Source organism: Oryza glaberrima, chromosome 8 (genome assembly GCF_000147395.1).
Source record: "Oryza glaberrima chromosome 8, OglaRS2, whole genome shotgun sequence".
NCBI classification, from domain to species: domain Eukaryota; kingdom Viridiplantae; phylum Streptophyta; class Magnoliopsida; order Poales; family Poaceae; genus Oryza; species Oryza glaberrima.
Window position 1 is genome coordinate 25165772 of NC_068333.1, and position 141121 is coordinate 25306892.

General features: G+C 43.6%; 14 protein-coding genes, 1 long non-coding RNA gene and 1 other non-coding gene across 30 annotated transcripts in view; 8 read left to right on the top strand and 8 right to left on the bottom strand.

Moving 5' to 3' along the window:
* The window catches only part of LOC127781808 (mediator of RNA polymerase II transcription subunit 15a), a 10256-nt gene extending 322 nt beyond the window's left edge, over positions 1 to 9934 (bottom strand). The window contains exons 1-10 of the mRNA XM_052308857.1: positions 9643 to 9934; positions 8751 to 8862; positions 7776 to 7884; positions 5015 to 6247; positions 4443 to 4519; positions 2080 to 3525; positions 935 to 1276; positions 502 to 696; positions 337 to 425; positions 1 to 221 (exon numbers count right to left, since the gene is read on the bottom strand). The exon at positions 1 to 221 is cut by the window's left edge and continues 322 nt beyond it. Coding sequence (XP_052164817.1) covers positions 20 to 221; positions 337 to 425; positions 502 to 696; positions 935 to 1276; positions 2080 to 3525; positions 4443 to 4519; positions 5015 to 6247; positions 7776 to 7884; positions 8751 to 8862; positions 9643 to 9800 — 3963 coding nt within the window. The 5' untranslated portion in view covers positions 9801 to 9934 and the 3' untranslated portion in view covers positions 1 to 19. The remainder of the gene's footprint in view (positions 222 to 336; positions 426 to 501; positions 697 to 934; positions 1277 to 2079; positions 3526 to 4442; positions 4520 to 5014; positions 6248 to 7775; positions 7885 to 8750; positions 8863 to 9642) is intronic.
* A 6140-nt stretch (positions 9935 to 16074) lies between these two features.
* LOC127781821 (uncharacterized) lies at positions 16075 to 20419 on the top strand. Of its 7 annotated transcripts, XR_008019071.1 has the most exons (8): positions 16075 to 16652; positions 16847 to 16899; positions 17273 to 17361; positions 17650 to 17731; positions 17824 to 17878; positions 18733 to 19225; positions 19432 to 19508; positions 19657 to 20417. It is a non-coding gene; the product is annotated as an uncharacterized LOC127781821 (long non-coding RNA). The 7 variants fall into 7 exon arrangements; XR_008019073.1 differs by having other exon boundaries at positions 18733 to 18955; positions 19037 to 20419; XR_008019070.1 differs by having other exon boundaries at positions 18733 to 19508; positions 19657 to 20418.
* A 4344-nt stretch (positions 20420 to 24763) lies between these two features.
* Positions 24764 to 24844, bottom strand: TRNAL-AAG (transfer RNA leucine (anticodon AAG)). The gene has a single exon. It is a non-coding gene; the product is annotated as a tRNA-Leu (tRNA).
* A 1945-nt stretch (positions 24845 to 26789) lies between these two features.
* On the bottom strand, positions 26790 to 27518 carry LOC127781816 (dehydration-responsive element-binding protein 2C). The gene has a single exon (XM_052308875.1). The coding sequence runs from the start codon at positions 27516 to 27518 to the stop codon at positions 26790 to 26792; it is 729 nt and encodes a 242-aa protein (XP_052164835.1).
* An 8867-nt stretch (positions 27519 to 36385) lies between these two features.
* Positions 36386 to 45426, bottom strand: LOC127781812 (histone-lysine N-methyltransferase family member SUVH9-like). Of its 8 annotated transcripts, XM_052308866.1 has the most exons (6): positions 43452 to 45426; positions 41875 to 42156; positions 41756 to 41773; positions 41578 to 41657; positions 39323 to 40446; positions 36390 to 39236 (listed from the first exon to the last, which is right to left on the bottom strand). In XM_052308866.1, the coding sequence occupies exon 1, from the start codon at positions 45354 to 45356 to the stop codon at positions 43572 to 43574; it is 1785 nt and encodes a 594-aa protein (XP_052164826.1). In that variant the 5' UTR covers positions 45357 to 45426; the 3' UTR covers positions 36390 to 39236; positions 39323 to 40446; positions 41578 to 41657; positions 41756 to 41773; positions 41875 to 42156; positions 43452 to 43571. The 8 variants fall into 8 exon arrangements, with proteins under 8 accessions (XP_052164825.1, XP_052164830.1, XP_052164822.1 ...); XM_052308865.1 differs by having other exon boundaries at positions 36386 to 39236; positions 39323 to 41657; XM_052308863.1 differs by lacking the exon at positions 41875 to 42156 and having other exon boundaries at positions 36391 to 39236; positions 41756 to 41829.
* Positions 45427 to 45543: 117 nt separating this feature from the next.
* On the top strand, positions 45544 to 47811 carry LOC127781817 (monothiol glutaredoxin-S10). Its single transcript, XM_052308877.1, has 5 exons — positions 45544 to 45908; positions 45990 to 46063; positions 46664 to 46738; positions 46934 to 46960; positions 47518 to 47811. Exons 1-5 carry the CDS (start codon positions 45667 to 45669, stop codon positions 47592 to 47594), a joined length of 495 nt encoding a protein of 164 aa, XP_052164837.1. The 5' UTR covers positions 45544 to 45666; the 3' UTR covers positions 47595 to 47811.
* An 827-nt stretch (positions 47812 to 48638) lies between these two features.
* On the top strand, positions 48639 to 50259 carry LOC127781815 (GDSL esterase/lipase At5g33370-like). Its single transcript, XM_052308874.1, has 2 exons — positions 48639 to 49151; positions 49256 to 50259. The coding sequence occupies exons 1-2, from the start codon at positions 48735 to 48737 to the stop codon at positions 50000 to 50002; spliced, it is 1164 nt and encodes a 387-aa protein (XP_052164834.1). The 5' UTR covers positions 48639 to 48734; the 3' UTR covers positions 50003 to 50259.
* A 127-nt stretch (positions 50260 to 50386) lies between these two features.
* LOC127781811 (bifunctional TH2 protein, mitochondrial) lies at positions 50387 to 54051 on the bottom strand. The gene is made up of 6 exons (XM_052308861.1): positions 53541 to 54051; positions 53346 to 53454; positions 52350 to 52637; positions 51825 to 52236; positions 51437 to 51706; positions 50387 to 51066 (listed from the first exon to the last, which is right to left on the bottom strand). The coding sequence occupies exons 1-6, from the start codon at positions 53861 to 53863 to the stop codon at positions 50642 to 50644; spliced, it is 1827 nt and encodes a 608-aa protein (XP_052164821.1). The 5' UTR covers positions 53864 to 54051; the 3' UTR covers positions 50387 to 50641.
* Positions 54052 to 57299: 3248 nt separating this feature from the next.
* On the bottom strand, positions 57300 to 62871 carry LOC127781813 (uncharacterized). 2 transcript variants are annotated; one of them, XM_052308872.1, is made up of 5 exons: positions 62581 to 62871; positions 61911 to 62439; positions 61668 to 61832; positions 58455 to 58508; positions 57300 to 58267 (listed from the first exon to the last, which is right to left on the bottom strand). In XM_052308872.1, exons 2-5 carry the CDS (start codon positions 62433 to 62435, stop codon positions 57710 to 57712), a joined length of 1302 nt encoding a protein of 433 aa, XP_052164832.1. In that variant the 5' UTR covers positions 62436 to 62439; positions 62581 to 62871; the 3' UTR covers positions 57300 to 57709. The 2 variants fall into 2 exon arrangements, with proteins under 2 accessions (XP_052164832.1, XP_052164831.1); XM_052308871.1 differs by having other exon boundaries at positions 57301 to 58267; positions 61911 to 62869.
* Positions 62872 to 67302: 4431 nt separating this feature from the next.
* LOC127781814 (uncharacterized) lies at positions 67303 to 73087 on the top strand. The gene is made up of 12 exons (XM_052308873.1): positions 67303 to 67420; positions 67571 to 67938; positions 68053 to 68220; positions 68292 to 68366; positions 68447 to 68499; positions 68987 to 69137; positions 69579 to 69689; positions 70537 to 70663; positions 71158 to 71258; positions 71583 to 71721; positions 72128 to 72180; positions 72692 to 73087. The coding sequence occupies exons 2-12, from the start codon at positions 67741 to 67743 to the stop codon at positions 72767 to 72769; spliced, it is 1254 nt and encodes a 417-aa protein (XP_052164833.1). The 5' UTR covers positions 67303 to 67420; positions 67571 to 67740; the 3' UTR covers positions 72770 to 73087.
* A 1933-nt stretch (positions 73088 to 75020) lies between these two features.
* On the top strand, positions 75021 to 76092 carry LOC127781818 (protein PROTON GRADIENT REGULATION 5, chloroplastic). Its single transcript, XM_052308878.1, has 2 exons — positions 75021 to 75437; positions 75628 to 76092. The coding sequence occupies exons 1-2, from the start codon at positions 75165 to 75167 to the stop codon at positions 75730 to 75732; spliced, it is 378 nt and encodes a 125-aa protein (XP_052164838.1). The 5' UTR covers positions 75021 to 75164; the 3' UTR covers positions 75733 to 76092.
* Positions 76093 to 76107: 15 nt separating this feature from the next.
* LOC127781809 (uncharacterized) lies at positions 76108 to 79850 on the bottom strand. Its single transcript, XM_052308859.1, has 4 exons — positions 78792 to 79850; positions 77242 to 78691; positions 76959 to 77159; positions 76108 to 76852 (listed from the first exon to the last, which is right to left on the bottom strand). Exons 2-4 carry the CDS (start codon positions 78688 to 78690, stop codon positions 76370 to 76372), a joined length of 2133 nt encoding a protein of 710 aa, XP_052164819.1. The 5' UTR covers position 78691; positions 78792 to 79850; the 3' UTR covers positions 76108 to 76369.
* Positions 79851 to 85503: 5653 nt separating this feature from the next.
* Positions 85504 to 88273, top strand: LOC127781399 (peroxisomal membrane protein PMP22). Its single transcript, XM_052308346.1, has 6 exons — positions 85504 to 85879; positions 86258 to 86359; positions 86530 to 86605; positions 87382 to 87452; positions 87832 to 87917; positions 88021 to 88273. The coding sequence occupies exons 1-6, from the start codon at positions 85709 to 85711 to the stop codon at positions 88076 to 88078; spliced, it is 564 nt and encodes a 187-aa protein (XP_052164306.1). The 5' UTR covers positions 85504 to 85708; the 3' UTR covers positions 88079 to 88273.
* A 2960-nt stretch (positions 88274 to 91233) lies between these two features.
* LOC127781953 (uncharacterized) lies at positions 91234 to 96299 on the top strand. The gene is made up of 11 exons (XM_052309023.1): positions 91234 to 91497; positions 91575 to 91640; positions 91809 to 91904; positions 91989 to 92064; positions 92146 to 92232; positions 92339 to 92427; positions 92496 to 92588; positions 94843 to 94980; positions 95163 to 95268; positions 95654 to 95850; positions 95975 to 96299. The coding sequence occupies exons 1-11, from the start codon at positions 91402 to 91404 to the stop codon at positions 96041 to 96043; spliced, it is 1113 nt and encodes a 370-aa protein (XP_052164983.1). The 5' UTR covers positions 91234 to 91401; the 3' UTR covers positions 96044 to 96299.
* Positions 96300 to 96667: 368 nt separating this feature from the next.
* On the top strand, positions 96668 to 98078 carry LOC127781954 (epsin-3-like). The gene has a single exon (XM_052309024.1). The coding sequence runs from the start codon at positions 96832 to 96834 to the stop codon at positions 97897 to 97899; it is 1068 nt and encodes a 355-aa protein (XP_052164984.1). The 5' UTR covers positions 96668 to 96831; the 3' UTR covers positions 97900 to 98078.
* A 118-nt stretch (positions 98079 to 98196) lies between these two features.
* On the bottom strand, positions 98197 to 100993 carry LOC127781955 (uncharacterized). The gene is made up of 6 exons (XM_052309025.1): positions 100505 to 100993; positions 100325 to 100422; positions 99642 to 99738; positions 99470 to 99555; positions 99298 to 99389; positions 98197 to 98599 (listed from the first exon to the last, which is right to left on the bottom strand). The coding sequence occupies exons 1-5, from the start codon at positions 100875 to 100877 to the stop codon at positions 99336 to 99338; spliced, it is 708 nt and encodes a 235-aa protein (XP_052164985.1). The 5' UTR covers positions 100878 to 100993; the 3' UTR covers positions 98197 to 98599; positions 99298 to 99335.
* Between the last annotated feature and the right edge of the window lie 40128 nt (positions 100994 to 141121).

Consider the following 141121-nt stretch of genomic DNA (forward strand, 5'->3'; position numbering starts at 1 on the left):
CTGAAGAAGTATATGGGGATTAAGCACCCACGCAATTTTCCCAACAACCATAGCTCGAACTGAAACTGCCTCCACCAGTCTGTTGAGCATACTCAGCAATTACTTTGCGGGCACACGCGTCCCACGTCCTCGCAATTTCTCTTAGTGACATGGGCTCAGCTAAACCCCGAAGCAATATGCTGAACTTCGACCTCGCTTTGGTCGACAGGTCATCCGAGTTTCTATAGCAGATTCACAAGCACAAAGCAACATCCTTAGTTTATTTATGTACAGAGAATCAGGACAGCCTAATATGTAGTACCTGGCGTAGAATCTGATAAAACATTGGATACTGACCTTTGTTCATCTGGGAACTTGTCTAGGAGAACCGGGGAGCACTTAGGGTAGCTAGCGGGGACAAGCACCCTCAATGGCAAAATTGGACTCTGCCACACATTTTTAACATGGAACATCAGCGAACAATAAAAGCCGATACCACAGATCATGCTTTGAGAAGCTTACCATCTGTGCTGATGCAAACATGGACTTCAAGCTGGGGCTAACAGCCACAGCAGTAAATGTGCATTTGATGACTGTCCCTTCTGTCCCTTCTGATGTAGCACCAAAAGACTCAGCATCATCCTCGCAAACATGGAGCTCTGTATCTATGAGCTGTTGGTTTATCTCATGTATTTCCTCCATAAGAGCATGGTTTATCTGCAGGATAAATATATAAGGTAGCCAAAAATTTAGAATAGCTCCCGTCAATTTAACTATACTTCCCTTCTCTGGGCCCATATATGTAATGGAAGTCATTGTGGAAACAAAACAGCTGGATAATCATGATATTTTAGTTTATTCATCATGCCACTAAGTTTCATCTATACAAACGATTGTGAAGCTGATCACTGAGGCATATAATGTATTGATCCCTATGAAATAATAAAGAGCATACCTCGGTTTTTTGCCACTTTACACGTGAGGTTGCAGTTGACTGCAATTCAGGGGTACCTATGCTGAATGTTTGCTTCAAACTGTCATTAACACTTCCAGCTGATGACACATTAAGAGGCATAGCACTAGTGTCACGCTTCATTTTCTTTGATGTACCGGTCCCATCATGTGTTATGAAATTCCTGGCTTGCAATCGGCACTTTGTCATAGCAACTAAATCTTCACCAACAGCAGCTCTAGAACCATTACCAGGCGCAGACCCAGCAATCCTGTCAATCATGCTGACAACAGAACCTATGTCGCTTACTGCAGCACTCAAGGACTGGCGTTGTGTTGTCCGCAACTGCCATACAGAACACAAGGGACATGAATCATGCAAGAAAAAAAAAGGGACAGGAAGGTAAATCCTCAATTTCAATCTAAAGGGAGGGTATATGCCTTCTATATGATCAAAATTTGTTTAAGGAAGCTAATTTGAGGGGAATAAAAGGTATTAATGATTTCTTCTCTTTTAGCACAGCAGCAAAACAGGCTATCCGGAAAACATAGCTAGATTCCACAGAGCAATAGTGAAGAGAAACAAATAAAATAGGTCAATGCTAAACCTATCAAGTTCTTCAGATGTCAAGACTCAAAGAGTCAACTTTAAATAAGCAGTAACATGAAATGACCAGGCATGATGACTCCCATGCTTTGCATCCCCTTGACTTCAAAATATTTGTGTACAGATCTAACATGTGTGTTATTTGCATAATCCCTTAGCACACGCATATGTGCATGTGGCTGGGATTTTAGCATAGTATCCCTTTTTGACATAATTATCAAGTTCAGAATTTACGATATACTTATCTGAGATCTGCTGCAACCTTTGGGCATCATTTTAGTTATCGTTTGATAAACTAGTTGATTGAAACAGGGTAATGTTCGTATTAACTTTAGCAAGGTAGGTGCACGAGGTTACAAGCAAAAGGCATGGCATATATAACTCCTAAACTAAATATTTTAGCTGAGCCTACTGTGTTCTTTATGCCATAGTTAATTACGCTTTAAAATATACTCAGAATAGCACTGATTAAATAATAAATTTATTTTGCACTACAGAAACGAAGAAAAGACAGTAAATAAAAAGTTGGCAAAGTTACTGACCGCTTTAAGTAAGCGGTCTAAAGGCCTTTCTGCTGCACTTGATTTGGTTAGAACTTGGGTTGGCATGTTAGCCTGATTTCCATCAACACTTGTAAATTCTGCCAACAAGGGTGAGGCCGAGATCCCTGGAGTGTTAACGGCGATTGATTGTGACTGAGGCGCCATGTTTGTTTGCTGATGTGTAGCCTGACCAGTATTAGTAAGTGATGATGATAAATTGGAGAGTGGTTTCTCTGAATCCACTGGTATAGGAGACGGGGCAACAGGTGGCGATGGAGATGGCATATATGGTGAGTTAGCTGACTGCAATGGTGTCCCGGTCTTCACTTGAGACGGCAAGAGATTGTGCTGATCAACCTGAGGAGAATGGTGTGAAATTTGGGGGGATGATGCTTGGAGGTTTTGTGGTGACGAAATTGGGAAAGCACTGCCCTGTTTGATTTGCTGATTATAAAAGTTATTGCGCTGAGCCAAGTGCTGTTGATAAATCCCAGGTTTCATTGCAGCTCCTTGTCTAACCTTCAGCTCGTTTGCATCATTTCCAGAATGATGCTGTGGAACCTGCATCTGTGATTGCTGCTGTTTCTGTAATTGTTGCTGTGCTGGGAGTTGCTGCTGAAGCATTTGTTTTTGCTGGAACTGCTGAAACATTTGACGCTTCATTTGCTGACTCTGCATCATATGATGCTCCTGCTGTTGCTGCTTCAGCTGCTGTAATGAATTTGCGTTGGCTTGCATGGAATTGGCATTAGCCTGCATTGTACCTACTGAGTTGTGAGATAACATGCTACTACTGGCCTGCTGTTGTGCATTCAGTGTACCCTGCATGGGCCCAGTGCTTCCCTGTTGCAAAGCACCACTCATTGAACCATGCTGCAAAGAATTAAAATTGCTTCCTTGAGTAACCTCCAAATTAGAGGTAGCCTGTGGTGCATTTGTGACATTTTGCTGTGTTGCTGGAACACCAAAGTTTGTTGCTGGGGATGCAGGTAAATGTTGGATACCAGCTGCACCTGAGGATTGTAATCCGGTGCTCATACTTGGCATGCTTGCTTGAGGCATCTGATTAGTATGGTTATCATGCTGCTGCAAACCTTGGGAAGGTTGTTGTTGTTGCGGAATGTTAGAGGTAGGACCTTGCCCAGCAGATTGTTGAAATTGTGTCTGCTGGCCTTGCACCCTTGGCCTCTTTTGCGAATTTAGGATACTGATAATTTGCCTCTCGTACGCAGGAATTTTGTCCCTAAGGGCAGGCTGAATGTTGCCCTTGTTCAATTGCAGAACATGCATTGTACGCTCCAACATCAGTTTGAAACTCTTCATCTTTTCATACTGTTCTGTTGGCTTTTGAGGTGGAACCATGTTGTCAACATGCTGTAGCTTCAAAGAGATCTTATTGTACAAATCATTTAATTCAGGAAAATATTGGTCCTTTAAGTTCTTCACCTGTGATCACAAGAAAGAAAAACACAAAAGCTATGAAGGGATGGATACTACAGAAAAGAAACCATTCAGTAAACCAAGGCCTGTTGTTTAACTAACAGATATGGTGCAGGCAAAGATTGTTCGAGTAGTTATTACATGCATAGGGAACTTAAAGAAAAAACTATAATACCCAGTAGAAAACATGGTGTTGATTGAACTTGCAAGGTCAAGAGAAAGGGATTACAAACTGCATCATAACCTTATCACATCTAGATACAATATGCTATACAGTCCACATTCACAAAGAATCCTCTATCTTAAAGAAAGCATGCATGTGCATAGTTGTATGAATATCAGTTCCACCTTTATCAGTAAAAGATAACATTCTTGTTTCTTTGGCTACACATGTCCAATTATTGATTTCACCATACTTCAATGGTTAAAAGATTAAGAACAAAATGAGTTACACATAAAATTGTACAGATCTGAAAAAAAAATGCAGTGTCAAATTCGTTCCAGATGTCTCGAGAGAAAAAAGGACATGCAATCAATTGGGAACTGTTTATTGTTTAGTTGGTGGAAAACAGATCAAAACAACAATGAAAAAGGATAGCGGGAGAATATTACTCTCTCCGGTCAAATATTTGATGTCACAACAAGATTTGGTCAGACCTTTTAGATTTCGACTATCAATTTTATATTAGAATAAGTTTATAAGTATATGATTTTATGATAGTACTTTTTGAAGCAAATTTACCTATACCATTTATTTTGTTTAAGACTAAGCATTTGAGAAATTATTTATGGTCAGTATTTTAGAAGTTTGACCAAATCTTATTCTAAACATCAAATACAATGTTCAGAGGTCCTTTTCTCTGAATTTCTTTAGGAAGGTCCAAGTGAACAAACGAGCGCCAAACGGTAGTGGTATGCATTACCATTTGATATGCCTCCTCTTGCCAATCTCCTGTACCTGTACCTGTATGACCTGTTTGGGCAGTGGAGTCCACAGATGCTGCATGAAAAGCAAGGAAATCAAACATCATGTCAATGAACAAGCAATCAAGTAGCAAGCTGCTACTACAACATATAGGATGTAATACAGAAGTGGGAGACCTTGTGTGATTCCTACTAGAAAAATACAACAGTGAACTTGAGGTCAGATTGAAACAGTAATCTGAAAATAGCCTTTTGTGGCAAATATGTCCACAACTCAGAAAAAACAAATTTGAACAAAAGGCACAAAATCATTAGGGTCAGCTTCGTCAGCATGTTATCAATGTACATTGCAATAGACTCTAACTGACAAATGTTATCCTTACTATCTCCAATTTATTAAGTTAACTAATGAAATTTAGGATTTGTAAGCTGGCATAAATGTAGGAGAAAACTAATGTCAGTATGAATAGGGATAAAACAGAGGGATAAAGGAACAATAACACAGCGAAAAAACAGGGGGAAACAATAAAAGAATAAATGCAACTATATAGACAGCATATGGAGAACTTACTGCTAGACGAAACTTCTTGAAGGCCCCTTTGTGCCTGCATAAATTGCTTTTGTTGATCAATGTTATTTTGTTGCAAGAGCATACCAGCTGACGTTTGAAGCCTTTGTTGCATGGGCGGTTGCTGCGGCATTCCCAGTTGTTGCTGCAGCTGGTTAGGTTGAGCTTGGAATTGTGACATAAGATGCTGCTGTGATTGCTGAAGTTGGTTATGTTGTGATTGAGGCTGCATCAAACCCAGTGATGACTGCTGAGCATGCTGCTGCTGCTGTGGTTGCTGAACTGCCTTTGTTTGTAGCATATGCATTCGTTGAATGTTCGGAACATTAGGCACAGTTCCAAGAAGCTGTTGTTGCTGCTGATTTTGTTGCTGCTGCTGTTGTAGAGTTGAAATATTTGCCTGGGAGCCCAACTGTTGCTGCTGGTGTGAGGGCATAGACTGCTGGTTCAACATCTGCTGTGTCTGCTGCATATTCAAAAGATTATTCGATTGAACTGGTAGTCTCTGTTGCTGTGGCATATCCACAGCACCATTCTGCTGACCAATTAACTGATTTTGTTGTAAATTTTGCTGCTGGCCCATTAATTGATGTTGCAAAGGAATGTTAGGCTGCTGAGTTGGTTGAGCTTGCTGCAGAGAAGGCTGTGGATGCATGGAGGACTGTGAGTGTTGCTGCTGCCTCATAGCAGATTGTGTAGGTTGCTGGAGTAACGATTGCACAGATTGTGGTACCGAGTTCAAAGCATTCTGTTGAATACCACCCTGAGATGATGACTGTACCATTGGTTGTGTCTGCGGAATGGACTGCCCGGGTTGGAGGCTAGATGGTATTTGCATCATTGGCTGTTGTGAGGATTGCATCTGTGTTGGCTGCAACAAAGATTGCTGTTGCATAAGTGAATTTTGCTGCAACTTCTGCTTCATCATAATTTGCTGCTGCTGGTAAATTAATTGGTTCTGAGATTGTTGCTGCTGCTGCTGCCTTCCTGCCATTTGCCTTTGCGTAGCATATATATCTTGTGAAGCGCCTTGTGCCAAGCCATTATTCATAGTGTTCTGCGGCATGCCAGACATGTTCTGCAGTGTGGATGTCTGGTTGACACCTGGCAAGTTCTGACCAAGATTAGTAAGAGAAGATTGGACAGACGTAGAATTTGGCTGCCGGGCCTGTTGCTGAGACATCAAAGGGATCGCTGATGACTGTGTTGGATTACTGCCTTGAGGGAGTCCAGGTACTGTTGCAGAAAAGATCGTGAATGTGCATAAATACCTTGTAGACAATACTTGCAAAATTGTAAAAAGCATAACAACACCCCAAATAAGCATGATAAAGACATATTTGAGACGAGATTCTACATTTTCCAAGGAACACACATGTACCAAAACAAGTAAGAGGTTAGCAAGTAGCTTAGACAAAAAACCATTAATTAGTTTTTCGATAAGGCTAAGAAGGAAACTGCAAATAAATTCTGACAAGTTGCAGCAGAAGGAGAATAAACATAATTCCATCAATAACTCAAAATAGCCAACTATTATTTTACCTCAGTAGTCACACAAGTGTAATCTGGCTCCAACATAAAGCAAAGTTACATGAAACTTAACGGGGGGAATAAATTAAACAGTGCAACGATTCATAATGTGCAATTATTCATGGTATATTGGCATTAATTGAACCTTTAGGTATTATAGATCATGAATTATGGAAAGTAGACATCCCCCTTCAAAAGAAAAATGAGCATAAATAATGTGAAGAAGCAAACACAAATAACTAACATAACATGTGTTAGCACTTATCAGGGGAAAATGACAATCATTTAAAATGTGTCATTTCATACTCATATGGCATCAATTAAACATCTAGGTTGTGTATAGATCATGGACAACTAATCAGTTCAAAAAAGTGAAGCACATGCAAATAACTAGACAGCATATGTTAATAATACAAGATATGTAAACCAAAACTGACACTAGCTAGGGAACTTTTAGACATATAACTCCATCCAGTGGTGGATCCAATTGAGCCTGGGCAAGCTTAACGATGGACAACAAGTACATACAAATCCATACAACTTGATAGCCCATTTTCTAAATACATAAACAAAGAGCTACCGAGTTGTCAGGGAGAGGAAATCCAGTGCGAGAGGTTATATCGATGAAGTGATTGTGTACTGCCAATGGGCTAGACTATGATACTAATCTTTGATTAAAAAGAGAGATAATGAGTGCTAGAAAGCTATGTGTATCTTTGGTCTTTGGGCTGCTGGCAGCAGACGTGATGGTGTGAGCCTTGCTTTGCTTTTCTACTTTGGAAGCCATGGCTGATCTAGCCTCTACTAGAACAAGCAGATTGAAGGGGTCGTCTGTTTTGATGTTGGTGCCCAAAAGCTTTGAATATGACCATGCAAGGATTCGTGGCCAGCATCCAAATGGTGTGTTTGCTATCAAGATTAGCAATTACTTAATTAGGTTCGAGTGATCAACAAGTTTGGAGGTTTCGACTGATAGGCATCTCGCCTTAATTTACTTGCTTGAGCATTACCCGATACAAGCTAAAACGAGAGAGCACTGTTGTACCCAGTGTGGCAGAGCTTCCATTGGATGGTTTCCTCTCAGAAATGGGGCTTGTAAACACACATGCAATATAGTTACATCATGAAAAATATATACAAGGACTTTTACGGTGAACAAAATATGGTACCAGCGAATATCTTACTATTACTCCAGTATTTCAGAATCGGATATTGAATATACTTCATATGATACCTGAGCCAGGGGGATTTTGGTTTTGAATCACTTGGGCGTTTCCAGGATTCTGTTGAGTCTTTGTCTCCATAGAGAGCATTTTTAGAGAAATCTTCCGCAAGTAATCAGACTGGTGATACAAAAGAATACAATGGTAAGATTTGGCTTTGTAATAAATAACTTGCCACCCTAAGTCCTGGTGGTTAGCACAATTGAAACATATGCTTCGTTTTTTTATACAATCAATTAAATTATACAAATTCTTATCTATACAGCAAACTACTTTGGCATGAATAAGCCTGATGAAGTATGAACAGGAGAACACAATTGGAATTTGGAGATTATGAAACCCTATACCCAGCCAAAGAAGCTCCTACAAAAATGTTTACCAAAATGAAGTGGGATATATGATGACATACTCGCTAACACAAAAGGAAGGACTGGAGTAAACCATTGTTTGATGTTTCATCTGGGATAAAGGGAATATTTTACAGGTGATTTATACAAGCATGAACAGATGGAATGATGGGCTTACAGAACTCAAGGTACAACTCCTGTACTTTTAACATGGCCAATGAGAGAAACCAGTCTCATGGTAAAAATATTGTTTAGTTCTATAATTCATTAATACTAATTTACTATTGAGATATGTTATCAATGAAAATAATGTGGGGACATCAACACCTCTAGCATAGGACTGAATCAGTCTTAGTCCCTGTATCCAAGGCGCAAAGGAGATTTTCCCCCGATAATGGAAGGGGAAAAGCTTCAGCAGCCTTGGATAATCTGATTTAGGTGGAAGTGCGAAATATTACAATCGGTTCAAAAGAAAATGTGGATACTTCACGGCGAAACTCTAACAAACTTCAAAATCAACAGACATATTTGCAAACATTGGAAGATCGATTTCTTCTACTAAGATCCCAAATGCCATGCTTGAGCCCCACAACTGAAAGATTGGATCAACCCGATGAGTTAGCAAGAGGCTAAGTGTACCTGGCTGGTGGCTGCAGTATAGATTTTCTCTTCGAATCGCACTGCTATCTTTTGAAGTTCATTCAACCCCTCAGGCACTGATACTGGTAGATGCTTCTTCAGAGTGTCCATTCTGTACGCAGATTGCAACAAGCAAGTAAATGACGAATATATCCCATGCAGAACGAGAGAGAGAGAGAGAGATTGCTTTTGAGATGTTTTGTGCAAAAAAAAAAAGAGAAATGTCACCTAAGGCATAATGTGTCAGTCTACCATTCAAGATGTTGGACAAATGAGTAGGCATAGCCCAAGTTACGCGCTCAAATATAGTGGCTATGACCAAAAGTGGACAACGGCTACAAAGGACTCGCGGAGCGAGAGTGGCAAATACATGATCCAACATAACGAAGTAAAATAAACGAGAGAGTAGGCGGTTTCTCCAACAAACAGTTTGCCTTGCCATCATAGTTCCCTGACCCTCAAAGGGAAGATCCATTTGAACAGAAGGGGTGCATCTTCCAAGCATTTTAATATGTAATAACTGTGTCTGATGAAATGTAAATTGAGTTCAATTGGATATGTAGACTAGGTGAACTAGACAAGAATGTCAAAGCTAATAAGAATCTGAAAATAGTTGGGGAGGGATTGGAGTTGGACCTAACTAACAAAGTAAATAATAATAAATAAATAACAGAAACACAGGGGCACGGAAGGGGAGATTATGATGAGATTACAACTAGCTACGGAGGAGTAGATCGGATCAGAGTTGCATCATATTGAATCGACCACAGGCACAAAAGGATGATGCGATGTATGGATCTTCTATTTTATTTTATATAGTTGATGAAGAGAAGAAAAATTGGGGGAAGGGAAGGGAAGGGAAGTGGGTGGGGGGAGAGGGGGAAAGCCCTACATCTTGTTGACGATCCTGTTGCGGGCCTCCGACTGGAGCTGGGAGCGCCAGTCGCCGCCGGCGGGGGCGGGGGCCGGGGCGTTGGGATCGATGCCCCCAGAGGCGGCGGGGTCGGCCCCCTGGGTGGGCCTCCAGTTGCCGCCGCCGCCGCCATCCATGGCTCCTCTTCTTCTTCTTCTTCTTCGATTGCAATTTGCGAGGGTTTGGTCTTCGTGGCGGCGGCGACCACAAGACGGAGCGAGCGAGCGAGGTAGGCTAGAATCGGAGTCTCGCCTCGCCTCGGAGGAGAAGAAACCTCGGGGTTGGACCGACCTAGTATTTATTTCGCATTTGCCCCCTTGTACTTACATCATACTCCGATTGCGTTTCCTTTCCCCTTGCATACGGTAGCATGGCGTTAACCCTAACTTTTTCATACTAATAAAATATAATAATAAATTTATGAAATATTTCAACATTTGCAAATGCCAACTATATATAAAAACCCTTCTCTATTAGAACCCCTTCAGCATAATTATTTTGTAAATAAAGCTACACATAAATACATGTTACCATTTTGGATAAAACCCTCTATGGGTAGTATATTGAAATAAATACCCTTTTAATAAAGAAACATAGCTATGGCTATTTTATACGAACCTTTGAAAAGGAATTTGCCTTCGGAAAATTAATTGCAAAATAATATCTATTAGTAAAGTATTTACTAAAAACCCTATTTGCAAAATATAATTCATAATAGGCTATTTTCAAAAGATATGACCTTCTCACACAACGTCTAATTTTCCCTCAGGTATAGCCTAGTTTGCATGTTAGGATTTATTGTTTATTTGTGTGTGTTTAGAATTTGTGCCATAGATTTTGATTAAACCCTATCTCTGGAAAGGACGCCCTTTCCTATACCTTTCCTTTTCCATCCTTACCTTCCCTTACCTTCGCGGTCTAATTTATTATGTGCTTCGATGCTAAATAAATCAACGACCCGAAACTTTTTTGTCCTATCGCGATATTGTCGCTCTCTCAAACTCTCGCCCGGCGATTATTTAAAACCACTCCATCAATTCAAACCCAACATTCTCCCTTGACTATCTACAATCGATCGGCGTATTTATTTATCATGCGTCAATTCAATTATCTCTGATTCTATTCCTACCGCGACAATTGGATTTGTATGCTACGCGTCGTCCCTAAAATCCTTTCTTCGCTACCGTCGTTCGTTTGTACGAACACTCTCAAAATAATCCTACGACGACCGATAAATTCATTTATCGTGCGTTAACCCTAAACTCCTATTTGGCAATACGGTGCATCCATCCAAACAAAGTCTCATGTTGCAATCCATTTATTCTGCCCTCATGCATTCTCGGAATATCTATACATACCACAAATCCCATTTCCAAAGCACTGTCCAAGTCACACCGTCCCACCACAAATACAACGTCCAGTCATACAGTCCCAATTATAAATGTACAGTCCTATTACACGACTCGACCTAGAGCCAAATGACCAATTATACAATATACACCATACCATCCCATCCACATTTACAGTCCAAGTATATTTCTAGTCCAAACACAGAGCCAAAATCAATATCCATATTATACGGTCCATTTATACAGAGCCAAGCCAAATTACAAATACTCTGCCAATTTACAAGTCCACTAGTAATCGTGCACGTGCAATGCACGTTGTGATCAATATTTGAACTAAACAGAACATATTGCACCTAAAGATTTTTTTATAGATATATACTAAAATGTTTAGGTGCTATAACGTTTGCCCATAACATAGTGCTTAATATTGCTTTAGAAAATGAAAAGATAAGAAAGATCTGTAGCTTTTTTCCTATAGTTTACACACAATCATTAACCCAACCAACTAATTTTATTTACAAACCTAAAAATTAAAATAACAGAAGGGCAAGATGCATATCTTTGGCACATATGGAAAGATGGCAAATGCCACAAAACCAAACCTGTGCACCAATTGCCAGTTAAAGCAATATATATGCGCTTGTTATAAGGACACCAGTTCCTCTTGCATACAAATTTACACAATAAATTCCATAAGATTTGAATCTTGAACAATCCAATTAATCAACTTTGCATAAATAATTTTGTAACTCCATAGGATCTAACAATAAATAAACAAAAACCCTCAAATGATGATCCTTCTTTTCAATCATTTGCTATGAACATGGTAAATACATGAACAATAGTACATGGGCAACCAAAGTTGTTGTCCAAGTCCCAGAAGTGTCCATAGTTCTCATGAGGTCCAGGTTTCATGCCATTCTAACCCAATGGATTCAATCCCACCAACTTGCACTTTTGACCATGTTCAATGTCGTCTATTTCGAACAATGAATTGCTTATTCGTGATATCTGATGATAGATATCAACTTACCTCTCAAGCACCACCACAAATGGTGGACACTACCAGTTGGAGGATAAGACAATTTGTTTGGAAAGTGACGGGTTTCCTTCATAGGGCCGGTCAGACCACAGGTGTGTGGGTGGTCTGACCAGCTAGTAGGGCCGGTCTGACCGCAGGTATGTGGGGGGTCAGACCGTCAGGGTCCGAGTCCGAGTCTGTTTTCATCGGGTCTTGGGTTTCCTTGCTCGGGAAGGCATGTTTCGTGTTTCCTTTGGTTTCTATCCCGAGTTGGACGTGGAGAAGGGCCTGTAGAGGGCAAGACCAACCCCTATTTAAGGGACAAGGCCGGTTCATTGTAAAACCCCGAATACAATTTACTTGAATAGTTCTTTTACTATGTTTTCTATTTTACCCTAGTTTTAGTCCATCTTTGTCGGTTTACGCCGTGAACCGTCCGCCGCCGCTGCAAGAGTGCGACACCTCTTTGTAGGTCTGTCCTAAAAACCTTCCGTTTTGCCCACAAGACGGGTAGTTATTCTCATATCGATCTAAATCGGCCTAGAGGCTGATTTTGATCTCTAAATCGGCTCCGCTAGCCGGTTTAGCTTTTCTTTTTGCAAAACCCATCTTGATTTGGCCCTTTGGCTAGATCGAGGTGGTTGGCGACTCCATATCACCACAAGGCGTTTATGTGTTGCAATCGTGCTTGTCGACTTGTCACAAAAAGTTGCCAACAATAGGTATGATTTAAAATTATATCCTTAAGGAAAGCTATATATAACTTAAACCAGGTCATAAAAAATGATTCTTTATCTCCAACTATCTGCTTTGACATTAATAAATGCGGTAGCCATTTCCTACATACGTATTTCAATATAGGTTTTTTTTTCAAATTGTTGCATTTACATCCAAGGCATAAACAATGCAACATAAATACTAAGCGTGCAAAAAAGTTAACTGGTCAGTAGAACAATCTCATGTTGATCAGTGCTAAAAAAACGCACATTGTATAAAGCATAAACAAAATTATCAATTATCAGAGCTAGTCACCACACAATCATCATCTCCACACATTATTATATTTTTATACTCAAATGAAAATACTTATATGTAACTCCTGAAATGTGAACAACGAAAGAGATTATAAAATGGCAGTACGTAACTCCTGAAATGTGAACAACGAAAGAGATTATAAAATGGCAGTGCTTTGTTGTACCTGAAGCAATTGCATTTGAAGCTACAAATTAGTTCTTTCCACAATTATAAAATCAAGCACATCTAAATACAAGATTACATGAACCATCTTACTACAAAATGTTATCGTACCGATATGGTGGAGGTGAGTGATCCCTCCGTGTAGGAAATTAAGCTCCATATTTAGCTAGAGGCACCATAAAACAAAATATATTTTGTACAATTCAACAGTTCCAGTTCACATAAAACAAAGGTTCTAAGAATAATGTATAATTTCTGAAATGACCTGGAAAATTTTGTAGTCGACTTGTTGCTTCATTCAGTTGGCCTTTACCTAAATTTAGAGGTCAGAAACAGCTGAGATCGGGAGGTTCAAGCTACACTTTTTCCCCTTACTTGACCACAACACCAACATCAAAGATTCTTGGCATAAGATCAGATTAGAAAATAGGCATTTGCATAAGAGAATTCTATAATTTAACAGCAATATCTTTAACATCACTATTTTGGGATTATGCCTGACCATTAAGGTCCATGTTCTTTCTTGACCTGGGGAAAAAAGATTTTAGCTCCTGCACTTTAAAATGAAATTAACAGCTGCATCTATAATTTATTTTAGAATTATCATGTTAATTTAGAGCGAAAGTGAAACAATATCTCAGAGTTAAGTATTGTCACCATGTGCAAGCTTCATTTCTCAATCTTTCTCTAAAGTATCTGTCTTCAGGCAGCATAATTTTGCTGAGAAATCAACCTGAGATAACAACTTGATTCAGCATATTTTTGTCATTAATTATCCTACAATATGTAACAACTTGATTGAGCATAATCATGTATGTGGAAAATTTCTAATGGAAAAATAACAAAAAATACCATTCTGCTAGCCTATATGTAACAATCATAACTATTACGCACCTCCATGAGTTCCTAGACTGAGTGGTAGTATATCATCAATATCCTTACTTATTATTCCTAGTCATGACCAGTCTAAAAAATCTCATACGGGTGGTCATCCTTGCTGACTTGCCATTACTAACAGAGATAAGTTTGTGTTTCACCAAAAGAAAACCATTTAGCACCAATCAAACTCGCAAAAAATTGGGTAGAAAAATTTCAAAATCTAGCTTGTAGAGCATGATGCACAAAATTTATTTTGTTCAAGGGACAGAGGGCTAAAACCAAAACACCGTTAAACTACTTTGGCAAGAAGCAAAGTGAGCAGTAGAATAAGAGCTAACCATATGGATCTAAGACATGGCTCCCTGACTGCATACCGGTTAGGCAATAGTTAAATATTCATGGTCATCGCTAAAACCACTATAACCATTGGTGTGGAACTCTAGACCAAGCAAGCGCCTTGATTTGTTGGTTAAACATGAACTCAGAATATCACCACCAGAAAATGTTGCAGGGGGAGATTGGGGGAGAGTAATGGACTCTGTAATTTGTCTGACGACTGGTCCACTTCTTTTTTATTGTCAATGAAACTGAATAGCTTCTCTAGATGTTCACTGACAGGATTTGGAGTGCATAAACTTGACATACATGTCAGAAAACATGCATCATGATTACAGAGTATAAGTGGATCATACTGTTGGAACCCAACACTAAGTGATCATTTTCATCCATTCTTGTAAAGATCATCTGAGAGTAATTTGCAGTTCCTTCAATATTGTTTCTCGTCCTTGCAAACATCATACACAAATATTAGATCTGTTAAATACACAAATATTAGATCTGTTAATGAAATAAAGGTCTAAAATTATTTTATTTGAGTAAAAATGTATTTAATACACATATTATTAAAAACGAATAGATAGAAGTAAAAAAATAAAACCAAAAAGTGTGTGTGAGGCATATTTGCAGAGAGCTGAGCAACATTAAATTTTCAAAAAAAAAAAAGGAAAAGAACTTGCCTTCCTTTGCAGTATGATGGTACACTGACCAGAAGATGAGTTGGATACTCTTATTTCTCATCTAGTGCATTTGACAAGGACTAGTAAATAGTTGAGCAGGTATATGGCAGCAAAATCATTGGAGTATGTTTGTACATAGTTCTGAAATTTCTCCCTTACTCCTCTACGCAACCTGAAATAGAAAACACAAAATTTTCTCGTGTGGGAATTCCATCAAGCAGCTAGTATATAGAGAGGATGTTACCTGAGGAGAATGAGGCTAGTACACAGAGGAGGCAAATCTAGAAAAGAAAGAGCAACATCGCTTCTTTCACCCGGTAGTAAGTTGAGAACTGAAGAAGAGATCGCTGTGGCCTTGGAGGCGGAAGCTCGGCGTGGATCGAGGGTCACAACGGCGGCGGCGCAAGTTCTTGCTGGTGACGGCGACACAAGAGAACGATGGAGGCGGACGACAAGGCTTTGTGGCGGTGAAGGAGACAGCAAGCGAGATCGAGCGGAGGAAGAGGCCGAGTGAATTTGTTGAAGGCGAAATCGTGTGTAGGTGGCGCGTCATCGAGGGCGAGATCAAGGGGAGGAGGAAGCTATCGTCAGAGTGATTGAGGGGGAAGCGACATACGGTGATAGAGGGAGTGGGGCGACGAGGTTAGCGGCGGCGAGGACGGCAGAGGAATCCGTGGCGATGGGGATGGGGATTCGACGTGTCTGTGCGTGGCCCTGGTTTTCTTTGATTTCACCTGTAGGATTGCAAGGAGGCAACTCCTCTTTTTTATATTAGTATATAGATATAGAAATACACATGATGTTTCCCCCACCCAAATCTATCTATCTACCCTATAGTTCAACAAATACTTTCACCCATCACTCATTCTTTCATTCCTTATGGAACGATTCAGATCATCTCGGTGAAATCCCTACGATCCAGATCGATCCCACCTCCCACCACCCTCAATCGCCGTATGCCCCCTCCCTCGGCACCGCCCGGCCCGTCTCCCTCTCTCTCGCTCTCACACCGCGCCTCTCCCAGATTCCGCTCCCGCACGCGCGACGCCGGACACCGCTCCGCCATCAGCGCTCCCCTCCCTATCAGCCGCGGCGCCGTCCTCTGCCTCACCGATCTGCCATCGCCGCCGGCTCGCCCTCCACCGATCCCCATCGCTTGTCCTCCGCCCGGATTCACGTCGCCGCCGACGCCTTCCACGCTGTTCTGCTCCACCGATCCCCGCCGCACAAAGTCCTCTCGTGGCCAGGTCGCCGCCGACGCCTTCCGTGGTGATCCGATCTGCCACCGATCCCCGCCGCCGGCTCGCCCTCCACTGATCCCAACGGTGACTGGGTGTCGGTGGAGGACGAGCCGCCACCGAGTCCTATGCCGCCGGATCAACGTCGACCACCTGGCCAGTCTCCACCACATCCCGAATCCCGGCCTCCCACCACCCCGTCCCGCTGCGGCCTCCGTCATCGACAGTCTGTCGCCGCCGCATCTCCTTTCTCCCCTTCATTACCGAGGGGCATCTCTATCTACAAAAGGTAAATAAAAATTCGTTTCATCATGTGTATAATATTGGAGATGATGCCGGATATGTGTTTGCGGGTATATAGTTATTGTATATGCAGGTAGTTAGTGCTATTTATTTTGAATATAGAGATCAATAGTTCAGGGTCTGCTGCAGGCAATGTTTTCTTGATTATTCTCTCAATACGTACTCGCCACTCTCCTGCAGGAAAAAAATTGAGGTAGGACAGAAGGAGCTGGGCACATGCCTTAAGAGAACTGGTAATTGATTTTTTATAGGTTCAATATTTTCCGTATCGGACTGTTTCTCACCATAACCACAAGGCAAGGCGACCCATTTCACTATATATTAGTCATTTGTGATACAAGGATAATATGTGATATGTGATAGCACTGTAACTCTTTTATGCTATGTGACTGATAGCACCAACACTGTAACTCTTTTATGCTACAATATTGCATGAACAACTTATGAGGCTGTAGTTAAGACTATCATCTAGGCATGTCATGTTGTGGTTAAGATTATATTATAAGACAAACATGGCTCGTAATTTTGTTTATAACTTTATGGCACTTTAGAATAGTAGTGCATCTACTTTTATCATTTCTGTTCATGAAATTCATATTATTGCAGATCATCTCAGTGCATGATAACTGTTGCTCCTCGATGACCAAGTCCCTGTGGAAGGCTTTCAATTTTGGCAAGTTCTGAATTTGAGCGAGGTTAGTGTTGGATATGATTTTGATAATTTCAGGTCATTTCAGTCATGCAAGTAATTCATGTGTTATGGGTGCAATTGATTTACTTTATGTGTGCTTATATGGTTGATTGAGGTATGTTTAGAAAGCTGAACTTTCCAGAATTAAAACTGAATAGTCTACAGTTCTCTGTTTATGACAGACTGACAGTTGCAATTGATAGAGGATGGACTATCATAAGAAACTAAATTTACTTCTACGGTTTTTTTCTTAAATCAAAGTTGATCCAATTTGTACTGTTTGTTGTTTCAGACTGAAGGGGAACTCAATTGTCTAAAAAATGAAATGGAAATTGCTGTCCATGGTGACTCTATTGACCATTGCTCAGATCAAAGTAGACTCTTTTACTCTACTTTCAGCTTAATTGGCTTATTTATTTTTGTCGTATTTGAGTTGCAGTGCCTAACCAACTTATGGTATTTCCAGGAATCATCTACTCGGTTGGTTAAGAATCATGATATGCTGTATATGCCCTCCAACCGTAAGCTACTACTTAAATTCTTTATTTTCTTTCTTTAGATAATTGAGGGGCTATACTGTATAAGAATCATATCATGATGGATTGAACAAGGAAATTAATTAGGTGGGCCAGCTAAAAATGAAATTGTGCCCTTTAGCGAAGGCATGTGAGGTTGGGGTCATTTATTTACACAAGCTCATTAGGTTGACTCTTTGCTGTTTGTACAGAAGAGGCACAGTTGAATCAGATACACGAGTCATAGCTCGCCTCTATCAATATTTCAGTTATTGGAGCAAATGTCCATTTTTTTAGGAATATGCAAGATACTTGCGTATCTTTGTATTAAGACAAGCAAATTGTCATCTTAAGATCATACTGCATATTGTATTTCCAAAAAATAAAGCAGCTTTAAAAAAAATCATGAGCATATTGCTCATAAACCATATTAATCTTGAATTGTATTTAGACGTATGTTCCAATCCATACAAATGTGTACCGCGGATGTTTATAGTTTACACTTTAAGTTGCAACAAAATGAATTCCTGACATGTACATGAATTTCTGCTTAGTCTGTCTTAATGCTACAACATTCAGTACTCAGTCTGTATTCTGCAATAGTATTAAATTCAATCACACTTTATGCAACACTATGTTCTTAATAGCAACTGTCATCGGATATATTTTTTTGTTTGTCTGCACTCTGCAATGCTGCGTCAATTGAATTGATGTGATGGGATCCATGGCTATAGAATCGGATATGTCTAATTATGTGCAAATTAGCAGGATTTTTTTAGCTTCAGTTTTTATAATTTAGATGAAATTGTGTGGTATAAATGCGCTCAAGAATTCAATGATCTTGTTTTATTTTTCTTTAGTTGGTGACCTGAAGGAAGTGGTTGTTCATATTCAGAGGGATATAAAAACTGTTGGTGATTCCATGTCTATCAAGATGCAATATTTGCAGAGCACTGCAAATGACATTGCAAATGTTGTTGGCAAATCATTGGAGAATCATATGCAGCTTTTGGATGGGCAGAGTAAGGCCATGGTCAGTCTGATTAATCTGTAGAGCTTGCAGCATGAATTGGAACACAAAAAGTTAGTATAAAACAATCAAACTTTATACTCTTGATTATATTCCCATTTGTAGATATTATATTCCCATTGAATGTGGGTAAGATGGGATTCATTTTTTAGGCTATTTTTACCACAGTGGGGATTGTCTGCAGTACGGCACTTGCAGTAGCAGCCACCGACATTGAGTGTGGGCAGTACTTCCTTGTTGATTCCTGACTCCCATATAAACAAAGAAGACTTGGAGCTGCTACATTACGTCGACAGTGACCGTGCTTTCAGATTCAGCATATGGTATAAATTACAGAATATGTATATAGCTAAGTTAAAATTTTAGAATGTAAATGTGCATACATGGAAGCACATGATAAGGCAGTTTAAGTTATAAGTTACCATGGTTAAGATTCTGAAAGTATGAACCTTGGATTCGTTGACAAAGGTAACTCTGAAAGTCTGAACTTTGGTTTAAAGTGTAAAAGTGTGAAATTACGAACATGCAGTGGCTTATATCGATTGACCGATCGAGGCGTGGCCCGTGCTGACCAACGGCGTTGCCGCGGCTGCCATCTTCACTCAGGTGGGGTTCTGCCATCTTCACTATCACCGACAAATTGATCAGTTAAAAAATTGTTGTCTTCTCCAACAAATACATGATACATCTGCTATTCTGTACTTTCTCATAGTTGCTCTGATTCTCCAAATGGTTTCGATTGAGTTTCTATTAGGTTTTCCTCTCTTTGTCAAAACTACAAGGGAAGGCCATGTATGCCATGGGACTGATTGCACTGCAGAACAAGTTCCTTCGTGCCTGGTAGTGCGACTTTATTTCTCTATTGCTATATGTGGTGGAATATTCTGTTTTTGATCAATGGAAGCTATATGTAGAGGTAAAATTTGTAATAATTGCAGCCTATTTTGTTGTTTATTATGTACTCTGAAAGAGTGAATAATGTACTTTGGGAGATGAATTAAGAAATGAATTTCCAAATTTGATTGCATGACGTATCCAATTCGGGAAATGAATTGAGTTATTAATCCTTTGTTTTTATGTCTGAAACCATATTTGTACTGCATGTCAATGAAAATAGTTAGTGTCATGCATATATCATCAGTATCCATGGGTCAGTATAGGTTTTCTAAGTAAGCATGAAGTACATCACCCACATTCATTTGGTTTTAAATGAATTTCTCTACCATTTATGTTGATGTGATCATATCCTTCTTCCACTCTGAAGTTCTGAATGGAAAAGGTTCTAAAACAAAAATGTTGTTGCTTGAATAGGTGGACAGGAACAGTTAGCTTTTTTAATGCATAGAAATACCCTTAGACGTGTGAACCATATTGATGATATGGAAAGTGGTTATTCCCTTATTGATGTACACATCATTGTAATATGATGCACAATATTATATTATTGTACTTTGCGTGAAATATCTTATGTACGACATGAATTGAGTTAAAGCTCAATTGCACATATCATAGAAGACACTTTTTTTTCTAACATGAAAATATAAAAGTTATTAAAGATAATACAATTAGACCGTAGTGTTTAGCACGGGCATATTACTTGTCCCTGCAAATTTACAAAGACATTGCAGTGGACCTCCCTTTTTAGCCCAAGCCCATGCCGGCCCATTCCCTCTTTCCTCTCAGACGAAGTCCACATGTCCTCCCTGCCCCCAAACAGCAAGTATGCATGCACGCCGGTATTCGATGTAATGCCTACAAGCCTAATAGTGTCTTGCACCCACCTCTGCCGAACCATCACAGTCTTTTGCACCAAACCTCAGCAGCCATCAGCTCTGTTGGGACCCCTCCTCAACCTCATCCCCTGCACGCGTGCACTCCCCATCCACCAAAATCCACTCCCACGATTCTCCATCAGCCCAAGCCATCGCAGGTGGTGCCAGTATTGCACTTCAGAGTCTTCTACCTGCTGTGCTTCTCGGCGATATGGAATCACAGACATGATGTGGTATTCAGGGGGTTGCCGCCCTCTATTGGTTCGTGCTTCCAACGATGTGTAAGCAAGGCTGTCCTTTGGGCGGAAATCTTAAAGCCTGAGGATCGAAATGTAATATCTGTTTGGAAGGCAATTTTCTCTTCCCCTCTACAAACTCTCAATCTTATGTAATGAACCTTACTATCATTCTACAATTCAATGACAAATTTAGGTGGGGAAGCGCCCCCCCCCTAGTCAAAAAAAAAACCACTCCCAAACATTTGGCAACACATTAGAGGAATCACTCCGATTGCAAAGACCATTTCCACACCGCGCTAGGCTTACCCGGCAAGCCTTCCGTCGCTGTCGACGTCCAGCCCCACCGCCGCCGTCCATCACATCCAACACCGCCATCAACAGTCGCCGCTCGTGCACCACTACTCCCCGTCCACCAAAGCCCTCACACAAAAGCCGGCGAAGTAGTGAGAGAGAGACCACACTCACGGCAAACCGAGTCCACACCGAAAATAGAAGACCGGCGAGAAGACTCACCTTGTACGACCCTCCTCTCGTGTTGGTGTCACCGCCACTGTCGTCGCCACTATGCTACTCCGGCCTCTCCTTCTCCTGGAAGCCATCGCCCAAGCAAAACCGTCGCCGGGAGCAACATCCTCGTCATTCTTCCCCTCTCCCTGCCACCAGCCACCTCTCCATCCCCATCGCTGTCGACCCCCATGCCACTGCCGTCGCCGAGCTCCCCATCCCCATCACCAACCTTCCTCCCATCCCGACGGCCAGCATGGGCACCGCCTCCGCGACCACCTCCTACCATCGTTGCCTCGACCGAGCCACCTCGGTCCCGAGCCCTTCGCTGCCGCCCCTCCTCTGCACCACGGCCTCCTCTCCATCGCCACCACCAAACTCCCTGTCGCCACTTGCCGCCGCCTCGACTCTCCTGCGCTGCCACTGTGCCAGCTGCGCCCGGCCGCGTCTGGTATGTACTAATTAAGAGATATGAGTACCAATCCAAACATCAGGAAACATTGTTGAAAATTGCCAAAGAATTGATAAGGCATAATTTGACACCAAACCATTGTTGGTATTTCTTAACGACATTACTAGAAATATAATTTTCAGCAATGGCGCAGAAACACTTCTGGTATATTATAGTTACAGAGTTCATCCGCAAGCGCACGGTATACCATTATAGCATTTCACCCGAGAGTATTCCAAGGGTATCGTATTTATTTTATACCATGGGAAGATCATGTAGAGAGAACTCAACTAATAATTTATATATTACTTGTGATAATCATATTCTAAGCAGGGGTTAAGATAATCCAAGGGTAGAGTGACACACAAGCATTTCTACTCATCCTCATAATAAATAATCTAAGCTAGGTGGAAAGAAAATAGAAAGAGAATCTATTTCTATACTTCTAATATACATAATATACATACATTCTAGTTAACTGATATACTAGCTAATACCCTCTATCCGATGCCCTCCTGGTACTTTGAGAAGCCACCCATGACTGCCGAGTTCCTTACGACAGTCCGTCATGACCATCCAACCGGGGCTAAATACAGAGAAATACCCTCCCCAGGAAATTAACTTAGGATTATATATAGGCGCAGAGGAATACCCGTACTGAGCTGTCACCATCAGCGGCCCACCTCTCATCCGCAATATATAACCCCAAATAATGATATCCCATAATCTAGACACAACGTCTAAACTACCAGGTACTAGTCTAATATCATCGTCATGACATAGAGTAATTGCATAAGCAAACATTATACCCGCAACAAAGCATCTCCCAGATAAGCTAGCCGTATATTCAGTATAACAAGAACATAATGTAAAGTTGGTATTCATATACTCAGAAAGTATTTTAATACCAGAAATGTTTTTAGAAGAGTATTCTAATAAAAGTACAAAGCTTACAAAAGAGGAAAGGAAATCTATTAGAGCCATACCCGAACTCTTCCGAAGACTTCCGGACTCCTGACTCCTATTCTAATCCTATTCCACTAGCTAGATACTACTAAACTAAACTTGAGAGGAATGAGAAAGCTCTTGCTTGAGGTGTGTGTTGAAGTGAAGAGAGTGAGCTCCTTAATAGAGGTAGGTATGACGGTTGTGGAAGGGGAATTGTCCAAAGTGCCCTCCAACCGTCATTGGGATGCAATCCTGGATGTCCACGCCAAAACCTAGATCCAACGGCGCCAGGATTGGTTCGGCGAACCACCAGGTTCGGCCGAACTTGGGGCTGGCCCAATCTAGCCCAATTTCGGCTGGTGGCCTCCTCTATTGCTCCACTCTGCAGACTTGTGAATTTTGGCCCAATTCATCGTGTCAATTCTGAGTTCTTGGCCCATTCATACATAAGTCTGGTCCTCGACATCGTCTGATTGATTTATCGTTGGTGTTGATGTCGATTCTCCTTCACTTTATTGTCATTCTCTGCAAAAAGGTTAGTAGACCTAATACTAGTGGAATATTATTATTCTAACATATTTATGCATTGCAAGCATCACTAGTTCTCTCCTGTTTTAGTAATATTAACGGTCGAAACTGATCGATAACGACCGTCAACAACCACAAACTAGCTATTCGAGGTCTAAATTTGAACTTTTAAAGAAAAGACAGAAGGAAAAAGGAAATATAAACTAGCTATTCGAGGTCTAAATTTGAACTTAAAAAAAAGGAACAGAGGGAAAAAGAAAATAAATTTGAACTTCAAAAAAGGAACAAAGGGAAAAAGAAACTATTTATGTTGAGTGGGGTTCTTTAAAATATGAGATAATCCATGAAATGCCATTGACAAGCGTCTAAGTCCTTCAACAAGTGTGAGTTCTAAGAAATGCCATCGTACAAACGATTTTGTCTCAAAAATGCCATCGCCTGTTAGGGTTCCGTCCATTCCGTGCCGTTAAATACACTGTTCGTCCTATAGAACTTAACGGCGCGGAATGGACGGAACCCTAACGGTGATGACATTTTTGGGACAAAATCGTTTGTACGATGGCATTTCTTAGAACTCACACTTGTCGATGGCATTTCTAAGACTTAGACGCTTGTCAATGGCATTTCATGGATTATCTCTTAAAATATAAACTAGCTATCCGAGGTCTAAATTTGAACTTTAAAAAAGGAAGAGAGTGAAAAATGTCAAAATTTAGATAACTTTTGGCACTACTAGATTGGTATGTACTAATTAAGAGATATTGGTACCAATCTAAACATTAAGAAACATTATTGAAAATTACCAAAGAATTGATAAGGCATAATTTGACACCAAACCACAAACTAGCTATTCGAGGTCTAAATTTGAACTTTTAAAAAAAAGAACAGAGAGAAAAAGGAAAATATAAACTAGCTATTCGAGGTCTAAATTTGAACTTAAAAAAGGAACAGAGGGGAAAAGAAAATAAATTTGAACTTCAAAAAAGACACAGAGGGAAAAAATATTTATGTTGAAAGTGGGGTTCTTTAAAATATAAACTAGCTATTCGAGATTTAAATTTGAACTTTAAAAAAAGAACTAGCTATTTTTAGGTCTAAATTTGAACTTAAAAAAGGAACAGAGGGGAAAAGGAAATAAATTTGAACTTCAAAAAAGAAAAAGAAGATATTTATGTTTTGAACTTTAAAAAAATATTTATGTTTTGAACTTAAAAAAAGGAAGAGAGTGAAAAAAGAAAAATATTTATGTTTTGAACTTTAAAGAAAAATATTTATGTTTTGAACTTTTAAAAAGGAAGAATGAAATTTAAAAAAGGAAGAGAGTGAAAAAAGAAAAATACTATGTTTCGAACTTTAAAAAAGGAAGAGAGTGAAAAAAAGAAAAATACTTATGTTTTGAACTTTTAAAAAAATTATTTATGTTGAGAGTGGGATTTGAACCCACGCCCTTTCGGACCAGAACCTTAATCTGGCGCCTTAGACCAACTCGGCCATCTCAACTTGTTATATTGGGAATCGCTAGACAGAAGTTCTTCTGATAGCTGGATAGGAGTATATTGAGCTCACGTGGAATCCACCACAATGGATAGGCGAAACGACGACGACGGTTAGATAGATACATATTTTTAATATGTCGTCTTATTAAAAATATTTTGTAAAATACGTAAAACTATATATGTATACATAAAAATATATTTAACAATAAATCAAACAATAGAAAAAAGAATTAATAATTATTTAAACTTTTTAATAAGATGAACGGTTAAATATATTAAAGAAATTAACGGCGTTAAATATTTAGAGATGGAGGGAGTATAACACATGACACAACACATAGGAGTATTACAGATGCGATGCATGCAGGGCGACACGCGCGAGCATGCATGCATATATGTACTGCTGACCGATATTTAAATAATATATGGATGGAGAGTCGATCGATGGAGTTACTTGTACGCAGGAGACATAGTACAAAATAGTGCATAGTGAATAAATTATTTCATTCAGCCACCTAGTAACATTGTGTAACTATACTATATACTATATAGTATATAGAGAAAATAATAAAAAATATGTATACCATATGGATTATCCATATGAAATAAAAAATATTATCTATCTCTACTTCCCTCTCTTCTCCTAACTTTTATCCATATATATTGTAAGAATTGCTACAGTTAAAATTTATTTACGTGGATACCATCTATACCACTTTTGCCATATACGGATTGACGTACATGCATGCATCGAGCCCGGCCCCCAGCAAAGCTGGAGTCATCGCCTCCATCGACACATACACCACATGCATATACATGAATGTATGTATTAATTGTCAACAACATATTCCCTTGATAGAAAAAACTCAACCTCATGATGTGACACATCCTAATACAATAAATCTGAACTAGGTTATTTTGTTGACAAAGAGAGTATATATTAAAACGTATTCTCTCCATGCTAAAAAAAAATCAACCTAGAATTACTAGGATGTAATGTTTTTATAATCAATCTAGAATAGGATGTAATATTTTCTAGCACAGTAAATCTAACCATACATTTATCCAGATTTATTGTATAAAAAACGTAAAATCTAAAATCTCATCCTAGTTTGATTTTTCATGGGAGGGATGGTGGGAGTACATGCACGTACGGACAGAGCAGTGCAGGCAACACGCACCTCATCATCATAATTCACTGAAAGAAAATTAACTGGTGGATCGATATATCGATCGTGGAATATATCCCAATTTATTTAATTTGACACATTTTTATTAATTACTACTAATTAAATTAGTAGAGTATATACACATGGCGCTGTAGAGTACTACGACTAGCTAGCTAGAACCCAACCCATATAGTATATATGTACAAGTACAATTAATAGTAGCTTATTAATCATGTAGTACTAGGTACCAAGCTAATAATTAGATTAAACACTAGTGCTGCGCCTCGCGAGTGGGCTGATATATATAGCTGCATCATATCTCAACACACGACTATATAGCGCGCTAGCTATAGCTATAGCACAAATATATACATAATATATATAGTATTAATTAGTATTACTTATATAATATGGGATCGGATGATATAATTAAGATCGATAAGCAAGCACAGCTCGCCTAACTAATTAAGATCGATCGATGCATACAGCATGCTCACAGTTGATCGATCAGGATGTCGGCCGCTTGCATGCCGTATAAAAGTAGCAGTACGCTAGAGCTAATTATAGTAGTTAGTATTAAGTAGTGGAGTATATATACAAGTAACGACGATGATGCCGACGACGACGACAAGCATGCATGTTTAAGACTTTAGAGAGAGATGGAGCTGATCATCATATATCTATATAGGCAGCCGCGCGCGGGCGCTAGATAGATAGATATATGATGTAGGTAGGTCGTCGTCGTCGTTAATTATTATTATTATTATTATGAATATATAATTAAGATGATTTGGCGGTGGTGGCGGCGGCGGCGGCCATGAAATCGGCGGGGCAGATGGAGAGGTCCCAGATGCTGATGCCGCCGCCGGCTTCGTCGAGGACGTCGAGTGGAACCTCCTGGAAGCCCTCCAGCCCAAAGTCCTCCGCCTTGGGTAGCCGCGTGACGTACGTCTCGAAGTCCTCTTGATCTGACGACGACGGCTGCAGCGTGTAGTTGTCGTCGTCCAGCTGCAGCATCGTCGTCAGCTGCTGCTGATGCGTCGTGGAAGACGAGTTGTTGGAGTCGTCGTTGGTGCTGCAGGGCGTGGCCACGGAAGGGGTAGCAGCAGCAGCAGGAGGAGCACCGGCGGTGGCGGCGGCGAGGAGTAGGTTGAGGCGGGCGCAGTCGCCGTAGAGGGCCCTGGCGGCGGAGTCGTAGGCGCGGGCGGCGTCGAGGGCGGTGTTGAAGGTGCCGAGCCAGAGGCGGGCGCCGCGGTTGGGCTCGCGGATCTCGGCCACCCACTTGCCCCAGGTGCGCTGCCGGACGCCGCGGAAGGGGCAACGCTGGTTCTCCGGCCCGCCCTTCCCCTTCATGCACCCCTTCCGCGACCGCCGCAGCGGGCAGCACTTGCGTGACTTGCTGCTGCTAATATTCTGCTGCTGCTGCTGCTTTCGCCTGCCGCAGCAGCTCTCGCCCTCGCCGATGTCCATCTCCATGCTAGCTTGATTGTATCGATGTATCAGAATCATCCCCTGGACTGGACTGGACTGGATGATACATATATACTGTCGTCAGATGAGATGGTAGCAAGCTAGAGATCGAGAGAGAGGCTTGACTGCGCGTACGTACGTGTTGCGCGGGTGCGCGTCCTAGGTAATCCTGTGGACGTGGCGTGACCGCGCCAAGTCAGGAGGCAGCGCGCGCGACACGATGGGTGGGCCCTGACACATGGGTGCACCTGTGGGCTCCACGGGTCTCCTCCCTCCGCCACGTGGCCTCCCCCCCGCCTTGACGTCAGTCCATCTCGACCCGCGAGCCCACAGCCGTCATCGCCTTTGGATCCCACCCCCACCCATCTTACCCCAAACAAAAATACTGGACCCTTTGCTAGTACTACTATTTGCCATCCCATTTACGGAGTAGCTGCCTTAATATCACCATGCTCAACATGCTGTCACTACGTACAGCCGTCTGATCACTTACTCTTATAATGTGTACTGTTAGATAATCGAACACAGTTGCAGATTTTATAGGAGTACCTTCCTTTTTCTTTCCAAAAATAAAGCTTTTATATATCTCTTTGTGACGGTTCTAATCTTGGAATGGTCTTCGTAAACGTATGCTATGTTGAAGTCGCGTGACCCAAGATTTGAACGGTGGCGCATCAACATGCATGACAATGTACGTGACGTGTTACTTCAACGACCAACAACCATATACTTAACACGTGTAGTACAGTTGGCATCACGATGCTACCTATAGCTATAGCAATTAATTAAAGTTGTTTGGTATAATTAATTACTCGAACAACACAAATATAAACTATGTAAATTCATTATCAAAATTTAGTTCCTCTCATTACATTTGCCACTTTTGTAGTGAGAAGCTAAAATAGGAAATAACTACGAAAAAGGAAAGCATAGATCTTATGCTGTCGTATTAGATCCTATTTAGCTAAGCTAAAGCCGGAATATGGATTATCGATTATTCATACCACACTTCCATAAACACAGTCCCCCCCCCCCCCCAAAAAAAAAAATCATTGGTATTGCTTAAGGTATTGGTTGGCTTTATATCATATAACATTTAGTAAAACCCAATAAGCAACCATGATCATCCATTAATTATCCACCGTTTCATGAATTTGTATTAGAAGTGAAGATTGAAATAATTGAGTGATGAACTTTAGTATTCAATGAGTGGTTTGTACATGAAAAGTATTTATAGAGTAGAAGGGTGTGTGAAAATAGTGTGAACACGTCCTGTTCAGGACATGTCCCTCACATGCACAAGCGCAATCAACATGTGTTGATTGATAATTAAGGGTGTGTTCCGACCAAGGGTTCCCAACCCCTCTCCATCATATTTCGTGCGCACGCTTTTCAAACTGCTAAACGGTGCAGCTTTTTTTTTAAAAAAAAGTTTCTACATGAAAGTTGCTTAAAAAAATCATATTGATCCATTTTTGAAAAAAATAGCTAATACTTAATTAATCACACGCTAATGAACTGCTCCGTTTTCTGTGCTTAGGTGATATGTTCCCATCCATCAGCAGCGAACACACCCTAATTGATCATATTTCTAATACCCCCTTCAATTGGCTTCTGGTAATCATCATTTCATTCATCCCATCGGAAAAACTCCTCGCAAACCCTATAGGAAAACTTGAGGAGAAACCATTGTATAGACAAGCCATTAAAACACCTACCTTTCAGGGCAACTTGATCTTATATCATCCAAACTTTGCCAGATCCTTTTTCAGTTCAATTTTTGTTTTGAGAGTTCTCTTCACTCACTTTAGCATCTAATGCCTGCTTATCACTCAATACTTTCATTAGTTGTTGGGTAAATTGGAACCATGCCATTATAATTTTGCAAAGTTTGAGATATGCCATCGGTATCTCAATGACATGTAGGACCCACATGAGTCAATGACATGTGGGTCAGGATGGCATATCTCAAATTTTGCAAAATTATAATAGCATGGTTCCAATTTTCCCTTAGTTGTTCTTTGATCGTTTGTCATCAATTAGCCAAAACCCACTAGGAGGCTAGGATGGTGTCCTTTCAGTACACAATATATATTGTGATTTGTATCCGATTCAGAATGTGAAGTACATTAGGATTTATTTGTCTAAAGCTATCGAATTTGTTTGATCTGCCAATGATTTAATATGAGAACATGTGCTATAAGCTCTCGCTATCTCACCACCTTGCTTCCATAAGAAAGGATATTATGAGAATAATGTATTACAATGATAATACTTTTCATTATTGAGCGAGAGCATAACTCCTTAATTGCCACCATTAGTTTGACCCATTTTGTGTGTGTTGGACACTCTGCCAAGGACTTTTGGTCTGTTTCCAGTTGAAGGTGTAAGGAATGAGAAGTATATGTCGATATTTTGTAGTCTTTGTATGTATGGATTGTGGAAATATCAACCCTTTTGAACTCCACAATATTTCCCACAGCACTAGAGTCACAGAGTTTTGATGTCCTAGCACCTCAAAATTGTGTGTAATTTTGCTGGGCTTTTGGATGGTTTACATCCATAGACAGTGGATAATAAATATCCATATGGTCTATCAACTTGATGTTGACTTGTATCTACTTTCTTGGAGGATGTTACTCATCTATTTCTGCGGAGACGCTTGCAAGAAGTTGTATCCCATTTGTGACCATACTTCTCCCCCTCTTATTTACATAATGGGCCGGGAGTTGAGTGGTTTTCTTTGGTACCTTCACTTTTTATGGTACACTATATAAAAATGAAATTTTGTCTCTTGTTAAGAGTCAAGAAATATTTTGTCCCAAAGTATAGAGTTTGTGGAACATCCACAAGGCATAGTTCCTCCTCATGGATTGGCACTCGTAATATCTATATACATAGAAAAAATAATATGACATGGAATTCTTGTTAGATAAATAAAAGTCATACAAACTGTATGATATATTGAATATGTTTGTTACAATATTGTAGCTTAATAGCAAAAAAATATAGATGACGGTTATTCAAAATACAACACATGGTAGGAAGTTGTCAACATAGTGTCTATGTAATTGACATAGTTTCTATGTTATTTGGAGACAAGTCGTGATCTTTAAATATATTGTGCAAAGTGAACTCTGTAACAATGTCGTCAGTGCTCATGGGATCATCCTTCTGTGGAAGAGATGTGTTATTGTTGGGTTCCTTCAGGAATTGTTGCGAACAACTTTCTTCCCTGGTTTTGTCGGTTTGGAGATTGAAATGTGATTTGGCTTTCTTCTCTTGGGCAGACTTATCTTTGCCCACAGATTTAAGGTATAGATCAACCATATGTCTCGGGGTGCCATATGTACATATTGGATATGCATTTCCTTTGACATCTATTTGTATATGCATGTGCAAAATACAAAGGACAATGTATGTGACGTGCCACTTCAGCGACCAACAACCATAGACTTGACACGTACGATACAGTTGTCATCACGATATGCTGCCTATAGCTATAGCAATAAAGTTGTTTGGTATAATCAATTATTCGAGGACACAAATATAGATGATGTAAATTCATTATCAAAAATTAATTCCCCTGATTACATTTGCCACTTTTGTATTGAGAAGCTAAAAAAGGAAATAACTACCAAGAAAAAGAAAAGTGAAAGCCTTATGCTATCATCTTAGGTCCCATTTAGCTTAGCTAAAGACATAATATGGATTATGGATAATTGAGTGGATTTTTGTAACATCCTGAAAATTAACTATTTTCTAATCCTGCATCATGCCGGTTCTTATGTTCTTCATATCCTCTTTAAACCTAGGACATTAGAGGGACCTCCTAAAACTAACTTGCATAAAATCTCTCTCTCTGGTGTTTTCCCTTTTTAAAGTATATTTGGTTAATTGAGGCATTTCTTGATTTGGTCTAAAACCTTGTTTTAACTAAAATCCTTTATTCAAATTTAGTTTGAAAACTCTTTTTATTTTCATGAATTATGGTCCAAGAAACCCTCCAACTTTACCCTTGAACTTAAATCAAATCCTTGCAATTCCAATTTTATTGGAATTAATTGTCGACCCATCCTTTGATCTTAAACCTATCCTTAGTCCCCTTTCCAAATTCTTCCTTTTGATCTAGCTGCTGATTTAATTCTTTTGGCTTGATTTCCTTCTCGGCACAAGAATAATATTATTACAAATATTGTGAATAATTACTCTTGTGCTAAGAAAATATATTTCATCCTTCCATCCCAAAACCAAAACCTTATTTAGCCCATAATTAATTCTCTAGTTTTCTACCACATATTTTGGGCTAAAATTCTTTCTATTCCATTTTCCTTTCATCTTCTCGAAAATATATTCAAATTAGAAATCCTATCCTACTATTCATATTAATATATATTTCTCTCTCTCATTTGAGTGCATTAAATAAATTCCATTATTTGCCACTTCTAAAAGATTGCACTCAAATAATTAGGAAAATATCTATTTCGGAAATTATCTCTAAATATAATTTCCCTTTCCAAAATAGCTGTCTAAATTCCCTTCAAATACAAATACTTCTCTAAATCCAATTTATTCAAACTTTAGACTTTCTTCCTTTTAAGATTGGGCCGAATTCCCCTTTTTCCTCCTCTCTTTCATGCGGCCCAAGTCGGCCCAGCCTCAGCTGAGCCGCCTCCTCTCTCCTCCCTTCCTTCTGTGGGCGCCGCCGTGCGCCATGGGAGCGCGTGCGCGCCGCCACCATCGCCGCCCACAACTCGGTGCCGCCGCCGTCGTCTTGCCGTCGCCACCAAGGAACCGCCACCGACGTCAGCCGCCACCTCACCTCACTGACGTCATCCTCGAGCAAAACCGACCTTGTCGACCAATCAGAAACGGAGCCGGCGCCGACTTCTTCTCCTCCACCCGCTGGCGCCGTGTTCCTCTCCTCCTCCTCCTCCAAACCGACCTCTCACCGCCTATAAATAGCCGGTGAGCCGGCCCCTTTTTCCCCCACCATTCGAGCTCTTCGAGCTCTGTCTTTCTCTCTCTCTCTTCCTCAAGACCGGCTGCCACCACCGTCGGCCGATCTCTCTCTCCGGAGCACCACTAGCCAAATCCTTGCACCACCGGCTTCGCCTCCCTCCGGCGAACTCATTTTTCCCATCTCCCCCTTCTCTCCCACTTCACTTTAAGCCATCACTGGAGTTTCTTCTCTCATGCCGGGCCGAGCTCTTGTCATCGGTGTTCCCATGTCCTCCTTCCTCTCCCGCAGTGGAAACCGCCTCCTACGGGTGCGCCACATCCGGGAACAAGCATGGTCGCCGGCGTCGCAGCCTGTTAGCCACCGGAGCGCCGCCGCCCCAACCGCCTCCTCCTCTCCCTTCTATCGGCTGGAGGAAGAAGAAGACGAGAAGAAGGAGAGAAGGAAAAAGAAAAGGAAAGAAAGGCTGACAGGTGGGCCCATGTACAGTACATTGTCGTCTTTTCTAGATTTAATTCAAATTCTAATCTTTAGAAGCCCATATCTCCTAAATCGTAGATCCAATTCCAATGAAACTTGGACCTAAATTCATATAAATTCAAACCCTACCTTTTAACACTAAATTTGCTATTTAATATTTTATTTGAATTTTCTTAATTTATTTAAATACCATTTGAATTTATGTTTGCCTTTTCAAATATTTCTTTTTAATCCAAAATACCCTTTAGCTACTAAAAAGCAGCCGGTTGGAACTTTACGTCTTTCATGGGGACGTTCGTACAGTCTATCGACCCCGACGTCGGACTGTTGGTTGTAAAGCCCGGCAAAACCAAACCTAAGGTCGAAGTGATGCTCCTGGCACCCCACGCCTTGATGCGTATAGTGGTCAGAGCTTCACTATTCCCTCGACCTCCACACTATTCCCTCGACCTCCACAGCACGCCGCACAGTTAGCTCTCGAGCTCTGTGTGATCCTAGCCGCTCCACCGCCACTCACGGTTGTTGGAGTAACACTTCCGCCCCACCAAATCTACACCAACCTCCTATTCCTCTAGCCGATTTGTTGTCAGTCGACACCGGCTATAAAGGACACTAAATCTAGTCGTTATGCTGCCAACCAAACCCTAGCCGATACCTTGCTAGTCAAATCCCAGCTGTCATCCAAATTCTATACCCTCTACAATACCACCTATCCACCATACTCTCAGCCACCTACTTTCTGTCTACCAGAACCTATACATAAAATATAGAACCTGGCCGATATATTGCCCTACTCCTCAATCAGCCTAAATATAACCAAACCCTAGGTATAATCCTACCTAAATCCTAGCCATTCTTCTACCAAAGCCCAACATCGACCAATGTTAGCCCATAATCCCTATACCCTATAAAGGAGATATTATACCATGAACCCTAGCTCTCCTAGCCGCTTATCGATCTTTTGCTATCTTATGGATTTTATTGAATTTGGCTCTTCCTCTTCTGACAGTAGAGTCTATTATATTTTGGAGGCAACCTGTGGTATTTCGAGGATCGGATAATCAGGTTGCCTATCTCGGATTTATTTGCGTTGGAGTAAGGCAAGTTATTATTCCTCCCCATTGAGCATAAATGTCCTATATTCTATATCTCTATTCTATGCATTAGTCATACATGATTTTCAATGCATAACCTGAACATAGCAAACCAGATATATGCTAGATTTTGCTTAGCCATGCCTAGTTAGATTGCATAAAATATAATGAACTTAGATTGGAACAGTACGGTAGAAATGGTTGATTTCTGGGTGGCTAGTACTGTTCCAACCGACATAAGACTGCCAAGTACATGTGAAGAACATATGAGTACGACCGCAATTCTCGTATGGGCATAGACCTAGCTGATTAAGTTATCTAACAAAGGTGGTACCTCTGTATAGTGGTTCTTCTTAAGTCCTCGCGCATGAGGCAAACTTATGCCGAGCAGGGCAATATTGTGATATTTACCGAGGCGCAGGTAAATATATGAGATTTAAGATTAATGTCATGACTTATTTGTGAACCCTGATTGTGATGACATGGTGTCATACAATCAGTTCTCTCTAAAGACCTCGGGAACACCAGAACTCCTCTCGCTACTGATAACGTTACGTTCAGAGCGCATAGGGACTAAAGTTCATGGAACAGGTACCACTGATGTTAGTAACCGAAAAGCTTTGCCATGACAAGGCTAATGTGTTTGGCGCGTCATGGATTACAGGTAAAGCGTACATCTACTGCAGTAGGAATATTCTTAAAACTATTCGAATAGCCGTGCTCGCGGTTATCGGGCATTGGGACTCACAATGGCATCTTGGTTAGAAACCTAATTCGAAATTTTATTAAATACTGCTACATTTAAAACATTACAAGTTTTCTACTTTGCTTTCTGCAGGTAAACCTAGCTTTACACAGATATTATCATTTCATACATTCATTGTTGATTAAATATAATAGCTTGCTGAGTACGTCGTGCTCACCCTTGCTTCAACCCTCTTTTTCAGAGTCCATTTAGAGTTTGTGTAGAAGCTGGGAGTTCAATTATATAAGTTAGTTTCATTTCAACCTAATTCTCAAGTCTAGATTAGATAGATGGTTTAAGTCTATAGCCAAACATTAGAGTTAAGTCATTCTATAGCTTCTGCTGTATTAGTTAGCCACAAGTTTGTAAATACCCATATATTTTGTAATAATATCTCCTTTGGAGCCTTATTCAAACGTATGCAATGAAGATCCAGATTGTTGAACCTGTATCAATTTACTAATCCAGGGCTTGATACAGTTTAAACATGTCGGTTTCCGAATCATTAGTTTTGGGATCCGACAATTTTTCATGCCCCGCTTTCAAAAATACGGTTTCTCCAAAATCATTTTTCATTGTATTGCTTAGATTATTTTTCTCTATGGTATTGGATGGCTTTATATTATATAATATTTAATTAAACCCTATAAGCAACTGAACATCCATCATTCAATATCCACCGTTTATAATTAAGAAATGAACTTTTGGATAATTGAGCTATTGCCACCAAATTATTACAACAAAAAAGAATATGTGGCAATATATTGTACTATTGCAATGATAATTTTTCTGTGGCAAATAATTATATTTAATTGCAACGATTTACAATCATTGTTTTATTTAGTATTTTTGTTGCATTAGAAAATGAGTGAAGTGTTGCAATATGAATTTTTGCCACATCCATTCCGTGGCAACATCGAAATTTATTACCACTAAATAAAAATCGTTGCAATAACCTATTACCACCCTATTTATTACCATGGCTAGCAATAATTTTAAATTGTGGCAACATGTATCTATTGCCACAATTTTAGTATTGTTGCATGATTTTTTTTTCGTGGCGACAAATTATTTTTCTAGTAGTGATCCAAAAGTAATAAGTGGTTTGTATATGAATTATTACAAATATTTATATAGTAGGAGGAGGGGTGCACATAGTGTGAACGCATCTTATTCATGACACATGAAGAGATGTCTCTTCATAAATTGAACAAGCATAAGTAACATGTGCTGATGGAGCATCAATTAATCCTATTTGTAACAATTTTTTTCAGACTTGGTCTAAACATTGTTTCTGGATTTTGTGGTCCATAGATATACGGCAAGAGTTGCAAATTATATTGACTATGCAAACGGTGCCAAGCTGATAAAACATAGCCAATTACAAGCGCAAATAGGATATGACACATCACCATTTCGTCTACAGTTGACTATAATCCGTAGCACTTATTAGCGACCCAAAATAATTTGAAGATACATTTTTTATATGTATTATCAGCGACTTAAAATTAATGTTACAAAATAAACTACAGTGAAAAAAAAATCAAAATCAACTCTAAAATTAAGTTATCAAATTTAAATTTTGGTTATAACTAATAAGCTAAAGAGCAAACGATGAAGTTTTCTTGCTAACCAAGATAAGCAAGATGCATTCAAATTGTTTCAACTTCACTTACTTTTATCTTCAAGTAGTGTAACTTTGTACTGTATTTTATATAATTACTCCTTTTGTTTTTAATTTTTAAATAGCTACCAGCGGTAGTTATTCATTTGTAGATTTTAACCAATCATCTTTTCTGTACAAAATTTACAAATATTTAAGAAAATGGCATATTATTAAAGCGTATGCACACTAAACATAACCATGAAACTTCCTTTCAATGTTAACAATCCATCTAAAAATCATTATTAGTGGTCAAAGTTGGTATAGTAGTAGTCAAAGCTGATAGATGTTTAAAGGTGGAGGGAGTTATTTTTTCAGTGATAAGATGACGTACCATCAACAGAGAAACATTCGTGTTGGCTTTGTCAATCTTAGGATTTATGGGCCTACTTTTTTTGAAAGTGCTCATAGAGGTAGGATGTGTGTTTGTGCATGCGATTGACTGATTGCACTTTTTTTACAAATAATGTAGTTATTGCTATATCTCTCCGAAGCCATATCATCTCAACCATTGTCTATAAGACTACAACCCTTCAATAATTAATCTATAATATAAGTTGTCTTCCTTCTGTATCTCCTCCTTTCTTATCACCTCATTCAAGAACACATAATTTATGTCATTAGCGACTACGGGACGTTTTTGTCAAATGGAACAAGTTCACATTAGGTCCCTCTATTATTCGGTCAGTCTGATTTTCGTCTCTTTACCGCAAAACCGGGTACGACCCGTCCCCCAACTTATGAAAACCGGGCAAACAAGGTCCCTCGGCAGTATGGAGGGTGGCTTTGGGCGACATGGCACCTACGTGACTCCTTTGACTAGGTCTTCGTCCCACATGGCATTGACGTGGCGTTTTGATTTGGAAAAAAAAATAAAGAAGCAAAATTAAAAACAAAAAAATATACAAAATATGCGGGACCCACCAGTCAGTCAAACAAAAAACGTCCCACCTTTTCCACCACATCTCTTCCCCGCGGATGACAGACGTCAATGCCACGTGGAACGAAGACCTAGTCAAAAGAGCCACGTAGGCGCCACGTCGGCCAAAACCACCCTCCATACTGCCGAGAGGCCTCATTTGCCCGGTTTTCATAAGTTGAGGACGGGTTATACCCGGTTTTGCGGTCAAGGGACGAAAATCAGACTGACCGACAAATAGAGGGACCTAAATGAACTTATTCCTTGTCAAATCAGTGTGATAAGGCCCAGCCCACATCAATTACCAGCCCATTAGACCAGAGGTATGTTGGCCTCTTAAAACTGGAGCCCAGGAAGATTTAGTTCCAGTAGAGGAACACATGCTCATCCTTTCAAACCGTGGGACTAACCCCAGCGAAGACACCCCTGGACGCTTAATTAGCACTACACGTAAGCTAAAAATCTGGATCATCTGATGAAGGAAAAACTAAAGAGGAAGCCGTTGGATCATATCAATAAGAAACGATAACAACTTAACAGGGAGTTCTGGAGCTTTTCAGTATCAGACTAATCAGCACCTGCAAACTAGCAACAAACCAGTACCTCCTCCAGTTCTCCCTCACCCGAGGATCGTTCACCGGGTAAACCACAGTACACAGTAGACATGAGGGAATTGGGACATGGGACGCATGACACTAGGCCATGTATGAACGGAAAAATATTACTATTACAAATATATTGCTAAAGTGAGATCGTTCTTTATAAATCACTATACTTGTGCAATTCTAATATAAATAGATTTATTAAACCAAAAAAATATACAAATGTCATAAAACTTATGCACAAATGGAAAATGTGGTAAGGATAAGGATCTTGCTGTGGCGGAGATGGCGAAAAGGCAACGACTTATATGCTGCTGCGATGAAGATGGTGAAAAATAATAGTAACATATGAATATAAGGTTTGGATAAAATTATAATAAATATTTGTTGCTGTAGTAATATTGTTTATTACATATCAAAATAAAAAATAAAAATATTTGCATTCTAACTATACTTCCTAATTATTTTATTCTCTAATACATTTAGAAATTATATATAAGCTAAACAATTCAAAGTGTTCCTATTAATTATGTAAATTTTGTATCCGATATTTAATGTTAATTATGATTTTTTTAGATAATGGAATATAATCCCGGCTTTTGCTCAAAGAGCTGCAACCAATTATTACACCAACTCAATAAAAACTCACACCTAAATAAACAAAAGCACATACGACTATTTGATCACAAAAATGTTAATTATGATAAATGCCCTGACACATCGCCTTCTAATTAGGCTACCGAGATATGTTGGATTTCAGCTCATTATTACTCGAAAGGCCAGCCAAGCCCTACCCATGATATGCAAATTTTGCACGGAACTTAGTTTTTTGTTTAATTCCAGGACATTTATTTCTAATTGTACCAACCAATAAATATTGCTGTAAATGAACCCTCAAATCATTTATATAAAAACTATTTAATTTATAAATGCATCCTAATCATCTAATTACATTTCGGTTATTTCAAAAAAGTACAAATGAACCCTCAAATAACATGTAAAAGCATTCAATATAGAGGATGGTTAAAGTGGCGCGAATGGGCAACTATGTAAACTAGTATATAATGCACGCATTGCATGCGCCACAGTACTACATATGGTAGTACATAGGCATAAACCAAACAGCTCACAACTGTTAAAAGACAAACAAGCATCAAGCATGCATGTTTCCACTGGCACATAAATCATGTACCTTTGCTTTCCCCAATCCTCATGCCCCGTTCATATGCAGGCAATTCCGTATCGTATGACAATCCATAGAGTAGCAACCAAACTCCAGGCCCTTCCGTCCAGTCTGAGATCAATAAAGACAGTGGATTACTACATACGAGACCGGTTCGATCATTATTATATATATGAATATGATTGAGCATCACTAACCAGTTTCAGCATGTATAGGCCAGAACATTGCCAACAAACCTCAACATCTAATGATTCACTTCATGCCCTGTTTTGCTTCATCGTCAGCTTTAACTCTCAACAAATGGGTTGCCTGACGCCCTGAAAATTAAGGATATAGCCACAATCACATCATACTGCAAGACATGTACTAGCTAGTACTAGTATCATATCATAAATTTTAATTGCAGAGAAGTAGTCATTCATAGCCTGTTAAGCAGACATGTACTACGCTTTTAGTTGTAGGTGTAATCAGTAAATTCCAGGAAGCCGTTTACCAGGCTGAGCATCTCCTTTCGCCAAACATTCCTAAATGAATGCCATAATACCATTATGATCAGAAAAATACAATCAGTTACTTCTCAACAGAAACTGGCTACAATCAACCTCCATGCATTCCACTCTGTATTAATTATCTCTGGGACCAAACCATTAGAATGGCAAATGAGAAAGGAAATGACTGGAACAAAAGGGACATATCATAGTCCATTCAGGTTTGATCCTTTTCAGACCTATGAGAATAAATCAACATTTTATCAAACCTGTCCATTTTCTGAAACATTGTCAATTTCGAAATAATAACTCCAGATATACTTACTCTAATTATGGACTTAGAAGATGCCAGGGTAATATATGGATAATGGATGCAACACAACTATACCAGCCTGTCAGCAAGATTATGTTGCAGTATTGTTCCAGACTTTGTAAGGTATAAGGAAGAGACAAGGAGAAGAGGGAACAACGGAGCCAGAGACCAGATGGTTCTTTCAAAAATATGACTATCCACTATAACAAGAGTTATTCATATTTAAAATAATGGAAGCCGTACTGCAAAGGCCAAAGGGCGAAACAGGTACAGTCGTACAGAATGGTACTAGTAAGGGCTTAAGCTTGTCATGAATGGAAAATTTTGGAAAGAAAAATTCTGGCAACACAGCTATACAAAGGATAAAAGTTTACCTATCACACAGCAGAGCAATAACATCAACTAGATCCTCTGCAAGCTGGCAAAAATAGGTAGTAAGAAAAGAACGGATTGTGCACGAGAATAGACGTAAAGGTAAATTTGCCTCTTCAATATTTCCATCCAAATGCTTTGAGTGAACCTGCAAAGAAATGACGTTATACAACACTATCACACATCAAAATTTGCAAAACAATAGCTGAAAAGCACTGTAACATGATAGGCCCCATATGTTTTTTCTTTATATCCTAAACTGCTTGTTGAACTCCTGATTTCTGAGCAATATTTCTAGTCATATTGAATATATAAAACTATGCATTAATAACTGAAAATGGGTTGCTGATTATTTAAAGTTCCACATTGTCTTGCATAAATTCCAAATGTGCAGAACAATCCTTGCCTCCTTGGTTCAGTGCTTGCAGCCTTCAAAAACTTATCAGGTCCTTCATGAGTATCATTGTCCACTGAGAATGTTTATTTTAAGCCAAATCTCTAATATATCTTCCATGCAACACAGTAATTACAAATTTCAAGATCAACTAATTCTGTGATCATTTAGTAGTTACCACAGTTTGTCCCAAGGCCCATAAAATGTTTCCAAACCAAGATACTTCTCTACTAATCTCAAAAGGCTGTATTGGCATTGGATTATTGTGAGGGCAAAACGTCAACAGTACAAATAGAACAGAACAACAGTTAGGCGAGGTAAACACCATGCACTTGACAATCCACTGTGCAAAAAAAAAAAACAAAAAAAAAGAGAACTTCACAGTTCACACCAGCTGTGAACTGTCTGTCAAAGGAAACCATGAAACCCTGAGGTTTTGATAGAGTTACTCAGGAAGAGAAAAGGTATGGATAAACTATCATGCCATCATGGTTTGATGTTCTTTGTTTATAGCATATAATAGACTAATTGGACATTGCTTTGCTTTTGGAGTCATTACTGTAGTGAATTTTGTATCCATTGGTACATGAAGTAGAAAAGAAATTGACCTAGGTTGAATAGTCAAAGTCTAACACTAATTTTGAGTCCTTTTAAACCAAACTAGATACTATCCAACATATTTCGGATTCCCAAGAAAGGGGATAAGGTAAAAATGCACTGGATCAAACAACTCCTAAGTTCATGTTCAAATGAGACAGGAGATATCTGCTATCATCACCCATATACTTGTATATGTTGAGAGAGGCAGGAGAACAAGAGACAGTAGCTAGCAACAATAGCAGAGTAAAGGATGCATAGTGTGCAGTGCACAAGAGACGGATTTACCTCAACAAGGTAAGATATTGAAGTTACATGATGATAATGTTAGCTTCACACCTTTTTCTGCAATAACTCCATCAAGCATCCTATGAGAGCATGGTTAGAAAGGTTAAACCTTGCTTCCATTCTAGCAAGTATGATCAGCATGAATAATAGATGGATAAAATGGAAGCAAGGTTCTTACCTTGTTTTATCCCAGAGACTAGGAGACGTGTTAAATACAAACATGAATTTGTAAGAAGCTGTAGTCACAAGCCCCTATGAAAAAAAAAATTCAGAAACGGCAAGCAACCAATCTCTTACCTGGCTAAAACAGAGCAGGCCTGTTGTATGGACCACTGCAGAGGAAACAAAACAATAATTTTCTCAAGACCATTAAATGGTTCTTTTGCAAGGAAAAGCAATGAAGTGGTATTTGGTTGTTGTTGGGTGCCTTTGTACGCAAACCACAGTACCAACTATTTTTCCTTTAGCATCTCAACTGCGACCGTTGTCACGATGTTGCGAGCAGGAGGCCCTAGACCAAAAAGGGCGTAGGCGTGCTCGACGGGAGGGCGAGGCTGCTCACCTTGCCGCCCCGGAGCCCTGATGGTGGAGATGAACTAGGGTTAGGGATAATACTGCTTTATTGATTGAACGAACTGCCCATATATAGGCTTACAAATTGAACTAATCTGCTAATTGAAGGGAAACATTAACTACTAACAACTCTTATCTTTAACTAACTGAAACCCTAATTTGATTGCAAGCCATAACAACCTTCCCGCGCATGCTGCACGCTGCCACCGTCACATTTACGTGTGTCCCCACATAAAACTATTCATGTCTCCATTGGGCTACGTCACATGTTAATTAACTCAATAAATACTACCTCCGTTCTTTATTAGATGATGTTTCGGAGTATTGGTTTTGTTCTCCAATAGTTTATGTTTTACGTTTTCTAGGTAAAATTTTCATAAAGTACCCCCGTTTAAGCAATGCATTACTCTGTTATTGTTAGCTATTGTAATTGCATATGCATTTCCAAGAAATGCACAGCATGCATAGAAGACGCCCCGTGCCCTCGGTTTGTTGGCATTGGAAAGACTGAACATTAATTACAGTACTTATGGGGAAAATTGTAAACTTTGTACTACCTCCATCCCAAAATATAACTACTAGCTATGTATTTGGACAAGGGTATGTCCGGATACATAGCCAAAATATTGCTACTATATTTTGGGACGGAGGTAGTAGTAATTAAGAGATGCATGCCAAAACATTCATCTATTCCCGAAGAAATGTAGTAGTAGTATTTAATACTCATTTCATGAACTACACCATTTATCCATCTTGTAATCAGGAAAAAATCAAACTGTAGGTCAGCTCCAAACTTCCTACTGCAGTTGAATATTTGGATAACACTGGGGGGATTATCTGAAACTTTTGACCTCGATATTTCTCTATAATAAGAAAAGCAAAACAGTCCTATAATAAGAAAAGCAGAAAAGTCCTATTTCGTTCTACCGTTATCAGCTATAACCATCTTAGTATTTCCTTTTATTCTCTTTCCTTTTAATGGGCTGAATCCAAAAGAATGTCAAGCCATGCAGAACAGAATACTCTCGTGAACTTTGTGTGTCAAAATGAAATGTATAACCAATTCAAGCTTAAAAAATGTATATATCATGTTTTCATCATCATAAATAAGCAAACTAACACAAAGTTTATTCAACTAATGGTTTTGAATAGTTCTTTCCAGTGATGCAGTATTGATGTGCCCCTTTTGCTACCTAGCAAAGTTCTTCATTCATGCCAATCCTAGAACAAACTCATCAATTGCACCCTAGTTACCCCAAAATGAGAGCACTATGGGTACCCAAAAAGAGATACCTGCTCACCTACAAAATATCCAAAAAGACGAGCCAGCTGTCTGTGGGGCCATTTGCAGCTTCCTAACGTTGCCTCAGCCCGCCAAAACCAGTTACCAGCCATTGATCCCTCCTCCCCCCTCATGGACCCTAGTCCAAGCCATAGTCGATGGACAGATCCCGCATTGGAGGGATGGTCTCCATGGCAAACACCATCATGTGAGGGTAGGATTCATCCTCATTGCCACGGATTACATATTGAAGGAACACATTCGGACTGCAGCTGTGGCTAATGTAGCAAGCCACGTTCCTCCTCTGTGACACGTCGAGTCGGTAGCGCGCCCCTGCAAATAGGGGGAAATGGGGTACCCTGTCCGGGTAAACCACGGATGCATCTCCCCACTCCCTCCATCTCTCGGGGAACTTGGTCGGGTCGATGATGGAGCTCCCGTCCTCCATCGGAGGCAGAGGGGCGTCACCTGAGTGGCTGTCCAAGGAGAGCACGTCGCCGGCGTACTCGCATATGAAGGCACCCGGCTGTATCAAGTCAAGCGTCCTGACACCCCAGCCTGTCTCCTTGGAACGGAACACCTCGAGGCGGTGCTTCATCCCTTGCTGTGTGACTCTGTTGGGGCAGGTCATGGGGCATCCACACAGGGGTCCGCACTCGTACACCAAGGGGCGTCCCCTGAGAAGGATGCCATCGGAGGTGTACACAGGGCCGTCGGCCCCCCTGTTCTTCCTCTCACAGCTGCACCTGGAGCCGCACAGCTCGGCACAGTGGCAGCCCCTCTGGGTCTGGCGTTTGAGCAGCTGCTGGGTGGTGGGGAAGTCGGGACAGGCAATGTAGTCGTAGAAGAGGGGTGACCTGTCGTCGTCGAGCTTGTTATATAGGGGCACGCGGAATGGTTCCTTGCCCTTGGCAATGTCGAGCGAGATGTACTTGGGCGGGCGGATCTTGGAATCCAGTGCATCCTTGAGCTCCGCTGCGGTGTGCCAGGCCTTGCTGCCGAGGTCGTCCTGGCCAGGGATGCGCACGAGCTTGAACTTGCAGACGTCGCGGCCGGATTTGCCGGGGCCGAAGGTGGAGGTGACAACCCTGTAGAGGCCGTCGTAGACGTAGACCTTGCTGCTGGGGCTGTGGTCGCAGGCGTGGCCACGGATGACGCGCACCTCGATGCCGTAGTGGCAGCTGTAGTGGAGCGCGAGGTTGCCGCGCTGGAGCGTCTGGTCGGCACTGTGGTCGAGGCGGTTGCGCAGGCGGCCGCCGCTGCCGGAGTAGACGAGGACGTCGCCGCTGTCCTCGTCGTCGAGGTATCCCCCGGAGGAGACGATGCTGGTGGCGACGGGGTGGCCCTGGTCGACGATGCTGGCGGGGATGTAGCCGATGCCGGCCTGAGGGGCGGTGTGGAGGCCGAGGACGCAGAGCTCGGCGCGGTAGAAGAAGGAGTCCCCGACGAGGAGGCCGGGGATGGAGCCGACGGTGCGGATGTCGCGGTGCATCCAGAGGCCCTTGGAGAGCATCTTGCTGGAGGCCCGGAGGTCGAAGCGGTTGCGGATTCCCCCGGCGGTGGCGAGGTCCTGGCGTTGGTAGATGGCGCGGAGGGCCTCGAAGGTGAGGCGGGCGCGGCGGACGAGGGAGCGGTAGTGGAGGTGGTCGGCGATGCTAAGGTTGGTGATGCGCACCATCTCCTGGGAGGCGCGGGCCCGCTTCTTCTTCTTCTTATTCTTCTCGTCGCCAGAGGGGGCCTCGGCGGAGACGGAGGCGGGGGGTTGGATGTGGGGTGGCGGCGCCTGCGGCTGCGCCTGCGGGGACTGGGCGGAGAAGAGCATGCTTTGGGCGAGGTTGGGGTCGGGGTAAGGGAGCGGGGGTAGGGGGGCGTCGGGGTCGGGCTTGGGAGTGAGGAGGCGAGGCGGCGGCGGCGGAGACGCCATTGGTGAGGGTTTGGGTTTGGTGGTGGAGTGGAGTGGAGTGATAGGGACTAGACTAGTAGATGTCTCTCGCAGTCGCTGTCAGTCTGTCTTGTGTCCGCACCGCAGGAGGAGGACATGTGTCTGAATTGGGCTGCTACAATGGGCCGCACCGCACGGCCCATTGGCCCAGCCCATCAAAGAGGGGATTGCGTTGCGTTGCTTGCGGTGGAGAGAGAGAAAGAGAGAAAGAGCCGGAGCCGGAGCCGGAGACGAGATACCTATCGATCCATCCATCCGCCGCCGGCGATCCCTCCTATCCCCTCCATCACCAATGCCGCCGCGGAGCCTCACCCTCTCCCGCCTTCCCGTGGCCGCCCTTGGCCTCCCCTTCTCTTCTTGCTCCCCGCCTCCTCCTCGCCTTCGCTTCCCCTTCGCCGCACGCCGCGCCAGGTCCCTCGCCACCAGGGCCTCCTCCTCCTCTCCGGATTCCTCCTTCGGCTCGCGGATGGAGGACTCTGTCAAGAGGACGCTCGCCGACAACCCCGTCGTCATCTACTCCAAGTCCTGGTGCTCGTAAGTTACCCACCCCCACAGGCCACATCTCCTCCTCCCCCCCTTTCCTCACTCAACACCTTTCTCTTCTCCGCGCTGCAGCTACTCCATGGAGGTCAAGGCGCTCTTCAAGCGGATCGGCGTCCAGCCCCACGTCATCGAGCTCGACCAACTCGGTTCGCTTCATCCTCCTCCTTCTCCACCTCATGCCCTGTACTGTATATATATCTCTGTTTCGATTGGATGAATCTCCTTTGCCAAAGCCTGAAATCTTTTTATTATGGAAAGCACATCAACATGGATTCGCCTGAAATTTATTCCTATTGCAACATTAAGCTGCAAACTGGAGTAGTAAACTGAGCTACATAATAGTGCACCAAGTTTACCCAAAATCAGCTTGCACTAATCCTATTGAAAAAGCTCCTTCCATGTCTATGAATACCAATACACTAACCCTATTGGTATGCATGTCAACTTCATCTTCCATCTCTCACAATTTAACTCGCTTCTATTCCGCTTGCAATTTTAACACACCACCATTAAATGTCATATGGAGGACTTTTATGCCTAAAACCAGTTTATCTTGTCCACACATTGGAACAAATATGCATCCACACTCATGTTCTCTACTCTTCCTTTTAAAGTTGTAAATCTCTTTTCGAGCCAATCCTCCACAAGGGAAAAAAAAACATTCTAGTTTTTTACAAGGCTGATGGCTTTGCATACCAATGCGTGCCTTCTCATATTCCTGTAACTAACTGCCAATCTGTTCTCAGGCGCACAGGGACCTCAGTTGCAAAAGGTGTTAGAGCGGCTGACTGGACAGTCCACTGTTCCTAATGTTTTCATTGGTACTTCATTTTTTTTTCATTATTTGAGTTTTACCTAGCTTCCCCCTCCCCCCTCTTTGTACATGACTTTGTTGACAAGCATCCCTATGTTTTTCATATGTACACAATACACATGCATATGTTCGTCCTTTGACTGTTGACAAGCTATATTGCCATACCAAATTCACTTGCCTAATTGCCTTATTTTCATTTCAGGTGGAAAGCACATTGGTGGCTGTACAGGTATGTTGTCTACCTTTGTTCTCTTTGTTGAATTATTATTAGCCACATTTCTTCTACAACGCTGTCACCAGTATTACATATTCATGATATGCAACAATGCTCCTTGGGTATTATGGTTATGTGGATTGAGGGACATAATTTCTTTTGTTTATTGTTGCTGCAATCGGGTTTAGCTGTGGATGGATGCTGTTCTACTTTAGAATCACGGAAATAGAGAAATCAACTAGGTTATGATGAATTAATGCTCCTTGACCATCTCAATAGGACCATTCTGTTACTTGCTGTCCATCTGCATTACAAGGTGGGTCACTGGGAGATTCTCATCTTCCTTTTTTGCGAGGAATAATTTTTTTTTAGTAGTTGGCATTTGCCATGCATTGTCTTCCATATTGTGATGCCCTAGCATTTTTTTTTGTTGCAAGCACAAAATTGTAAAAAGCCAGGACATGCACATTTCTTTAGCGACCAATGCATTGCACTTTGTACTTGTGCTGAAGCAGGAAATACTCGTGTTACTTCCTGTTGCTCACGTTGGTGTTCCCCTCCTGGTGTTGTAGATACTGTGAAGCTTCATCGCAAAGGGGAGCTAGCTACCATGCTGTCAGAGCTGGATATCGACGTCAACAACTCATGACAACATTGAACATGGTTTGCTATACTGGATATCTGAGGTTTCAATGACTTGAGCAGTCGTGTAATGAGATTTGTTAGCCATGTTTACTAATTCAATGCACATTTTATGTAACCGCTTCCCTTGATCAGCTAGGGAATTTTGACTAATGTGTATCCACCGGTGAACTTGGGAGAGGAAAAAAATGCGAACACAAAAACTTGCCTTTTTTTTTTCTTATTATGTCTTGGTTATGCGTTTATAGCAACAGAGTATTACCTGGCTGTGCGTTGGATCCGTGATAGGAGATGTAGCTGAGAAAAGAGGTTTGCTGTGAAATGGATGTGTTGATATGCTGGGTTCTGTAGTCTGTGCTGGATCCAGCAAACAGGGCTTGATAAGAGGATTTTGATTTGTTAACAAAAATAGGAGTAGGCCTTGCTTAGTTCTAAACTTTTTCTTCAAACTTTCAACTTTTCTACATATATAAATTTCTAATTTTTCCGTCACATCGTTCTAATTTCGATTAAACTTTAATTTTAGCGTAAACTAAACACACCCAGTAGTATGTTGATTTAGCCGGTCCATGCGTATGCACGTACCGTGAGCAAGTCCACTCCGGTACATGCATGCAATCTCCCGGTGGGACTGAGAACGAACGAACAATTTATTCACCGACGAGACGAACGTAGCGGCAGCGAGGGAAGGATTGAATGGCCTGAAAAATGCGGTGCGTTTGTTACGTAGGGACTCAAACTCACTTGGTGTATGTATGTTGCGGAGTAGTAATATTCATTCATTCAGGTTGAGATAGCTGTGCGGTTGCACTTGCCCGATGTGAGGGGTGAGAATGATGGGCTCTCTTGCGGTGCATCGATCGATCTGTGCATGCACAATAATACAATGCTGTTACAGCAGCTAGCCTAGCTAGTTAAGTTACACCGACAAGTGCAGGCACGTACGGTACATTTGGTTTGCTGCATCGATGGAGCAATCATGCATGTATGTATGCAGTGCTCCCGGCCGGCTATAAATACCCATATATATCCCCAGGCAGCAAGCATATGTAGTATGCAGATAGCTAGCAGCAAATTAATTAAGCCAAATTAATTATATATATATAATCCTCAGCTGCTGCCTGGTACATAACAGTATATCTTATAGATGGGGCGCCGCGAGTACAGTGAACAATATCATCATCGGGCAGGGGCAGGGGCAGGGGCAGGCGCTGCCATTGTGGTGGTGGTGGTCGCAGTCGCAGCAGCGGTGGTGTGCGAGTGCGAGGCGAAGCCGCGAGCCTTTTTCGTGTTTGGCGACTCGCTGGTGGACAGCGGCAACAACAACTACCTGATGACGACGGCGCGGGCGGACTCGCCGCCCTACGGCGTGGACTACCCGACCCACCGCGCCACGGGGCGCTTCTCCAATGGCCTCAACGTCCCCGACATCATCAGCGAGTACCTCGGCGCCGAATCCGTGCTGCCTTACCTCAGCCCGCACCTGGACGGACCCAAGCTGCTCCAAGGCGCCAACTTCGCCTCCGCCGGCGTCGGCATCCTCAACGACACCGGCATCCAGTTTGTAATAATAAGCTGCTGCTGCTGCTGCTAGTACTTAATTAATTAATTATATGCATGCATAAAATGGAACTAATAAGAAATATATATATATTGAATGAAATTAAGGCCAACATCATCCGCATCGAGAAGCAGCTTCGGTACTTCAATCAGTACCAGGATCGGGTGCGCGGGCTGATCGGTGGCGCGGCGGCGCGGCGGCTGGTGGAGGGCGCGCTGGTGCTCATCACGCTCGGCGGCAACGACTTCATCAACAACTACTACCTGGTGCCATTCTCAGCCAGGTCCCGGGAGTTCGCGCTGCCGGACTACGTGCGCTACATCATCGGCGAGTACGGCAAGGTGCTGAGGCAGCTCTACCACCTGGGCGCCAGGCGAGTGCTGGTCACCGGCTCCGGCCCGCTGGGGTGCGCGCCGGCGGAGCTAGCCACGCGCAGCGCCACCGGCGAGTGCGACCTGGAGCTGCAGCGCGCGGCGGCGCTGTACAACCTGCAGCTGGTGCGGATGACGCGGGAGCTCAACGCCGAGCTGGGCGCCGGCGACGTCTTCGTGGCCGTCAACGCCTACAGGATGCACATGGACTTCATCTCCGACCCGGCGGCATACGGCTTCGCCACCTCCAAGGTGGCGTGCTGCGGGCAGGGCCCCTACAACGGCGTCGGTCTCTGCACCGCGCTCTCCACCCTCTGCCCCGACCGCTCCCTCTACGTCTTCTGGGACAACTTCCACCCCACCGAGAGGGCCAACCGCATCATCGTCAGCCAGTTCATGTCAGCCTCGCCCGACTACATGCACCCCTTCAACCTCTCTACCATCCTCGCCATGGACGCCGCCACTGCTGCTGCTGCGCCATGAACGCCCGCCATCATCCGGCCCATACATATCGACCAACCTCGCTATATATATCTCTAATTTTATATATATGCCGCCTATACTATAATTAACTACGCTATATATAGCTAGTATAATTGATAATGTAATCCTCCCAAGCAATGCAATATACATATGTATGCATGCAAATAAAGATCGAGGGATATATATATTGCGTACGTGCAAATCGTTATACATATGAGAATAATGTTAAGTTTGCCTGTAAGGTTCAATCATCCCTGAACATGCAGGCTCTAGCATAATATGGATGACCACTCCAGCAATCAGCTTTTTATTGCTACAAACACCATCTCTACAGTTACACTCGGGTGCATCACTATGTTGCAATGCCAGGAAACACTCCGGAAATTAAAGTAAAAATATATATATGAAATGACCCCCGAATGAAAAGGGGTCCATCGATTGTGTAATCAATGACACATTGATCATACAAAACCATCGCACAACACAAGGTATTCAATTCATTCGTACAGGAAGAGAGTCGGCACGCATGCGGCTTTAATAAAATGGCCACATCGAGTTTTACTCGTATCAAGTCCATCAATTGGCACCAGTCTTGTACACTTGTTTGCCAAGGAAAACGATTCACAAGGACACCAGCAATCAGCTGAAATCATTTCCCAGGATGAAAGCCTGTACCTCCGACCAGCTAGAAACCGTATAAAGAATTCCAGACCGTGCCTTGAAGATGGATGATTCTTCCTTCTCTATTCGCCTCTGCTTCTCTACCAACCCAGTGAACAGAGGAACAAATGAAACACCAAACTGTTTGCCCACTCTCCGCAAGGTTGTGCTTGATCCAACAACAATACCAATATCTGCCTCCAACAAGCAAAGCAAATCTCCAACCGAGTCCCCAATATAGACTGACAATAATGTCCCTGTACTACCCACGTCGTTTTTGATGCTCTTGAACTTTTCAGCTTTGTCCAGAGGAGACTCCATTTGTCTGTTAATATGACCAGTTGAAACAGATCCCTCAAAAGCAAACTCATTTGAATGTATGTTCAGGCCGTCTAGACAACCAACTGTGCACAATCATCACAAGACACAAATAGTTATTATCAGTTCACGACTCCAGTTTTAATGTACTAATCACCAAAATACAGTTGATGCAATGGTGATCAAATCATATCATGGTAAACATAACCGACCAAGCTCCGAACTCTAAATGATAGTTGGTCACAACTCACAAGGGTCATTGTGATAGCCGCACTATCTTGTGTGGGTTGTTTCAAAAAAAGAAAGTAAAAGATATCTACTGAAACAATTCTAGCAATAACAATACTGAGATGTTAGTCATAAGCCTATAAGTAGCACAGGCTAGCAAAATAAGCTTAGCAGCAGCTAACATCATCAGAAAAGAAAGAATGACTGACCAAGGGTTTTTAGTCCTACCTGATGAAAAAGCTGACCTTATAAGATCTGCGCACCAGCAATAGGAAAGAATATGGACATCTAAATTGAGGTTCTCCCTTGTTTTGCCAATCTTTTGAAAGAAATTTTTGCATCCATCTTGCAGAATAAGCCTCTCTCCAGCTTTTCGGATGTCATCTAAATTCATTCCCCTCAGGACACCAGAATCAACCACCCTAGAGTTTGCAAGTTTCTCAAACTGCGATAGCACCTCCAAACCTTTATACAGTTGATCATAGTCTAGTGACCTTGCTGGAATTAAACAAAACAAATTACCTAAATCATCAGCAGGGTCTTTGCAAGATTGATTTATGTATAGTTGGTAAATCACAAATTTTCAGCAGAAACAAGGGGAGATGATTTAATTTACCTTCTTCTGGAGGAAGCAAGCTTGCTATGCATTGCTCATACTCTTCCATGTATTGATTTGAGAGCATGTTCCATGAATTTCTCAAGTCCGCTGATTTTGTACGATCAAGGGAACTATCAGCCCCACCTTGACTAGCCTTTTGGTGTGACAAGATTGCAATCTCCGCCAAAATGGCAGATGAATCAACAACAGTGCATGTCAAATCAAAATCACAAAATATCAAGAGCTTATCTTTCGGACCACAATATCTTGAGAGTGGAGCTACAACAGGTTGGTCTACTGGCTGAGCAGAGAAGAACTCAACTTCCAGCCTCATAGCTTGCCGGTAGAGCTTCCCAATAATCTCAAGCTCCTCGCCAGTTAGAGAGACACTTAGTTTATCAAGCAACTCTTCTATTTGGAGTGCGTTATTCTGTTTAAAAGAGGAAACGGAGAGAATTTCAGCGCATGAACCAGCTGCACCAAAGCAAAAGCCAGTAGGATCAATAATTAAATATAAAAAGACACGGCCTTCCGATTCCATACCTCAAAATCACTGGATGCATAAGTCTCAATCCATTTCTTGTATGGGTGATTTTCATCCTGTTTCAAGAAAACTGCAAGTTCTTTGCCCAGATACGCATAAAGCCTCATGCATGGGGTCATAGCCCCAACAGTGTATGCAGCAATTTTCGTCTTCTCGAATGGTGTGACCATTTTATCAGAACCTTTCCCACCATCAACCTTTCCAGTGGAAGTTGCAAGTAAGAAATCAGTGTACTTAGTTGTGGCTGGGATTGGAGGGATTTCTTTGTTGGGATCGACTCCCCATTCCTGCAAATTATGTAGTTAAGGCAACTGATATGAGTGATGAGAAAATCGGAGTAAAAGGAAATTGGCTAGTTGGAAGGAAAAAGGCTATTGGTTTATGCCACAGACAAAAGACTACATACATGCAGATTTCATCGCGCGGCATGTAGCGAACTTGTGATTCATCTCTAGGAGCCACAAGTCCCCGATTGAAATGGCAATGCACTTGGTAGCACTTTAGTTGTGGATGTATGATTCTGAGGTGTACTCGTGGCAAGGAATTGTATATTTTGCATATTTGAGATCTTCACGGATGATTTAGTTAACTAGAGCCGGAAATATAGATGAAACATGCATATCGCAATGCTAAAATGCATGCCAGAAGTTTTTTTTTTTTTTTGGTTTTGAAATCAAAAGCAGTAGTACATAGGAAGAGGCAATTGTACTTGGTATGTGGATGCCATAAGGTTGATGATGTAGTATGGACTGTATGGTATGAACAAGCTAGAATTAGCAGTGTAAGCGGCTAGAAATGCATGTGTTGTATCCACCATAGTATGTATTGTATGCAGTAATCAAGTTAGATCGGCTAGGTGGTTTACACAAAGCTTGCAGAGGTGTAAAACTAGAAGGAAGCAAGTCGAAATGAAATGAGGCAGGGGTTGTGGTTGGTGGGGGGATCCCGAAGAATAGATAGATGATGGGAGAATGGGGAATAAGAGTAGGAGGGACCTGAAGGACGGAAGCGTGGAGGTTGAGCTCGCGGAGGATGGCCTTCCTGAGGACGACGATGGTGGCCTTGTCGTCGTCGTCATCGGCGCACTCCTCGGCCATCTCATAGCTGCTCCAATCAAAATTAATCAATCAGATCCATGGAAATCGGAATCTCGATGTTTGGTACTGTAAGAGAGAGGGAGAAGTAGGTACGCGCGGGCGAAGGCGTGGAGGAAGTAGGCATCCTGGGCGATGTATTGGCGGAAGGAATCCAGGCGGAGGGCCCCGGCGGCGAGGGAGACGAGGAAGGGCGTGTAGGCGGCGAAGGCGGCCTCCCTCGAGGCGGCGGCGATCCAGAAGCGGCGGGCGGCGGAGCCCTCGGCAACGACCGCCGCGGCAGTAGAGGACGTCGACATGCGCCTAGGGATGGGGTGGTTGGGCCCTGCAGCTGCAGGTCTTGTTCTTGACCAATAATAAAGAGAGGTGGCAGGAGGGAAAGGGGGGAGGCGGAGGTAGACACGGCGGAGGCCGCGCATAGAAGGGAAGGGAAGGGAAGGAGGCGCCGCCGCCGGCGATGGAAACGAAGAAGCCGAAGCCGACCGCCGTCGCACCGCACCGGCCCTGTCGTCTCGTCAGTCTTGGATTTCTTCACATTCATCGGACGGACCCAACCCAACCCAACCCAACCCAACAAAGGACGACGAGGAAGCTTCCTCCCCCATCGTTTCCACACTGGATCCGCCTCACGCTCAATCCCTTTCCAATTTCCCTATCAACTCTCATTTCCTCTCCTCTCCTTTTCCATCTAACAAAAATTTGCTTAAATACCACCTGGTTAAATGTTTATATATACTAGAAAAATACCCGTGCGTTGCAACGGGTAAATGCAATTTTAATTTTATAATTGTTGTACGGTTTAGTTAAGGCGCTTGAATATATTTTTTAGAAAATCATGAGTTGAAATTAGGAGTCCGTATTTCATCAGAAGTTAGCATGAGTTTTTTTTAAGATATTTCTTATATGATTCCTTTTGAATTTCCAAAAGCAAACGAGCGTATAATCCAACTCAAACACGGATCTGTATTTCCAAAAGCGAACGAACTTAAAAACTAACTCAAACACGGATGATGTACCAAAATATCGGCAAAAAACATCTTCAATTTTTATAATAGTAGAGATATACTAGAAAAAGTGCCTGTACGTTACAACGGAAAAAAAATACGAGAAAATTAAGGAAAAGTTGAGAAAGATTTACATTATGTAATTAATTATAATACAAATGTCATCATCTTCTATATATAAAGAAACTATATATATATATATATATATATATTTATTTATATCAAGGTGAATACTCGACTAGTCTGACTATATGGTAGATCTAACATCACCGTACTATCTAGTTTTGGAGTGGCTTGACGAAGCAGTCGTGCGTGGGACGTTGGGACTAGCTCGTTTTGGTCGCGAGACCGCCATGGATGGGAACACGCGGTCAAATCGGAAATGCCCAGACGAACGATTGGAGTTGCATGTAATGTTGTGTCATAGTTGCACATCCCCTCTAAAAAAAGATGACATCATTGAGTTCACATATCTCGGGGACGTGTTTTCATCAATTCACTTTCATTGAATTGATCTCATTGATCTCTATTTTGATGAGCAGCGACAACAGAAATTTGAATGATGCGACTCTTGTGAGCGACATGGACATACGTATGTATCATCCTAACCCAAATAGAGAACAGGATGAACTGTCGCACCTTGATTTTGGTTTCATGGATTTATAAATCATTTAATAAATTATTTATAGTATTTATACTAGTGAAGTAAATGTGGTAAATAAAATTTCTCAAATAAAATATGGCTAGATTTAACTTTTACTAAATTCTCCATGATTAATCACACTATCTGAATTTTTTTTCAGAATTTTCAGAGCTCGATTGCTAATTTTAGTAATACAAACATCATTTCAACGTTTATTTAAATAACAATCTAAATAAAAAACCCTCTTTCTCTATGGGCCATTTTCATCCTATTTCTTTCCTGAGTCTGCAGCCGAGCCGACCTGCTTTCCTCCCTTCTCCTCTCCTCCTCCTTCGGCCCACAAGCGTGCTTCAAGCCCATCAAACAACAACAAGTCTAACACTCCCCCCTGATCACCTCTCACTATTTGCGTGGGTCCCAATGCTACAGGGTCGTCCCCTGCCGTCGGGGGACTCCCGCATCAGCCCAACACCTCCTCCATGAAATCCAGCCACATCCTTGGAGAAAATGCAAAATTGATTGAGGGGTTTCGATCCTTATCTCCTCCTCTTTCCGTTTTCCCAAGAATCGGAGGAAAACCAGATTGTATCGAGCTCGGAATCGAGCCCTATCCTAAATAAGCGAACCCTAGAGTTTCCAGTCAGATTCTGTTTTGCCTCAACAAAACCGTGTATACGTATGATGATGGTGGCAACAGATGAAAATAGTCTTGGAATCCTTACATATTTTTTTAATTAGGTATAGATATAGATATTATGGTTTGTTTGGTTTAGTACCTATTGTCGAAGGTTTGGACTCCACGACAGTATTTTAGGGAAGTATGGTACATTTATACTAAAGTATATGCGAGATCGAAAGTAAGAGATGATAGACAGAATTTTTTATACTGGATGAGGCACCCGATATGGATGTATAACTATCAGGATAAGTCAGTCCTCATGAGTTTCAGGGTGGTAACTAAGGGGAGGCAGGGAGCGATGGAGGCCTGTAGCAAGGAGCCTATATTATATTCCTTGACCACCTTCCTGCCCTCGCCCAGTCTTTCTGGCAAGTTTGGCCAATTGCCTTCCTAAGTTTGTTCGACGGTTTAGGGCTACAATAAGAACCACAATTTTCTAAGCTTCTTCTTGTTGACTGATGCTTAAGAAAAAACCAACATGATTTTGGATGAACAATTTGAAAGCTTGGAGATATGCACTTGCTAAAATAGTAAGCATTCCTTGCATCCAGAGTTTGGCCTTTCAATTTTGGAATGGTGTGTTTTTGTATATATTTGAAGACTTTATAAGGGAAAATGTTTTGAACCCCCGTGGTTAGATGCACCATATTATTGACGCCGAATTGCACTATCATACCTTAAGGACGTAGTGTGCAACTTACAGTAGCACCCGAAGACACGCCATCATAAGGAGTGGTAGATGTTGCCGAGCAAACACCCGAGAGGGACCTGTCAGGGTGAACTCGCACCAGTTTGTCCGAATTGCACCATCATACCTTAAGGACGTAGTGTGCAACTTGCAGTAGCACCCGAAGACACGCCATCATAAGGAGTGGTAGATGTTGCCGAGCAAACACTCGAGAGGGACCTGTCAGGGTGAACTCGCACTAGTTTGTCCTAGACTCGGCAAGTCAGGTGGCACATTGTAATAACGACCTGCCTCTCCCAGGCCAGACCCACTTACATATGATAGCTTTTATAGGTCACAGACTGTCCTCACAGACCAACACAAGTCTTTTCTGCACGCTTTGTCCTCACTCGTGCGCACTCGGGAAGAATTTCTCGATCAGTAACCCATCCCGAAATTGCTCCAGACCAAGCACGCTTAACCTTATCGGCTTCTGGAAAAGAAGTTGCAACTTGTTTATATGAGTATTCTATTATTCCTATTAAGCCCTGGGCTGGGATGTTACATCATTTCTAAGCGTGACACACGTCCTCTAACGCCGTAAAGACGAGAGACGACGAGAAATTGAGAGAAAGGCACGCCATCGTAAGAAGTGGTAGATGTTGCCGAGCAAACACCCGAGAGGGACCTGTTAGGGTGAACTCGCGCCAGTTTGTCCTAGACTCGATAAGTCAGGTGGCACGTCCTCTAACGCCGTAAAGACGAGAGACGACGAGAAATTTAGAGATTGAGGGGTGAGTATACTTGGGGTTTAGATAGCAAGAATAATGGAGATGTAGAATATGGAGGGTATTGATAATAGATTGATTGATTGGTGGTTGTTTCAATTTATCTTGGTCCCCTATATTTATATAAGGGCGTCGATTTTGTGTTTATAGGGTTTTCTCCAAAATAAATATCTAAATTAAACTCGGACTCTAAATTAAAAAAAAATAATTTTAGTAAGTGTGTTTACCATAAGAATTTTTAGCGAGGTTAAAGAGTTTCCGCTGACCTTAGGTAGGGTGTGTTTTAACGCTGACGTTTGTGGGTATTTAATTAAAAAAAATAAAAATTGAAGGGCTTTCAGCACGTACGTTGCATTGCGATTAGCATGGGAAAATGAGGAGACCAAGCGGAGGAGCCGAGGAGGATATGGATCGAATTGCATGACGACATTACAGATGGAGACGTGATGATGAATATTGGATGAGGTAATTAATTAATAAGCGCTTAGGGGCAAGAGGCCGTATTGTGGCCTGGGCCGCCGTAGTAGAAGTGTGCGCCCCATCCGCCTCGGCCGTCGTCGTCGTCGTAGGCCTTGCGGATGTCGTAGCAGCCGGCGTCCTCCGCCATTGTCTGGATGGCGTCGAGGGGTACCGCGGCGAGGCTGTTGTCGGCGTCCACCGTCTCGAGGTTGCGGAAGTAGGCGGCCCGGCCGAAGCCCTCGGCGGCGAAGTGGCCGGAGCCCATCTGCGTCGCGGTGTGGGCGGAGCCGGGCGGGTGGGTGTTGACGACCTCGCCGCCCCACTCGACCATGGTGGCGTGGTCGGAGAGGTGGGTGAAGAGCTCGGCGGGCCAGTAGCCGACGAGGCCGCCGGCGCCGTCGCCGTAGCTGAGCCACCAGTTGCCGAGCTTGGGGTCCTTCCACACCAGGAGCGTCATGTCGTACTGCGGCCCTCCCACCGACGACACCGGCGAGATGGAGGCTCCGATGGCGATCCGCGAGCTCGTCTGCACGAACCCCGGGCACAGAGCGTTGTAGCACCCCGTCGCCTCGTAAGCGTCGCTCTGCATATATACATATATATATATATATATATATATATATATTTTTGTTGGATTAATTAGTAGTAGTTGATTCATGGGGTGTTTAGGAGAGAGGGGCTAAACTCAAAAACATAAGTCTCTAGGGTAGAGACTTATATTTTTAAGAAAAGGGCTAAACGTAGATTAGCTAGTCGATCGATCGGCTTACTGTCCAGTAGGTGAAGAGCCTCGGCCTGTTGTCCCCATACAGCTCAGGGCTGACCTGACTACAAGGAAACATGCAAATGCTTCAGATTCAGATTTAGATCCAATTATATATATGCTCAGCTCTGCTCAACTAGTATGAATTAATACTCCTAGGAGTATATATAGTACTATGGATGTACTTAGTTCACGCTAAAATTAGAAGTTTAATTGAAATTGAAACGATGTGACGGAAAAGTTAGAAGTTTATATGTATAGAAAAGTTTTGATGCGATAAAAAAGTTAAATGTTTAAAGAAAAAGTTGAAAACTAAACCATGCCTATGCTCCAGTTTTACCTTGCATATTGACATGAATCATAATGATGACAGTGCTCTGTCATGCGTGCTTGCAATGAATGATGGCTGTGTGTACTCGTAATTATAGTAGCGCTAGCTAATGAATGGTGTTAGACGAGGATCATTAGTCCTACGCATTGCCGTTGCAGGGAGAGTCTGAAAAAGCCAAAGCCTTCCTATAGCAGTGAGCCTGGGAATGGAAGGAGAGTAGCTGAAGGAGTAAGCTAATTAAGCTAGAGTGAACGATCACTGTCGCTAGTTGATGCATATAGTACATACTACTAGCTGCCTCCGTCCCAAAATGTTACTACGATGGATCAGACAACGAATATGAACAGAGGTTCTACCATACTAGCTCGCATATGAGCTAGTAATATATAACTAGCTGGGTGGCCCGCGCAATTGCGCGGCTAGCCCCAATCAAAATCATATATTTTTCAGTATGATTTTACTTAAAATTTATTAAATAACTATCTCGTTGTCTTAAAACTTCGAAAGACCAAACCTTATCGTCCCTCTATTTCTAATTATATAGTTTTTAAAAGTCACACCAGCTGCTACCTCTTACTTTTGTCATATCTTTTTTTTTATTTGCTTACTCGATCTATCACTATTTCTATTCATTCTTCTTGAAATATTAAAAAATTGGATCTTATAGTTTTAGAGTTTATTCTCTCGTTGGGTAGTCCAGTCAAACGCTGCCATTATACTCCTCTACAACACGTCCACAGTCTTCCCTCTTTATTTTCATTGGGATTTTAAAAATCGAACATAATTATCGTTCGGGGTTCATTTTTTACTTTAAGAAGTCCCGCCAAACCGTCAGCAGCTTTGCTATTGTACTCCTTCATGGCTCGCCCACTGCATCCCTTCTTTATTGTCATTGACATTTTAAAATCTAATATGATTATCATTGTTTTTTTTACTTTTTAGAAGTTCCAAACCTTTAAAAATTGGACCTTTAGTTTTTAGAGTTTATTGTCCTGTTGGGTTTAATTTTTTATAAATTTTAGAAGTCCCTCAAACGATGCCACTATACTTCTCTACGGCCCATCCGCTGCCTACTCTTTATTGTCATTGGGATTCTAAAAATCAAATATAACTATCGTTGGAATTCAGTTTTTATTTTTTAAAGTCCCACCAACCGTCGGCGGTTCTGCAACTATACTGCTATACACCCCACCCGTTGCTTCTCCTTTTTATTGTCATTGAGATTTTAAAAGTCAGATATGATTATCAATGGGGTCTTTTTTTTTACTTTCTAGAAGTCTCGGCAACCGCCTTTTATGTTTGCTTCACGGCCTGCCTGCCGCCCCACCTTTTAATCGTCATTAGGATTCTATTGGGTGTTTTATTAACAGTTTTTATATGTCGTATCAACTACCACCACTTTACTCCTTTATAGGCCTGGTACTTAATTTATCTCGTCATGTGTTTTAGATGGTCTTTTCTTTCAATAGTCTTTATTTTTTATCACCAATTTTAGTTATTTATAAATACTATTCCTAACTAAAATCTTTTTTCTTTTTCTAACTTCAGAATTTATTTTTTTCAAATTTTAATTAATACCGTATAGTTTTCTTTTAAAATTTTTATTTTTTACTTTTGAATTTCAGTTGTTTCAAAATTGTATTCTTACCTGAACTCTCTTTTAATTTTTCTAACTTTGGATATTATTTTATTTTTATTCAAAATTTTAATTAATCTCGTATTGAGTTTCTTATATGGATTCTTCTTTCAATATTGCTTATTTTTAATTCTGAATTTTAGTTAATTTTAAATTGTATTCTTACTTGAACTCTTCTTTTCTTTTTGCTAATTTCGGATTTTTTTTATTTTTATTTCGAATATTAATTAATCTCGTATTGGGTTCCTATATGGACTCTTCTATCAATATACCTTATTTTTAATTCCGAATTTTAATTATTTTTAAATTGTATTTCTACTTGGACTCTTTTTTTCTTTTATAATTTCGGATTTTATTTTATTTTTATTCCGAATTTCGATTAATCTCGTATCGGGTTATTATATGGACTCCTCTTTCAATTTTAGCTATTTTTAAATTGTATTTCTACTTAGACTCTTCTTTTCTTTTTTTTCTGATTAATGTGGGACTTTCTAACCCCCACAGCGAACGTGGTGCCTCCTTTCAAAGCTGTTAATCCGTATACTACACATAATACAAATTCTAAAAATCCTGCACATGTCAGTCTACGTGAAACCAAGTCTAATCTTCTAAAAATTTAATTAAATCTCAGCCATTAAAATATAGGCTATCAATGATCAAGCGGTCGAAATTTTTTTCTTTTTCTCCGATTAACGTGGTAATTTCTAGATCTCTACGGTGAACGTGGTGTCTTTTTTTTAAGCTGTCTTAATATATTACCCCGGAGAAGTACTGTATTAACAAGAGCAGTAGTGTCGTTCAAATAAACAAGATCAGTACTAGTACATGTATGATCGAAGTAATATAATTACCCCCGGAGGAGGAGGACAGACTAGTGCGTACTACGATCGAGGAGTAGAGTTTACTGGAATGGAGTAAACTATATGGAATGGAGTGGTAAACAGTAAGTAAATGATGATATGATGTTGGATGGACCGGGACATGCATTTATGACGGCATGTGCCTCCGCTGATTAATTACAGCTGATCTAAGAACTGATGCGCGCATGTGGATGTGGTGTGGTGGGTGGGTGTTGACCACCACGAATTACTCCTATACTGCTCCAATGGCTAGAGTAGCTAGCATGGAGCCGCCATGGAGTGAGTGCAAATGAAAAATGCATAGGTGTGAGCGAGCGAGGTGCAAGCTAGGTTAATTGCAAATTATTAATGAGTTTGAGCTAGTAGGGATGGAGGAGGAGGAGGAGGAGGGACCTGCCATCCGGCCTCGATGCTGTTGAGGTCGGAGCCGTTGAAGGAGCCGGAGAGGATCCAGAGCTGGGAGAGGCTGAAGCCATTGGCCTCGTCGATCTCCGGTGCCCACACGCTGATGGTTGCCCGCGCCCCGTACACCTCCGCCGCCGTGTACGCGATCGCGTGCTGTCGTAGGTTCCCAATCGCATGCATCGTTAACTAATTGGACCGACGACGTACGATCGATCGACGCACTGTACGTACCTCATGGCCGTTGCCGGTGACGACGTCGGGCGCCGGCAGCGGGCTCCTCATCTGCTTCTTGCGGCCGAAGAGGGCGAGGGAGCGAGCGCGCTGCACGTCCGCGGCGGCGGTCCTGCGGACGGCCACCGTGCCCCTGGGGCAGTGGCCCGAGTGGTGCCACGTCTGCCACGCCCGCCGGCTTAATTGCTGGCGCCGGTCAAGGAGAGACGCCGACGCCGGCATCTGGGACGGCTGCGTCTGGACGGTGTGGTTGGCGAGGAGCGGATGGTCGAGCGCGCGCTGCTTGTGGCGAGGCACGCAGTCGATGATGTCGCCGTCCGCGCTGTGGATGGACCGCACGCCCGGCTTGTTGATCCTGTCCAGATGCCTCTGGACCACGTGGCGGCCAGCAGCGGCGGCGTCCACCACCGGCGCCGCAGTGACGACGACGAGTAGGAGGAGGAGGAGCGCAGCAGCAGCCACTGCTAGCGGCGGGTCCGACGAGCAGCACCGCTGCCGGCGCCACCGCCGCCGCCGCTTCGCCATCGATCTATCAGTAGATAGAGAAGAGAGAAGGTCAGCTCGATCGTTGCTAGCTCCGACCGCGAGCGGGGATCGGATGCGTGGGGGATGGGCAGCCTGCTGCTATAGTAATAGCATGGGGCATGAGCAGGGGAGCTTAGCTACTGACCTCAGCTAGCTGAAGCTCCTCCGGCCAGCCTCACCTATTTATTGCGCTTGCGCGCGGGCGAGTGAAATGAGATCCACTGCGTTGCGTTGCGTTCCGTTCGCCTAACCAAGTGTACTGCTAGTACTGTACTAGGTGTTCTTGAGAAATCCAAGCTAAATATATACTACTCCGTAGGATCGATCGATTCGATTCGATGGGAAGGCCATGCCAATGCCAGGGGAGTCAATTATCTGCCTGATCGAGCGATTTGCTTCCAAGTTGCAAGCGCATGCAGGAACGATGGATATGGATGGGATGATGAAGCTACACAATTAAGGAAGCCGTGCTGCATGGCCGCAGCTAGCATCTCATTGAATCTCATCACCTACCACACCGAGCACCGCATTTACATTTTACATTTACCTTACCTCCTCTCGATCCGATCCTCTTTTGCATTTGTAGTATTCATTCAATTCAGCTCAGACGACAGGCCCAGACCAGAGCACTGCATGATCGACCAGAGCACTGCATGATCTCGCTCGCTCGCTTCCTTTCATTGCTATCTAGTAGTACTCCTAGCTTGGACTTCGATCAGTAATACTAACCAGTAGCCACGCACTGTGGTATGGTGACTTTGCATTTGTCCGCGCAAAAAATTTCAATCATGTTTTCTGCAGGCAGGCAGGCGATCCATGGGCAATGGATCCTTTTCAATTTCAGCTACCTCTCTCTCTTTTTTTTTCTCGTGCCTGTGCTGGGGGGTGCCCCCGCCCCGCCCCTGCATCCTGCATCCACCTGACCTCTCATTAATCCATCGCCCTCCCTCGCTATCCACCACATTTTATTACCACCGTTAGTTCAACCAGTTTTTACTCCACTTTTCAGAAGCTGCTGACCCATACACAAATGTTCATACATAGCCCCCTCACCAGTCACTCAGTGGGGGTGTTTAGATATAGGGGCGTAAAATTCTGACTTATCACATCAAATGTAATACATGGTGTCGTATAGGGTGTTCGGGCACTAAAATAAAAACTAATTATAGAATCCGTCAGTAAACAGCTAGACGGATTTATTAAGCATAATTAATCCGTCATTAGCAAATGTTTACTGTAGCACTACATTGTCAAATCATGGAGCAATTAGGCTTAAAAAATTCGTCTCACAAATTAATCGCAATCTATGCAAATAGTTATTTTTTAGTCTATATTTAATACTTTATGTAGGTGTTTAAACGTTCGATATGATATGGTATAAGATTCTTGTGTGGGAACTAAACAAAGCCAATACCTATTTCTCGTTGTAACGTTGACCACCACACGAGTTTTTTTTTTTACAACTTGGGCGAGCCTAAACAATGGATGCAGGCTGTTTCATTGTTAGTTTAGAAAACCAATCTCCCCTCCACCAATACTACTGTGTTAACTAGAAAGATCCAATCATTAATTATCGTGATCACATAGTGTATGCAAAATTGTACTTAAAGAGCATGCCATTTCATACGTGGAATGTGTTGCCCTTTTACTTTTTAAATGTTTATAATCAAACAAGAGTCTAAAACTGTTACAACATGTGAATGTATCTAGCCATCTATCTACTTTGATCTACTCGTAACCATTCAGATTAAATTAAAGAAACGACTTTGCTAAAATAACATTCAAATAATTTCGTGGTGGAGGAGGAGGCGCGGGGAGATGTCAACTTCAGACCCTTGGATCATGTCCAAGGATTCGTGCATCACTGTTAATGATATGGGTCCGAGGATACCCCTTATATAGGGAGAAGGCCGCCCCAAACCCACGTGGCGTTCCCCAAGGGGGGTCGGGCCCGGGGTTGGGGTGGCGGCTGCCTCCCAAGCCAGGGGTCGGGCCGCCCCGAGCCCCTCCTCACTCTATTTCGCATGTGCGGCATGGGCTGGCGCTCTCAGTGCCGTGGCACGCCACATTTAATGCGGCATGCAGGCGCACTAACGGGCCACTTGCGGCAGGAATGACAGATGTGATGGCGGACAGGCGTAGGTCAGAGTGTTGTGCACACGCGCCTGTTGTTAGCAGGGGGCATGACCTGCGGCTGCTCCATCCCGTCACCATTAATGAGAGGTTCTTCACCCTTTACTTGGACTTGGATCAGCGCTTTTCTCCACGCTGGTCCGCTCGAGAGGACCCTACCCCTTGGTGGAGCCGGACGGCTAGAAGTCGTCGCATTTAAGAAGGAATGATGTGGGCGACCACCCACGTTGCTCGGCATGATGGGATGAGGCCCGTGTCGCGGTAAGGCGCGCATGGCTTCACACGTCGTAAGGACAAGGCACATATTAATTACCTGTAAAGAATGTTTCCCTTTCCCTTGAAGCTAGGTCTTGGGCCTTTGTGGTAACCCCTTATGATATAAAATGAGGTCCATGCCTGGGGAAAGGGGGATCGCAACCCAGAGAAAGGAAGCACTTGTATTCTCCCACCAGAACAAACCACATACAGGAGTAGGGTATTACACTTCCACAGCGGCCCGAACCTGTATAAATCGCTTGCATCTCCATCACTCCCGAGGGGTCCGACCCCCCTCTGCATCACCTTCCCGCTATCTCGCCCTAGTCCGAACCAAAAAGGTGGCCCCCACGGTCCCTCGCTTGAGGAGTCTCCATCTCCGGCAAACCCTCGTAAGCCTTTGTCTTCTCTGGAGTTAGGTTATGTGGTGGGACATAGGCATGAAGGGGTTTAGAGGGAAGTCTACGGAGGTGGTTGCCCCATGGTGGGTGACAGACATTGCGGTTCATAAGGCAAGAGTGGCGCCGTTGGTTAGGAGAAGGTAGTATGTAGGGTCAGTGGTGAGGAAAGCAAGGGGAAAGTGGTTATGAGGCAGTGACAAGTGACATTGGCTCGGGTAGCGGTATGATGATGCCGCCAGAGCGAGGAAACAACTGTGGCGAGGGGCGAAGGGATGCAATGGTCGTCTTTGCTGGTGGCTTTGATAGTGATGGCATCGCTGGAGCAGCATGATGGGGGCAAGACCGTACAAGCACATTCTGTCGGCTGTGATGGTTTTGGGGTAGCGACAAGTAGGCTTCTGGTTTGGATCTCCTTATTAGATGAGAGATATGTGGGGGATGGTTTTGTCTTGATCTAAGGACATAAATGTGAATGTTTGTAGAAGGAAAAAAAAGGGGGCCAAATGTTATTTAGACAACACCTAGGGCTTGTTTACTTTGCTACCATTTTCAACCTTACCAAGTTTTGGTATTACCAAATTTTGGTAAAGTTGCTAAAATTTTGGCAAGGTTGCCAAATTTTGGTAAGATTTCATATCTACTTGCTAAAATTTGGCAACAAACTAAACGTAGCCAAAATTTTGTCAACTTTACCAAAAATGGTATGGTTGAAAATGACATCAAACTGAACAGGGTCATAGAGAAGTATTTACATAGACTTTTCATATTCAATGTTTGACTGTTCATATTCAACGTTTGACTGTTTGTCTTATTTAAAAAATGTTTATGATAAGTATTTTTATTTGTTATTAGATGATAAAACATGAATAGTACTTTATGCGTGACTAAGTTTTTTTAATTTCTTCATAAATTTTTTAAATAAGACGGACAATCAAACGTTGGACACGAATATCCACGGCTGCACTTATTTTGGGACAGAGGTATTATCTGGGACCTAGGGTGGGTTTCTCTCGATCTTTGGGTATCAGTGTTGGTCCAAGAGTTGTTTGGTGTTTATCAATATTAGTGGTTGAAGACTTTTAGACGGTCAGACGTCACTCCCGACTCACCGATCCACATGTGGTTGGCCGTGAGAAATTTGTAAAGGTCGCATCTCATCCTAGCAAGAAAAGATACAACACTAGTGAAAGATGAGCATAATTGTGCAATCTTTACGAGGATAGGGTTGTAAAAGACCAGGAGAGTAGAATCTCACTGATGATTTAAACTCCCAGATATATATCGTCGTGCAAATCTTTGTGAAAAATTACTTTATGGTTGTATCGCTACTTGTGCCGCTCATAGTTAGTTGTAACGAAGAATCCCTTAATTTACCTTCTCCTTGCTCACGTTAATGTCATCACACTGGTTTAAGCATCGTCTTGTCTTAGCACCTTCGGATGCACATCCACATAAAGTGTGAAGTTGGCACGAACAGTTGATGTTACTCTCTTATAGTGTGCTACTCCAGTAGTCACCGACAAATTAGTCGCTGGCTTGATCTCCTCTGTGTTTCCCACCGGCGACGGAACCGGAGTTTGCCTGCGCCCACCGGAGCTCGCCCACGCCGAACAAAGCGGACAACGGCGCTGCCGAGCTCGTCTCCTTCTCGCCCTTCTTCCACCATGGCGGGTTGACCGGACGGTGAGGCGGTGCGACCTCGAGCTCGTATCCCTGTCCGTCGCCTCCCTCTCCCTCCTCCTTCCACCGCGCCACCGCGGCGACGTGGCCGGACGAAGAGGCGGCGTGACTGGCGCGACCTTGGGCTCCTCTCCTTCTCTGTCGCCTGATATTCCCCCCTTCTTCTACCGCGGCGGGGTGGCCCAGCGGAGAGGTGGCGCGACCTCGAGCTTCGCGAGCGGCAATGGTGGCGCGGCCCGCGAGCTCAGTAGGCATGGATCGGGGGCGGTGTGGCCGGCGAGTTCAGTAGGCATGGATCGGGGGGTGGTGTGGCCCGCGAGCTCAGTAGGCATGGATCAGGGGGCGGCGCGGCCGGCGAGTCCTGGCCGGTCCAGATCGGGGGGCGGCGCGGCCGGCGCAGATTGGGGGGCGGCGTGGCCGGAGCAGCCGCTCCTCTCTCCCCGTCGGCAGCGCCCTCCTCTCTCCCGCCAAGCTCGCGTCCTCTGTCCTGCCAAGCTCCCAAGCCACGCCCGCGAGGTACCGCTCTCCACAACGCGGCATCGCTCCTTTCTCCCTGCGTCGTGAGTCGTTCTTCGAACGAAAAACGAGTGTCCAGTTTTGGCTTCTAGAACTTCATTTGACTCCGTGGATTGACGATGTGGCGTCGAATATTTGATTTCTTGATAGGAGGCTGAACGCCACGTGCTTGTACTGTGAAGAGTTGGATTTGAATGAATGAAAGGAGCAGAATCCGAAGAAAGTAGGGCCCGCGCCGACCTCGCCTTATCCCCAGAACAGGGCAACGCAGCAAAGGTGAGGAGGTGAGTGAGTGGGCTTGTGATTTGTGAAAGCCATGGATGGATGGCCCTCTATCTGAGTCAGCTGCATCTCATCTGCATTCCTTCCTCGTGGCGATGACGATGGTACGCATCATCGGCCCAAGTCCAGCTCAATCCTCCTCACCAACACCAAGACGACCACGACCTCCTCGCCCTCGCCGCCGCCCACCGACCATGGCCTCCGCCGCCGCTTCTTCCTCCAAACCTCCCGTCGTGGTACGCCTCTCCTCTCCTCTTCACTCCCTCGATTCGCTCCCCGCCTCTCTCTCTCTCTCTCTCTCTCTCTCTCTCTCTCTCTCATCTGCACGCATCACACCCACACCCTCACAGCTTGGCTGCGGCGCCGTCTCCGCGGACTACCTCGCCACCGTCGCCTCCTTCCCCAACCCCGACGACAAGATCCGAAGCCTAACGCTCAAGGTCCAGGGAGGCGGCAACACTGGCAATGCCTTGACCGCCGCTGCTCGTTTGGGCCTTCGCCCAAGGATCATATCCAAGGTACTACCCACTTCACTTGCTCCTCCTTCAATTCAATTATTACTCCTATTTACGAAAGCCTGCACTACCAGGTATCCAATGACCCACAAGGAAGAAATATTCTCAAGGAGCTGCAAGATGATGGGGTCGACACCTCTCATATCCTGGTACTAATTACTTTAACTTACTATGCCTTTTCTTCTTTTCTACCAGTAATAATTATCATGGATGCCGCATCAATTTTCAGGTTGCAGAGGAGGGGAATTCACCTTTCACCTATATAATTGTTGACAACCAGACGTAACTCACTCATTTTCTACCTACTCTACATGTTTATTAGATATATATATGTCCTCATGTTTGTACAACTAGCTAAGTACCCATGTGTTGCAATTGCAACGCAACTTTAAACTTGACAAGTTCTACATAATCCTTTTAAGAGATCATATATACTCCATTCCCAACTAAGCATAACATTCCTAAAAGAAGCAACATATGCAAATCTTTCTTCTAAACAGATGCCCCTTGACTTATTTTAAGTGAAGTACACCCTTTTGGTCACTTGCTTACCAATGGATATGCATTTACAGTTTATTCATTGGTATGATACAATGTACATATCACTTTGGTTCACGTCCTGCTGTTAAAAGTGTCCCCTTTTTTATCTCTTTTTTAAAAATAATCTTACCGTTCATTTCACAAATCGGATGGTCATACAAAAGTGGCACTCTAATTCTTAAAATATTCAGCCTGTTATTACTACTGTTTAATTCCCTCTTTCTTTCAGGAAAACTCGTACTTGTATTCACACTCCTGGTTATCCTCCTATGGTCCCTGAAGAGCTCACACAAGAAAACTTGTTTGCCGCTTTAGACGGTGCTGACATTGTATATTTTGATGTCAGATTGCATGAAACTGCTTTACTAGTTGCTGAAGAGGTAATATTTTCCTGGCACAAAATTTTATCTTCTTATAGAGGATCTTGCAAATATAAATGCCTACTCTCTGTTTTTAATATTTTTTTTGGGTAGGGGCACTCAAATTTCCCATTTGCGTTTAGTGGAAACTATTAGAGTTCTTAGAACATGAATTGTCACTTACTAAAAGTTTATTCCAGTTCTATACAACTTAATGGGCAACTGATACCATACATAGGAATGTTTTTTTTCCTATTCGGAATTCCACTCTTTCTACATGTATGTCTGGGAATATCACTATGAATAGGAAAGCTGCCATGTCCAATTCGTTAATATATAACATATGCAGTGTCAATGCCATGTGTAAGCCTTTTTTCTACACACCTGTAGCATTTTTTTGTTTTGGTCAAGGGTACGCCTAGTAGTGAGATTGAGCTTTGTTTGAGGAACAATCCAGTGCAGGCAAGCCAAAGAAAACTTCCTATTTTGATTGATGCCGAACGGAAGAGGGATGGATTGGACGAGCTTCTCAATTTCGCATCTTATGTTGTATGCTCTGCAAAATTTCCTCAGGTAACTAATTCTATTGCATAAGGGTTTAACCATTAACCCTGTCTGTATTCAGCAAGAAAAGTTCGCTTTAATGTGCATTATTTTTCTCCTGAAAAGTTATCTTAAGCTATTTTTCTCGTTTAAAACTGGTAAGTGTGTACGTTTGGCATTGCCTTGTGTCATCCGACTAATCACGATTAGTCATGATTAATCGTTCTGATCGGCATCAGTAGCTTGATTATGCACTCCGACACGATTAGCTTGATCAGAAAACTAGTTGTCCGACTAATCACCGACCAAACGCGATTACTCGTCCAGTTATGCTATGGACGACTAGTAAGAAGCTACCAAGCCATGCTTGATGCTTGGATTCCTTGCTTTCTTAACACTTTACACACATTTATTATAGTATGTTTGCATGGCATAGTACTAAATCACAGATTTACTACCATATATAGAAAAAAATCGTTATAATGTAGAGTTATACTTAACTACTTATACTATACACATTCTGGGTACCAGGACGACTAGACACCGACTAGCAATCGACTAACCAGACCTGATCAACGACTAATCGCGATTAGTCGTCTGATTGTTGCCCTTACAAAACTAACTTTAACTTACGATTTGAAAACAGGCTAGTCAAGAATTTGTATCTTCACTTTATTTCCCCATGATTCTGGCCTTAGTTCTTTTGGAACATGAAGGGACACTTAATGTCACTACCATGGTTCCAATGAATGGTGATGGCATGTAAAGTTTTGTGTTCAGAGGCTGAGTTTGATATTACGGGAAACTGTGTCTTGGTATCTCAGATTGCTACTTTCTAGTATTTCTTAATGACGTTTTTTTAATGTGAATAATGCAGGCTTGGACAGGAGCCTCATCAACACCGGTTGCTTTGGTGTCCATGCTTTTAAGATTGCCTAATATCAAGTTTATTATTGTAACCCTTGGAGAAAAGGGATGCTTGATGCTTGAAAGAAGCACAACAGGTGAGTTTACCGTACTGCTGCATGCCAATTCTAGCGAAGCTTTATAGAAAAAACATGGACTGTCATGTAGGAAATCACTGTATGAACAGAGCCCAGCAACATGGTGCACTGGTCTCACCATCCGCATAACCAGAAAATTAGAGATATGAGGTTTACTTATTTATTGAGTGCTAAACGATAATATCAGAGGTAGATATTAGAAAGGGTCATTAGGAAGTTATTTAAAGGAGACTTGGCATCTTCTGAATTAGCAAGCAAGAGATTATTCTGGTATTTCCCTTTATCTCCGTGCCCCTTCCATTCTCTAGCTGCGCTGTCACAACAGTTCTTGGCCGAGGAAGCCCAGGTCCTAACCAACTACCAAGCATAGTTATCCATTGTGCTCGATTGGGAGACATGACATGGACACCTGAGATATCCATTTTACTTGAAAAGAATTTATGTTTCTCTCCGTTATTTTTACAGAAAACTATAACATGCTGCTCAACTTGCAGATGCTTCTGAGGCAGAGGAAATAGATGTAGAGAGTCTTCTGGAATCACTAGAGAAGAAAGAAGTTTTGAGTTCAAGCATGCCAAAATGCATCGCCTCCAAGGTATGGCATCTCTTGGATGTGCTTTCTGCTTGGACTTGAATCTGCATTATTTGGTCCATGCTATCTTGCGACTTAAAGATCCATGGTTACACAACAGGGGATAAAGTTATCTAATGTAAATGCCCCCTCCTCTTTTCCTCTTTTTATTTTTTGTGGGTGTGTGGGGGTGTTGGGGTTTAGTTTAACTAATTGCTGGGGTGTGTGTATCTGCTATCTTTTGTAAGTTAGTGACAGGGTTTCCAGTTTTTTCTATTCACATTTACATTTTCTTTTCAACTTTATATGTCCCTTATCTAGTTGTTTCTGCTTCTTTTATTGTTTTAGTCAAATTTGAGAATAAGTGCAGATGGAATAGGATCCATCAGTGGCAGATTACTTTTAGGCACTGCCGAAATTATACCCTCTGAAGAGCTCATAGATACAACTGGTGCGGGTGATGCATTTATCGGAGCAGTTCTCTACGGTCAGTATGTAATTTCCAACTTTTTCATGCTAAAAATAGCTGGTTTTATGCTACTTAACTGTAGCTTTTGTTAGTGGACCAAGTAAATTTTGTTCTGTGAAATCAGTTGTTGTCAACTTAGCAGTAGTATGTTTCATCTGTCATATTTAAAAGTTATCCGGTATCCACCAAAGTTGTTAATGATGTGTTCGCATAACGTTCTATAGCCTCAAAATACAAGCAGTCGCAATACACGACTAATGTTGAGCGCATGGCCTTTGGGGGTGGATAACCCCCACGAAAAACATATTGTAATTTGGACTGTAAACGTTGCTTCTCTTTTGTTGATTATGACTGCGGTAATAGGTTTTGGCCTATCATTATGTGAGGTGGCATGAGCTGATTTGTTGTCTGTTTTGTGGTTTAGGTTTATGCTCTGGCATGCCGCCTGAGAAGATGCTGCCTTTTGCAGCTCAAGTGGTAAGATAACTCTATAGTATTGCACTCGAGTACTGCAGTTAGTTGGGAATTTTCTGCTAAGCACAACCACTTATTACCACATACCACAGCAATACTATCATCTAAGCTGCTCTAGGGCACACACAGGAGGCTCACCTAAACGCACTGTTACAAGAACACAGCCCAGAAGTTGCTACTAAATGATTATGTTCCTTTTTCTTTGTATAACAGTATAAGTAAAAAAAATATAGAGGGGAAATTGCAGCCAGTAATTGCATTGGTATCGAGATTGCCGTTTATAGGTGGATGTGTGTACCTATAAAACTGAGAAGTGGGTAAACTGGCAAATGATTTATATAAAGTAAATTGCGTTCATGGTACACGAACTTATATGGTGGGTGCAAATAGGTACAACAACTTGCAAATTGTTTATTCCGGTACAATAACTTGGTTAGTTCGTGCAAACCTGGGCCAAACCAATCCACACAAGTAAAATTAATCTAATATGATACATATGTGTGTGTGTTTGCAGGCTGCTTGCGGGTGCAGGGGTTTAGGGGCTCGGACTGCTCTTCCCCATCGCACAGATCCCCGCCTGGTTGCCTATTGACTCGAGGAACTGTAGTGTATCAATCTGTGTTGTATTTGATTGGGATGGATTCATTGGATTGTGGGCGCCTTTGAAAAAGAAGAGATTAAGCATTTGAAATATGGAGTAATAAGAAAGCCGCCTGCAGTTGAAATCGGTTCCTAAGTTGTATGTAAACAGTGATTGTTGTTGCATACTGTCAATATACCTTGGCTTGTGTTAATAAGAGAGATTTGTGTGCTGTTGTTGCAAGGCCCAAGGTATGAGTGATTGGTGGGTTCTTGTGATGTTAAAGAGCAACATTACCCAATCATATACGGTCTCGTTGATTTTGTACCAGTGCAAAGTGAAATTACCGACATTTTACCTAATTCAAAGAGTAATTGATCTATATTTATTTCAACCGTAAGCAATCAAGGCAACCGACGGCTGATAGTACTCTGTATTTCTGTATGTAGCGTATCCTCAAAAACATCTAATTACATTTACTTATTTTCAACAAGTTAGGATCTGGACGCTAGGTATAATTTTTTTTCTTTTACAGTATTGAATCACAGAATTGGATCACATGAAGCCTATAATATTTATTAATTTCAATAAATTTAGTTGACTTATTTTATTTTAAAAAATAAATGGATCTATTCACATGATTTTTCAATCCACCTTAATAATAATTACTTCCTCCGTTTCAGTTTATAAGATGTTTTGACTTTAGTTAAAGTCAAAGTCAAACTGCTTGACCAAATTTAGAGAAAAAAAGTAATATTTTCGACCTAAGAGAAATTTATTATAAAAATATATTTAAGTATTAATTTAATAAAACTAATTTGGTAATGTAAAATTACTATATTTATCTATAAATTTAGTCAAACTTAAAACAGTTTAACTTTTATCAAAGTCAAAATATCTTATAACTTATAACCTAAAACGGATTGAGTATAAATAAAGATAAGTCATAAACAGATCTCGTCAAATCAGGATACTAACGAAAATTAGGATTAGGAGGATTCATGGTAAGAGTCATGAACGTATTTGGTACGATCATATTTATGTCCTAAGAAAAGAAATACATACGCACTACACAATAATAAGATACGAATCAGGATAGGGTTACAATAATACATAAATAAATAATAAGCGAAGGTGAAGTGGAGAGAGGGGACGCGAAGCAAAATATTAATTAAAGCAAAAGAAGAAGAGAAGGGAAGGGAAGCAATCCAGTCCATCCGCGTCCGCAGGCTGCTCATGAAGTCGTGATCGTCTCGATCGACTCTTTCTTGAGTAGATCTTGCTCCCTCTCTCCGGCTCCCTTCACGCGGACGCAGATTTAGGGTTTTCCGCACCTCTCCCTTCCAGGCTTCCACCATGGCTTACGCGGCGGCGGCGGTGTCGACTCAGGTAAGTGCCCCCCCTTCTCTCCTCTCCTCAAAATAAACCAACCCTAGCTCGCTCCCTCACTCTCACTCCTCTCCTTCCTAGGTCGATCGGCACCTACTTCCTACGTCTCATAAAAAATCAATCTAGTATCAGATGTGACATATTCTAATACTACGAACATAGACATACATATATTCATATTAGCAGTACTAAAATATATACGTTATATTCTGTTCTATATTCGTTTCGTTTTTTATAGGACAAAGAGACCGAGCAACTACTGCAACCTCCTGCAGCAGAGCCCTGATGTCGTCCACCAGTTCTACAACGACGCCAGCAGCATGGTCGGCGTCGACGACCTCGCCGAAACCAACACCACCGCCAGCACCATGATGGTTACTTACTTGGTTGATCATGATTTTTATTTTGCGATGTCATCTCATGCATATTTAAAACATTGATGTATTGCTGCTGTATATTGTACGATTTGGATGTATTGCTGCTGTTAGTCCAAAAATGGATGGCTGGGGTGGGGTCTACTTGACAGACTGATACTCCTACTAGTATGTGTTATGCGTGCAGCGCTGGCTTCTGTTGTGCTACTTAATTACGTGTTTAGTGCTTTACTTTGAGTTGGTTCAGAATTGCAGACCCTTCGATCTAGTTGCATTCTTAACAAAATGCATTGGTGAACAAGCGAAAGAAAGGGGAAAAAAGCTTTTTAGTTTCCGAGGGAGGGAGAGAGAGACAGCGTGGTATGGAAAGGGAGAGGCGTGCGAGATGGCAGCAGGGTATAGGTGGTGTATTTGTGCCCAGAAACTCCTCATCTCTTGCGAGGAGGACATGTGGCTGGCTGCACGCCGCAACCAAATTCGGCGCGCTACGTACTCTACTGGCTCGGATTCACTCCCGTCCCGGCCCTCTACTCCACTCCACCCACCGGATTGCTAACTTGCTTCCTCCGTCCGCGGCCACCACTTTCTCCTCTCCTCCTCAGAGCAAGATCATTCAAGTATAATCCTGCCTCCTACTAGCTATAATGGCAGCAGCTGCAGCATCATCCGTGTCCCTCCCCGGGGCGAGGGCTCTCCCGACGTGGTCCAGCTCCGTGTCCGGCGACTCGCACTCGTTGGCGCTGAGCTCGTGGGCGGCGCGGCCTCGGTCGGCGCGGCCACTGCGGGCGCCGGCGAGGATGGGCAACGTGAACGAGGGCAAGGGGATCTTCGCACCGGTGGTGGTGGTGGTGCGCAACATCGTTGGCCGCAAGCGCTTCAACCAGCTCAGGGGAAAGGCCATCGCGCTGCACTCGCAGGTACGCACGTCTACTCTACTCCGATCCTCATCAATTATAGTACACTAGTTTTAATTAATTAGCTATCATCATCTGCCATGCCATATATATAAGCAAATTTTGCAATCAAACATATCAATATGCTTGCTATCTATCTTGTGAGTGAGTGACTTGTGGCCATCGATGATACGGACGGTACTGCTTGTTGCAGGTGATCACCGAGTTCTGCAAGACCATCGGCGCCGACGCCAAGCAGAGGCAGGGCTTGATCCGCCTTGCCAAGAAGAACGGCGAGAAGCTCGGTTTCCTTGCCTGATCGACATGCCCTTCCTAATTCCTACTAGCTCATTTGATTGGTGTGGATTTCCTCTCTGAATGAATGAATTTCCTGTAGCTAGCTAGCCAGCCGCGCCTTCCTCCCTGCGTATAAATGTGTCTTGTGCGTACGTATACCTCCTCTTCTGACCTTCAATTCCATCCATCCATGCCATGGCGGCATGAACGAATGAATTAGTAGTAAGTAATACGCGCATGCATGAACGAATGAATAATATACTATATAATGCGTGTATACAGACACTAGCGCTGGCTAGCATGTATGATGATCATGATGTATATGTATGAGACTGAGACTGTATGTAGCCAGTTAAGCGACATCATTGCCGTCAAGCTCCAATCGGATGGATCTGGATCTCCTAGTCAATCTTTATTTGCGATCGATATGATGGAGCAGTAGAATTAATTTCTGATCGAATACATATAATAGTGGTGTACACCATATACGTACCGACGTACGTACGTACGTGCTTAGCTTAGTTAATTTCTGGCTCACTGCTATCTTAGTGTTGCTTACACTACTACAGAAACAACCATAGAACCACCATAGGTGCTGATTGGAAAACCCTCATGGGCGCCGAATTTCCCAACCAGCACTCAGTAGGCACGATTTACCGTCATCGATCCTGCAACGAGCAACTGCTGTTTTTCTCTTCCTTGGCCTGTGCACTTGTTGCTTCTTCGATGGTGACTTGTTGTGCAGCAGCAGCAGCTCCGTCCTCATTCTCCGAGTGAATGGCTAGTTGATCATCCTCAATGCTGACGAACTCATCGCTGGACTTGCCATCGCTACAAGTGCAAGCTCCGACCCAAGCATCCGGCTGCATCTCATCATCATCATCAGCTGCTAATTCGTCTTTCTGCACTGAGTCGGTGCTGTTCTCCTCATCAGCCTGAGACCCCATCATCAGCACTTGCATTGCGTGCCTTGCAGCATCGGCAGCCCACTCCTCGTGCTGCTGCTGCTCCAAAGATGATGATAATGGCACGACCTTCGCTTGTGCTTTCCTGAGCGAATCCAGTGCATTGTCCCTGAAATCGTCGGAGGAGAAGCCACCAAATTGTGCAACTTGTAGTAGAAAATGAACGTCTAGCTGGATCTGCGACAGATCGATTAGAGAATCTGGTCAGCAATTAACACCTGCCCGTATATGTACATGGATTAATCTAGTCCGATTATATATGGAGTAGTAAACTTAAACTAACCTGGAGAAGGAGCGTGTCCTGTATTGGGACAGCATGGGATGCTTGACGGATGATCCAAGAGTCATGTAGGTCCTCATCAGAGAGGTAGAAGAGTATGATAGCCTCCATCAACTCTTGCAACAGCTTCTTCATGGTGCCATCCTCACCGGTTAAGATGGCACCGTATAGACTATTCAGCTGCCTCACCCGTAGGAACAACACCTGAGAGCGAGCATGTAATTGTAATCTACTGTTAATTTGATCGTAATCGATCAGTAGGTAATTAAGCACAAGTGCAACGCACCTGAAAAGCAGAGGAAGGCATATTGGCGCCGTGCCTGATGCTGCTGCTGCTGTGTGTTTTGTGGTGTAGGGTGGTTGACATGATGGTGTGGCGTATGAAGTGGTGGCAGAAGCATGTCCATACTTGGGCGGCGGCTTCTTTGATGGACACGATGAGGCCGTGGAGGTGGAGCTCCCCCTTATTATTAGTGGCATGATGAAAATCAGCTGGTTGTTGAGATGATGTAGTTGTGAAGATACGGCGCGCGATGAGCGGGAAGAGGGACAGCAGCGTGGTGCAGTTGATTAGGAGGGAGACCATCATCATGTCATCGGCAGCGGCGGTTGCTCCAAGTTGCATGAGCATGTAGTCTCGTAAGAGATCCGCGAGAAGGTGGAGCAGCGTGGATCCGAGAGCGAGATCCAGCTCCAGCAGCGGCGAGACGTCATCCACCACCTCCTGCATGAGGGTAACCAGCTTCCTCCCGCTCGTGGTGAGCAGGCACCAGCAGTTGTGTTTTGTCGTCGACGTTCTCAGCACCCCCGAGAGGAGGAAGCGCCCCAGCAGCATGGAGGAGGAGGCGCCCTCGTCGTCGTCGTCGTCGTCGTCGTTGTCGGGAACGGGCAGCACTAGCAGGCGGAGGACCTGCCTGAGATGGGCGGCGTACATGGCCAGCGCCTCCTCCATGCACCGGGCGAGCAGCTCCCTCAGATATTCGGCCAACTCCTCATCAAGCAGGAGCAGCAGAGGGCCGTAGGAGAGGGCGCATCTTGCAGCTTCCAGTAGCAGAGACAGCTTGCCATCAGCTGCTGCCATGTGCACCAACTCTCGCAACGCCACGCCCAGACCGTCCATCTCCTCCCTCGCCCACCGCCTCGCCTCCGCCGCCTCCGACGACACCACGCTTCTCGACGCTTCAACGATGGTGGACAGCACCGTGCGCACCAGCTCCTTGATGATGATGATGTTGTTGTTCCGCTGCTTCTGCTTCTGCCTCAGCTCGTCCACGCCGCGGAGGACGCTTCGCCGGTAGTACCCCAAGAGCAGGTGGTTCGCTCGCCGCGCCTCGCCGAGCCTGCAGAGCCCCGCCACCGCCCGGAGGAGCTCCGGCCGCGGTGTCCGCGGGTGCTCCGCCACGGACGCGAGGCGGTCGGCGACCATCGCCTTCCTCGCCGACAGCGACAGGGCTCGAACGCCACTCTCCTGTTCCTGCATCAACTGCTCCACGGCCTGCTCCATCCGATTCTCCCACAGGAGCTCATCCAGCACTGACGATGATGCGCCACCTCCACCATTATTCATCTCCGCCTCCGCCACCATGTCTCCTCCGCCATTAGTCTCTAGCGCCATTGACATTGCGGACGAGTAGTACAGGCTGTTCCTCACATCTTGGATGACCCTCCTCTGCACCATGCCTTGCTGCTTCAGATCACTCATCACATCCAAATCACCGCCACCTTCTTCCGACATTCTGAAATTAATTATGCAAAGCTCATCTCTTTGCACACACATTCATTCGTACGTATATATAGATATATAGATGACGAATAAACCCTTCGTATCATACGTACCTAACAAACGACAGGTAGCTTAGATACAAATTCCTTCGGAAGTCTTGCTCTGAGGCCTTGTTTATTTCCAGGAGATCGGAGCACAAGTGCTGTATACCCTGTAAACATTGATTACTGCAGCCGTTTCGTATTATAAGTTGTTTTGATTTTTTTTCTAATTAATTTTGATCAAACTTATAAAAAGTATAGTAATACTTTAAACACAAAATAAACGCACTATCAAAAATATATTAAATACTCACTATTAGGGAATCCATTTTTAATGCCTGTTTTCAACCGCTTTAGTTTCGGTTGCAAACTAGGACCTTAAATCTGAAACTAAAGATAAATCTTTAGTCCGGGACTAAAGATGGTGGCCGGTTGGTGTTACCAATCAGGATTAAATTTTTTCATTGTTTTTTGCTGTTTGCATATTGCCTAAATCCACACATCAAATTGACATCACACATCAAATGAACCTACTCAACAACAATTCTATATCACAAATCAAATGAACAAAACCAACAACAAAATCATCCACAACTCATTGTTGTGCACAACTCCTGTTCTTACTTGCAAAAACATGACTAATTCACAGCTACACTTCTTCAAAGAGAAGATTAATTATGTGCATGAACACTACACGCATTCAGAAGAGAAGAACAAAGAAAGGAGAGCTCATGGTGGCCGCGCTCGCCGCGGCTCTGTTTGTCTGCACCGTAATCGGCTCGAGCCCAGCGCTAGCTCCTCCCTCTCGCCGAGGACAAGGACGCCAACGGCGACCCGGCCGTCTCCCGCTCGTCGGCGCCTGCTGCAGCCCACTGCTGACGCCGCCGACGGAGAGGGGCCGCCTCCCGCCGGCCGCCGCCTGCCGCTCGCCGCCCGTCGCCGCCTGCTGACGCCGCCGACAGAGAGGGAAAGGGGAGGAAGAGAGGAAGGGGAGGGCGCTGCCGCCGCTCGCTGCCGACGCCGGAGAGGGGAAGGGGAGGAGAGGGAGGAGAGGGAAGGGGGAGGAGTGAAGGAGCCGTGAAGTGTGGAGGAGAAGTGGAGGCGCGGCTGCGCATGTGTGAGGAGGAAAGGACGGGCGGGGAGGACGAGGCGGGGAGGCATGCGGCTTGGCGTCTGTTCCGGATTTTTCTTTTTTCTGGTTGGTACCCTTCCGTCCTAAAATAAGTGTAATTTTACACTATTCACGTTCAACATTTGACCGTTCGTTTTATTTGAAAATTTTTTATGATTAGTATTTTTATTGCTATTAGATAATAAAACAAGAATAGTACTTTATGTGTGACTAAATATTTTCAAATTTTTCACAATTTTTTTAAATAAGACGGACGGTCAAACGTTGGGCACGGATATCCACGGCTGTATTTATTTTGGGACGGAGGTAGTATAAATAACTGGAACTAAATATTAATCTTTAGTTCCAGTTAATAATACCAACAGGGATTAAAGATAGTGGGAGCATGACACCGACCTGACGACTTTTTAACTGGGTCTAAAAATGATCTTTAGTCCCAGTTAGTAGTGTCATTGGGCTTTTGAACTGGGGCTAAACATCTTATTTGGTCCCGGACTTCCGGTTCTTATTCGAATTGGGACAAATGTGATTTTTACCATCCGAACAAATATCACTTCTCCGGTAGTGACTGGTTTTAATGAAACTAATTTGATGTTGTATAAACATTAATTTTTTATATAAACTTATTAAACTTAAAATGTTTTACTATGGAAAAAGTCAAAACGACTTGGTGGTTAGAACAGAGAGAGTAATTTAATTTAGTTGCTTGCGTCTCTTCCTTCCAAAAAAAATTTCCTCCGTAAAAAAACAAACTATTAAATGTATAATGCAGATATTCATGGTAGAATATATTACATCTTATTTTAGGTTCTTTTTATACGGAGGGAGGGAGTATGAAACGAGATATATTCTCATGGACGCGATGCGACGAGCTAGGAGAGCGCACTGAAATTTCGGGCAGGCCAGTAGAAATTCGTTCCTTCAGTTCAAACAGGCTTCACTTTTTAACACAAAACTCCAAGAGCTTAAACAGGGTTGTATAAATTTGGGAAGCTTGCAAATAAATTTGGACAAAACCAACCTGGTAATGAGCTAGTCTTAAAAGAAAATTCACGAGCCTGTGGCCCCCATTAGGCAAAGCAAGAAAATTGCTCTTCTACGGTTCTAGTTCTACCATGAAGATGAATGGTGTTCACACATTTGCCATGTACTACTCTAGTCATAGATAGATATGATGTTTAGGGCAAAATTTAGGAAATAATACTTTCCATGGAAAATCTTAACGCATACTTTTTTCCAAGCTAAGCATTTAAGAAAAAAAAATTATGTTCAAAGTGCTAGTAATAGTTTGCCCAAATCGATCTTATCTAACTTCAAATGTTTGTGACACTGCTTCTTCATATAATATAGCGCCGGATCTTTTGATCCAATAAAACAATTGAAAATTATTGGTGATATGATATACAGTAATTCAGGTACATCCCTCCCGTAGGTGCGTACTCTCTCTGTCCCAAAATAAAAAAAATAATACGAAATAGAGTAAATTGCATCAATGGTATTTAAATTTGTAATCAGGTTTCACATAGGTCCACAAATTTACAAAGTGCGTATCGAAATCTCTAAATTTGATTTATTGCATCATCTCAATCTAAAACCTCGTTTGACCGTAGTCCTGCCCACGTGACATGCCACATGAAAGATAACATAACACATTTTATTATTTATTATCTCCTTTTTTTCTCCCTTCTACCTCTTTCATTTCTCTCTCCTTCGGCCTTTTCCTCCTCTCTCACCTTTCAGCCACCACCTGCTCCCACTTCGTCGTTGCTACCACTGTCTCCTCTCCCTCACCGCTGCAGCCGCCGCTGGCAGCAGCTACTACTTCTCGGCCCCCCACCATTGTCTCCGCCGCCACCTCTCTCTTGCTACCGCATCGCCAACTGCTGCTTCTTCGGGAAAGTCAAGGGAGAGGTCATCCATAACCATCGGCGCCTCCTCCGCCCTCCCATGGTCACCGATAGCTGCATTGCCGCCGGATATAGGGCCACGCCGGGTATTTCGCGCATGCCTAGTTCGTACTTGCTCCGGCCAGATAGTAAAGAGAAGGGGCACATATCTAGCAAAGAGGAGGAGGAGAAGGCACAGATCTAGGGCACGCAACGACGATGAAGAGGCAGAGGCGGTGGCATCGACCTGGGGTGCGCATGGCGATGACGAAGAGGAGGTGCTCATGGTTGCCGTCATGTGGAGCTCGAGGCAGAAAGAAGGGAGAGGGCGGAGAACTCACGGTTGCCGTTGTCACCTTTGGCCTCGAGCCTCCGCTCCATCGTCGGGCCAACTCTGCCGCTGGTGCCTCTTTCTCCGGTGGCTGGCGCCATCTCTCTCTGCCTCCCTCTCTCTCTTTGTTGCTTGCCCGCCGTCGCCGCTGCTAGTGCATCCAGCGGTAGAGGAAGAAGAGAAAAGAAGGGGTAGGGATAAAAGGGAAAGGGGAAATTTTGCCATGTCATCTTCCAAGTGACATGCCACGTAGGCTAAGACTACGGTCAAACAAGAATTTGGACCGATATGATACAATAAATCAAGTTTAGGGGACTCGATCGATACACACTTTACTAGTTCGTAGATCTAGGTGAAAATTTCTTATAAGTTTAAGGACCGCTGGTGCAATTTACTAAACGGAATATGACATATATAATACTAACATTCTTTCTATCCAAATTAGTAGTACATCTATAACATTTCGTATGTTGGTTTATTTTAGAACTGATGAAAAAAGAGTTTATTAAGAATCGTGTACTAGTGCGAAAGGGCCTGTAGCCTAGTGGTTAGAAGAGCCTCAGTAGCACCTTAGGTCTCCGTCGACAGCGAGGCACCTGTGGTGGCTTCGTGTTAATCTCCAGGATTTGCCGGCCCAGTTTTCGAAGATGCTCATAAGAATAGGGTGAATAAGATATACGTGCATATGTTCATATTGGTGAGTATGTTGTACTATGTAATTAAAAAAAAAAAGAATCGTGTACTGGTAATGGGAGAGAGACCTTTGCAGTCATGGATTGGAGGTCCGAGTGGTGGTAGGGGGTGCTGCTTCTGCTGCTGCTGCGGCTGGTGGATGATCTCCAGCTCCCTGCGGCTGTTTCCTCCTCCTCCGCCGCCGCCATCTTCGCAAGCCAGCCTCCTCGATCCGACGGCGCCTCGGATTATATATGAAAGCCCTTTTGATGATCGATCATATTTATCGATTTGCTCGATCGGCTGAGCTTCCTATGCTCTTGCCTTGCCGGCGGAGGAGAAAAAAAAATTCAATGGATTGTGCCGACCGTGGGCCGGCCATCTCAATCAAGGCTGTTTGCCCTGTAAACAAGACGGCAGGAGATTTGCCCTGTAAATTAGAGGGAAAGAAAAGGTCAAAAGCCTTTAGGGAAGTTTTACCCACAGAAAAAACAACTAGGACTAGTTTGGAAGCTGGGAGAAGCTGCTAGTGAGATATGCATTAGAGGCAATCATAAAGATGATTGTATCACATACTATGTTTACATATTTATCCGACATTGTTCCTTGAAATAGATAACTCATTATTGGTTAATGAATATGTAATTCTTTCATGAGACTCTTTATGTTGTTTGTTACTATTTCTAAAGTATCCCTGATCAAATATCATATGTAGAACAAATATATTTATATGATCAGCACATGTATTAATTGATGATCATGTCTCATCGATCATGGTATAGAGATACCAAATTAATAATATGGACACATGTTGGTGAATATGTTGTTGGATAGACCCAATATGAGACACTGCAAGAGCCATATGTGTTGTGTCATCAGTGATCTCATTTAGTGTTGGTGTTGAATCCTTAGACCTGAGATTATCATGGTTTCCAACATGTGTAGTAGCTTACTTAAGAACTGCTAAACGCTATACCGTAATTGGGTAGTTATAAAAGTAGTTTTTGGGTATGCTATGAAACATGTAGTGAGATATGAATAATCAAGTTGGGATTTGCCCCTTATATGGAGAGATATCTCTGGGCCCTTTGATGTTGTAGATTATGGAAGTGCATGGCCATGCCAAAGGTGATTGAGGAGTCAATCACAAGTTATATAATCTATCAACAAATTCGAGTGAATGATTAAACTATTAGATGATGGCACATATCTAGCCTTGAGCTTAATCGATATCGTGAGGCAAAGGGGTTCATACAAGTATATACTAGAGGTTCAGTCGATATGATCTTTATGTATGTCCCGTGGGTCAATACGTTCTGCTAGGGGCCGCTGTTGACGCGTGGACCGAAAATGAGTTTTCGGGTTACAGCCGAGTGTACATAAACCTATAGGGTCGCACGCTTAATGGGCCGGAATAAGGGGTTTGGATGGAGATCCAATATGAGTTTAATTCGGATAGGGATCCAAGTAGGAGTCCCACGGGCTTTGGAGGCCCGAGTGATGGATCCTATATATTTGTGAGGGGTGTGACCGGCGGAGGTATTGCATCACGTGAGAAACCCTAGTAGTCACTTCCCTCCCCGAGCAAAACCCTAGTCGCGCGCTGGCGCTAGCACATCTGCGTGTGGCGTTCTGTCCCTGTACGTGTGGATACTGGTAGAGGCGCCGCTGGTTTGCGATGCTGATCGGCGTGGGAGTACAGCGAGAAGAACGCACGAGGAGGAGAAGGTCGAGCCGGTGCGATCGACTACTTCCTCTACATCGATGCGCGCTACTTTGCGAGAATTCATTCGACTTCTTAGCGCCTTTTTCCGCTGCGCAGCGCGTCGAGTGATAACGATCTATGATCTAATACTTGCATGGTTCCTGGTTTACGCGATAGAAAATTTTGATTTATGTTATCGTAGCCTACGCGTATCCCAACAGAAGGCATTTTCTCTATTCCAAAATATAAATGACCACTTTATCACTTATGGCCTAAATTATGAGGGAATAGAGGTAAATGATTTAGATGTCCATGGTTATTTGTGAGTACGAGGAGGGTAATTGGGATTAAGACAAGAATAAATTTAAATGGTAGGTGATTAATCAGACGCTAGTATTTTAAAAGCATATGACGATAACGAGACGTCCGTGATAACTTTGTTAATATTGAAATATACCGATCACATAATGTGTATGTGTACGTTTATAAAGTGAGTGTGCGCGTGTTACGAGCACATGTATTTGCACTACGTTTTTTTTTAAAAAGAGGTAACTTATTTGGAAACAAATTTTAAATACAAAGTGAATATGAATATTTCTACGATGTCAAACTTTGTTCCATATTTTAAATATTTTTAGCACTATTCACGATACTACTTATTCTACATTTTTCATCAATCAATTTTCATTTAATTTTTCTTCATTCTACATCCAACCACTCTCCCACCAGGAACAACCATCCCACTTTTGTCGACCATAATTAAATTTTGCAAAATTTGCTTAGCAAGAAATTTCGCAACAAGTTCCAACGCATGGGGTGGGTAAATTGTGAGTGGCCTGCCCGTTGACTCCGTCCGTGGACTGTAAAACGTGCGTAAGGCAAACAGGAAGTCCAAGGAGGAAGAAGAAGAAACTATAGGAGAGTTTGACTAAAGTAATCCAGTAGAATCGACTAATGGTAGAAAAGACAGTAGAGAAGTATTATTCAAAAGCGAGCTTGCATAATTTTCTCGATTACTTGAATGAATGAAATAAAGAAGGAAGGCGACAGGGAAAATGGAAGTCATTGCGATCGATCCAATCTCACTAATTTGATGCAGCCACCAACCCAACCCAGTACCCAGTACCCACCCGGCGTCGTAGCTGCCAATTAGTACTATTGACCAGGCCAGCAGCTGAGTAGTATTAGACTACTCGTAGTAGTTGTTGCAAATCTGGTCAGAGGAGGAGGAGAGCATCCAAGCCTAGCTAGGATCGATCGACGATGTCTGATGTGGTGGCTATGGCGGGGCAGGCGTACATGCGGCAGCTCCAAGCCCACCCGCTGCGCACCAAGGCCATCACCTCCGGCGTTCTCGCCGGCTGCAGCGACGCCATCGCCCAGAAGATCTCCGGCGTCCCCAACCTCCAGCGCAGGAGGCTCCTCCTCATCATGGTTGGTATCCATCCTGCTGCCTGAAATTTTTCCTTTCCTTTCCTGCTATATAGGAGTACTATATCTTGAACAAGTATTATTGATCTGATCCACAAGAGAAAGATTTGGCCATCCATCCTAAATAGGAGTATCCATTAATTCATTTCATCCCCCAGGCCACCTACCAATTAAATTAAAGCACTACTAGTAAGTACTATACTCCATATGTATGCTCGCTCGCTCACGTTTCATGATTCAGACATGCACTCACTCAAGGACTTTCCATACCATCGTTATTTTCAACTTTATTAGTATCCGATTGATGAGTACTCATATCATTTCATATTAGTACCAACCAGTACTCTTCTTAATTTTTCTCATTGATGATGATGATCCCAGCTCTATGGATTTGCTTATGCGGGACCGTTTGGCCATTTTCTCCACAAGCTGATGGACAGGTTTTTCAAGGGAAAGAAAGGAAAAGAAACTACAGCCAAGAAGGCATGCATCTTTCTTTTCTTTTCTCTTTCCTCTTTTGCTCTAGCTTCGGAAGAGTAGTATATATGTTTACTGCACGCCTGCTTAATCGTCCTAGTCTGCTATATAACCTACAGCTAATACATTTCCATTTTAACAACCGTTAATAATTTGTTTCGTTCTCTGCACTACAGGTCTTAGTGGAGCAACTAACTGCGTCACCATGGAACAATATGATGTTTATGATGTACTATGGTCTGGTGGTTGAAGGTATTCCAGCTCAGTCTCAACAATTAGAATGTGCTATGTTTTTCTTTCCGCGTCATTATTTGTATCTAGTCTTTGTTTGAAAGGTACGGTTTTCATTTACTCTAGTGGTATGACCGTGCTTTGCAACGGTATTAGGAGGAATACGGACGAATGGTTATATGTGGTTTAGTTTTATTTATCTAGTTTTTTTTTATGTTGGGTTGATTTTCTCGTGAAAACGCTTTTTTTAGGTAGGCTGGTTGTTTACGTGATGGGAAAGTAGGAGGACGACTATGTTTTTACAATAGTAGAGATACATGTAATCCATTCTTTCTATAAAGCTAATGTCCACTAAACATCTAAAACTGAACATACAAATATAGTATTTATTAGCACTCCTAAAACTTAACATGCAAGCCAAGCATGCCACATCAACCCACTAAGCATACAAAACTCAACATGCAAGCATATAGTAATTATATCTACAATTTATTTCATTTTAAAACTAAACATACACATGCTAAATCATCATTCTTAAATCATTTTCATAATATTTTAATCCAAATCATTTAATCATTTTTATAATATCTAACATATATACCGCAGCAAAGCGCGTGGCATCATCTAGTTAATATTATTTAAGCATCCATTTCTTGGATGGAAACTCAATTGTGGAATGACAAAAAAAAATTTATGGTACAACCCTTTTGATTAAATTGATACTGAAAATTTTATGAGTGGAAAGAGGTCTTTCCTGACATGGAAATAATTTCCCCTAACAATTTCACGAATTGCAGGGAGACCTTTTAGTCAAGTGAAGAGCAAGCTCAAGAAAGACTACGCATCTGTCCAGTTGACAGCTTGGAAGGTACACTCACCTACCTCTATGAGTCGTTCGTTGGATATGCTGCAGTAATTTGCAGATAACCCAAAACAGAATATGTTATTGTTATGCAAAAAATATAGAATCGCACATATCATGTAGGATATTTCTTAAAAAGCATTGAAGCAGCTGACTCCTTTTAAAAATAAACCGTCACAAAGTTAAACCTTCTGGCCATGCCTAGAAAAATGTATTCTCAAATATTTTGACACAACGCGGTATATTCTGACATGATATGGTTGTTCACTGGCCAAAAATGTCATAATTATAAAGAATTTACATATGGTTTTGTCATTGAAATGTTAAAGACAAAATAAAAAATAATCATATGTAACATGGTTAATTTGAGTGTTACTCTCTGCAGTTCTGGCCAATTGTTAGTTGGATAAACTATGAATACATGCCGCTCCAGCTCCGAGTTCTTTTCCACAGCTTTGTTGCATCGTGCTGGTGAGGCCTTGACATTTTTCTTTTCTGTGTTCTCATCAGAAATTTGCTTGGAATTATTACAAGTAGTTTGTAATTCTTGGTTTGGATTCGCAATTAATTACAGGGCAGTATTTCTGAACCTGAAAGCAGCAAGGTCCATTGCCACTAGTAAGAAGGCGTAAAACAGGTAGCACGGCATGCTGTTGCTGCCGACGTTCTACTGGTCAGGACTCACTAAGAAGAAGAAACCGGACTCAAACGGCTAAGATTAGATGCCGTCATTTTACTCTTTCAGTCTGCTTGTTGAACTAATTTGTACTACGTACTAACTTTATCCCTGATATAAAACGACGTATGTTATTTATTTCTTCGATCAACATATATAGTGTACTGACCCTAAATAATTCTTTTTCATAGATCTAGACACCCCAAGCCAATTACAAAAATACCTTTGGCGTTTTGGGTGGGGATATTAAAAGTAAAAAAAAAACACACTGACATGCAAAACGAGCAATATACTAGCAATTAGAAAACATCAATCCCCCCTCCCAATTCTTTTTACCAATTGTTATGATTACGTCGAAGAAATCATAAAGAAACTTTGATGGTAAGTGGAACCTTTAGATTACCCCCGAATCTTAACATTAAAGTTAATGACCGTACGTCGTGTACATAGAAGAAACAAACATAAAAAAAAGTACCAGTTCTATGTAACGACCCTAGTGTAACCATGACCAATTGTTGAACTAAATTATTCTACTAATCAAGCAGTTTAGATCCAACATCTCTTGCCTAAACAAGATATTAAGCGGTGTTTTACTTATTTATTTTTGAACGACCCGGGTACGAGATAGTGCGAAGTTCATATTGATAGAGCAAGAAAAAAAATTATAAGATTACAACCATGTGACATAACCAGGAAAAAGAAAAAAAATAACTACCACCCATGCACCAACAGCTCCAACTCAACATACCCAGAAGAAGTCTAGCACCGAATCGACCGCCGCTAAGCATGGCCGGTCGTCGCTAGGCTAACAAAGAAACTACATCCGAGAACCCTAAATCCTAACCCTAACAACCGACACCAAGCCCCACTCTAGCCACCTCTTTGGGATTCAGAGAGAGAGGGTGAGAGAGAAGAATGGAACCATTCTCCCCCTAGGCCCTTCGACGTGGCCAACTTGCATAAGCTAGAGCATTGACACAAGAGGACATGCATCTAGAGAGCAAGCTTGCACTAGTTGTTTGGGAGGATTCGGTAAGGGGCTGCCTAGATGACATCTCCAGGGAGAGGAGCGACAAATACGCCACTGCCACCGTTCGTTAAGGTCTCAAAGAGAGCTGAGACTCGGTTTTCACTGGCAGCCCCACTGGAGGTGATGGGACGGCATGACAACGCCCTTAAGAGGGGTAGAGACACTCGAAAATGCCGTCGTTGTCCGCCGCCTGTGAGTCTACAGATGACGCCCTGATGCTTCACTGCCATCAAACCTACGCAGGCGCATGGGCACCGCTGCACCGGCACCCCATGCCGGTCAGTCTCCGCATGCCGCCATCGCTATGCTGGCCTTCGCCGCTCGCCGACCACGCCTCGTCGCACCGTGCCGACCTCTGTCACCACCCGCTAGCCTCCATTGCCACCGCCACCGCCCACACCCCATGCCGGAGCTATATGCGAGCTGCACATGGTAGGCAGGGGCAAAATCATACTTTTGCAGCTATTTCTCTCTTTATTTGCTCTAGATATAATAAAATAATGTTGCGGGTGTCCAACAACTAATTACCAGTTTTTTTTTGGTGTCCCATAGCACATACGCATTCTTGCAGTGTCTCCTAGCTAATTACACACTTTTTAGATATCCAGTAGCAAATTTTGCAAATAATGTTACCTATTGCGTGATTCAAATTATGTTACTTGTTGTCTGATCAATATTACGTTACCTATTGTTTGATCCAAATTGTGTTAACTATTCTGCTGACATTCTAGCTGTTTATCCCTCTGAAATGGAGAATTCAGTCATCCTTGTCAAATTATATTGTAATCACTGCAACCAGTTGCGTCACCCACAGCCTGTTTGGACAAACAAACATATACTCCCTCCGTTCTAAAATATAAGAGATTTTAGATGGATGTGACATATTCTAGTACTATGAATTTGAACATACTCCCTGTCCAGGTTTATAGTACTAGGATACGCCACATCCAACTAAAACCCCTTATATTTAAGGATAGAGGGAGTATTTTCCTTGAAATACTGCCAAAATTATGCCATGCCATGTAATTAAATTGAACAACCATAACTTGGAACATTTTTTTTCCAAATATCCATTTTATTCATTCAAAGAGATCCAACCTACATTTCACACTCTTGACACCATCACAGCCGCAACAAAAAAAAAACAACCATCCAAAGATAAAGTCTCTCATTTTCTAGCCTACTGTTTCTGTCCTTCGGCACAACATTTTTTATGTATTCTCACACGCCAAGACTTTGACTGAGTTTAACTCTTGTGTAGCAGCTTCAACCTCTCTAGTCTTCTCCTCTGCATTCAACCTCTCTGCTTGAACAACCAAACCAAACTCTTCTTTCTCCCTCTTGAGTGACTAAACTGTATCTTACAAATCATTCACTAAATCTCTCGTCGGCCCATCACACTAAGTAAGAAGCCGCATCCACCATCCTGCAAACCCCAAACACATTTTCACTCCTAGATCCAAGTCAACCGACCAAATGTGACCAAATAAACAACTTACTCGGGCATTGCAGCATTTGAATTACCGCCGACCGGTGTTATCGATGCTCCACGAGATCCACCACGCAACCTTGCCGCCGCACTTGCACATGATGGCCGGCTGGTACTCGAATGGCCCAACTCTATACAAGACGAGAGAGCCAGATGGTCAATGGGAAGACGCCGACGACGAGTCGTAGCGTGAACTAGCCATCGCAGACGAACATCTTCCCCTATCGCCGCCGTGTCAATGTCATTGCAACTCACGCCGTTGCCGTCGTAGTTGTGTTAGTGGCTAGGGCTTTGGCCTGTGTGTGGGGATTTGGCTGGCCAAGAAGGCGCAAGCTTTTAACCCCAACCGCGTGCTGACTTAGGCGTTCAGCGGGGTCGACGATGCCATGTCAGACGAAACTGCCGAAAGAGTAGTTTCCAATGGTTTTCAGAGTTAGGGGACAGGTTTTGCGGTTGAGCGATGCCAAGACGTATGTGAGGAAGTAGGTAGTGGGCCGAATGGAGGAAGGCCTAGCCCAATAGACAGAAAACAAGGGGCGTGCGGACTTGTCGTGTTGGTCGCGTCGCGTCCTCTCCTGATCCCCTTTTCCTTCGCCCGTTTGACATCCGCAGAAAAGAAAAGGGAAATCCTCCGATCGAAATCATCGAACCGTCTCTTCTACATCGATCGAAAAGAGAAGAGGAGCGGCGGCGAGATCCAATTCCAATCGATCCTTGTGCTGCTGCTGCTGCTGCGCTCGACGATCCCATCCGGATCTCGATGGCGGCCATGGCTCGCCATCTCCCTGCTATTCTTCTTCTCTCGTCGGCGCTGCTCCTCGCCCTTGCCTCCGCCTCCGCTTCCGCTGCTGCTCCGGTAAAATCTAGTTTCAAAGTCTTCCTAGTCCCTGCTCTTCCTCCTCTAACATGTATGTATTCCCTGTACGTACGCAGGCGCTGGCCGCCTTCGTCGATGCCGCGTCGCGCCGCTACCTGCGGGATCAGCAACACCACGACCAGGTGATAGGTCCCATCCCCAATCCTCTCTATTCCTGCTACTCTAGTTTCTTAGCTGCTGCTCGATCGATAATTCCTATGAGTTATTTACTTTATGAGTTTGGCGGCACAATCAATTCAATTACTCTATGTGAAATCTCCCGTTCATCATGTTCTATCACTCTGCAACAGGCCGCTTCAATGTCACTAGACCAAGTTTCTGCGGCTGTTTCTGTCTTGCTTGGTTTTGCACCACCACCCTCGCTACCTGCACAATCTTCTTCAAAGGTACTTCAACCTTCCATACCCTTTCTTTACATGTCTCCTGCCACCCTACTTAACCCCTTCATCAACTTTTCTTACCCCTGTCAGTTAGACAAGCTGCTACTCCCTAACCCATTTGACAGACCACGGGCTGTTTTCTTGCTGCAAATCGATGGATTCCATGGTATGTCTGTTTTGTTTCATTTCATTATTTGCACCTATTCATTTAGTGCCTCTATTGATGTATCTCTTCACCATATGTCAGCCTCCGTTGAAAGCATCACATCTGAAGCAGGTAGCATCTTCAAAACCACTATTGATGGTCTAAGCGATTCTGCTACAGGGCTTACAGGTTTCACGAAATATCTGGCAACTTCTTATCTTGGAAGCGCGCACATCTATACTTTTTTGGAACATGCCATTTTGTTATTGTAATTCATTTATCACATGCCTTGCAGATAAGGATGATCTAGTTATTGTTCATTCAGATGAATCTCCAGCTGTTGATTCAGGTTCTGAGTATTTTGATAGTGATCTCACTGACTTGGTAAGTTCGTCTTTCTTTAGGGAGGAAGTGGCATTATGCATAGCATTTATGGCGAACAAATTTTGCAGGCAAACTGGCTTGGTGGGTCCTATGAGAAGGTTGATGGCAAATTGATCATTCCCTTGGAGAGTGGAGAAAGTCTTACTTTGCTTATTACAAAGGTCAGCACCGTTTTATCCATTGCACAAATACACAAAATAGGTTCTCTTTGTTCATTTGCACATCTATGCATCTTGGATGCATGTGTTTTCTTTTTTTATGTCGCATACAACAGTCCTCAAAAGAAGGCAAAATTTCTCTGCTGATTATTACTACACTATCCTCAAAACATGCCAGTAAACTAGCACTTGATTATTACTACACTATCCTCTCTGCTGATTCATGTAAATGACAACCATTTCCCCTCTTGAATGTATTTCTTTTATGTTAAAGGCAAAATTTGTTACAGTGTCATGACCCGAGGCCATGACGCGATAACCACTGCCGAGAGGATAGCGGACGGCATTCTCTCCTGGAGAAGTGATGTAGATTTAGATTGGGGAGAAGAACATTAGGGGAATAGATTAGACTAATTGATATTCATCGCTTAACTCGAGATAATCCATCCTTTATATAGAGATGATATGACTCGGCCCTTATAAGAAACTAACTCAAACTAACTCTATCTAATCTTATCCTATCTCTGAACCAACTGATACAGTACTCGTGGTACTGTTCATCCGCTAGGACTTGGGCTCGTGGGCCTTGGCCTCTCAGCCCAATGCCCATGACACTACACCCCTCTTTTTGAGCAGCTCGTCCTGGAGCTGCAATGTGGTTCTCCTGACTTAAACAAAACCTAAAACAACTAAAATCCAAACCTTTTACATCTTGGCTGGATTTGTTATTATAAACTGAAAACAAATCTAAAACATTATGGAATGACTGGTCGTGATGGCATCATCAAACCTAGGTGGGCCCCATCCAAAAGCTGTCAAACAAAGGAGGATTTCATGCCTTGTCCCAAGCTTGGAAGCATAATTAATCTGATTTGAATAGGAGCTAGGAAATAGCCTTGACCAGCTCAAATGCACATGATGGCTGTAAGATCCTTCTTCCTCAAACTCAGCCCAGTGTGGATAAGGTTTCTTCCCAGGAAAAGGCCAATGCAACTTCTCACCGTTGGCATTGCCCCCCACGCCGCCAAGCAGTTCACTGCGTGCGTAGCTTCCTGCACTTGCGAAAACGACGCGCACTCCGTGCCAACAAATCACGAGAATTGCAGTGCAACTAACTCAAACTAAGTCTATCTAATCTTATCCTATCTCCTAACCAACTGCTACAGTACCCGTGGTACTGTTCATCCTCTAGGACTTGAGCTTGTGGGCCTCGGCCTCCCAGGCCCAATGCCCATGACATACAGGACATTCGGAAGTTTGTGGTATTTGCTGCCAGACACCTAAAAAACGTGACACGGCTGTAGGACACCCCAAAAACTTGGTAATTTGCTGGGGGACACCACCGCTGTTATTTTATCATTTACGAGCCAAATGAAGGGAGAAACCATGTGAAAAGGCGATTTTGACCCTTGGGACAGCAGGTTGTAACACAACTTGGTGTGGTTCAAACCAAACCCAGGACACATTCCCTCCCCTAAACCTATAAAATTGGTGGCAGCAGGAACGGCGTTGATGGTGGCGGCCATTATAAGCTGTTGCCACAAGGGCAACCTCATCTGTTGTAAATGTTTCTCGCGCCATTTGGCTTGGAAATGATAAAATAATATCCGCTGTGTCCCTCAGCAAATTACCAGGTTTTTGGTGTGTCCTATGGTCGTGTCACATTTTTGGGGTGTACAGTAGCAAAGACGGCAAACTACGAGTATCATGTAGCAAATTTTGCCTATGTTAAAATTGGATTAGGTGGTATTGTAATTTATTACTCTTTTTTGTCGGTTGAGATTGCTCACCGTGCCTCAGAACAATAATTTATTACTTGAAGTGGGCTGTAATAGTGTGTATCAATTCACTCGAAAACTATAAGAACTTAATTTGAATATTTTTTGGTGATAAATATAAAACTTGCATGTAAATTTAAGTGTGGTACTCTTACCCTACCATGACGTTATTTATTTCCTCTTGCTCATGTATTATCTGTTAATGTCAACCAGTATGCTTTCTCATCCTTTCGAAACATGTACTACTTGAACTATTTCCTCTAATAACACTTTCTCTTCTTCATCTCCCCTAAATACTTGTGGACAATCAGAATAAGAATTATTTCATCTAATAACACTTTCTCTCTACTTTATCTTCCCTAAATACTTGTGCACGATCAAAACAATCCTTATATAAATAACTGAGGGAGTACATGACCGCATTTGCATTTATGGCATCTCAAGGCCCAAATTTCATTATAACTTGCATTTCTTTACAGGAAGCAGACATGGAATTTGCATCCAGCTTGATCTCCCTTTGTAAAACTATAAAAAGGGGTATTCAGGTTCATGAAGATTTCTCAGGAGGTGTCATGAGCCCTGCAGAGTTATTAGTATGCCACTTCAAAGGCATTAAGGTAAATTGTAAACATATTTTTTTAGCTAGCAGTTTGAAGATATAACTGATTTCTACAAACGTGTACTAATAACCTTGACACCTTTCCACCTAAATCCTACCTATCTGAACCCTTTTATCCTTGGTCCATCAAATGATTCTATGGTAGCATGATTAACTTGTTAATTTGACGGGTTCATGTAGGCTTTGGAAGAAGAATATGGTTCCACAGAAATTGTTAAGCAGGGAACTGATGTAGTCCGGACAGCTGTCACCAAAGCATTTGATTTACTACGTGGAGCATATAATGGTAAAGTTGACAAAAATTTCTTCAGTTCTGTTATGCATGCGTACATGCATTATCCCTTGAAGTTTGTTCAAGTTAAATTCTCCTGCGGTACTCAGGAACAAAGGAAAAAAGTGTTCTCATTTGTTCTTATTTGGAGGGATGGACTAAGAGCTGTAACATTAGCTAGCTGCTTAAAGTTATATTTGGTTATGTTTATGTTTTGGAATTGTCCATAGAGAAGTGGATATTGGCCCCTCCTCACTGGCAAATCAGTTGAACAATCTAGACCTGCCTCCGTCTCTCTCTGAAGGATTATTGTATTGTAGTTGTTACTTTTGCTATTATATAATCTTTACATTTGCAGAGCTTTGGCTTTGGTTTTAACAGCTTCGATGTTCTGATACAGGAAAAATTGTTTGGTTAGTAATATCCACAAAGGAGGCTTCACCATCCTTAGTGGGTCCAGCATCTTCACTGCACATTTCGAGATGGCTAAAAGAGACAAGCCAAACTAACACTACAATAGCCTCTTCTGAGATACTTGTTAGAAAGAGTTTGGCATGGATTACAGGGATCATTCTTCTTGTCTCTACTCTCATTGGGGTGAGCATAATTCATCAAAGTTTCACTAATTATTAAATGGATAATAATTTTGAGCAGCGCCGTACAGTTTGTAGTTTATCCTTGTGATTAAATATTTCTGAAGACTGGTGTGCTGATTGTGCAGGTTTGCTTGCTTATGAATATGCCACTTACCAGGGACACCCTCCTGTATTCGAATGTGAAGATCGATTAGATGGAATTAGGAGGGAGGGAGAGAGATTAGCACATTGATGGTTGTAATTTCCATTTTCACACGCTGCGTGGCCTTTATGGGATGGTTTTGACCTTTTTGTAGGCCATATATGTTTGACATAAAAATTGTGCTTCTGTGTGGGTCAGCCCGGCCGGAATGCAAAACCTTGTTTGTGAATTGTCACTGCCTGTACGGGGCCCTTGTTTTTTGGTTATAAATAAATAATCCAGAGGAGCCTCTGATAATTGTTCCATAATCCTGTGTCTGAATACACTTGAAGCTGGTGATCTGATATGCCGATCGATATGATGTACAACAATTGATAATACGTGCCAGGTAGCAACTAATTAAGCTTATGCAAGAGCCGGACTGACCCAACCAGGCAATCACTTGAGCCATTCACAATCCATTCCATGATAGGAGAACTTGTAATGTTCGATTATGAGCAGGCATCAATATACAAGGTGGACGGCGGTGCGATGCAGATGCAATATGCAATGCATGGTCAAATTAAGGTCCAGGAAGCAACGGATGATCCTGAAATAGCCAATGGATTGGAGCTCCATCTGCTTGCACTCGTGTGATCCTCTCCTTGGCTTTTTGGGTTTTGGCAACGACCCTGGCCGCCGCCGCTTGTCTCTCTCGACCAGTAAAGTCATAATCAGTTGGTTGAATTGCCATGCATGCCATGAATAGCAAGCTATGCTTCAAGACCATTCGTTAGTTTCTTCTTCTTCATCAGATCAACCAATAACCATTAGCGATCGAGCGGGAGCTAGCTAGCAAAAATGGCGACGAGGTGGCAGCTGCTGGGGCAGGCGTCGGGGTTTCTGCAGGACAAATACAAGCAAGCACGGCTGGCCCTGGGCGACGTGACGCCGGCGGAGCTGCTGGTGCAGGAGGCGACCAACAACGACGGCGGAGTGGGCCCCGACGCCAGGACCCTGGCCTGCATAGCCGACGCCGCCTTCGACATGGACGACTACTGGAGGATCGCGGGCGTGCTGAGGCGGAGGATGGCCCGCGCCGGCGACTGGAAGGAGTGGAGGCCCGTGTACAAGGCTCTGGTGGTGCTGGAGTTCCTGCTCACCCACGGGCCCGACGAGGTCCCACGAGACTTCCTGCCGGACGTTGCCGCCCTGCGCGACCTCCGCGGCTTCACCCACGTCGACGACAGGGGCTTCGACTGGGGTGCCTGCATGCAGAGGCGCTGTGACAGCGTCCTCTCGCTGCTCACCGACGCCGAACGCCTCCGCGACGCGCGACGCCGCATCCGCGTCTCCCACTCTACTCACGAGCTGGTGCAGCAGCATGGTTCCCCTTCCTCCTCCTCGGGGTCCCCCTCCTCTGCTTCCTCCCGGACCTCCTCGCAGTCGCACGCCAGCAGCTGGTCCGTCGCCTCCTCCGATAGCCCCACCATGGTCTGCCTCTGTGCCGCCGCCGCCGACTACCGCCACGACAAGAAGTTCGACGCCTACACGGCGGACGACGACTGGATGCAGCACCTGCAGGTTCACAACACCACCACTACGCTGGAGTACGACGACGACCACGACCACGACCACGATTGCCCGAATCATCCTCCTCACACTACACCCCGCAGCTGGGACGCCCACGACGACCACGACTGCCCGAATCATCCTCCTCACACTACACCCCGCAGCTGGGACGCCCACGTCCACGACTTGTCCCTGCTGCAGCGGCGCGGCCGCCCAGGAACAGATGCCACCTTCTGCTCCAGGATGCTTGGCGCCGTCAACGTCAGCAGCCGGGCATCCGGCTTCCAGAGCTTGTCGCAGCCGGAACGGAGGTCCGCCAGCAAGAAGCTCCAGCGTCAGCTTTCCATGGAATATTGATCCCCCCCCTCCATTAATTCTATCATTCCAACAACAATATAATTCCGACCGAGTTTAGTCCAGCCAGCTAGCTGAATTGCAGAGCTTAGCCTAAGCCAGCTAGCTAGTAGCTTCTTTGATTTCTTTGGTCCCTTGCTACACTCGACTCAAATCAAATGTTATTGTTACTTGTTTCTTCCCGTGCATGAGAGCATGAGCATGATCAATCATCTGGCTTTGTCATCCAAACAGTTCAGATTCACATGATTTCCTAGTGCTTGTGTGGCAATGCAAATATGCAATGACAAAGTGCATTGATTCTAATTCAATTGGCAAAGGTCGTGCTTTGCTGCTCTTTTCCGCGACAACCAAATCCTTGTACAGCGATGCCACTTTATAAGATAAACTACAATACCAACAACATCTTTATTACATTGCAATGCCATCCTTAAATGCAAATGCCATATCTAAATACACATCATTACCACCTTAAGCAAACCATCCATTCTAGGGAGTCATTCTCAGTAAACATCAGCAAAACTAGCTTCAGCTTTAACAAACTTCCTGCAGATGTAAACATCAGCTTGTCGTAAGAAGAAAAATTGCTTAGAAGCGACGCACCACTCTGCTAACAGACAGCTGCAGTCAAATGTACACCCTCCCTGGTCCACAACCTTTGCAGTAAGAGTAGTTTTCTTGAGCCCCATCACCCAACAAAGTACTGCAAATACAACCCATCAATCAGCCCATTCCAATGGTAAGCACTAAAGCATGAATTACACAATACTTCAGATAAAGCAGCTTGTGCACATTGAAAAGGGTTAAAGTTGGCAAAAAAAATTATCATGCACTAAAACTAGAAATAAACAAAACAGCATTTTTAATTTCCTGGTCCTAAGTCCTAACTGGAATCAAACGGGTTGGACTTTAAGATGATCATACAAGATATGCCAAACCAAACCTTAGGGCTATGCAACTGGAAATAAGATAGAAAACATACTTATAGGAAAAAGACAATAACCATCTGAACTGTGGCTTGGCTTGCTCTTAAGGACACTGATTTTCAAAAGACAGAGGCAAACAGAGTATAGATTCCTTAATACATAATCACCCACCTGATGACTTAATAAGTGAAACTAATGATTAAGATATGAAGGATTACATAATCTATGATGTGTTTTATTTCCTCAATTTTTTCTCCATGAGATGTCGTGCAAGATAACAAACTCAACATTTGTTACATGATAAAGCTAAAGACAAACAATAATACAATGCTCAAACCAGCAAAGATGATGTGCCAAGAGAATACAGCCAGTATTTGGCTAAGGGAATGTAAGAGAATAGATGTCAGTCTGTACTTCCAGAGCACCAGTTGTTTTTAGTCAAAAGCTTAGCATGTATATTGATAAAGGAACTTACTGTTTACATGGATGGCGCTTAGTAGGGCTAATATAGCTTTACTTGTGAAGGATACTTTTCTTGGGCATTTTAGGTTTCTTCTGGATGTGATTCTGAAAGACAAATGTACTAACAAAGGTAAGCATACGAAGGGAGCGATACACTGGATCAAAGAAAGAAAAATGACACAAACCTTCTGTCTTTCTAGAGCATCAACATCGGTCCTCTCTTTCCAATTGCTTTTACGCAATTTAATAGGGCGGTTCCCAACATACTTCCCTGCAATAGTGTCAAAAGTAATAAGGTAGCAGTACAAAAACGAAGCTGAACAATGGCAGTAATTGAACAAGTTGGGTACTTCAAACCATTCATTTCTTTAATTGCTCCAGCAAGGTCAGTAGGGTTTGAAAAGCTCACAAATCCATATCCTTTTGTTTTGCCAGTTCTCTTATCTCGAACAACCTGAAAGAAAGGGTAAAAGTACAAATTATGGCCAGCCTCAAGAAATACCAATAAGTACTACTGTGTACATAAGAAAACATAACAAACACAGGGAGGGAGGGAAGAGGGATTTTGCACGAAGGGTTGAGCTAGTTATTATAGTTGGAGGGTGTTAAACATGCTCCAATATTCACAATTGCATTTTATCATATATCTGTTTGGCAAAATTATCAGGCTTTTTTTTTTCTGGACATCCTATCTAAAGTAGATATATGTCAAATGCTCCTCCTAAACCCTTGCAATATCCTATGAATTTGTTGGGAAGGGAATACATTATACAGCATACATGGATCAAACATTAAAAGTGACAACCAATGCAAAGCCATTATTTAAGTATGACATCATAAAGGGTAGAACCAGTATGCCAATAAATCTGGACATAGGACACTAACCACGCACAATACTTGGAGTAAAAATAAATGAAAAAAACCCAAAAGGACCTGCGCTACAGTTAAGGCTACCTCAGGTAAATTTTCAAAACCCCCAGCTAGCTTAATGTCCTTGATCTTGGAGTGGAAGTAGAGAGTATGTCGAAACTTTTCCATACCCTTGCCATGTTGAAGGAGGGGAACCGTGAAAAAGCTTTTGAGAGGACGTCGTCATTGACTTCATTGCCCAGATCTCCACAAAATAAGCGATAGTCATCTGTAAATATTTACACGATGAGATAGATCCAAAAGAAAAATCAATAGCATAAATAAATTAGGAAGTTAGGAGCATGACATACTGTCGGGCCAGTCGGTGAGGGTGGGATCCTCCCAGGATTGGCCGGCGGCGCGGCGGGGGATGGCTTTCTTCTTGGCGGCAGGGTCGGAGGAGGAGGTTGCGGTGGCTCTGGCATTGGCGGGGTCGAGGACGTCGCTGGTGGCGAGGGCGGCCTTGACGCTCTCGAGCGCCTCGGGGGTGATGGTCTGCGCGTCGCGTTGGAAGAGCTGCTGCGCCTGCTGCAGCTGCTGGTACTGCTGGTACTGGTAGGTGCTCGCCATCGCCATCGGCGGCGGCTGCGGCGGTTGCTGCTGCAGATGGAAGGGGAGAGGGAAGTAATTGGTCCCCGAGGAGGAGGATCCGGGAGGAGGATTAGGGTTCCGAGACGACGACATCGCTTCTTCCTTCTCTTCTTGGATCGGGCTAGCCTTCTTAATCTTATCGAATCGAATCGAATTTGGGGTGGCTTGCTAGGGTTTCGGCCTTCCGCGACGAAACTATTAATCTCATCGAATTTTAGCCAAAAAAGAAATAAAAAATCAAAGATCCAAGCCGAGGAAAGGGGAGAAAGATGTAAAATGGGCCTTGTCTTCTTCTCATTGGGCCTGCTATTTAAGGGCCGGTGTTCTTCCTATAAATTTATCAATAGCACACTGCTTCATCAAATAATCGATCTTTCACACGAGCATGCACGATCAGTTTGTGTTCTCTCCATTCTTTTATCTTCTCCTGTGCGCATGTAAGTCTTGAAATTTTTTTGAAAATATACTGTTCATCTATTTATTTTGCAAAAATATACCGGATTGTAAAGGTTTTGCACAAATATACCATTGGTATCGCTGGTTGAAAGAGCGATACGGAGGTTCGCAACTAGAAAGTGCGATAACGTGGCGATATCGTGATAGCGGAGTTGAGCTGGCTGTGGAGATTATGGGTATCCCATACCCACACGGTATGGTTATCCGACTGGTTATAGGGGATAACTTATATCTATGGAATATGTAACGAATCATGACTTAAGTATTACGTTCCCCTGTATATTATATATTATAGAACGACCTAAAGTCCTAGTTTGATAAGATTGTAAAGTAGATTTAGGAAACCGATACCGTATTGGTTAAGATTTCTATCTTGTAATCCTGCCCCCCATCCTATATAAGGTGGGCAGCAGGCCCTCTAGGGGGCATGAACACACCTGATCGTCAGATCAATACTACATCTGGCGGATTCAAATCCCCAAACAGGAGTAGGGTATTACCTCTCATTGAGAGGGCCTGAACCTGTCTAAGAGCAGTCCCAACCCATAGTGTCCATAAGCAGTGTCTATGGTGCCATGTCAATAAGACATCACAATAAAAATTACACTCTACAACCCATGGTTTCTTAAAGTGGGCCATTAATAAATACATCATCTCTCTTCTCTACCAATCATATTTATTCTTCATCTATCATGACGACACTATTCTTTCCCAATGCAAAACTTGATAGTGTCTAGTGCATAGGTTCTCGTGTTGAAGCTGTGTCTTGCATGAGACCCAGTTTCTTCCTCTCTTCACTCTCTCTCTTAATTAATATAGTGCCACATAAACTAAAAGTCCTACATGACAATGTAGTTAATGCCATAGACACCATCATAGGTAGAGGGTTGGGACTGCCCTAAATCCTTATCTCCGCATCCATCCACTTTTAGGTCTCGTGTGCTACCCCTTTTATTATTGCCGAATTCATGTTTCGATAGTTGGCGCGCCAGGTAGGGGAGCGTCGAGTTTCCCATTGATAAGTGCGATGGAATCAACTTCAGAACAAATGCTGAGGTCAATCTAATCGAGTTCGATGGCTTGAATCTTCAATCCCGATTTGTCTGTTTTAATCTGATTTGTCGTCATTAGATTGATTAATCGCAGATTAAACTCTGGGTATCTTTTGTGTTTACCTTATGCATGATTGTTGAGATCAACCGTTGTCACCGGCTCACCTTCATGTCGTGTCCGCGTGATCTTCTATTAATGAGATCCGCCGGCTACCTTCGATGACGGCGTCGTGCTGAAGGACCATCAAGCTAGCCATCGGCTACAGGGCCAGATACACATATTTGGTAATGGTTAATTTTTTTTAATTAATCACCCCTGGCAAGCTGGCCGACGCCGACTTCTTCTGCAAATCGATGAAATAGCGGACAACATGCATCGATTAATATCCTTAATCATCTATATCTTCTATACTTCCCTAGTCCTAATCACTCTTGTTTTGCATGGCAATCTGGCCGACTGGCCGGCCAATCAGGAGGAGCCAATAGGCTACATGCAATCGTGCATGTGCTTTAGTGCTTATTATGGTCATACGAGCCTCTCCATCAAGTTGCAAATCAAGCCATGTGTTTGGATCTGTTAATTATATATCAATTATTTTCTCTTTCAAATCTCTAACCACAGGTTGATGTTTGCAACTTTTTGTTTTTGCATGTATCATCATCCATACCTCATTGGCCGCTGGCCTGCCTCCGTCGCCGCCGACTGGTGTCTCCGCCTACACGGCTGGCCTATTTTGCCGCGGTTGTTGGGCATCTATGACTTCACCGCCGGCCTGCCTCTGTCGCCGCCGATTGGTGTCCTCACCTATACGGTTGGTTGGTCACACCACCGTTCATGGGCATTCACATCTTCACCAACCGGCTGGCCTTCGCCGCCGCCGACTTGTGTTTCCGCCTGCACGGCTGGCCTATTATGCCGCCGTTGTTGGGCTTCCACGACTTCACCGCCGTCCTGCCTCCGTCGCCGCCGACTGGTGTCCTCGCCTATACGGTTGGTTGGTCACACCACCGTTCATGGGCGTCCACGACTTCACTGCCGGCCTGCATCTGTCGCCTCCAACTGGTGTCCTTGCCTATACGGTTGGTTGGTCACACCACCGTTCATGGGCGTTCACGTCTTCACCGACTGGCTTGCCTTTGCCGCCGTCGACTGGTGTCTCCGCCTACACGGCTGGCCTATTATGCCGCCGTTGTTGGGCACCTACGACTTCACCACCGGCCTGCCTCTGTCGTCACCGACTGGTGTCCTCACCTATACGGTTGGTTGGTTACACCACCGTTTATGGCGTTCACATTTTCACCACCGGTTCACCTTCGCCACCGCTGACCGGTGTTTTCGTCTCCACGGTTGGTGGTCACACCACCGTTGATGGGCATTTATTTACCTATACCGTCGATCGCCTCAGCTGCTTACACGGTTGGTGTTTTCATCACCGTTGATGGACTACTTCGTTCCCACATCGGCTACTTCTGCTGTCATCGAGGGAATATAAAAAAGCTAAGTCATCATTAATTTTCTTTATATGATATTTTCCTTTTCCTCTGCCTCACTACATCAATTGGTTCCCTATTGAGTAGTGAGTCGGGGGCTACAGATGTTATATCACATTTTTTCAACAAATTTCATAATATTTATCTTGATTGCTTGCGATATAATCTGAGTACAAAAGTGCCTATCGAGTTATGGAGTTCTACCTTCCTATGCTTTCCGTTTGGTTTGTCGATGGATAGTTGCCTTTGGGCCGATTCCTAGCACCCGGGGGCTCGTTGGATGGACCGAGTAACACAAGGTGCTAAGTATTATTCGGAATAAATCAAAAGCATAGAGATAAGATGAATCTATTTTCCGCTCTTAACAATTGCAAAAGTACCCGAGTAGTAAACTCTGATCCGTGAAACTTTGTTCCATTAATGACGAACTCATGTCACTCGTATGCATGTTTGGGAAGTGCCTAGGCCGACTCCCAGTGCTTGGGGGCTATGACTAGTCGGGCATAGTGTTTAAATGTAAGGAGTCATCCGCTCGGGGAAATCAAAATTGATAAGAGGAGCAATACATATTTATAAATATATTTTAAAATACTTGAATTTTCCTTAAGTATTATATTTATATCAGATACTACTCATCCTATATGTTTGTTCTGCAAGATCCAGATCTAGATATGCATAAAAGGGATTCATGGCTTTAAGCTTATCTCCTACGCTCCAAGAATGGATCAGTCAGAACATCACCACCGGCTTGCCGTCGTCGCCGCCGACTGGTGTCCTCGCCTATACGGTTGGGTGGTCACACCACCGTTGTTGGGCGTCGTTGTCTTCACCGACCGGCCGCCTCGTCCACCGCCAACTGGTGTCTTCGCCTATACGGTTGGTTGGTCACACCACCGTTGTTGGGCGTCTACGTCTTCACCACCGGCTTGCCTTCGCCGCCGCCAACTGGTGTCTCCGCCTGCACGGCTGGCCTATTATGCCGCCGTTGTTGGGTGTCTACGTCTTCACCGACCGGCCGCCTCGTATGGTGCCTACTGGTGCTATCGTCTTCACGGTTGGCCACGTCGCCGCCACCGCTAATAGGCGTCATCATCTTCAACGCAAGCTGTCTACGTCTGCTGCCGACTGGTTTTTTCACTTCCATGGCTACATGATTCTGCCACTGTTGATTGGCCTTATCGTCTTCACCGCTAGTCGTCTCGTCTGCTGTTGACTGGTGTCCTTCGCCTCTACGGCTCATTTATGCTGCTACCACTACTGATGGACAACATCATCTTCATTACTGGCCGCTTTGTCTGACGTCGACTGGCTTGTTCGCCTCCACGCTGTGCGTCTTTGTCATCATTGACTGGCGTCATCGTCATCGCCGGTTTGCCTTCGCCGCCGCCCATGGTGTCTTCGCTTTCATGGCTAGCCTATTATGCTGCCACTCAACCGACTAGAGTATCTATCTTCACAACTACACGTCTTCGCTACCGGTTTGCTTCTGTTGCCACTGACTTGTATTCACTTCATCACGACTATTCAACTTTGTCACCATGGTGGAGCGACTTCATCTACATTGTCTTCTGCACCGGCAAACTCAATTGCCGCTACTTTGCAAGTTTTGCTACTTCACCAACCACGATGTCTACATGAGCCTCGACATCTCGGCATTCAATTCCAGATTCAACGCCATGCTATTCTACTACAACAAGTGGTTCTCCAATTTTCAAGATTTTTACTTAGACATCCTCAACGCATATATTCACTCAAGAGATGGCTACTCGACTACAAGCTACAGTTCTTGACTCTATGTTCAGTTGTTTCTCAACTAACCAAAGAGTCGGGGGCTACATAGATACAAGACTCAAAATTCGACAAACCGAAGCAATTAATTAATCAACCAACGAGTCAACTCTGGGAGTTATTATTTTCGTCTTCGCTTCAAAGCCGACATTTTACTTCAGCAACTCCAATTTATTTCACTGGCAATTTTGGCTTCTCCATGCCGTCACAATCTACTCCAAATTTCTCAAATATCAAGTTTGAGATTTAATCTACATGTCTGGGAGTTCAGAGTGATCAGCCAATCAGCTCAGTTTCGACGAGTTGGACAACATCATCTACTTTCCTCCAAGTGAAGCATCTGCAACAGCTATAACACCAAGTTCTACTGCCATCTTTATAAATCAAGGGGTGTTGCATCAATCTTCATTATGCACACGCTCGCATCAAGGAAACTACTCGAGCTTTGATATCTTCTCAACAGCTTGATGGATTATTGTCACTGACATTATCACCAGCACCTTTACTTCATCGGCCCTGACGTCTCCGCGGTTGCTAAGGGGTGACTACGTCTTCGCCTCCACTGTTACACCGCTATTGACTGGATCATTGACATCGTCATCTTCATCAACATTCTACCATGCCTTTTCGGCTTTGCCTACTCTGCTGCCGTTGATGCGCAACTTCGTCATCACAGTCGATCATCTCTGTTGCTGCTAATCGTCATTACTGTCGGTTGCGTTTGTTGTCGCCGACTATTTTCTTCATCTTTGGATTTTATCATCGTTGTTGATGCGTGTCTACGTCTTCATTGCCGGCCTGCCTCCGTCGCCGCCGACTTCGTCTTCGTCTTCACTACTGACTGACTTGTCTGCTGCCGATTGGTTTCTTCGCCTCCATGTCTATGCGACTAGGGATGGCAGTGGGTTGGGTCGGGCACGGGCAAAGCGAATCCATGCCCGGCCCGAGACCCACGTGCCCGTGCCCGACCCACGCCCGGAAAGCCTATCGGGCGAAACCCCATGCCCGTTAGGCACGGGCATGCCCAACGGGTGCCCACTGTGCCCGTGCACCGCCGTCTCCTTCGCCCGTGCGTTGCCGCGCTGCAGTCCAGCTCTCTCCGGCGAGCGCCACCGCCATGGACCGCCTCCGCCCTGGTATACAAGTGGCAGCAGCACGGGCGGTGTCCGCGAGGCTCGCTTAAGTCATGGCGTCGCAGTTGCCGTCGTCACCCTGAGCCGCCACCACTATCACCTGCCCTCACCAACACACCAACACACGCCGGCCGGCGCTGCTGCTATCTCCTGCCTGCGTCGCTTGCTCGAGCCGGCCCGCGTCGCCGCTTGCCGCTGCTGGCTACGCCTGCTCGCGCCGCCGCCTGCTCACGCCGGCCGCGTCGCCGCCTGCTCGCGCCGCCGCCGCCTGCTCACGTCGCCGCCTGCTTGCTCTACCGCTGCCGCCGTCGCCTGCTCGCGCCCGCCCGCGCCGCCACTACCTGCTTGCGCAGCCGCCGCCATTGTGTGATTGGGGTAGGAGGGGGGAGTGGGGAATTAGATTAGGGTTTCAGTTGAGTATATATATGCCCTTGGTTGATGGGCCAAATGGGCCAAGAGAAGGAGATATGGGAATTAAGAGGTGGGCCAAAATTAGCTAGTAAAACATAGGTATCGGGTCGGGCATGGGTTATCCACGGGCAAAAAGTACTACCCAATTATTGCCCGTGAAGTTCTCGGGTGTCGGGCGGGCGTGCCCACGGGCAAAATATTGCACCCATGCCCATGCCCATCGGGTCGGGTATCCACGGATACCCACACCCGTGGGCAAAACTGCCATCCCTATATGCGACTTCATCACTTTCGCTGGGTGTCATTGTTTTTACCACCACCAACATTTTCGTCACCTCTGACGGGCGATATCATCCCCATGTTCGTCATCTTGTCTTCATGTCAACTGCATCAGCTATTGCCAATGGACAATTTTGACTATGACAAAAGGACAAGCTATATATGCTCAGGGGCTTATCAACTCAAACACAAGGATCATACCTTCAAGTTGGATTTTGTTCTAGATACAGGCAACATGCACTCGTAGTCCTGAGATTATTTTCTATGCTCGAAGACTGTACCAATCATTATTCCCCGTAAGGGCTATCAACCAAATACTTGCGCCAGTCGGGATTAAATTTTTATATCTATTTTGGAGTATCCCATAAGGGATAATCACTCAGATCAGAAGCTATTCATATGAGCTACACTTGGTCTATATCACCCGGAAGATTTATTACTCGGGAGCATATTACATGCATCATCCTTTAAAGGGTGTCGAAGGCATACTTTTTGGCCTAGGCCTAATATGTCTGCAGCCCATATTTTCAGGTGTGGCCTGCCACGTTCTTTCAGGGACTTAGGCACTTTTTGCTTAGGATAAAGTGCGCGTGATCAAGTGCCCAATACCTTAAAATCCTTTTATACCGCAGTTACTCAACTTTTTAGGAGTTGGTACAATGCATCTTAAAAGGTGTCAAACAGTAAAGCTTTATATAGCTGCCACGCTGACTTTTTTTATATAAGTCAAGGTGCTGTTTGGGTTTTTAAGCAATTGATTGGATACAATATCATTGCTTTTTGCCACGTAAGTGTGCATTTTTATTGACCAATATTATGGCTTAGGCTGATTATATATCTTGGTCATTTTCCAGGCGGTTGGTAAATCCTTTATGAGTTTATTTACTCGGATTTCATACCACATATGCCATATATTTCCAGTTGTGGTGAAACCATGTGTCTTTTAGGGACTTAAGCACATCTGTTAAAGCAGTGTGGGCATGGTGTGTGCCCAATACTTTGGAAATTTTTTATTCACATCATATAAGCTTCTTTATAGCTGTTTTATTTTCAGTGATGTAGTCAACTTTAGGTTGCGCTCATCATATTTTACAAAGCAGTCGGTATATCACCTGGATCATGTTATTTGGGGGATTCACACCGCATATGCTATATATTGATATCAAGTCATTTGGTTTATGATTATCAAAACCACTCGGTTGGATTATTTATTCCTTGACTATATGCTTAGTTTGTTCAGCTAACCACATAGTCGGGGGCTACACCTATTAGGTGCATCCAGTCGATGCACCTGACTTTATTTTTCAGCTCTACACAGTCTTCATATTTGGTAAAAGTTCTCGGGAGACCATGGCAAAGATGATTGAAGCACTTGGCTTTGGAGTAATCTGGTTCGAGAGAAGATTATCTTTTCGACTGTGAAGGTCTCAGGGGCTACTGTGGAGATTATGGGTACCCCATACCCACACGGCATGGTTATCCGACTGGTTATAGGGAATAACTTATATCTATGGAATATGTAACAGATCATGACTTGGGTATTACGTTTCCCTGTATATTATGGAATGGCCTAAAGTCCTGGTTTAATAAGATTGTAAAGTAGATTTAGGAAACCGGTACCGTATTGGTTAAGGTTTCTATCTTGTAATCCTGCCCCCCATCCTATATAAGGTGGGCAGGAGGCCCACTAGGGGGCATGAACACACCTGATCGTAGATCAATACTACACCCGACGGATTCAAATCCCCAAACAGGAGTAGGGTATTACCTCTCATTGAGGGGGCTGAACCTGTCTAAATCCTTGTCTCCGCATCCATCCACTTTTAGGTCTCGTGTGCTTCCCCCTTTTATTATTGCCGAATTCATGTTTCGACACTGGCGGTATCGCGCAAGGGAAAAGCGAGATTGCAGTGGTATCACTCTTTCGTATGGCGAGAGCGCCACTTGGAGAAATCGCCGATTTTGGGAGAGTGCGGCGGGCAGAACCATCCCTCTCGCTTTGTCGCTACGCGAGACCGAGGTCGGTCTCGTAATCCGAAAGCGCGAGACCGAGCGTGATGCCAGGGAGAAGTGTGGGCACGCGGTATCGCGCTTTGCACGCGCGAGATCGGTGATGATCTCGCTCTTCGCATGCACGAGAGCGACGAAGCGTGGGAGAGCGCAGTGGGCCCACGGTGTCGCGCTTTGCGCACGCGAGACCGCTGTCGGTCTCGCTCTCCACATGCGCGAGAGCGACGCAGCGCAGGAGAGGTGTGGTGTTGTTAACGACCAAATTTGGTAATACCATGGACCAGATTAAAAGTTAGAAACGATGCCGATTTTGGGAGAAGTTCATTTGAGAAAGCAGGATACACATCGGTTACTAGCAGCATTGGCTACCACACGAATCGGTTGTAAACAGTATCAGCTGTCACATATCGGCTAAGCACCGGACCAGACGAAGTAAGCCGATGCAACCAGTCTAGGGGAAGATGGCCTCACGACCGTTGTCGGATCGGTTGAAGCCCTTCATAGCTATTGCCACACAAGGATAGGAGTCCTAAAAAGGGCATTTGTATCTATTAATTAGGACATTTTCTAGTTTCCTTAGAGATATTTTTGGTAAGGATCCACCTAAAGGACTCATTCGTATTTTAAATTGTGTTAGAGATAAGAGTCGTGTCCAGCAATGACATGTTATATACTTCACGTATAAATAGGACCCGACCCCATGTAATCAAGGGCCGACAGTTCAATACACTTCGGCGCATCACCACCCTTTTCTATTTTTGTTGTTTCGATGAGTTTTTGCTTTCGAGTTGGGCTGCATCAGGTTTGATCTCTGGTGAAGAGGTAAAGCTTGTTATGGCGGCTTGCGTTCTAGGGATTAGTGCTTACATAGTCATGACACTCTAATCCTACCCTCTCAAGCTGCCAAGTTATCATATATATCGCATAATCTAGATTGATCTCGTTATCTAAGCTTCATCGCCTAGCCTCTATCATCGGAAACGGCCGACAGGCTTAGGCTTCGACGTTAGGCTAGATTATGCGGTATATCTACCGTCTTGAATGACCTCTCATCGATTTGATTAGACCTTGTGTTTCTTCATGTTTAATGCTGCATCGGTTAGGTTTGATCTGTTAAGTACTGTCCTGAAACGTTTTATTTAGTTCTTGTTTGATTGCTAATAGAGATAGCATTGGAGTTTCAACCGATCATACTTGATTTAGTTGCTTTACTTCCTTTTCTGGTTTTAGATTGTCTAAATCCGCCCCTTATGTCAAGATCTCATCTCTTTAAAGTATATCAAGCTTCATATCAATCTGCTTGCTAGATTTGGTCTTAGTTTTATATATTTCATCTATGCTGGTATCTTGGTATAATGTGGTATCGGAATATTAGCCGATATAAGTTTGGTTTGCTCTATCGGCTATGCTGTCAGCATACATAATCCCTACTCTGGGATACATTTAGATAAGAGTGATTTATACTGTCTCGGTGCAGCTACCGATCTATCCCAATTGCTCGATCTGTGCGCGTCTGTTGACGAAAAAATCGAACACACCGGCCTGGGAGATCTGCTTAGCTCCAGTGCAGGTCCAAATATGATGAGATGCGGGCGTGCCAGTCAGTTTGATCCTGCAACTGACAAGATATGCAAATAGTAGATCAAAACAGCCAATCGGCTGACAAGCCGATGGAGTACTTCCAGCCGATAGTCGATAATAGCCGATGTCGATACCAGCCGATAGCGATAGGGTTTAAGCAATCGACTATATGTCCAATGTAGATAATGATATAAAGGCAATCGACTGATGATAATATAATATAGCAATATAATCCAATATAAACCAATCGGCTAGCAATGATATGATAAATAAGCATCGATCCGAAGTTTAAAGCACACATCGGCTGGAGGTCCAATGTCATGAAATCGACAAGATTAGATTAAACAGTGAAACCTTTGTTGTCATCCGCTAAATCCAACTTATATGTATATGCAATCCTCATGAACCGATGCAACGTCCAAATAACTCACTGGCTGAAACCCCGATGAAACCCTTATTGGCAATCAATAAGCAGGCTAGAGATTATGGTTCTAAGCACGACTTAGTAGATCAAACTTAACTGATGCAGCACTAAGTATGAAAAGAAATATAATATCTAGACAATCAAGCCGATGACTGATTTTCAGGGTGGTAGATGCCTATGCTAATCTAATCTAGCAAGGCGATTTAGCCGATACCGGCAGAAACCCTAAAGCGAGAGACAGCCGATAGAGCTAAATTGATATGCTAAGACTAGATTAACAGAGACATATGATAAATAGGTAGCCAAATATATCATCCAAACCAGAGCAATCCAAGAGGTCGAATGTACTGATGCAGCCTTGAACGACGCCGATGTAGATGAGACAATTGCCTGGGCCGACGGAACATTGGACTTACCCCTTCGCCGGAGATCGAAGACGATGCAGCCCCGCGTCGGGTGCCAAGTTCCGCCGGAACGTAAAAAACAAAAGTAGAAGTAAAAAGGGTGGCGATGCGCCGAATTGTACTGATCGTAGCGATAGATTACATAGACCGCGGGTGTACATATTTATACCCATGGGTTGATACAAGTCCTTGTCGGACAAGAAAGAAACTAACCTAAAGATAAATATAAAGTCCTTATCGAACACTAAACACACTTTCCTAAAGATAAAAGGAAACTAACAAACTATTCCTAATTAATAGATAAACTGCCATGCCGCATCCTTTTTAAACTCGGTCACTTAGGGATAAGCTTCCTTTAGTAGATTGATTTCCTTAACCGAATATAGCAGGAATCCGACTATTGGCAACTTGATAACTCCCATCGGCTGATTCCGAGATGCTGCAGCCGATAATGATTCTAAGCCGATGACGTCTTTGCCGATTACCAAATTTCACTGTTAACACATGCCCCCCAGTTTTGGAGTATGAGGACTCATGCTCCAAAATTCTCTTTTGTCTGATCTTGTAATCGGCTTTCATAAGTTGATACTGATGTGCTTGCCCCCCGAGCCGAGATTGAATGATCTTGGCATTGACTTCTTCTTCAGACATGTGGATATAAAATTCGTGGTCCCACTAGGCGTGCCAATTTGTGTTGACGAAAAAAATCGAACACACCGGCCTGGGAGATCTGCTTAGCTCCTGTGCAGGTCCAAAGGTTGATGAGATGCGGGCGTGCCAGTCAGTTTGATCTTGCAACTGACAAGATATGCAAATAGTAGATCAAAATAGTTGATCGGCTGACAAGCTGATGGAGCAATCTCAGCCGATATCGATAATAGCCGATGCCAATACCAGCCGATAGGGATAGGGTTTTGATAAATCGGCTATATGTCCAATGTAGATGATGATATAAAGGCAATCGGCTGATGATAATATAATATTGCAATATAATCCAGTATAAACCAATCGGGTAGCAATGATATGATAAATAAGCATCGATCCGAGGTTTAAAGCACAGATCGGCTGGAGGTTTGATGTCATGAAATCCACAAGATTAGATTAAACAGTGAAACCTTTGTTGTCATCGGCTAAATCCAACCTATATGTATATGGAATCCTTATGAGCCGATGCAACGTCCAGATAACTCACCGGTTGAAACCTCGATGAAACCCTTATTGGCAATCAAGAAGCAGGCTAGAGATTATGGTTCTAAGCACGACTTAGTAGATCAAACTTAACTGATGCAGCACTAAGTATGAAAAGAAACATAATATCTAGACAATCAAGCCGTTGACTGAGTTTTCAGGGTGGTAGATGTCTAAGCTAATCTAATATAGCAACACGATTTAGCCGATACCGGCAGAAACCCTAGAACGAGAAGCAGCCGATATAGCTAAATTGATATGCTAAGACTAGATTAACAGAGACATATGATAAAAAGGTAGCCAAATATATCATCCAAACCAGAGCAATCCAAGAGGTCGAATGTACTGATGCAGCCTTGAACGACGCCGACGTAAACGATACAATTGCCTGGGCCGGCAAAACATTGGACTTACCCCTTAGCCGGAGATCGAACACCGATGCAGCCCCGCGTCCGGTGCCAAGTCCCGCTGGACGATAAAATAAAGTAAAAAAGGTAAAAGGTGGCGATGCGCCGAATTGTATTGATCGTGGAGATAGATTACATAGACCCCGGGTGTACATATTTATACCCATGGGTTGATACAAGTCCTTGTCGGACAAGAAAGAAACTTTTCTAAAGATAAAAGAAAAAGATAAAGTCCTTATAGGACACTAAACACCCTTTCCTAGAGATAAAAGGAAACTAACAAACTATTCCTAATTAATAGATAACTTGCCATGCCGCATTCTCTTTGAACTCGGTTTCTTCTGGATAAGCTTCCTTTAGTAGATCAATTTCCTTAACCGAATATAGCAAGAATCCGACAACTGACGACTTGACAACTCTCATCGGCTAATCTCAGGACTTCCAAGCCGATGCTGACTCTAAACCGATGACTACTCCGGGCTTACCAAATTTCACTGTTAACAGTGTCCCATTGGATGGATTGTGTAGCGTTGACATCTACAGCCGATCGAATACATCGAACAATCTCCAAGTTTTATCTACCTCTGCCAATCTGACGCAAGTTACATCAGCATGGCTTCGGACGATATGTCATCGGCAATCCTGCCGATTGGCTATCTTTGATGGATTTAACTCTTCTTCCTTTTTTTTCTATCTTGCTAGTTGCAGGATCAAACCATCTGGCATGCTGAGAACCTGAAGGCAATTCTTTTAGACCTACACTGGAGCTAAGTAGATCTCCCATGCCAGTGCATGTTTTTCGCGTCAACAGGTGTCTCGCTTTGCGTGCGCAAGACCGATGTCTGAGCATACGGAGCGCGGGACTGACGCCACCGACACCTTTATTTCGCATCTCTCTTTTTCTTTTTGCTTTTCGCATGGGTTCGAATAGCCATCTATGTTTGCTTTCTGGAAATGGGTGGAATACCTCTGCGCACTCTCTTATCATTTCACTATTGTAGTCACATCATGCCGACCACATTTGTTCAGCTCGTACCGCTCTGTTCGTTCGAATCCAATGTGCTCAATACATAAAATAAGAGGAGAGGAGATGGTCCTCACAGAGGAAGAGAAAGAAGGGAGTGAACTGAGGAGGAGAGGAAGAGCAAGAGAAGAGAGGGGGCAGTGGAGAGAAGACATATTAGTCTTCGTATTAGAAGAGAGGAGGCAGTGGAGAGAAAAAATAAATGATACGTAAGTTGATTAGTTTTCTATTAGCAAAAAATTGTAGGGTGAGGATTTAGAAAATATTAGTTCACATAGTTTATATTTGTGTTTGTTAATATTTGTTTTTAATTATGTCGGAGAAAATTTGAGCTATATATTAGTTTGTACATTATATTTTTTTTGTACGTCACATCTTGCCCGAAGCCCACCGAAAACACGTACTCATCGGTGAACAGTGGGGATGTCATTGTCTTCTTCCTTCGGTGGCCCCTCTCGCCTCGCTGGAGCGCCGTCTCGCAGTACCGTCGTCGTTGTTGGTCTCTCCTCCTCGTCCTCTTCCCTAGCCTCGTATTCATGTTGCCCAAGACTACCGAAACTGCATCGCCATCGCCGAACCGAGACAACTCGTCCCTTCTTCCGCGTCTACTGCCCTCGATGTCGCCGTGCTGTTGAGACCTCGTCGGTGACAAATATAAGTTCCATGAAATGTCATTGTACAAATGACTTTGTCCCAAAAATGTCAACGTCGTTACGTTTCCTTCTATCCCGCCCCGTTAAATGCACTACTCATCCTATAGCACTTAACGGAGGGTAGCTAACGGAACCTAACATCGATGTCATTTTTGGGACAAAGTGATTTGTAGAATGACATTTCATGGAACCTATATTTGTCGATAATATGTTTTGTATTTGGGTGTTTGTCAATGGCAGGATTCACAATTACGACGTAAACCGGTCGAATTCCATGGAATTCCGAGGTTTCGACGTGGATCAAAAGTAGAAGTCGTCTGAAATTTCGATGGGTTTCATCCAAATTCAAATTTGAGTTGATAAAAAGGGAAAAAAATCAAAAAAATCCTATAAATAGTATGATATTCGTAGAACCTATTGGGATATTTTTTTTTCCAAAAAATTGGTGTGTATTTTTTGAACTTTCCAATAGGAAAGAGAAGAATAACGGTTTTTAAAAAAGAAAACACTTTCCTAGCCATAGCAATAGTTTCCTGTGTCATGGCTTGAATCAGGAGGCACGAACACAGCTACTCAAACTCCCGCAGGTGATGGTAGGGGGTTACCTGGTTTAGACTAGAGAAAGATTTCTCCCTAACCGTACTGATGAATTCGGGATGAATTTCATAGGCTCCGATGAAGGAGGTGGCTCGTAAAATTCACCCCGAGGAGCAGATAATTGGAAGATAGTGGCTCCATGGGCGATAAGAGTTTTACATGAATGCCTCTCTGGGGTAGCAGGGGTGAAGGCAAAAGAAAGAAAAGTAAAAAGGATACGAGGATGAAAAAGAAAGAAAAGTAAAAAGGATACGAGGATGTCACGCCCGGAATTTCTATCCAAAATTCTAAACGCTTACATGTGTGTGAACCCTCGTCCAGGAATCAGCCGAGGCACACAATAACAAATTGATAATAGAGTACAATTATTACTCTAATTAATAAGCGAATAAAATGTCATTACAGAGCCAGATAGTTCCTCTCAATCAATAAAGATCTAAGCAGCGGAAAATAAGATAAACGGCAGACGACTCCACTCCACAGGCAGCTTGACCAGGGCTACACCTAATCCTCCACACCATCAGCATCACTGTAGAACTCCTCCTCTGATGAATGATTGCAAGGTGAGTATATGACATACTCAGCAAGCCACACAGCAAATATGCAAGTGCACAGGATAACAAAGGATGGCATAATAGGGTTTCATTTGCATAAACAGCATTTAATAAACATTTCAGAATTTAATAAAACAGTTGAGTAATAATTAAACAATATTAATCCAACGCTATGCAACATACCCTGTTGCATAGGCCCAACCAATCTGAACAACCATCCCGGCTGCACAGTTCTATCTCCAAACCAGGAATATACCATTCCAAACCAGGAGCTAATCAAATTATTACCAGTTACAGCATCTTTTATTATGGTGAGAAGTGTGAAACTAATCACGAAAGACATTGTTAGACCCGCCCATAACCGCGGGCACGGCTATTCGAATAGTTTTACTCTGGCCAGAGGTGTACCACTGTATCCACAAGACACAGCCCCACAACATGTCACCATGTGCCTCAATACCACCACGGTACCTCGGAAAGGAGCTGTGACAGTACCCCTCGCACAACACAACTCACCACAGCGCACCATTCCTGGATCATAATCACCCCCTTATAAACAAGGCATGGACTCCCCAGCGACCCCCGTGGGCTTATCCCCGCCACTTCTCAGTCTGGTGCTCCGCAATGAACTATGCTATACAAAAGGTAAAGCCGTTGCCCACGCTGGCTTGTGGTTGGCACGGTTAATGTTTCACAACCGAAACTCGTGAACCGGTCCTTAATTGTCATGAGCACGACCATCAAAACCATGTGCTCACAACCCACCATTATCAGGTTTTAGTTGGCAACTTAATTAATTAACCAATCATGATTAACCATCATGAGCTATCATTAAGCCATCATTAAATAATAGTGAGTCATAAGTTATCCCAATAGTGTGCTAATGTTTCTAGGCATGGCTAAGCAATCATAACTAATATCTAGCTGAACCAATATATAAAGCCCAACTAGTCAAGTTATAATAACCCGAGGTATCAAGCAATAAAGTAATCAAGAACAAAAGGGCTATAACAAACAATAGGCTAATTCCACCCAATGACATTCGAAAATAAATGCAATAGTTGAATAGAAACAATAGCTTTAAACGGGATCAACAAGCTCAAAGGGTTGTTTGGGATCTGTGTGACTTGCCTTGCTGGCCTTGGAACTCTTCAAAATCTTCTCCTGCGAACTCAGACTCTCTGGGAACGTCGGAATCTAAAGAGAAAAGAACAAAAACACCAAAACAGCACATAAACAAGCATGAACAGTACATGTGGATATTTTTAACATGTAGATCTCAATTTTAGAAAAATTTAGAGACTTGAACCAACTAAATCCGAGCTAAGATGAATTAGTTATGAATTTTTAAAGATTAAATCGGATTAAAACACTTATATGGATTTTAATTGAATTATGACGCAATAATGAATTATTTTTGAAAAGGAAAAAGGAATTATTGCGTCAGCGGCTAGGGTTTGCGGTGGATCGGGCGCACGGCGACGGTTCACGGGAACGGACGGCCGAGATCGATCCAACCAAAACGAACGGCCGAGATCGATCGGTCCACGGCCAGACCACGGCGGACGGCATCGATGACGTCGGCGATGATGTCATCTCCGGCGGCGGCTCGGGCGCGCAAGCTCGCCGGCGAACGACGACGCGACGGCACGAACGGAGGGCACCAGCACGTAGAGGGCGACGCGGCGAACTCACCGGTGACCAAAACAACGGCGGAAGATCAACGGACGGTGACGGCGTCGAGGAAGAAGCGACGGTGACCTTCGGCTTGACGACGACGGCGGTGCTCTGGCGGTCTACGGCGACGACGGAGGGGCGGATGAGGACGGCGACACGACGGCGACCACGACGGTGACCTCCCCGAGCGACGGCGACGACTGGAGCGACGGCGGCACACGACTGGAGCAGCGGCGACGACGGCGGCGCTATGCTACATGGTGCTAGGACTCTACCGGCGATGAGAGGTGAAGGCGAGGGTGGCGGCGGGTAGCAGAGACACCGGGGGTGCTTTTAAAGGGGCAAGGAGGCGGCGGCGAAGGCCCACGGCGACCGGCGACGCGATGGAAAGGTCTAGGGTTCGGGAAAAGAGACGAATCCGATTCGAGATCGAATCCTCCGCTTTCCAAACGATTTAGGTGAAGTTTCCAAAAGAGAAAAGGTAGAGGAGATCCCTAGGATCATTTCCCCTCTATTGATTTCACCGGAGAAGGAAAGGCGCGGCCGGATTTGGAAGGAGACGGCGGCGGCGCGGCGCTAGGGTTCAGGCGACGACGGCGGCGCGAGGAAGACGAAGACTGACAGGTGGGCCCCACCTGTCAGCGAGCAGACGCGCGCACGAGCGGCGGCTCGGCTGCGGACTGGGCCGACTTGGGCCGAGGAGGAGAGAGAGAGGGTTTTGGGCCGACTTTCGGCCCAAAGCCAAAAGAGACTTTTAAAACCTTTTCTAATTTAAATTATTCATGAAATGCAATTCCATTTATTAAAAATACTTCCTTAGCTCAAATAAATCCCAGAAAAATCTAGGAATTATGGAATTAAGCAAAGTATTTAATGAAATTTTATCTGGCCCCATTTTATATTGGAATTTATTTTTTTTAAAATTAGATCTTCTCTTCTAGGCTTTTAAAATCATTTCTAATAATTCCAATTAAACAACAATTTATATATTTGAGATTTTTAGGGTGTGACAGAGGATGAAAAGATTCGGAGATAAACAACAACTGCTCCCCAGCAATGACGCTAGAAATGCTTGTTGGTATTTCTTAACGTCATAGATAAAATCCGCAAGCGCACGGAAGATACTGATGTAGCACTTCACTTACGAGTATTCCAAGGTATTGATTTCCATAGGGAACGTGTGTGCTCAGCTCATCGTCAGGTTCATCCAAGGACACGAAGCAAAGATAGGCAAATAATAGAGAGGATTTACTAGTAAGAAACAATGTCTACAGAAAGCTTAGTATAATCCTAACACAATACTTCAGGCACTGGCCAGCCCGCTGCTCCCAGATGTCGGTCTACTGCGTACCCGGACAGGGAAGACTTTAGTGTAATTGAGGGCTGTCACCACCTCTACAGCCACCTCAAACGTACTATGGGATATAGAGCAAGCACCGGAAATTAATTACCCAGACATTGCGTCTGCGCAATTAATAACTACTCTAGTGTTCACTAAAGCAATCACTATATTTTAATGGACTATAGTGAACAATGATCCCGCACGCTAATTAGGAACTAACCAAGAGTTAATTCTCACCGAGCAAATCTTAATTACTCAGAATCATATTTCTATCAAACCAGAGTAATCAACAAAGTATAAGAAATAAGAGAGAATTACCGACAACTCCGGAATTCCTCCGACTTCTTCTACTCTACTCTCTCCATAATCTAGTATACAATTAAGTACAATAGAGCCTCTTGTAATTCAGCTCATGCTTTAGTATGTGTGAATGAGGGAGAGGAGAGGGGTATTTATAGGCCTAGAGGTGCCTTGGGAGTGTGGAGATGCTTAAGCATCTAAAGAGCATCTCCTTTCTCCTCTTGACAAGTGTCCATGGTGGTTTCTTCTGGTAAAATGCTCACAACTGTCATTGGGAGGTTGTTAACTACCGAACACAACCTGGGCTTGGGCTAGTGGCCTTTGTCAGGGTTCGGCTGAACCCGGGACGGCTCCGTTGGCTCCGGTTTTTGGCCTGGACACTCATATTGTAGCCCTCATTCTATTGATATGGATGTTGGGCCCAATTGGAGGTGTTTAATTGGGTTTTTGGGTCCAAAACTCTATAAGTTCGGATACGAGTTTGATTCTCCTCCATGTATATTTCTTATCAACTTAGGTAGTTTGTCACTTGCATATGAATATACACCAACACTCGTGGAAATTGTTAGACATAAACCCTACCACTATGTTGGATGTTTTGTACTTTCCATTTTATGCACGTATTGCGTGAATTTGGTACTTAACAGCTGTCAACAACTAGTTCAATTAACTATTGCTTATATAATGTGTATTTGTTTGTTACGTGAGTACATAAGAAATTAGTAGATTAATTTTTGTTTACATATTACTTATGTTCGTTTGGTCGGCCGGCCGAACGGAAATGGAACGAATTGGGGATTCGCTCGGTACAGTACAGTACAGTATAATATTATATATATATATTATTACATAATAATATATATTATATTACATAATAATATATTATTATATAATATAATATAACATATTTCGCACAATACTGTAGAAAACGAGTCGGGTACGGGCTCGTTCGTTCGGATGGTCGGCCGAACGGACCTGGAATGAACTGCGGATTCGCTCGGTACAGTACAATACGATATAATATAATATATATTATTATGTAATAAATATTATATTACTTAATAATATAGTATTACATAATATAATATAATATAATATAATATAATATAATATAATATAATATAATATAATTCGTACAGTACTGTATAAAACAAGTCTGGTACGGGCCCGTTCGTTCATACGACCGGCCGAACGGACCATGAACGAACTAGGGATTCGCTCGATACAATACAATACCATATAAGATAATATATATTATTATGTACTATATTATTATATATTATAATAATATAGTATTATATGTTATATTGTATTATAATATAATATATTTCGTAGGGTACTGTAGAAAACGGGTCGTGTACGGGACTCGTTCGTTCGGTCGGCCGGCCGAACGGACCTGGAACGTACTGGGGATTCGCTCGGTACATTACAATACGATCTAATATATTATACATTAATATGTAATATATAATATATATTATAATAATATAGTATTATATAATATAATATAATATAATATAATATAATATAATGTAATATAATATAATATAATATAATTCGTACAGTACTGTAGAAAACGGGTCAGGTACGGGCCTGTTCGTTCAGACGGCCGGCCGAACGGACCTGGAACGAACAAGGGATTCACTCGGTACAGTACAGTATGATATAATATATTATGTATTATTATGTAATAAAAATTATGTATTATAATAATATAGTATTACATAATATAATATAATATAATATGATTTCGTACAGTACTGTTCATATGGGTCGGGTACGGGCCCGTTCGTTCGTACGGCCGGCCGAACGGACATTGAACGAACGGGGGATTCGCCTGGTACAGTACAGTACGATATAATATATTATATATTATTATGTAATATATACTATATATTATATATTATAATAATATAGTATTACATATTATATTGTATTATAATATAACATATTTTGTACAGTACTGTTCATACGGGTCGGGTACGGGCCCATTCGTTCGTACGGCTGGCCGAACGGACATGGAACGAGCTAGGGATTTGCTCGGTACAGTACTGTACGATATAATATATTATATATTATAATAATATTGTATTATATATTATATTATATTATAATATAATATATTTCATACAGTACTGTTCATACGGGTCAGGTACGGGCCCGTTCGTTCGTACGGCCGGCCGAACGGACATGGAACGAACTGGGGATTCGCTCGGTACAATACTGTACGATATAATATAATATATATTATTATGTAATATATATTATATATTATAATAATATAGTATTACATATTCTAATATAATATAATAGAATTCGTACATTACTGTTCATACGAGTTGGGTACTGGTGTTAATGACCAAATTTGGTAATATCGGCATCGGAAAAGGAGATTAGATCAAGGTGGAGTCGAAGGCGGAGATTGATCCGAGAACAGAGCAAGAATCGACTGAAGTCTAGATCGGCTACGATTAGGATCGGCTGGGTCTGAGTCGGACTAGGTGAGCCGATGCAGCCGATTCTGACAGTATAATTTGGTGTATGACATTGGGTTGAATTGAGGTGCTTCAAGATGATTGCCGCACATGGATAGAGTCCTGAGAAGGCAATTGTATCTATTAATTAGGATGTTTTATGTAACTTCCTTAGAGATATGTTTGGGCAAAGTTCTGCCGCAAAGACTTATGGTATCTTAGAGTTTGTTAGAGATAGTGGTCGTGTCCGGTATGGACATATCTTGTAATTCTCGGGTATAAATAGACCCCGAGCCCTATGTAATTTTTAACACACACGTTCAATACAATTTCGGCGCATTGCCACCTTTTTGCTTTAGTTTTGTTTCGACGAGTTCTTCCTTTCGGGTTGAGCTGCATCGGTTTCAATCTTGAACAAGAGGTAAAACTTGTTATGACGACTTGTGTTCTCGAGATTAGTGCTTCCATCTTTATGACACTCTAATCTTGTCTATATAATTCGTCAAGTTATCATATATCTTACATAATCTTTGGCAATATCGTCATCTAACCTACAATCGGCTAACATCTGTTAATAGAAGGCAGCCGATTAGGTTAAATAGCGACGTTGTCCTAGATTATATAACATATCTACCACTTTATGAAACACCCAGCGGCTTGATTGTCTAGATATTGTTCTTCTTTTCATACTTAATGCTGCATCAGTTGAGTTTGATCTATTAAGTCGTGCTTAGAATATCAGTCTCTAGCCTGTCCTCTGGTTGCTGATTAGGGTAGTATCGGAGTTTCAGCCGATCTTATCTGATTTAACCATATTCGATCTATATGCTTCAATGACATGTTAAATCCACCCTTTATGTCAAGATCTTATTGCATTTAAGTATATTAAGTTTTTGTTTGGTATATTATATTTGTTTTGATATCTTTATATAAAGTAGTATCGGAGTATTAGCCGATACATGCTAGATCTATCTGATCGGCTATGCTATAAACATATATAATCCTGTTATTAATATATATTTCGATCTAAGTGATTTATACTGTCTCGGCATGGTGACTGATCTATCCCAATCACTTAATTTAAGTATATATTAATATAAGAACTATATATCGTTAATATCTACAGCCGATCGAATAGATTTAATTCCTTACTATCTATTTATAACCGCCGATCGATTCATATATAACATCGGCTCAAAGATAAATGATATGTCATCGGCATCTAGCCAATCGGCTATCATTTATTGATTTAACCATGAATTCTTTGTCTCTATTTCTTGTTGATTACAGGATCAAATCAACTGGCACGCTCATACATTCGAAGGCGAGCTTTGGACCTGCACTGGAGTTAAGCAGATCTCCCAGGCCTCATGTTTTCTATCAACACGCTTTTGGCACGCCCAGTGGGACCGATTAGAAGTCAGCAAGCAATTCTTCCTCATGGCCGAGAAGCCACCGCTGTCGCCATCCTCGGCTTGCCCAAGCCCTGTAAAAGAAAAGATCCAGAAGTCGGGGTTGACTGACGTCAATGAAGGAAACGTCGCGCCCATCGATCCAGAGAAATTCACACCTGAGCAGAAGAAGGATTTTGAAGCAATGTTGCAGCAAGCCCGGGATCAGTTCTTGAACTCATTCATGCAGACCCGCAAGGGAACATTGGTTCAGAAGTATAAAGTAAAGGTAGTTGCCGATGATCCTGGGACCTGTTCTTCCAAAGGTGAAGACGGGAAACAAGCTCTAGATGGCTTGGCTCAACTAAGTGACAAAGGTGCTACCGATGGTTCTCTAGGAAGTCAAGGTGACAACTCTCAAGGGGTCCATGGAGTTCAAGGCGATGGAGTGCATGGAGTTCAAGGTGATGGTGCTCAGGGGTTGCAAGGGGGAAATCTTAATCAGAATAGTGATGCGGCACAAGATTTTTTCAATAATTTCCAAGACCGGGTTGACTATGCTGTGCACTTCTTTGATCAATCAGTCTGGGGTGTTAGTCAATACCTTATCAAACATGATGAAGTCAATAGCTGATGGATCAATAGCTGAGCATCAGGCTGCAGGCCCAGTTTATTTGCAAGGAGGTGTCTTTCCAAACTATCGACCTTTAATCACTGATGCCCAGCCATCTATTTAGGCAGTTTCCCCCGTCGCACCATCAGCTTAGCCGACGGCGCCGGCATCGACTCCCTTACCTGCTCCGTCAGCATTGGCACCAGGCCAGCTGGTGAACCCTCAATTGTTAATGAGAGAGCAGCCACAGCATAGTGGGCAGGTTGTGAATCGGCCGACGCAAGATCAGGTTGCTGCCATGTTTCTGCCGCCTCAACCTGCTATTGATCCAATACAGCAGTAGCCGATTTAACAGACACTCCCGATTCAGCAGGCTGTACAACCAATCCAGCAATAAGTTGTGCAACCAGTCCAGCAAACGCCACCAAGGCAACAGTCTCCGCGGCTGATTCAGCAAACACCGTTAAGACAACAAATCGTTCAGCCGATTCAGCACCAAGGCTCAATGAGCGCATCGGCCGGGTTTGTGACGCCTAGTGGACAGCCTGTACAACAATTTTTAAATCAAGTCGTCCCAGAACACTTGGTTCACCACGTGCAGCCGGATGGCACGGTAATGCCTCAAGTTGTTCCCGAGCATTTGGCACGTAATATTCAGCCGAACCTTCATAACTACTAGGCGGGCAACTTGAATTATCAATATTAGCCTCCTTCTCCGCAAGCCCAATATCAGCCAGGGGGACTGGCTCAACCTCAGCTTGTGTCTCAGTACGGTCAGTTCGAGCCCATGCAACAACAGTCACAGGGAGCAGCTCAGCAACGACCGTGGGCCGATGTGATTGCTGATGTAATGAGGGAACAGTTTGGGCTTAAACCAAAAGAGACTGGAAGCTTGTATCGGCAGCCTTACCCTGAGTGGTTTGAGAGAGTTCCTCTCCCCAATCGGTTCGAAGTTCCGGACTTCTCCAAATTTTTGGGACAAGATGGTGTGTCAAATTATGAGCACATTAGCCGATTTTTAGCTCAGTGTGGTGAAGCATCGGCTGTGGACGCTCTGAGGGTTAGATTGTTCCGGTTATCTTTGTCTGGATCGGCTTTTACTTGGTTTTCTTCTTTGCCGTATGGGTCGATCAATAGTTGGGCCGATTTGGAGAAGCAATTCCACAGCTATTTCTACAGTGGGGTTCATGAGATGAAGTTATCTGACTTGATGTCGATTAAGCAGCGGCATGATGAACCTGTGCACGAGTATATTCAAAGATTCAGGGAGATGACGAACAAGTGCTTTAGCTTGAGTTTAACTGACGCTAAGTTAGCCGATCTAGCCTTTCAGGGTATGATTGCTCCGATTAGGGAGAAATTCTCGTCTGAAGACTTTGATAGCTTGTCACATCGGATACAAAAGGTAACCTTGTGTTGACAGAAAACACGAGGCCTGGGAGATCTGCTTAACTCCAGTGCAGGTCCAAAGCTCACCTTCGGGTGTGCTAGCGTGCTAGTTGATTTGATCCTGTAATCAACAAGAAGTAGAAGCAAAGAAATCACAGTTAAATCTATAAATGATAGCCGATCGGCTAAGTGCCGATGACATATCATTTATCTTTGAGCCGATGTCATATGTGTATCGATCAGCAATCTTGAATAAGTAAGAAAGAACTAAATCTACTCGATCGGCTGTAGATGTTAACGATATATACTCCTTATATCGATATATACTTAAATCAAGTGATTGGGATAGATCAGTGGCTATGCCAAGACAGTATAAATCACTTAGACCAAAATATATATTAATAACAGGACTATATATGTTTACAGCATAGCCGATCAGATAGATCTAGCATGTATCGGCTAATACTCCGATACTACTTTATATCAGGATATTAAAACAGGTATAGAATATCAAGCAAAAGCCTAATATATTCAAATACATCAATATCTTGCCATAAAGGACAGATTTAACATGTCAATAAAGCATATAGAGCAAATATAGTTAAATTAGATAAGATCGGCTGAAACTCCGATGCTACCCTAATCGGCAACCAGAAGGCAGGCTAGAGGTTGATATTCTAAGCATGACTTAATAGATCAAACTTAACTGATGCAGCATTAAGTATGAAAAGAAGAACAATATCTAGACAATCAAACCACTGGAAGTTTCATAAAGTGGTAAATATCTTATATAATTTAGGTCAACGTCGCTATTTAACCTGGTCGGCTGCCTTCTACCGACAGATGTTAGCCGGTTGTAGATTAGATAGCGGTATTGCCGGAGATTATGTAAGATATATGATAGCTCGACGAATTATATAAACGAGATCAGAGTATCATAAAGATGGAAGCACTAATCCCAAAAACACAAGTCGTCATAACAAGTTTTACCTCTTGTTGAAGATCGAAACCGATGCAGCTCAACCCGAAAGCAAGAACTCGTCGAAACAAAACTAAAGTAAAAGGGTGGCGATGCGCTGAGATTGTTAAAAGTTACATAGGGCTCGGGTCTATTTATACCCGAGAATTACAAGATATGTCCATAACGGACACGACTACTATCTCTAACAAACTCTAAGATACTATAAGTCTTTGCGCCAGACTTTTGCCCAATCATATCTCTAAGGAAATTACATAAAACATCCTAATTAATAGATTCAATTGCCTCCTCAGGACTCTATCCATGTGCGGCAATCACCTTGAAGCACCTCAATCCAACCTGACATCACACATCAAGTTGTATTGCTAGGATCGGCTACATCGGCTTACCTAGTCCGACTCAGACTCAGCCGATCTGGACTCCAGCCGATCCCTGCTCTGTTTCCGAACTCGATCTCCGCCTCCGACTTCGCTTCAATCTAATCTTCTTTCCCAATGCCGATATTACCAAATTTGGTTGTTAACACCTTGCACGAGCATAGGTCTGCGGAGGCTAGGAAAAGCTCTAAGAAGGTTAATCATGTTTGTCCTTACATGTATGGGTCGGATGACGATGAGGATGACTCTATGATAGCTACAGCCGAATGGGTGAGGAGTAAAAAGGTCATACCATGCCAATGGGTAAAGAGTTCTGGAAAGGAAGAGAAGTATGATTTTGATATTACTAAAGCTGACAAGATTTTTGATCTGTTACTCCGAGAGAAGCAAATTCAACTCCCTGCTGGTCATACGATTCCGTCGGCTGAGGAATTAGGCAAAAAGAGATATTACAAATGGCATAATTCTGGATCCCATTCTACTAACGACTGCAAGGTGTTTAGACAACAGATTCAGGTGGCCATTGAGGGAGGCAAGATTAAGTTTGATGATTCCAAAAAGCCGATGAGGGTCGATGGTAACCCATTTCCCGTTAACATGGTACACACAGCTGGCCAAACAGCTGATACGGGGCGCATGAGGGGTTATCAAGTAAGTTCGGCTAGAATTATAAACAAATATCAAAGGAAATATGACAAGCAACAGGAAAGGCATCATGAAGAAGATAATGGTGGCTTTGATCCTCATTGGAGCTGTGTGTTCTTCAGGTTCTGTTGGAATGAAGGTATGAGGTTACCATCTATCAAGGATTGTCCTGGATGCAGTGATGTTGCAGGGGGTTCAAGCCGATTGTACGATGGAGGCAATTGGCCAAAACAGACAAGAGTGCCTATTCATCAGAGATTGGGCCCAGTAAACCAACGTGGTGATTCGGAATATGACAAAAATAAGAAGACTCAATGGTGTCCTCCTGGTATTTTTACGAAGAATCAGAAAAAAAGGGTTCAAAGATTGAGGAGTAGGGAACGCTTCCAGGAGGTCGAGCAAGAAATTAATCATCGGCTGAAGAAAGTAAAACCGAGGCAGGAGTGGCGTGTTAAGAATCAAGCTCCTGTAGCCGACGATGTTGCAGCTGATGAGGCAAAGAGGTTGCCAAAATGAAAGAGTGTTGTGACGGCACCAGTTAACATGATTTTTACCTTGCCAGCCGAATTCGGGATCGATCAAGCGGATGTCGATGAGGTGGAAGAGGAATCGGCTAAGTTGGTTCTATCACCAGAACAGGCGGTGTTCGAGAAGCCTGAGGGGACACAGAATCGACATCTTAAACCATTGTATATAAATGGCTATGTCAATGGGAAGCCGATGTCTAAAATGATGGTTGATGGTGGGGCCACGGTGAATTTGATGCCTTATGCTACGTTTAGAAAGTTGGGTAGGAATGCCGAGGATCTCATCAAGACAAATATGGTGCTCAAGGACTTTGGTGGCAATCCATCGGAAACCAAAGGTGTTCTAAATGTGGAGCTGACAGTCGGCAGTAAGACTATTCCTACCACGTTTTTTGTCATCGATGGGAAGGGTTCTTACAGCTTGTTGCTTGGAAGGGATTGGATTCACGCCAATTGTTGTATTCCTTCAACTATGCATCAATGCTTGATTCAGTGGCAAGGCGACAAAATAGAGATCGTACCAGCCGACAGGTCAGTTAATGTTGCCAGTGCCGATTTAGCCCTTTAGGAGATGGATGGCCTTGATTGTTTATCTAGAAAAGTTTGGAATGAAGATTTTCTAAAAGTGTCCGATTCTGATATACAGCCAGTTGAAGATGGAGAACCCAAGCTATTATTTTGAGGGCGTCGCGGAGGGTTCAAGTGTCTACACTAAGGATACGGTAGATGATCTCGATGACAAGCAAGGTCAAGGTTTTATGTCGGCCGATGATTTGGAAGAAATAGATATAGGTCCAGGCGATCGGTCAAGACCGACATTTATTAGTAAGAATTTGTCTCCAGAATTTAGAACCAAACTGATAGAGCTCTTAAAAGAGTTTAGAGATTGCTTCGCTTGGGAGTATTATGAGATGCCTGGACTCAGCCGATCAATTGTAGAACATCGGCTACCTATCAAGCCAGGGGTTAGGCCGCACCAGCAGCCTCCGAGGAGATGCAAAGCCAATATGCTTGAACCTATCAAAGCTGAGATTAAGCGTTTATATGATGCTGGTTTTATTCATCCGTGCTGATATGCTGAGTGGGTTTCTAGCATAGTTCCTGTCATCAAGAAGAATGGCAAGGTGAGGGCATGCATTGATTTTAGAGATCTGAATAAAGCTACACCGAAAGATGAATATCCAATGCCAGTAGCTGATCAGCTGGTTGATGCTGCGTCAGGGAACAAAATTTTTAGTTTTATGGATGGAAACACAGGGTATAATCAAATTTTTATGGCTGAAGAAGATATCCATAAGACAACTTTTAGATGTCCTGGTGCAATCAGCTTATTTGAATGGGTTGTTATGACTTTCGGCTTGAAGAGTGCTGCAGCTACATATCAACGGGCCATGAATTATATTTATCATGATCTAATCGGCTGGCTGGTTAAGGTCTATATTGATGATATGGTTGTTAAATCTAAGGAAATAAAAGACCATATAGCCGATTTAAGAAAAGTTTTCGAGAGGACCAGGAAATATGGCTTGAAGATGAATCCAACAAAGTGTGCTTTTGGTGTATCGGCTGGCCAGTTCTTGGGATTTCTTGTCCATGAGAGGGGAATTGAGATAACTCAGAGAAGTATTAATGCGATAAAAAAGATTAAGCCCCCGGAAAACAAGACCGAATTGCAGGAGATGAACGGCAAGATTAATTTTGTTCGAAGGTTTATTTCTAATTTGTTTGGAAAATTAGAACCTTTTACACCATTATTGAGATTGAAGGCCGATTAGCAGTTTACTTGGGGGGCAGAGCAGCAAAAGGCTTTGGATAATATTAAAGGATACCTGAGTTCCCCTCCTGTTTTGGTTCCTCCACAGAAAGGGATACCTTTTAGATTGTATCGGTAGGCCGGTGAGAAGTCAATCGGCTCAGTACTGATTCAGGAGTTGGATGGAAAAGAACGAGTTGTATTTTATCTCAGTCGTCGGCTCTTGGATGCAGAGACTAGATATTCTCCAGTGGAGAAGTTATGCTTATGTTTATATTTTTCATGCACGAGGTTAAGACATTATTTACTGTCCAATGAATGTACTATTATATGCAAGGCCGACGTTGCTAGATACATGTTAAGTGGACCCCTAGTGATTTTTCTAGAAATTACTTACCATAGGCCACGAAGCAGCAGTTGTTTCGGCGAAAAGTCGAATATCTGAGGGTCAACAACTGGTTTTCAACGAGGTGGTTAGTATAGGAATGGCACATAGGACGTTAGGGTGGATAGCTTAGACGATGTCGATGTCAAGCGCGTCGACTAACCGCACCGTTAAGGTAGGTGGCGGGCGTGACACTGTGCACTGCCGATGGAGAATTCTAGGTGAATTTAAAACCTTGATAACTTTGCCTTCTGGTCATGGAATCGAGCTATGTTTTTTTTGACGGCCCCAGAATCACGGGCCTCACCCTAGAGAGACTGGATTTGGAGAAGTGGATCCCCGGTGATTTTTCTAGAAATTACTTACCATAGGCCACGAAGCTGCGGTTGTTTCGGCGAAAGGTCGAATATCTTAGGGTCCACAACTGGTTTTCAACGAGTTGGTTAGTATAAGAATGGCACACAGGACGTTAGGGTGGATAGCTTAGACGATGTCGGTGTCAAGCGGGTCGACTAACCGCACCGTTAAGGTAGGCTGGCGTGCGCGACACTGTGCACTGCCGATGGAGAATTCTGGGCGAATTTAAAACCTTGATAACTTTGCCTTCCGGTCATGGAATCGAGCTAGGTTTTTTTTGACGGCCGCAGAATCACGGGCCTCACCCTAGAGAGACTGGATTTGGAGAGGTGGAGCCCTAGTGATTTTTCTAGAAATTATTTACCATAGGCCACGAAGCTGCGGTTGTTTCGGCGAAAGGTCGAATATCTGAGGGTCCACAACTGGTTTTCAACGAGATGGTTAGTATAGGAATGGCACATAGGATGTTAGGGTGGATAGCTTAGACGATGTCGGTGCAAGCGAGTCGACTAACCGCACCGTTAAGGTAGGCTAGCGGGCGCGACACTGTGCACTGCCGATGGAGAATTCTGGGCGAATTTAAAACCTTGATAACTTTGCCTTCCGGTCATGAAATCGAGCTAGGTTTTTTGTGCCGGCCGCAGAATCACGGGCCTCACCCTAGAGAGACTGGATTTGGAGAAGTGGATCCCCAGTGATTTTTCTAGAAATTACTTACCATAGGCCATGAAGCAGCGGTTGTTTCGGCGAAAGGTCGAATATCTTAGGGTCCACAACTGGTTTTCAACGAATTGGTTAGTATAAGAATGGCACACAGGACGTTAGGGTGGATAGCTTAGACGATGTCGGTGTCAAGCGGGTCGACTAACCGCACCGTTAAGGTAGGCTGGCGTGCGCGACACTGTGCACTGCCGATGGAGAATTCTGGGCGAATTTAAAACCTTGATAACTTTGCCTTCCGGTCATGGAATCGAGCTAGGTTTTTTTTTACGGCCGCAGAATCACGGGCCTCACCCTAGAGAGACTGGATTTGGAGAGGTGGAGCCCTAGTGATTTTTCTAGAAATTACTTACCATAGGCCACGAAGCAGCGGTTGTTTCGGCGAAAGGTCGAAGATCTGAGGTTCCACAACTGGTTTTCAACGAGGTGGTTAGTATAGAAATGGCACATAGGACGTTAGGGTGGATAGCTTAGATGATGTTGGTGTTAAGGTAGGCTGGCGGGCGCGACACTGTGCACTGCCGATGGAGAATTCTGGGCGAATTTAAAACCTTGATAACTTTGCCTTCCAGTCATGTAATCGAGCTAGGTTTTTTTTGACGACCGCAGAATCACGGGCCTCACCCTAGAGAGACTGGATTTGGAGAAGTGGAGCCCTAGTGATTTTTCTAGAAATTACTTACCATAGGCCACGAAGCAGCGGTTGTTTCGGCGAAAGGTCGAATATCTGAGGGTCCACAACTAGTTTTCAACGAGGTGGTTAGTATAGGAATGGCACATAGGACGTTAGGGTGGATAGCTTAGACGATGTCGGTGTTAAGGTAGGCTGGCGGGCGCGACACTGTGCTCTGCTGATGGAGAATTCTGGGCGAATTTAAAACCTTGATAACTTTGCCTTCCGGTCATGGAATCGAGCTAGGTTTTTCTTGACGGCCGCACAATCACGGGCCTCACCCTAGAGAGACTGGATTTGGAGAAGAGGATGTCACGCCCGGAATTTCTATCCAAAATTCCAAACGCTTACATGTGTGTGAACCCTCATCCAGGAATCAGCCGAGGCACACAATAACAAATTGATAATAGAGTACAATTATTACTCTAATTAATAAGCGAATAAAATGTCATTACAGAGGTAGATAGTTCCTCTCAATCAATAAAGATCTAAGCAGCGGAAAATAAGATAAACGGCGCAAACGACTCCACTCCACAGGCAGCTTGACCAGGGCTACACCTAATCCTCCACACCATCAGCATCACTGTAGAACTCCTCCTCTGATGAATGATTGCAAGGTGAGTATATGACATACTCAGCAAGCCACGCAGCAAATATGCAAGTGCACAGGATAACAAAGGATGGCATAGTAGGGTTTCATTTGCATAAACAACATTTAATAAACATTTCAGAATTTAATAAAACAGTTAAGTAATAATTAAACAATATTAATCCAACGCTATACAACATACCCTGTTGCATAGGCCCAACCATTCTGAACAACCAATCCCGGCTGCATAGTTCTATCTCCAAACTAGGAATATACCATTCCAAACTAGGAGCTAATCAAATTATTACCAGTTATAGCATCTTTCATTATGATGAGAGGTGTGAGACTAATCACGAAAGACATTGTTAGACCCGCCCATAACCGCGGGCACGGCTTTTCGAATAGTTTTACTCTGATCAGAGGTGTACCACTGTACCCACAAGACACAGCCCCACGACATGTCACCATGTGCCTCGATACCACCACGGTACCTCGGAAAGGAGCTGTGACAGTACCCCTTGCACAACACAATCCACCACAGCGCACTGTTCCTGGATCATAATCACCCCCTTATAAACAAGGCATAGACTCCCCAGCGACCCCCGTGGGCTTATCTCCGCCACTTCTCAGTCTGGTGCCCCGCAATGAACCATGCTATACAAAAGGTAAAGCCGTTGCCCACGCTGGCTTGTGGTTGGCACGGTTAATGTTTCACAACCGAAACTCGTGAACCGGTCCTTAATTGTCATGAGCACGACCATCAAAACCATGTGCTCACAACCCACCATTATCAGGTTTTAGTTGGCAAATTAATTAATTAACCAATCATGATTAACCATCATGAGTTATCATTAAGCCATCATTAAATAATAGTGAGTCATAAGTTATCCCAATAGTGTGCTAAAGTTTCTAAGCATGGCTAAGCAATCACATCTAATATCTAGCTGAACCAATATATAAAGCTCAACTAGTCAATTTATAATAACCCAAGGTATCAAGGAATAAAGTAATCAAGAACAAAAGGGCTATAACAAACAATAGGTTAATTTCACCCAATGACATTCGAAAATAAATGCAATAGTTGAATAGAAACAATAGCTTTAAACGGGAACAACATGCTCAAAGGGTTGTTTGGGATCTGTGTGACTTGCCTTGCTAGCCTTGGAATCCCTCAAAATCTTCTCCTGCAAAATCGGACTCTCCGGAAACGTCGGAATCTAAACAGAAAAGAGCAAAAACACCAAAACAGCACATAAACAAGCATGAACAGTACATGTGGATATTTTTAACATGTAGATCTCAATTTTAGAAAAATTTAGAGACTTGTACCAACTAAATCCGAGCTAAGATGAATTAGTTATGAATTTTTAAAGATTAAATCGGATTAAAACACTTATATGGATTTTAATTGAATTATGACGCAATAATGAATTATTTTTGAAAAGAAAAAGAGGATTATTGCGTCAGCGGCTAGGGTTGTGGTGGACCGGGTGCACGGCGACGGTTCACGGGAACGGACGGCCGAGATCGATCCATCCGAAACGGACGGCCAAGATCCAACGGTCCACGACCGGTCTACGGCGGATGGCATCGATGACGTCGGCGATGACGTCATCTCCGGCGGCGGCTCGGGCGCGCAAGCTCGCCGGCGAACGACGGCGCGACGACGCGAACGGAGGGCACCTACGGGTAGCGGACGGCACGGCGAACTCACCGGTGACCAAAGCAGGGGCGGAAGATCAACGGACGGCGACAACGACGAGGAAGAAGCGGCGGCGACCTTTGGCTTGACGACGACGGCGGTGCTCCGGCGGTCTACGGCGACGACGAAGGGGCGGACAAGGACAGCAACGAGACGGTGAACACGACGGCGGCCTCCCCGAGCGATGGCGACGACTGGAGCGACGACGATGCACGGCTGGAGCGGCGGCGACGACGGCGGCGCGAAGCTACACGGGGCTAGGGCTCTATTGTCGACGAGAGGCGAAGGCGAGGGTGGCGGCGGGTAGCGGACACACCGGGGGTCCTTTTAAAGGGGCAAGGAGGCGGCGGCGAAGGCCCACGGCGACCGGCAACGCGATGGAAGGTTTAGAGTTCGGAGGAGGGAGATCGGTCCGAATCGAACTCGAATCCACGGATTTCCAAACCGATTTGGCGATCGATTCCAAAAGGAAAAAGGTAGAGGAGATCTCGGAGATCCTTTCCCCTCAATTGATTTCATCGGAAACGGAAAGGGGCGGCCGGATTTGGAAGGAGACGGCGGCGGCGCGGCGCTAGGGTTTCGGCCGAGCGACGGCGCGACGAAGACGACGGATCCGACAGGTGGGCCCCACCTGTCAGCGAGCGGAAAGGTCGAATATCTGAGGGTCCACAAGTGGTTTTCAACGAGGTGGTTAGTATAGGAATGGCACATAGGACGTTAGGGTGGATAGCTTAGACGATGTCGGTGTCAAACGCGTCGTCTAACCGCACCGTTAATGTAGGCTGGCGGGCGCGACACTGTGCACTGCCGATGGAAAATTCTGGGCGAATTTAAAACCTTGATAAGTTTGCCATCCGGTCATGGAATCGAGCTAGGTTTTTTTTGACGGCCGCAGAATCACGGGCCTCATCCTAGAGAGACTGGATTTGGAGAAGTGGACCCCTAGTGATTTTTCTAGAAATTACTTACCATAGGCCACGAAGCAGCGGTTGTTTTGGCGAGAGGTCGAATATCTGAGGGTCCACGAGTGGTTTTCAACGAGGTGGTTAGTATAGGAATGGCACATAGGACGTTAGGGTGGATAGCTTAGACGATGTCGGTGTCAAGCGCGTCGACTAACCGCACCGTTAAGGCAGGATGGCGGGCGCGACACTATGCACTGCCGATGGAGAATTCTGGACGAATTTAAAACCTTGATAACTTTGCCATCCGGTCATGGAATCGAGCTAGGTTTTTTTTGATGGCCGCAAAATCACGGGCCTCACCCTAGGGAGAATGGATTTGGAGAAGTGGACCCCTAGTGATTTTTCTAGAAATTACTTACCATAGGCCACGAAGCAGCGGTTGTTTGGGCGAATGTCGATTATCTGAGGGTCCACGAGTGGTTTTCAACGAGGTGGCTAGTATAGGAATGGCACATAGGACGTTAGGGTGGTAGCTTAGACGATGTCAATGTCAAGCGCGTCGACTAACCGCACCGTTAAGGCAGGCTGGCGGGCGCGACACTGTGCACTGCCGATGGAGAATTCTGGGCGAATTTAAAACCTTGATAACTTTGCCATCCGGTCATGGAATTGAGCAAGTTTTTTTTGACGGCCGCAGAATCACGGGCCTCACCATAGAGAGACTGGATTTGGAGAAGTGGACCCGCAGTGATCTTTCTAGAAATTACTTACCATAGGCCACGAAGCAGCGGTTGTTTTGGCGAAAGGTCGAATATCTGACGGTCCACAAGTGGTTTTCAACGAGGTGGTTAGCATAGGAATGGCACATAGGACATTAGGGTGGATAGCTTAGACGATGTCGGTGTCAAACGTGTCGTCTAACCGCGCCGTTAAGGTAGGCTGGCGGGCGCGACACTGTGCACTGCCGATGGAGAATTCTGGGCGAATTTAAAACCTTGATAAGTTTGCCATCCGGTCATGGAATCGAGCCAGGTTTTTTTTGACGGCCGCAGAATCACTGGCCTCACCCTAGAGAGACTGGATTTGGAGAAGTGGACCCCCATTGATTTTTCTAGAAATTACTTAACATAGGCCACGAAGCAGCGGTTGTTTCGGCGAAAGTTCGAATATCTGAGGGTCCACAAGTGGTTTTCAACGAGGTGGTTAGTATAGGAATGGCACATAGGACGTTAGGGTGGATAGCTTAGACGATGTCGGTGTCAAGCGCGTCGTCTAACCGCACCGTTAAGGTAGGCCGGCGGGCGCGACACTGTGTACTGCCGATGGAGAATTCTGGACGAATTTAAAACCTTGATAACTTTGCCATCCGGTCATGGAATCGAGCTAGGTTTTTTTTTAACGGCCGCAGAATCACGGGCCACACCCTAGGGAGATTGGATTTGGAGAAGTGGACCCCCAGTGATTTTTCTAGAAATTACTTACCATAGGCCACGAAGCAGCGGTTGTTTTGGCGAAAGGTCGAATATCTGAGGGTCCACGAGTGGTTTTCAACGAGGTGGTTAGCATAGGAATGGCACATAGGACATTAGGGTGGATAGCTTAGACGATGTCGGTGTCAAACGCGTCGTCTAACCGCGCCGTTAAGGTAGGCTGGCGGGCGCGACACTGTGCACTGCCGATGGAGAATTCTGGGCGAATTTAAAACCTTCATAAGATTGCCATCCGGTCATGGAATCGAGCCAGGTTTTTTTTGACGGCCGCAGAATCACGGGCCTCACCCTAGAGAGACTGGATTTGGAGAAGTGGACCCCCATTGATTTTTCTAGAAATTACTTAACATAGGCCACGAAGCAGCGGTTGTTTCGGCGAGAGTTCGAATATCTGAGGGTCCACAAGTGGTTTTCAACGAGGTGGTTAGTATAGGAATGGCACATAGGACGTTAGGGTGGATAGCTTAGACGATGTCGGTGTCAAGCGCGTCGTCTAACCGCACCGTTAAGGTAGGCTGGCGGGCGCGACACTGTGTACTGCCAATGGAGAATTCTGGACGAATTTAAAACCTTGATAACTTTGCCATCCGGTCATGGAATCGAGCTAGGTTTTTTTTGACGGCCGCAGAATCACGGGCCTCACCCTAGGGAGATTGGATTTGGAGAAGTGGACCCCCAGTGATTTTTCTAGAAATTACTTACCATAGGCCACGAAGCAGCGGTTGTTTTGGCGAAAGGTCGATTATCTGAGGGTCCACGAGTGGTTTTCAATGAGGTGGTTAGTATAGGAATGGCACATAGGACGTTAGGGTGGATAGCTTAGACGATGTCGGTGTCAAGCGCGTCGACTAACCGCACCGTTAAGGTAGGTGGCGGACACGACACTGTGCACTGCCGATGGAGAATTCTGGGCGAATTTAAAACCTTGATAACTTTGCCATCCGGTCATGGAATCGAGCTAGGTTTTTTTTTAACGGCCGCAGAATCACGGGCCTCACCCTAGGGAGATTGGATTTGGAGAAGTGGACCCCCAGTGATTTTTCTAGAAATTACTTACCATAGGGCACGAAGCAGCGGTTGTTTTGGCGAAAGGTCGAATATCTGAGGGTCCACGAGTGGTTTTCAACGAGGTGGTTAGCATAGGAATGGCACATAGGACATTAGGGTGGATAGCTTAGACGATGTCGGTGTCAAACGTGTCGTCTAACCGCGCCGTTAAGGTAGGCTGGCGGGCGCGACACTGTGCACTGCCGATGGAGAATTCTGGGCGAATTTAAAACCTTCTTAAGATTGCCATCCGGTCATGGAATCGAGCCAGGTTTTTTTTGACGGCCGCAGAATCACGGGCCTCACCCTAGAGAGACTGGATTTGGAGAAGTGGACCCCCATTGATTTTTCTAGAAATTACTTAACATAGGCCACGAAGCAGCGGTTGTTTCGGCGAGAGTTCGAATATCTGAGGGTCCACAAGTGGTTTTCAACGAGGTGGTTAGTATAGGAATGGCACATAGGACGTTAGGGTGGATAGCTTAGACGATGTCGGTGTCAAGCGCGTCGTCTAACCGCACCGTTAAGGTAGGCTGGCGGGCGCGACACTGTGTACTGCCGATGGAGAATTCTGGACGAATTTAAAACCTTGATAACTTTGCCATCCGGTCATGGAATCGAGCTAGGTTTTTTTTGACGGCCGCAGAATCACGGGCCTCACCCTAGGGAGATTGGATTTGGAGAAGTGGACCCCCAGTGATTTTTCTAGAAACTACTTACCATAGGCCACGAAGCAGCGGTTGTTTTGGCGAAAGGTCGATTATCTGAGGGTCCACGAGTGGTTTTCAATGAGGTGGTTAGTATAGGAATGGCACATAGGACGTTAGGGTGGATAGCTTAGACGATGTCGGTGTCAAGCGCGTCGACTAACCGCACCGTTAAGGTAGGTGGCGGACACGACACTGTGCACTGCCGATGGAGAATTCTGGGCGAATTTAAAACCTTGATAAGTTTGCCATCCGGTCATAGAATCGAGCTAGGTTTTTTTTGACGGACGCAGAATCACGGGCCTCATCCTAGAGAGACTGGATTTGGAGAAGTGGACCCCTAGTGATTTTTCTAGAAATTACTTACCATAGGCCACGAAGCAGCGTTTGTTTTGGCGAGAGGTCGAATATCTGAGGGTGCACGAGTGGTTTTCAACGAGGTGGTTAGTATAGGAATGGCACATAGGATGTTAGGGTGGATAGCTTAGACGATGTCGGTGTCAAGCGCGTCGACTAACCGCACCGTTAAGGCAGGATGGCGGGCGCGACACTATGCAGTGCCGATGGAGAATTCTGGACGAATTTAAAACCTTGATAACTTTGCCATCCGGTCATGGAATCGAGCTAGGTTTTTTTTGACGGCCGCAGAATCACGGGCCTCACCCTAGGGAGATTGGATTTGGAGAAGTGGACCCCCAGTGATTTTTCTAGAAATTACTTACCATAGGCCACGAAGCAGCGGTTGTTTGAGCGAAAGGTCGATTATCTGAGGGTCCACGAGTGGTTTTCAACGAGGTGGTTAGTATAGGAATGGCACATAGGACGTTAGGGTGGATAGCTTAGACGATGTCGGTGTCAAACGCGTCGTCTAACCGCGCCGTTAAGGTAGGCTGGCGGGCGCGACACTGTGCACTGCCGATGGAGAATTCTGGGCGAATTTAAAACCTTGATAAGTTTGCCATCCGGTCATGGAATCGAGCCAGGTTTTTTTCGACGGCCGCAGAGTCACGGGCCTCACCATAGAGAGACTGGATTTGGAGAAGTGGACCCCCAGTGATTTTTCTAGAAATTACTTAACATAGGCCACGAAGCAGCGGTTGTTTCGGCGAAAGTTCGAATAACTGACAGTCCACAAGTGGTTTTCAACGAGGTGGTTAGTATAGGAATGGCACATAGGACGTTAGGGTGGATAGCTTAGACGATGTCGGTGTCAAACGCGTCGTCTAACCGCGCCGTTAAGGTAGGCTGGCGGGCGCGACACTGTGCACTGCCGATGGAGAATTCTGGGCGAGTTTAAAACCTTGATAACTTTGCCATCGGGTCATAGAATCGAGCCAGGTTTTTTTTGACGGCCGCAGAATCACGGGCCTCACCATAGAGAGACTGGATTTGGAGAAGTGGACCCCCAGTGATTTTTCTAGAAATTACTTAACATAGGCCACGAAGCAGCAGTTGTTTTGGCGAAAGTTCGAATATCTGAGGGTCCACAAGTAGTTTTCAACGAGGTGGTTAGTATAGGAATGGCACATAGGACGTTAGGGTGGATAGCTTAGACGATGTCGGTGTCAAACGCGTCGTCTAACCGCACCGTTAAGGTAGGCTGGCGGGCGCGACACTGTGCACTGCCGATGGAGAATTCTGGACGAATTTAAAACCTTGATAACTTTGCCATCGGGTCATAGAATCGAGCCAGGTTTTTTTTGACGGCCGCAGAATCACGGGCCTCACCGTAGGGAGATTGGATTTGGAGAAGTGGACCACCAGTGATTTTTCTAGAAATTACTTACCATAGGCCACGAAGCAGCGGTTGTTTTGGCGAAAGGTCGATTCTCTGAGGGTCCACGAGTGGTTTTCAACGAGGTGGTTAGTATAGGAATGGCACATAGGACGTTAGGGTGGATAGCTTAGACGATGTCAGTGTCAAGCGCGTCGACTAACCGCACCGTTAAGGCAGGCTGGCGGGCGCGACACTATGCACTACCGATGGAGAATTGTGGGCGAATTTAAAACCTTGATAACTTTGCCATCCGGTCATGGAATCGAGCTAGGTTTTTTTTGACGGCCGCAGAATCACGGGCCTCACCCTAGAGAGACTGGATTTAGAGAAGTGGACCCGCAGTGATTTTTCTGGAAATTACATACCATAGGCCACGAAGCAGCGGTTGTTTTGGCGAAAGGTCGAATATCTGACGGTCCACAAGTGGTTTCAACGAGGTGGTTAGCATAGGAATGGCACATAGGACGATAGGGTGGATAGCTTAGACGATGTCGGTGTCAAACGCGTCGTCTAACCGCGCCGTTAAGGTAGGCTAGCGGGCGCGACACTGTGCACTGCCGATGGAGAATTCTGGGCGAATTTAAAACCTTGATAACTTTGCCATCGGGTCATAGAATCGAGCCAGGTTTTTTTTGACGGCCGCAGAATCACGGGCCTCACCATAGAGAGACTGGATTTGGAGAAGTGGACCCCCAGTGATTTTTCTAGAAATTACTTAACATAGGCCACGAAGCAGCGGTTGTTTCGGCGAAAGTTCGAATAACTGAGGGTCCACAAGTAGTTTTCAACGAGGTGGTTAGTATAGGAATGGCACGTAGGACGTTAGGGTGGATAGCTTAGACGATGTCGGTGTCAAACGCGTCGTCTAACCGCACCGTTAAGGTAGGCTGGAGGGCGCGACACTTTGCACTGCTGATGGAGAATTCTGGGCGAATTTAAAACCTTGATAACTTTGCCATCGTGTCATAGAATCGAGCCGGGTTTTTTTTGACAGCCGCAGAATCACGGGCCTCACCATAGAGAGACTAGATTTGGAGAAGTGGACCCCCAGTGATTTTTCTAGAAA

Coding starts and splice junctions, on each gene's coding strand:
- LOC127781811 (XM_052308861.1), bottom strand. CDS start 53,863: ATGCGCGGCCTCCGCCGTGTCTACCTCCGCCTCCCCCCTTTCCCTCCT. Junction 52,237..52,349: donor ATGCATCCAGTGATTTTGAG/GTATGGAATCGG, acceptor TCTTTTAAACAG/AATAACGCACTCCAAATAGA. Junction 51,067..51,436: donor AAGGTCAGCTTTTTCATCAG/GTAGGACTAAAA, acceptor GATTGTGCACAG/TTGGTTGTCTAGACGGCCTG.
- LOC127781399 (XM_052308346.1), top strand. CDS start 85,709: ATGTCTGATGTGGTGGCTATGGCGGGGCAGGCGTACATGCGGCAGCTC. Junction 86,606..87,381: donor CTATGGTCTGGTGGTTGAAG/GTATTCCAGCTC, acceptor CACGAATTGCAG/GGAGACCTTTTAGTCAAGTG. Junction 87,453..87,831: donor TCCAGTTGACAGCTTGGAAG/GTACACTCACCT, acceptor TACTCTCTGCAG/TTCTGGCCAATTGTTAGTTG.
- LOC127781812 (XM_052308870.1), bottom strand. CDS start 45,356: ATGGCGTCTCCGCCGCCGCCGCCTCGCCTCCTCACTCCCAAGCCCGAC.
- LOC127781816 (XM_052308875.1), bottom strand. CDS start 27,518: ATGATTCTGATACATCGATACAATCAAGCTAGCATGGAGATGGACATC.
- LOC127781814 (XM_052308873.1), top strand. CDS start 67,741: ATGGATGGCCCTCTATCTGAGTCAGCTGCATCTCATCTGCATTCCTTC. Junction 67,939..68,052: donor CCTCCAAACCTCCCGTCGTG/GTACGCCTCTCC, acceptor ACACCCTCACAG/CTTGGCTGCGGCGCCGTCTC. Junction 71,722..72,127: donor TATCGGAGCAGTTCTCTACG/GTCAGTATGTAA, acceptor TTTGTGGTTTAG/GTTTATGCTCTGGCATGCCG.
- LOC127781817 (XM_052308877.1), top strand. CDS start 45,667: ATGCCGCCGCGGAGCCTCACCCTCTCCCGCCTTCCCGTGGCCGCCCTT. Junction 45,909..45,989: donor TACTCCAAGTCCTGGTGCTC/GTAAGTTACCCA, acceptor TCCGCGCTGCAG/CTACTCCATGGAGGTCAAGG. Junction 46,739..46,933: donor TGTTCCTAATGTTTTCATTG/GTACTTCATTTT, acceptor TTTTCATTTCAG/GTGGAAAGCACATTGGTGGC.
- LOC127781953 (XM_052309023.1), top strand. CDS start 91,402: ATGGCGGCCATGGCTCGCCATCTCCCTGCTATTCTTCTTCTCTCGTCG. Junction 92,428..92,495: donor ATAGTGATCTCACTGACTTG/GTAAGTTCGTCT, acceptor CAAATTTTGCAG/GCAAACTGGCTTGGTGGGTC. Junction 95,851..95,974: donor TTGTCTCTACTCTCATTGGG/GTGAGCATAATT, acceptor CTGATTGTGCAG/GTTTGCTTGCTTATGAATAT.
- LOC127781954 (XM_052309024.1), top strand. CDS start 96,832: ATGGCGACGAGGTGGCAGCTGCTGGGGCAGGCGTCGGGGTTTCTGCAG.
- LOC127781955 (XM_052309025.1), bottom strand. CDS start 100,877: ATGTCGTCGTCTCGGAACCCTAATCCTCCTCCCGGATCCTCCTCCTCG. Junction 99,739..100,324: donor CCTCCTTCAACATGGCAAGG/GTATGGAAAAGT, acceptor CCTTTCTTTCAG/GTTGTTCGAGATAAGAGAAC. Junction 99,390..99,469: donor ATGCTCTAGAAAGACAGAAG/GTTTGTGTCATT, acceptor TTTGTCTTTCAG/AATCACATCCAGAAGAAACC.
- LOC127781818 (XM_052308878.1), top strand. CDS start 75,165: ATGGCAGCAGCTGCAGCATCATCCGTGTCCCTCCCCGGGGCGAGGGCT. Junction 75,438..75,627: donor CCATCGCGCTGCACTCGCAG/GTACGCACGTCT, acceptor TGCTTGTTGCAG/GTGATCACCGAGTTCTGCAA.
- LOC127781815 (XM_052308874.1), top strand. CDS start 48,735: ATGGGGCGCCGCGAGTACAGTGAACAATATCATCATCGGGCAGGGGCA. Junction 49,152..49,255: donor ACGACACCGGCATCCAGTTT/GTAATAATAAGC, acceptor AATGAAATTAAG/GCCAACATCATCCGCATCGA.
- LOC127781813 (XM_052308872.1), bottom strand. CDS start 62,435: ATGGCGAAGCGGCGGCGGCGGTGGCGCCGGCAGCGGTGCTGCTCGTCG. Junction 61,833..61,910: donor TCACCGGCAACGGCCATGAG/GTACGTACAGTG, acceptor AACCTACGACAG/CACGCGATCGCGTACACGGC. Junction 58,509..61,667: donor GCATCGAGGCCGGATGGCAG/GTCCCTCCTCCT, acceptor CCTTGTAGTCAG/GTCAGCCCTGAGCTGTATGG.
- LOC127781809 (XM_052308859.1), bottom strand. CDS start 78,690: ATGTCGGAAGAAGGTGGCGGTGATTTGGATGTGATGAGTGATCTGAAG. Junction 77,160..77,241: donor TGCCTTCCTCTGCTTTTCAG/GTGCGTTGCACT, acceptor GCTCGCTCTCAG/GTGTTGTTCCTACGGGTGAG. Junction 76,853..76,958: donor AGGACACGCTCCTTCTCCAG/GTTAGTTTAAGT, acceptor GATCTGTCGCAG/ATCCAGCTAGACGTTCATTT.